Source organism: Schistocerca americana, chromosome 7 (assembly GCF_021461395.2).
Source record: "Schistocerca americana isolate TAMUIC-IGC-003095 chromosome 7, iqSchAmer2.1, whole genome shotgun sequence".
NCBI lineage: Eukaryota > Metazoa > Arthropoda > Insecta > Orthoptera > Acrididae > Schistocerca > Schistocerca americana.
The window spans coordinates 136,109,697-136,253,875 of NC_060125.1; the positions used below are offsets into that span (position 1 = coordinate 136,109,697).

The 144,179-nt window shown below is 42.3% G+C and overlaps 1 protein-coding gene across 1 annotated transcript; it reads right to left on the reverse strand.

Annotated features, from left to right (window-relative positions):
• Window positions 1-30,963: 30,963 nt before the first annotated feature.
• On the reverse strand, window positions 30,964-116,640 carry LOC124622171 (myogenesis-regulating glycosidase-like). Its single transcript, XM_047147815.1, has 6 exons — window positions 116,520-116,640; window positions 94,318-94,431; window positions 60,548-61,536; window positions 44,432-44,866; window positions 38,015-38,171; window positions 30,964-31,209 (listed from the first exon to the last, which is right to left on the reverse strand). Exons 1-6 carry the CDS (start codon window positions 116,527-116,529, stop codon window positions 31,010-31,012), a joined length of 1,905 nt encoding a protein of 634 aa, XP_047003771.1. The 5' UTR covers window positions 116,530-116,640; the 3' UTR covers window positions 30,964-31,009.
• Between the last annotated feature and the right edge of the window lie 27,539 nt (window positions 116,641-144,179).

Below are 144,179 nucleotides of genomic sequence, written 5' to 3' on the forward strand. Positions count from 1 at the left end.
CATCAAATGGGCATCTCCCAACTCCGCATTTCTAAACATTGCACTGACTTCATAACTACGTTTGTGATGAACACTAACCTGTTGATGCTATGTACTGATGTGCTTGATGCTAGTACTGTAGAGCACTGAGTCGCATGTCAACACAAGCACTGAAGTCAACATTACCTTCCTTCAATTGGGCCAACTGGCGGTGAATCGAGGAAGTACAGTACATACTGACAAAACTAAAATGAGCTCTAACATGGAAATTAAGCGTTTCCAGACACATGTCCACATAACATCTTTTCTTTATTTGTGTGACGAATGTTTCCTGAAAGTTTGGCCACACCTTTTTGTAACACCCTGTATATATATTCAAAACGTTTATTTCAGCCAAAATATCAAGGATTTATAAAACAATGTAAAAAAATTTAAGATAAAATTGATAAACAAATTGTTAGTTTCATTGAAAATAATGAAGAAATTTTTCCATCAGATGAATGCAAAAATATTTCAGTCGTGGTATTCGATGATTTCCTTTTAGAAAATCAAGATATTGTAAGAGAATGTTCTACTAGAGGAAGACACAAAGGTATAGATTGCTTTTAATTAGCTCAAACTTATTCAAAAATACCAAAACAGTTAGTTAGAGATAATTTAAATTTTTTAAATAAATTTAGACACAATGATACAAATTTAAATCATATTTTAGATGAGTTTGAAGGTACAGATTTGAAGTTTGATAATTTTAAAGAAATGTGTAGTAAATGTTGGAATGATGAATTTGGATTTTTCACAATAGGTATGACTAGAAAACCAAATGAAGGTAAGTTTAGAAATAAAATATAACATTTGTTAAAACATAAACATTAAACATAAATATAAATTTTAACATAGACATAAACATAAATGTAAACATAAACATAAACGATAAACATAAACATAAAAGTTAATGTAACTAATGTTTTTTCTTCCTTAATAAATGTTTGCAAAGTGTGATGAATAAGTTGTTAAAAAATCTAATCAAAATAGAAAGTAAGCTGAAGAATTGAAAGAACAATTGAAGCTTTGGTAAAAGCAACCAATAACAGAATACGAGAAATATAAAAAGGAAGATTAACCTGTTACTGATGCAATTGAACAAGTTAAAGAAGGAATCGAAGGATTAGGTGATAATGTTTTAAAAGTAATTGAAGAAAACAGAGAAGTTGAAAAACAAATGATTTCATATCGTCATCATTTCGAAGATTTTGAAGACTTATCACCAATTAAACCATTAATAGATTGGTCTGATGATGTTCCTGGGATATGTGATTATACATTAAGTGAATCACAAGTTCAAGATATACTGAATAAATACGAAGAAGAAACAGAATCAAGTAGTCACCAAAATGAAACTATACAGATAAATGTTAGTGATAGAATTTTAAAGTATATTAATCATAGCGAAGATAAAGCTTTTGGTTTAAGACCTGTTGGTATGTTCAAAGATGTTGGGAATTAACTTGTTGAATTCAGTGGAGATAAATTAAAAATTGAAGAAAAAACATGTGAGGGTAGAGATCGATTAATGAGACTTTTAACTGACAAATTCGATGGTGTAGATTTGTCAAAATATGCAGATATATTATATAATTCAGGGGCATTGTATTCTGATAATAATCCAAACAAAATAAGGTCAAGTAAAGGTAATAAACATAAATATTTGATAAAACCAATTGTTGATGATTATTTTCCAAACTTAAGAAGACATACTAAAGATGATTCAGAACCAAGTTCTCCTAAAAAAATGGGTGAACGTTTAATTAAAAAATTTGCAGAAAAACCAGTTGAATATGTCTAGTTAAAAGATGTTAGAAAATTAAATGATAGATTATCAGTTATTCATGGTGAAGAATGAGATCGAAATAGGAATTATTATAATGAAAAAGTTAGTATTGTGCAAATGTTAACAAAAAAATTTAGTGATTTCATAGTTGATAATCGAAAAGGAATTCCATATTTAATTAGATTTTTAAATAATTTCCCACATACATTTTGGAAAAGTGATAAATATGGAGAAGGATTAGTAAATGCTTTAATTAACAAATTACCATTTGAAATGCATCTGCCAGGTTATAACTATTGTGGTCCAGGTACAAAATTAGAAGAAAGATTAGCTAAAGGTGATAAAGGTATAAATCCATTAGATGAATGCTTCAAAAAGATGATATTGCTTATAGAGATAATAAAGATTTAGAAAAACTATATATAGCTGATAAATATCTTCAATTAGCTGCAAAAGAAAGAATGTGTACAGATGATGCTTCACTTGGTGGAAAAGTTGCAGCAACAGCAGTTAGAACGATAATGTATGGAAAACGAAAATTAGGTATGGGAATTAATGTTGATGCAAATGGTTGGGGACTATAAATTTCAAAAAATCTTTATTAAATTTTTAACTATATAAATGAATAACTTAACAATTGATTATACTTTACTACCTAGTGGCAAAACTAGACCAAAGTCAATTAAATTAAAGTTAAATAAGGAACCATTAAATGCAATTGAACCATTTTTAACCAATGTTCAGAAATGGAAAAAGGAAAAGAAAGTTGGTTGAAATTTACTTGTTACATTAGTTATTCCTGTTGTTAAAAAATTATTGAATATTTAACAAAAAGGTAAGATGGTAAAGGACTAACACAACATGAAGGAGAATTTTTACCACTATTATTAGCTGCATTACCTTATTTAGCAACAATTGGTTCTTTAGCTAGTGGATATGCAGCAATTGGAAATGCAGTTATAAATTAGATGAAAGCTGATAAAGAATTAGAAGAACAAAAAAGACATAAAAATGGAAAAGAAAGCTGGAACTGGAATAAAGAAAACAAAAAAAATTTCGAAAGAGTAATTAATAAATATCCTAATGCATTAAGTAATTTTGAAATAGAAGAACTTATTAAACAATTAAAAATTAAATACTTTAGTGGGGTATACATGATTTATGAATTACCAAATAAGCCATCAAAAATTGAATGTGGTACAGTAAATTTTGGTAAGTCTGATAATCCCGGTACACATTAGTTTTGTTATTATAAAAATAATTCTAAAAAAGTTGTTTTTGATGCATTTGGTGGTAATATACCAAAACAATTAGATAATTATTTAAGGAAAGTTTAATTATATTACAATATAGAAAGAATACAGGATTTTGATTAAATAAAATGTGGCCATTAATGTTCATTCATTTTAAAATTACTATATGATAATTACAATTTTAATTATAGTTTAGATTTAATAAACAGACATTTTTGGAAACAAGATTCATTTATTTCAACAAAATCAACATGTAGTTAATTAAGCGAAATTAAATTTAGAAAACATTTAATATTGTATTAAACAACTACAATCATCTATAGATCCAAAGATAACAAATGCAACTAAACAATTTCAAAAAGGATTTAATGCTATTTTTAAAATAAGTAAAGGTTATATTGCTTTTAATAGTAATGTAAAAGATCCGATTGATCCAAAAGATGTAGTTAACAAACAATTCTTAGAAAAAGATTATGTTACAGATCCTGAATACACAAGCATTCTAACACAATTTAATAACTATGTCACCAATACACAACTTAATGAAAAATTAATCAGATTCATCAAGATAACTACAACGCTTTCAAGAATTTCTTTACAAAAAAGGAAGAAGAAAGAACTTTTTCAGATTATTTCTCAAAAACAGATTTAACACCATACTTAGAGCAGTGAAGTAATCTTAAATATAAAGTATATGATAAACAAATAATTGTATTTACTTTTATAACAGGTGGTGAACAAAAAAGGTATAATTTTGAATATGATTTCATACTTCAAAGGATTATTATTGTTGGTAAAAATATAAAGAGAGACCCAAACTTCGATGATTTTGATATAGCAGTCAGTGTAGCTGATAAGCTATATAAAATAAATAATAATATTCAATAAATAATAGTACATAAATCAAATTTTATAACTGTAATATTCAAAGATTCTGTTAAAACTGTTCCTGTAGATGTAAATATAATTGCATTTGTTGAAATAATTTATAATTTAAAATTGAATAAATTTATTATCTATATAAATGGAAAATCATGCTTCATATGATTATCATATTTATTGTTTAAAGTGTGAAAAGTTTACTGATACGCATATTCCACATAGAGTGAAACATCCCCTCAGAAAAATTTATGAATTACTGTGCCGATAAACCCCTTACGTTATTTGATTTTCAAACAGCTGAGCAAAACTGAACATTCTCAGACATTTCTCTCTTTACTTATTCTGATCATCACTAAACTGACACACAATAGTTTTAGCACAATGCAATCTGACTTTCAATAATCCCTACAAAAGAATGGCCCTGACTAACAATAACCTATACCTTTCATGAACCACTTACATCACAAAAGTTTTTGTTACTCGAACTACTGCAATACAGTGAGCGCCAATACTACCAGCTAAATAAAAGATTCTAACTACTGTAGGCACTAACTACTGATATGCATAGTTAGCAAATGAAAGATTATGATAGAGAACAAACAATGTATTTACCTTAATAGTGTTCAAAAGTCATAATATATAAATCAGTTCATGACTTCCAGTATTACAAATTTAGTGTCTCTGATGGACACATGTCCAGATCATCCACTCTCAAAACTCTGCCATATCACTCCCCACATCCACCACTGCTGGTGGCTCACCTCCAACTGCGCAATGCTATGCACTGTTGGCATCAAACGGCCAACACTACAATAACAATATTCCAACAACGCAAATCAGCCACAGACTGCACACAGCACAGCCAGTGATTTTCATACAGAGTGCTACATGGCGTTACCAACATAAAAACCCAATAACTAAACACGAAAGACAAGGAATTGAAGGTCTTTGTACAATTTTTAATCTGAGAAGAGTAAATTTGTTAACAAAATTTTGTAAGTGCTTATGAAGGTTAAAATAATATTCGTCAAAATATAAAAATGAACTATATAAATGAATGAGAAAGGAATTTGAAAGAAGAAAAGTTGTTTCTTTTAGTATAGATGATTTATTACAAGCTGATTTAGTTGAAATGGATTCTGGAAATTTAAAAAGAATTTCTAAAATAAACAAAGGATATAAATATTTATTGACTGTTATTGATGTCTTTTCAAAACATGCATTTGCTGTTCCTATTAAAGATAAAACACCTAAAAATGTAATTTATGCATTCAAAAAAATTTTATACATAGAAAGCCGCATAATTTACAAACAGATAATGGTAAAGAATTTTATAAAAAAGAATTTATAGGATTATTTTAAAAATATAACATTAATCATTATTAACCTTTTTCAGAATTAAAAGCATCCCTTGCTGAACAATTTAACAGAACTTTTAAAGAAACATGTGGAAGAAATTTGCTTTACAAGGAAATTATAGATAGATAAATTTAGTGAAAGAACTAATTGATAAATATTGCAACACAAAACATTCAACAATAAAAATGAAACCAATAGAAGTATAAATTAAAACTAAGTAACATTGTATCTAGCCGCAGATTAACGTCTGCTTCAGCTGACGCTAATGAGATAACTAAATTTAAAAAAGGTGATAAAGTTTGAATTAATTAACTTAAAGGTCTTTTTGAAAAAGGATATACCGCAAATCGGTCAAAAGAAATATTTGAAATTGAAGATGTTACTTTTTCTAATCCAATTACATATAAATTAAAAGATATAAAAGGAAATTTTTATGAACAACTCTAGAAAGCGAAATATCCAGATGTATACTTAGTTAAAACAGTTTTAAAAAAGGAAGATAATAAAGTTTATGTTAAATGGTTAGGTTTTGATACTTCACATAACAGTTGGCTAAGTAAAGGTAAAGTAATTTTATATTAGTTCAGTTTGAATTTAGACAATTTATATCATTAATCAATTGTTCTTGTGAATAGTTATCAAAAAATTGAAATAGTTCATATGACAGACAAACCTCAAATTTTCTTTCTTTATTTAATACAGATTTATTGAATTAGGATTATAGTTCAATCTTAACATTTCTTCACAATTTGGAAGTGAATATTCGGTTTTATATAGTTGTTTCTGTAAATGTTTTCGTTGTGTTCTAATGACGTAATAGTTATATTCACATTCTTCATCAAGTAATTTTAAATGAATGAATGTTGGTCTTAAACTATCATCAATTGTTTTAGGAACTAAAAGTGGCAATAAAATATTTATTTGTTCTTTTGTTATACCATTTTTTTCTAAAGCAATACTAACTGATCTCTCAAATTTTGAATATGATCATCTTTCATTTTAATTCTGTCATATTTTAATTGAATTATTTCTGTGTTTAACTTATTCAATTCTTGTAGTTGTTGTATACAGTTATCTTAGTGTTTTATTTGATAATTATAAACATCAATCATTTTTTTCTTATATTATATACACAATCTTTTCTAATTGATGATAAAATATCATGAGCAACCCATTTTTAAATTGTTTAGATTCTTCTTTTTGATTTTAAAATTAAAGAATATAATCCAGATTCATTAATAAGTATTGAAGATTTTTCATTAGCTTTAAACCCAAGTAATTTACCGGGTTTAGATAAATGTTCTTATTTTTACTTTATGATCCATATCAACATTTATTCTATGTGCATTGTCAGTATCTTTATACTCTCATATCAGTGCAACATCTTTTCCTTTTAACCATGCATTGCTTTCCTCATCAATAATCATGAGAAATTGTTGATTGTTGTAAGTAAGCTTTTTGTTAAACAGATCTACAATCAATTCCATTTAACAGAAATATTTTTATTAGTTTTGCAAAAATAAATATTATGTGAAATTTGTAGTTTGTATTAATGATTAAATTAAATTGGAGAATTTAACGTATTTATAAATCTAATAAAAATTATTTTCTTGTAAATGTAGAACCAAAACGAAATGCAAACTAAACTATAAGAAACTTACGTACTTATTGAGGTTGCGAAAAAGATACTGATTGCCCTATTTGTTTAAGTGAAGAAAATAATAATCAATTTGTTAAAACAAATTGCAAACATTATTTTCATAAAGAATGTATTGATGAATGGTCGAAGGAAAAAGAAAATTGTCCACTTTGCAGAAGTATTATTAAAAATAAAGAACCAACATCAGTTGAAATAATGACAAAACTTGAATTTTCACCAGTAAATGCAATTAGAAAGTATGATAAATCTTTTGATTCATTAGCAATAACTATAAGCTCTTTTGATCCTTTATTTGATAGAAATACACAATGTAGAAATTGTTGGTTCTTATGAGTCTGATGATTCTTATTTTTAAAATAATTTATATTAATTACTTAAAATAAAAAATTATAAAAATTATTAAAATTTACCTTTTTATAATTCTAACAAATTTTTTTCACGTTAAATGGAGCACATTTAAGTTCAACAAGATTGTTCTATGAAAACTAAATTTTGTAATACAAAAATCCATTGATAATTTCACTTTACAAAAGCATATGAAAGACGGTTATTGAACTATATGCGGACAGTGTTTAAATAAACATCATGTAGATAATTACAATAAAAATCGATTTCATTGTGTATGTGGAAAAAGTGTTGCTAAATATTATTTTAAAGAACATTTAAGACGAAATACAAGTGAAGAACAAACGAAAATGGAAAATGAATCTACAATGAATAATGAAGAAGTTATAAGTGAAGAAAAAAAGAAATACAATATTTGTCAAGAAATTAAATTTTTAAATTGTTTTTATGTAAATCCATCGCATAAAGCTAAACATAATAATAAATTAGTGAAATGTACCTTAGAATATATTAAGAATAAGAAAGCTTTAACCATCAATAATAATCCTTTACGATTAATTATCTATCCACCTATTAAATAATCATTTTTATTTAATAAAAGTAATTGATACAAATCTAACGAAATTTTGTAATAACTAGAGGACCAAACTGCTTGTTAAACTACTTAATTGTTAAACTAATAGTTTTAAAAACTAATTGATTGTTAAACTAATTCTCTAAAAACTAATTGATAGTTAAACTATCTTTTTGACTAATTATTTATTAAATAATAGTTCTTTTCTATCTATTAAATAATTATAATTTTCTTAAATTTAATTTTTTTATAAATCTAATAAACTTTATTGTAATACATAGAAGTGCAAAATGAAAGAAACACTGCTGTTCAACTAGAACAAATTGCTAATCAATTACAACGTCTTCCTGTTGTAAAACTTCATGAATTTTGTAGAATAAATAAATGACAAGGATATTCAAATTTACGGAAAGTTGATTTAATTTGATTTATTATTGGTATTCGTTCAATTATTATTAGTAATAATCAAAATATTGTTAGAAATCGTACACATGTAGTAAGTGAAAAGAACACATCTGAAAATAATACAAATATTGTTAAAAATACTACAACTAAAACAAGTAAAAGTCATAAAAACTATTTAACTGAAATAAGTAAAAAATATTGAAATATTGTTAATATTTATATACCTGAAGCAGTAAGTGATAATTACACAAATATTGTTAATAATATTCAAGTCTCGGTCAGGCACCCAGTCTTAATCTGCCAGGAAGTTTCAAAAATAATAAAGCTGAACCTCATGAAAATCTTTGGAAGAAGTTAGCAATTTATGATGTTTATGATGTTTTTCTAACCAAAGAAGGTAAACCATTAAAGGAATATTTCCATATATTTGTAAAACCAAAGGATACAAAATCTACTAAAGATTACTTAGTTGAAAAAGCATTTGCAGACAGATTACAAACTATTAATTTAGGGAAATAATATGGATATACTTGATGCTAATCATTTCAAAACTGCAGTAAGAACAAAAATTTTAAGATTGTTAAAGACTATTTCAAAGTACATCATGGTGTAAAGATAAATTTTCATTTATATTGTGAACATAAACTACAAACAGTTGAAACAAATGAAAAAGCTCAAGAATTTGAACAACAAACACCCAACTGTACCATTTTAACTGAAAAAGATTTTAATAAAAAATTTCTAATATGGTAAAGGACATATTTTAGAAAAAAATATCTAATTTTCAAGCACAAGGATCAGGATGGTCATTAAATAGAATAATTGATTTACAACTAGAACGTAACAAATATGTTCCACAGAGAGGATTATCTTACATTGATTTACCAGATAATATTAAAAAGCATGTGTTAAACTGAAAAATAATGATCAACAGTGTTTTTATGTTCTATAAAAGTAGCTTTTTTCCTGTAGATGAACACCCAGAAAGAATATCAAAATGTAAAAATGTTAGTCTTGATCTTGATAAAAAACTTGAAAATATTGAATTTCCCATATTAGTTGATCTTATTCCAAAAACAGAAAAATAATGAATGTATCTACTAATGTTTATTCATTTGATGATGGAGATGAAACTTATCAAGTGTATCCATTAAAAACAACAAATGCTTAAAAGGAAAAACATGTAAATCTACTTTATTTCAAGAAAGATAATAATTCACTTTATTGTTGTATAAAAAATTTATCTAGACTTGCATCAAGTCAATTGACTAAACATACTGAAGTAAAATCTATTTGTGATTTATGTTCACTACATTTCAATAACAAAGAAAAATTAGATGAAATTGTTTAACTAATAAACCATTAACAGGTGAAGGAGAATTTTATATTTTCAAAATTATCGATTTAGACAAAAAGTTTCATTTGTTATTTATGCTGATTTTGAAAGTTTACTTTTATAAATAGATAATTGTGAACAAAATCCCAAAACACCATATACAATGAAATATCAAAAACATGAACCAAGTGGATTTTGTTATTATGTTAAATATATATACATGTATCATGTAGTTTATAGAGCACCAAATCGTCATAAAAAATTTGTAGAATTTATAAAACAGGAAGTTGAGAAAATGGAAGAAAATACTCTCTAATTAAAGAAATGAAACCACTTGATCTTGATGAATACAGATTGTATCTTAAATGTACAGTTTGTACACTATGTAAATGTCCTTATACAAAATAGAATAAAAAAGTACATCATCATGATCATTTAACTGGAAAATATATTGCACCATTATGTAATATGTGTAATTTAAAACTACAACAACCTGGTTTTGTACCTATTTATCTACATAATTTAACTGGTTATGATTCACATCTTTTTGTACAACTGCTTGGTTATGATAATAAAGAGATAGAATTAATACTGATCAATGAAAATTAATATATTACTTTTGGTAAAAATACAAAATGTTTAAAAACGAGATTTATTGATACATTTACATTTATGGCTTCTTCACTTGATAAACTTTCATCAAATTTAAGGAAAAAGCAATTAAAAAATATTAAAAAGTATTTTTCTCCAAAATTATTTAACTTACTATTTAGAAAAGATGTTCATCCATATAATTACATGGATTCTTGGAAAAAATTTGAAGAAGTACAATTACCAACAAAAGATAAATTTTATAGTAAATTCAATGATTGTGACATAAGTGATGAAGATTATGACCATGCAAAATTAGTTTGGGAAAAATTCAATATTAAAAACCTTGGTGAATATCATGACTTATATCTTAAGACTGATGTATTATTGTTAAGTGATATATTTGAAAATTTTTGAAAAAGATGTGTAAATACATATAATTTAGGTCCTTCTTGGTATTTTACAGCACTAGGTGCAATATTAAAAATTACTAATCAAAATGTTGAATTATTATATGATTATGATATGCTTCTAATGGTTGAAAAAGGAATAAGAGGTGGAATTTCACAATGTTCTAAAAGATATCCAGAATGAGATTTTCACTCTGCAGCGTAGTGTGCGCTGATATGAAACTTCCTGGCAGATTAAAACTGTGTGCCCGACCGAGACTCGAACTCGGGACCTTTGCCTTTTGCGGGTAAGTGCTCTACCACTGAGCTGCCGAAGCACGACTCACGCCCGGTACTCACAGCTTTACTTCTGCCAGTACCTCGTCTCCTACCTTCCAAACTTTACAGAAGCTCTCCTGCGAACCTTGCAGAACTAGCACTCCTGAAAGAAAGGATATTGCGGAGACATGGCTTAGCCACAGCCTGGGGGATGTTTCCAGAATGAGATTTTCACTCTGCAGCGGAGTGTGCGCTGATATGAAACTTCGTTTGTAAAAGATATGTAAGAGCAAATAGCAAATATTTAAAAGATTATAATAATACAGAAATATCAAATTATATAATGTATCTAGATGCACATAATTTATATGGTTAAGCTATGAATCAATATTTATCATATGGCGGATTTAAATGGGAAGAACCAAATAATTTTAATTGTCCAAAACAAGAAAAATGTCAAACAGTAGTCAAGATGGATATATATTTGCAGTAGATCTAGAATATCAAAAAGAATTACATGATTTACATAAAGATTTACCACTAGCTCCTGAATCGAAATTTGTCCCAGGTACAAATGAAAGTAAATTAATAATTACTTTAGATAAAAAGTGTAATTATGTAGTACAATATAGAAACCTTAAACAATATTTATCTTTAGGAATGAAACTTACAAAAATAAGTAAAATTTTAAAATTTAAACCATCTGATTGGTTAAAGAAGTATATAGATCTGAACACACAGTTAAGAACTAAAGCTACAAACGATTTTGAAAAAGATTTCTATAAATTAATGAATAATTCTGTGTTTGGTAAAGCAGCGGAAAATATAACAAACAGACAAGATATAAAATTAGTTTCAAATAGTAAAATACCTGATAAACTTGTAGCTAAACCAAACTTTAAACATAGAACTACATTTCAAGAAAATCTTGCTGCTATTCACGTGAATGAAACTAAAATAATATTTAATAAACCTATTTTTGTCGGATTAAGTATACTTGAATTATCTATAGAATTAATACATGATTTTCACTACGAAGTTATGAAAAATAGATATGGAGAAAATATTGAATTATGTTAACAAGATACAGACAGTTATATTTATAATATTAAAACAGAAGATTACCATGAAGATATGAAATCAGTGATTGATTATTTTGATACAAGTGATTAGCCAACAGATAACATATATAATATTCCACAAGTAAACAAAAAAGTTGTTGGAAAACTGAAAGATGAATGTAATGGAAAAATAATCGAAGAATTTTGTGGTTTAAGAGCAAAGATGTATGCTTATAAAGTTGGTGACAAAATAGAAAAGAAATCTAAAATTAAAAAAGTGTTGTTAAAAACAAAATAAGTTTAGAAGCTTATAAAGATTGATTATTTAACAATGTAGAACAACACAGAAAATTTAATTTAATCAAAACTGAGAAATATGAAATCTATACAATTCAAGTAAACAAGAAAGCACTAAGTCCTCAAGATAATAAAAGATATGTTTTAGAAAATAGAATAGATACATTACCATATGGTCATTACTCATTATTGAAAATCTAATAAAAATTATTGTATATAAACCTGATAAAATTTATTCCTTATAAATGGAGACTATAATCAAGAAGCTTAATGATGTTAGTGTCTCAAAAGAGATTAAAAAAATAACTGAACTAGTGATTAACGTTTTATATAATGTTACTGACTGTGAATATTTAAATACTATATTTGGAGAAAAAATTTATATGGAACTTAATAGTGATTTTAAAGTTATTTTACCAAACAGATATTATAAATTAATTGATCCTTGGGAACATGAAGTAATTAAAAAAGGACAATAGAAACTGAAATATAAAGAGATGGAGAAACTTAAAATTAGAATTCATGATACAGGGTTCACAATGTGAAATTTTTTAAAAAAATAATTTTTCTAATTAATTTACTAACATTCAAAAAGTAGCTAAAAGTAAAGTAATTTTCTTACCTCTGTGTTTTAGATTTTTTATAAACCAGAGACTAAAAATGTAGGTCCTGAAATCATATTTACTTCATCTACATAATCTTATGGCTGCTTAAGCAGAAAGTAAATAATTTTATGTGATTATTAATTAATATAATTTTAAAAACTTGTTTTTCACAGATCAAAAATAGGACATTTTTTTTGGGGCTAAGAAAAAGTTATAAAGTGCTTTTTTAAAAATCGTTTTTAAAATAATAGTTTATTCTCTCATTTGTTTAATTACATTACATTCGTCTATTGGGAATGTACATAAAATAAATGATTTTTATTATATTATTTTATTATATCATATTATTATTAGGTAAGAGGGATAGTAGATGGTTTTTGTATGTTCTGGGAGATTAGGACAATTTTGTGAAAAATAGGAAAATCGTAAGTGACGCAGTCACAAGAGACTTTTTTTTATTTTTTAAGCATCAGTCTGTGAACAGTAAGTCACTCCGGCTGACATGGCTACTTATGATCAGTTCATAAAGTGGAATTTGTGCGACACCATCCGCCTGCTTACTCCATGGTAACGTGCTTTCCTCCCATGCAGGGGGTCCAGGTACGTATCCTGGCCAGGTTGAAAATTTTCTCCACTCGTGGACTGGGTGTTGTGTTGTCTTCATCATTTCATCCTCATCACCAGCACGCAAGTCCCCCAATATGGCATTGACTGCAATAAGACTTGCACTCGGCTGCCGAACTTCCCAGGATGGGGCCTCCCAGCCAACAATGCCGTACCCTCATTTCATTTTGCGCAGTAGCATCGCCAAGGACCAACTTTATAGTATGCCGACGCGTTCTGGTGATGCTATTCATTTGAGTTCTGTGGAGAAAACCCGGACGAGATACGGTTGGTTGTCGTCTGCAAACTGTAGGAACTGTGTCTTACCATTCGTTGGAACTCGCAACTTTGCGAAAGTGATCATGAAATTCTAAGTAACAAGCTCGTCGCCGTTAGAGACGAGGGTTTCCAATGGCTGAGGTTGAGTCAGTCCTTCAGACTGGCGACATTCTGATGGCAGAAGAGGCATAGTGAAAGCTTATAGAGTCATTCGATGCTGATTCGCCGCCTTATTCTTTACTTTCAGTAACACTCTGGATCATGGATTCAGTTTCATTCTGACTGTGATTCTGATTACCTTCCATCTCTGATTCGGAGTGAGTCAATCGTTTGCCATTCAAGAGAGACAAGGCAGCACTTGGCAGCCCATCACCTGCAGCAGTGCCAACACAAGTGTTAAGTTCACACACCAATGAAGCGAGTCAGTATTACTGATAAGGGGATAGGCAGGTTTTGCTGTTTTATGTAAGGTTGATCAATCACACTTTGTACAATTATCTCTTGGCAATGACTTTATTGTTGGCTTTTCATGCATGCTTTCCCCCTTACCTAAAAAATTGGTGCCGTCATAATGATCGATGCTACCCTGACTTTCAGTTCAGTTAGATACTTGTATACGAGATTATTTACCAGACTAAGCTTCATCCTTTCATGAGCTACATATCGCAGTCTAACATTACATGCATAACTATTTCCATGGGTTCATCTTCCATATAGCACTCATCTCCTGCATGAGAGATAATTCGATTAAGTTGCTTGTGTCTTATTCTAATTTGTATTCAGTTAACTTTGTAAATAATTTATGATCAATTCCTGTTTAATTTCAGTAGACAGCCTTGCCCACTCACGTTGTCATGATTACTAATTTTATACAAGAGCCGCACCTATGGTTAATGTGTCAGGCACACCCATCTGTTCTATTTCCTTGTGCACACCTGATTTCCATTTATCTGAATCGTAGTACTGTGATCTGCATATTGTGAGGAGTACTCACTGCAGGTCACTGCCTTGTTCCACGAAGGCATCTTTCACTGCTCCTTAAATTTTTTATGAATTCTCTTCTCCTCGTTTGGTTATCATTTGCCTAGTTTCCTAACTGCATCCATTTTTCCACGTTTCGCCGGTTCTTTAACATCCATATTACTAAATGAAATACTACTCATTGATTTTCGCAGTGAAATTTTCCAAATTTATGTAGTCAGATAATTATACTGTATTGACTGTTACAACATTCAATAGGCCACTAGCTTTCGATTAATTCAGTTGCAATAGAAATCATTGCATTGAGGTCTTTAGAAGAAATTTATGTTAGTGTAAGAATTTTATGTATGTATAAACAATAGTGGAAGACAATTTCAATGTCATCAGACTACTGACTTGAATTTTTATCTTATTTACAAAACGTAGCATCTGCTCATTCTTCCATTAGTTTAGTTACTTATCGACACCTACATATCTTCCAACTCATCTCTCTCATATACGAAACACGTATGTATAAAAAAACATGTAATCGCTAAATAAGTTCGAGAGTTCTACTGTGATGTTCATCAGTATAGCATATTGTTTGAAAACGGGCAATTAATAATTAAGAGTTCCAGAAACATCACATGTTGGCATCACAGTAACAATGTGACATCCACCTACACCATTCAGTTGGTGGGAACATTCCACATTGAGGAACGCGCTATGTATTGGTTGAGAAGGTTTTTTATAGAGATACACAATGTTGAAGGGAAAGAAAAACAGATGGAGATCACTAGTGAAGAAGTTCTGTTACCCATTGTGGCAGAAATTTGAAAACACATAATGTCAACCAAGTGAGGCTAGGATGTTGTCCCTCAGCAGATTCGCTATCCTTTACTACCAGCTATAAAGTGATCAGCGCGTGTTCTCCTGGAAAACGACAAAATAGGTCGCAGCATCCCCACACCTACACATTTAGAAGTAAGACACCTATGCGTGCGGCATGTGGCCAGTTGCATCGCCATACGAAGCGTCGTGAGCATCACATCAGCACCTGCAAAGCAAACGAGCCTCTGAAGGCAGTGCGAGGAACCTCTGTATTGACTAAAAGCAAAAAAGATTATCTGACTCCAGCTGAAATTTTCAGTATTTCATATACTTAAATAATTTAAAAATTTTAATAATTCACTAGTTTAAAAATTTTAAATGATGTCATAATCTGGACATTAAAGGTTTAAAATAATAAGTTAAGTATTAAAGTTAGAAACTACGTACATGTCTTGAGTCAAGAAGGCACACTGCTTACCAATTACTCAGACTGTATTCACATAGCATTGGAGAATGGAAACACTTAATGACTTCCAACAAAGTTCACATATAATTTCAAACCATTTCGGAACTTTTTCTCGCTGATATCATCGACAAAATAAAGAGAGAAAAAAGACCTGTCGCTTACTGAATTTTCACTTTTCATGCTGAAACAATTTAGCATCATGCATGGCGTTTTAATTTAATGCTTCTGTTGCGTAGCAAAAATGGGCAAATGTAAAATTTTCTGAGAGTTGTCTCCAAGCAACACCAATCAAAGACAAGCCAGGCCAATACCCGATGTCGGAATCAAAACTACAAACAGGCAGAAGGCTGACATTGTGGAGAGCAGAGCGAACCCAGGAGATATTTCCTTTCCTCGTGGAAGTGAGAGGCTTGAATCGTAAACACAGCAACATGATCCAGAGAAGAGAAGACATAACATCATTTTAACGCCACAGCTCGATTTCGTAACAGAGAGTAAAAGGTTCACAGTAACGTCTATTAGCCTTGTGATACCATAGAAAGTCAGCAGGCTGAAGCGCTGAGAGCCATTCTTGCGAAATAGAGGGGTGGGGAAGACCGCTGATGAATCCGAAAAAGTAGGTCACGTTCCGTCGCCGCCGACCACACACAGTGTCATTGCCTCGGACAAAAATTAATAAATATTCAGGCATCCGAACTTTGTGGTTTCCATCCTTACTTTTCAGTACACCAATTGCGAGAAAAAACTGAGATGTGGTGCTACCGTTCGCCAAGATGACTTCCACCATACAGACTCCCACTCGTCCGGTAAGCTGTACTCACTGTGAGGTACCGACTTCGCAGCTAGTCATGAGAAGACTTGGAGACTTCTACCTCCGACCTGCTGAACCGAACTGAAAATGGTGTTTGGCGCGCTCTCCGTCTGTCATAGGATTCGGGAGGTGCCCCTCACTGGTAGGAAGGACTATGCTGTTGCTCATCTCCACACCATGCAGAACTGCTGACAGACCTCGTATCTCTGCTTCAAGTGCGGCTGTCACCTGCCCACAGCCCAGTGCTCACAGTGCAAGGCGTCCTTGCCATGTTGTTTAGTGGTGTTCTCTTCGTGTACCTCTCTCTTTTTCTTCCTTTCATCGCCGACTCACCTTAAGTTATTTTGCGGCTATCTGGTGCACCACCCTTGTTTTCATTCTGTCCTACATGACCGTATCGATCTCATACACTACTGGCCATTAAAATTGCTACACCAAGACGAAATGCAGATGATAAATGGGTATTCATTGGAGGAATATATTATACTAGAACTGAGATGTGCCTATATTTTCATGCAGTTTGGGTGCATAGATCCTGAGAAATCAGTACCCCGACCACTCAACATAGCTGCCAAGTTTCATCAAGATCGTTTATTTACACCTGGGAATGTTCTCTTGTTAGTGGACTTGTTCTGTGTGTTCACATTCCTCATTCGTTATGATGTCATAAATGAAAGTCGATTCATTGTGAACATACTGATAGTAAAATGGCCCCAAAGCATGTGCATTGTGCTGAGAAACTACTGCTGGAACGTCCTTCCATAAGTACTCCAGAAACAAAATCTTATCTCCACAACTGGCTGATCGTTCTTACAATGATAAAGTTATAGATGGGAGATATTTCTAGTCTTGAACAATAAGCATTAAGAAAATATTTGTTGTCGCCTATTCATGTTGTTCCTGTTTTTCATTGTGTTCACAGAATTAAAAAAATAAACTCATGCCTCTTTCAAATGCAGTTGTGGCAAACAACGTTGGAGTGTTCGTTCTGTTACACTAACCATCGCACCAGTATGGAAGGTAAACCTTTACGTGCATGTTAATTCCTGTTTATCATTGGTGAGACCAGTGGACACCACATGTTCCTGATGTCTGTGTGACAGACGTTAGTTCTGTATCTGGCTGGCAAATTACCTAAAATTAATACAGTTGTATAACTGCTCAACCCAGCATACTTAAGATAAGAACATTTTGTTGTATTTACAATATAGGATAAGCTTCACTGTGTGTATTTTGCTTAACTGCCTCTAACGTACTTGAACAAATTGAGTAATAGTCACATATTAGAAACTCTGTTGCATACTGTTTATGCTTAAGATGATGTTCTGTACGATTTAGATTGTACTAAAGCCTATGATATTATTAAGGAGTGGCGAGAAGCTGGTGTTTTATATACTGGAATGATAATAAAATATTGTCTGTAGCTGATTACATTTTAAGTAAACTTAAGTTTTAAATCACAATAGACCTCACTTGTCGTTACACTAAATCCTAACCATTTCACTTTGTTCCCTTTTCCCGCAACACTTACATACATTTGGATATTTTAATGTTTCAGATTCTTATCACTACTATTACATACAAAATCTGCTTGTGGTAATGCATTATAACATTATAGTCGTGCAGCAGATCATATCTTTCAAAAAAGTTATCATAAGTGATGTATTACCCATGTTTCGGCAATACTGAAACAATTCATTGAGTACTCCTACGTGAGCTTAGAATATTACATCATACTTATTATAATCATATCAAAGAACTTAAAATTCCTAGTGTACAGTGAAAGGTAAGACGAAAAATGACATAAATGCAAGGATGAATATTGGCTTACATAATGTTATAAATCTATCTGTAGGATATGATGATCTCATCTTTACTAAAATATTTATTTTATAAACCACTTATGATCATCTTTGTTTTACTTATTGTCACCTGCAAGATGTGTGGCAATCCACAGTACTTAGAGAACCATCTCAAAAGCCATAGACTTTCATCATACACATATAAGAAATAAGATATTAGAAATGATATAGAATTGAGTCATATTGATACTGATAGACGAATTCCATAAGTGACAATTTTAAATATTTATAAGATTACCAGAACTGATGTTGAACAGATGTTACGTGCCATTTCTACATGGAAATAGATAGAGCACTGTGCTAGTATGGGTAGTAGTATACTCTATGTAGTTCACTGCTAGAAAAAAAAGTAACTTAATGCATGATGATCATAACGTTTTAAATAAAATCTATTATTAACTTATAGTAATGTAACTACAGATCTTGTCTTCAAAAAACATACTGCCACATCAACTTTCTGATCACAAATATATGTCTACAATGAGACATGAAAAATAAATCTAGCTCAAGTATATTTGAAGTCGACAAATATGGAAGTTCCAACCTTATGGCACATTCACTGGAAATTTATGTATCGTATCCTAACTGCTCGCCTGGTTGTATGCGTCTAATGCAATTCACAGCCCAGTCATGTGCTTTCAGGGTGAGACAGAAAAGACAGCCCATCTCAGATATATCCAGAACCAATAAATACTTCAAAGTTGAGATTTCGCCAAGTTATGCGTAAATTACGGCAAATGTTTTGAAATACTCAAGGCCTTTCAACGGTTATAGCTGCCGAGCTATGATGCCAACATTGTTTTCCTTCTTCTTCAAATTGGTATATATATGCTGTTTTCAGTGGCATTTAAAAGAGTCTTCAATTCAAAGGGAACTACAACGACAGAACACGTGGTTCACTTGATGAAACAGTGCCAAGACGACATTGCAGGTCCCATGAATGTCTGCCCTATTGTATCAAATTAAACACACGACTCTGGTACGGTTTGTATTATTATTTTAGTTAGTTAGTTAGTCAATGTTCCATAGATGATCTGAGCGATTAAATAATAGGGAACGAGTAATTCTACAGGACAAGTATACCCCCAGTGATGGGATAGCGAGATGGACACATACAGATAGCGGTAGTATTGCGGTAGTATTGCAGTGCATTGGCTGAGCTGTAATTTGTACTCAGATGATACATGTGAAAAGGTTCCCGATGTGATTATGGGCGCACGATGGGAATCAACAGGCTTTGAACGCGGAATGGTAGCTCGAGCTAGACCCATGGGACATTCCGTTTCGGAAACGTTAGGGAACTCAGTATTCTGAGATCCGCACTGTAAACAGTGTGTGGAGAATACCAGATTCCAAGCATTACCCCTCGCCACAAAAGACGCAGTGTCCGATGACCGTCACTTAACAACCGAGAGTAGCGGTGTCTTCGTTCAGTTGGCAGTGCTAACAGATGTGCAGCACTGCGCGAACCAGCCTGAGAAATCAGTATCGGACGTACGACGAACGGATCCGATAGGAAAGTGTGGCTGTGGGGAAATGTGGTGTTAATGGGTTATGGCAGTAGACGACCGAAGCGAGTGCCTTTTCTAATAGCACATCGACTATAGTGCCTCTCCTGGGCTCGTAACCGCATATTTGGACTCTAGACGACTGGAAAGAAGTTGTAATGTCCCCACAGAAAATACCCTCTACCACGCACCAATTAATCATTGTCAATCAAACCATCCACATTCATTCACTTTGGAAAAGTATCTGATCTGATTTTCTCGTAACATATGAGGCGACAGCTCGACGACGCCAAAGTATTTTCTAGTGCGTTTATTCTTTGAAATAACAGACATGCATATATGCATTCTCCATGGTTGTTGGACTGGTAACTAGGACAGCTTCTGGAGTATCGGTTGAGGGATTGACGAGTTTCTGAGAGATACATATTTTGCTTTTCTTCTCGCTAAAGCGAGCCGATTAACATTTGTGCCGCTAGCGGTTTGTTTGAAGAGAAAGAGACTGTAAACGGAAAATAATTAATACGTGGAATCACGGGAGATCTGGACATGTAATGGAGATGGATTGAATACACAATTTCCTTCATAAATAAGGTTTGTGACTTGTTTGTTCTGGAGTGAATGAACGAATGAGTTTTTTCTGAATCATTTGATGATCACGTTGGCCCTGTAATTAGTGGGAAAGTTTCAGTTGTGTCGAAGAGAGCCTGCAATCACTGAGTCTGTGTTAAATCGTCCAAAAAGGCTACATACACATCTGGAATTCGCAATCTTTCGTAAAGGAAACAAATTGTCCACACGATTGATTCTCCTGACTGAATGCAGTGTTTAACAGTAATAATAAGTGTTAAAAAGTGACTGGTACCTCTGGTCCAACTGAAACGACCAATGATTGGAAATGTTTATGTTCGGCCACATGGAGACCATTTATAACCATTCATGGACTTCATGTTCCCAAACAACGATATAATTAACAATGCGCCATGTCATTGGGCCACAATTGTTCACGATCGATTTGAAGAAAAGTCTGGAAAATCCGAGCGAATGATATGGCCACCCAGATATCCCGACGTGAATGCAATCGAGAGGTCAGTTTGAGCACAAAATCCTGAACTGTCAAAACTTTCGCAGGAATTGACGGCTGTAGAGCCAACATGACTCAGTATTTCTGCAGGGACGTCCAGCTAATTGTTGAGTCCATGCCTCGCCAAGATGCTGCCTTCCGCCATGCAGTAGGAGGTCTGACACGATCTTAGGATGTGTCCGATGACTTTTGTCAATTCAGAATTCATGATTGAAGTAAATTTAATGAAGACATTATTTTTTAGTTCTATTTATGTAACTAAACTTCTTCTTATGTGCTGTCAGTGTTTTAATAAAAATGTGTCTTTAGTATAGAGGAAATTACGCAGAAGAAGTTATTTTACGTCAGATTTAAAACTTGCTTTTCTACCTGTTGCACATTTTGTGTTATTAGGAAAATGATGAAAAATGTTTGTTGCTTCATATTGAATTCCGGTCTAAGCTACTGAGAGCGTTAATAGTGGGTACTAAGGATCATATCTATCTTTAGTGTTTCAAGTAGTCCACCATTATTCTCCTCAAATAGTTATGGATTATTTATAACTCATTTAATTTGCGAATATGAGTATTTTGAATGGTGCAGTTAAAACGCCCAACTCTTTCAAGAGCTACGAGATGGCTGCGGTGAACATTATTTGTTATTCTTACTGCTCGCTTTCGTCCAATCAGTAATTTGTAAGTGATAAGTAACCCCATAAGATATTATTGATTAGAAATTTGAAAAATATGACTGCAAGCTGATACGTTGCTTTCAATGTCCAAAGAGCAAAAGTAGCTGAAGTTAACTGTTTGAGCAGCCTCCCATTCAAGTTTTCATAAATATGTACACCAAAACATTTGGAGCATTCTACCCTGTTTAGCGACTCCTGTGCATGTGATACGTCAGTTGTTAGTATTACTGTTCTTGTTGTTATTATTATTACACATTTTGCCCTTAGGACAGAGTTAACTTGAATGTTACCTGATTTTTCGTTTCTTTCTTGTTTCTTTCTCCTTTTCCTCTTCCCAGGATTCTTCATTCTTCGACTGCATTCCTTTTACCTTTGCTCTGTCCGTATTTTCCCCGTTTTCGTCCTTTCTATTACTTGACATTTCGGGTGCGTTATTTGGCTTCTCAGTTTCTCTCTTTCATGTATGATTTTCCTACTGATTACTGTTTACTTTAGTTCTTCTGTTTCTTGAAACCAATACTTGTTTTTTTTTTTAGTCCGTATATGTGTATATAGATTTTTACTTATCATGTTTGTGTGTTTGTACAATTATTTGATTGAGTTCTTCATGAATATGCCATCTCTGTGTACTGTTCTAAAACCATTCTGAGGACATTGCGTTCAATGTTTTCTGTGTGTGTAGCGTCTGATTCCTCTATCATGTTTGTTTCTGATACACAAAGTGCTTCTGTGTATTAGAGTGCTTCTCGTAATGCAGCATTATTATAGTGCCTGAGTTTGGCCTGTCTTACTGTAGTTCATCAGTGTCTGTTTACAATTTTTATGAAGTTTTTCTGTTCTTTCTGTGTTGTATGCTTTGTTTGCTCTTGCAAATCGTATTTATGCTCCTAAATACTTAGTTTTTCCAGTCTGTTAACCTTTTCATACTTTGCGTGGATGGCTAGTATGTTGTTCTTCTTTCTTTCCATCTACTGCGCTTTCTCATGCCAGTTATTTTTTGGTTGTCTTATTTTCATATGTTCTTCATAACTGGGTACCTTTTACTTTTTCTTCCCATTGCTTGATAATTTTGTCTAAGACCATGTTGAATAAAATGGGTGAGAGACCATCTTCTTGTCTAATCCCTTCTTGCTTTCGCCCATATATTTTATTTTAGAACTAGTACCTATGACTGTCTGCCATATGAGTGCTCTGGTTTTCTATTTATTCCATATTGTTGTAGTGTGTCAAAATAATACAGAGTCTACTTGATGTAAAAATAAGTTTTCTAAAGTCTTATGTCTTTGCATGCAGTGTCATATGCTGTTAAGTTGCTCCGTAATTTGCGTCTGTGCATCTCAACACAGAAAATTTTTTATAACTGTACACCATCTCAAAATAATGAGAAGTTTGTGCAATTAGCTTTTAATACAGTGGTCGGTCACAGGGAATTCTCAATATTGTCTCAGAAGGATCCTTCGTCATTTTATTCAACATGTCAACGTCTCACCTCCACCTACACCTCACCCCCGGTGATCACGCCACAGGATGGCTGAAAAAGTGTGGTGCTTCAGAAACGATCCCTAATATCTTTGAACGATCCTCAGTAGTTCCTCCATGTACACCATAGCAAAAATTGCAGTCACACTCACACTGCAAAGGGGTCAGACCACGTTCAATGGGGTTGCAGAACCACGATGTCCTTAGAAAAGGGTTGAATCGTCTGCGGGACGTCAGTAGTACCAAAGTTTGTCAAGAACGTCTTTCTGTTGCATATTGCTGCTGTCGTTTCCGACCGCGAATTGTGTGTAAATGAACGCCTGAAGGGAAGGGATAGTTTCATTGATGACTTTTTTGGCGCTACCTGTGGCCTTTACGAGTCAATTCTGAGTAGCCGTGTGTCTGAAATGTTTTCCTCGGTCACCCATTAGAAAACTGCTCAATTAACGCTGGGCGTCGAGGTTCGGACCGCCGTCGTAGAGGCATCAAGAGAAGGGATGATATGTGAGTAAGGATGTATGTGACGACATTTCGCCGTATGTCATGTCCACGATGGCGTTGGGAATAACTGTGGTGAAATTTGGTGCCATTGTTTCAACATTAACCCACCTCACACTTAGCGTGAACTTGTAGGGTTTTCCCTTTTCTTTTCGTACGTGCCTGCATCTTACTCTCCTAAACGTCATCGAGCCTAGGGTGACGTTACAGAGCGTCGTCATTATGGAGGAAGGTTGCTGGCACTTTTGAGCCAAATTACACACTTCTGGGTCGCTATGGGAGAAAATAGTGGACTTTCAGAGAAGTGACGCATTAATCTTCTTGCGCTCTGTACATAGGGAAACGTTCTTTCAGGTGCTTCGAATTTGATTTTTCCCTCTTATGCGTGCAAGGTTACTAACAATTTCGATAGATGGCGGAGTCGTAGTGAACCGTCAAAACGACGTCTACGCAGTACATTCAACGTGCTGTAATGGAATTCTTGCTTGCGGGAAAAGATATCGTGGTGAACGTTCACACATGTTTACGTGCAATGTATGGTAATGACTCAGTTGATAGGAGTACTGTTGGGCGATGATTAAAGAGAGTTAAGACGTCAGAATGTGAAGGAAGTGTGTTCCATTATCGCTCACGTTCACAGCCACTCCTCCCGAGATGGTGAATCGCGTGGATGCCATTACTCGCGCAGAGCCGCGCATCATAACTCGACAGTTGGCTCTACAGCTGTCGATGAGCATTGAAAGTGGGTATGCAATGACAAGCTCTTAGACAGTCAAAAGTATGGTCAAGGCGGGCTCCACATATCTTCACTACAGACGGCAAGATTCAAACAGAAAACATTTCAGCTGAACAGCTGCAGCAGTTTGACATCAGAGGAGAAGAATTTCTGTCACGGATCGTGACCGGTGACGATAACTGGATCGATTACTTTGAACTGGAAACAAAGAACCAGTCATTGGAGTGGCACCACCGGCAATCACCATGAAAGAAGTAATTCAAGTATGCTCCATCTGCTGGCAAAGTTATCATGACACTGTTTTGGGACAGTGATAGTGTCATCCTCTGGATGTGTTACCAAATAGGTGAACAATAGTTCAGAGGCATGTGTGAAGAATCTGAATAAAGTCAATAACCATTTCAGTTGGGTTCAGTCTAACGAAAATCTGAAAAAAATCTTGCTCCATCACGACAATACTCGCCACGCCACAGACAAGCCTGCAAGGACGCCTCTAAATTGAGTTGGATATCGTTACATGATCCACCCTATAGTCCTGACGTGGCTCCCTTAGAGTTCCATTCCTTTGAGCAATTTAAGATACTTCTACGTGAAACACACTTTGAAGATGATGACAGCGTAATTCTTGTGGTGAAAACATGGCTACGAACTCTTACACAACGCTGGTGCAAAGCCATAGACTGTGATGAAGATTATATAGAAAAAAAGGACATGCAAAAGAAATTCTGAATGATACTCCCGCCAAATTCGGCCTCCTAAGACTACATTTGTTCAAATTGTTCGAATGGCTCTGAGCACTTTGGGACTTAACATCTGAGGTCATCATCCCCTAGAACTTAGAACTACTTAAGTCTAACTAACCTAAGGACATCACACACATCCATGCCCGAGGCAGGAGTCGAACCTGCGACCGTAGCGGTCGCGCGGTTCCAGACTGAAGCGCCTAGAACTGCTAAGCCACACCGGCCGACATAAAATACACTCCTGGAAATGGAAAAAAGAACACATTGACACCGGTGTGTCAGACCCACCATACTCACTCCGGACACTGCGAGAGGGCTGTACAAGCAATGATCACACGCACGGCACAGCGGACACACCAGGAACCGCGGTGTTGGCCGTCGAATGGCGCTAGCTGCGCAGCATTTGTGCACCGCCGCCGTCAGTGTCAGCCAGTTTGCCGTGGCATACGGAGCTCCATCGCAGTCTTTAACACTGGTAGCATGCCGCGACAGCGTGGACGTGAACCGTATGTGCAGTTGACGGACTTTGAGCGAGGGCGTATAGTGGGCATGCGGGAGGCCGGGTGGACGTACCGCCGAATTGCTCAACACGTGGGGCGTGAGCTCTCCACAGTACATCGATGTTGTCGCCAGTGGTCGGCGGAAGGTGCACGTGCCCGTCGACCTGGGACCGGACCGCAGCGACGCACGGATGCACGCCAAGACCGTAGGATCCTACGCAGTGCCGTAGGGGACCGCACCGCCACTTCCCAGCAAATTAGGAACACTGTTGCTCCTGGGGTATCGGCGAGGACCATTCGCAACCGTCTCCATGAAGCTGGGCTACGGTCCCGCACACCGTTAGGCCGTCTTCCGCTCACGCCCCAACATCGTGCAGCCCGCCTCCAGTGGTGTCGCGACAGGCGTGAATGGAGGGACGAATGGAGACGTGTCGTCTTCAGCGATGAGAGTCGCTTCTGCCTTGGTGCCAATGATGGTCGTATGCGTGTTTGGCGCCGTGCAGGTGAGCGCCACAATCAGGACTGCATACGACCGAGGCACACAGGGCCAACACCCGGCATCATGGTGTGGGGAGCGATCTCCTACACTGGCCGTACACCAATGGTGATCGTCGAGGGGACACTGAATAGTGCACGGTACATCCAATCCGTCATCGAACCCATCGTTCTACCATTCCTAGACCGGCAAGGGAACTTGCTGTTCCAACAGGACAATGCACGTCCGCATGTATCCCGTGCCACCCAACGTGCTCTAGAAGGTGTAAGTCAACTACCCTGGCCAGCAAGATCTCCGGATCTGTCCCCCATTGAGCATGTTTGGGACTGGATGAAGCGTCGTCTCACGCGGTCTGCAGGTCCAGCACGAACGCTGGTCCAACTGAGGCGCCAGGTGGAAATGGCATGGCAAGCCGTTCCACAGGACTACGTCCAGCATCTCTACGATCGTCTCCATGGGAGAATAGCAGCCTGCATTGCTGCGAAAGGTGGATATACACTGTACTAGTGCCGACATTGTGCATGCTCTGTTGCCTGTGTCTATGTGCCTGTGGTTCTGTCAGTGTGATCATGTGATGTATCTGACCCCAGGAATGTGTCAATAAAGTTTCCCCTTCCTGGGACAATGAATTCACGGTGTTCTTATTTCAATTTCCAGGAGTGTATGTTGTTCTGCGAAAAGAATTGTGGAGTACTTTTTTTTTTTAACTGAACGAGCCTCAAAGAACTCAGTAACAGGACTTTTGGAGCAGAGGTACATACGATTCTATATTCAGGTTACCAAATATATGATAAACTAATGGTGTTTAATGATTCTTAACCGAACACTCTGGTATTGAAGAGTTTAAAACCGTAGATTATAAAATAATCCGCGACGTAGATCTGACTTCCTTAATCTTTGAACTAATGAGTAGCGCTGTATGACAATGTGACTCTGCGCAGAATATCAAAATGGTGACTTTTCAACTGATGTTTTCGAGCAACTGAACAGAAATTTTCAATATAACAGCTTTGTTGGGAGAACTTAACTCAGAAAGAATTAGTTGTTAAATATGATCTGAAAATGTTACCATTATGAACAATATATGAAACTTAATTCTGTTGACTCTTAGAAAACTGTGTTTTGTGGAAACTATCAACTTTTTCGAAATCGTTTTAAAAACGAGATATTTAAACTTCATTATGTTGGATGCTTCTGTCACCGTATTCCATCGTCATATATACAACTTAGTACAATTCTTAGAAAGGATTTCAAACATCAGTCAGAGAAATCAGGGCATTTTGGACAATGGAGGGGTGAAGGGAATAACTGACCCTACAGTGTCTCGTAGTCAATCATGCCATACGGTTTTACTTTTCACTGCTGAACTGAAAGCGTTGAGAGTCGTAGGAATACAATTGGTCGTTCATATTTCTTGCAGTCTATGTGATGTTCTTTGTTTTCCGTATTTATCTGGTGCTGCACGTGTGAGCAGCGTCTTTTATATTTGGTGTAATTTGCGTTGCTGCTTTCTCTCTTTAAATCTTTTGTCCTGTCGGCACAATATTTTAACATAGTTACATGTGGCTTTGTGATACACAAATGTGCAATTTAACACAAGTTGTAAGTTCACTGTTCCCGCACAAGAACATATTTAATTATAATTATTGATACGTAATTTGCTCATGTCGTTAGTGCAAACCTTCAATGATGTCCTTCGTATCAGTGGTCAGAAGAGCTCGTGAGAGATAATTTAAAAATGATAGTACATTCAGGATACATTCGGAAAGAAAACTGTGATTTTCTCTCCCACCCGCTCAGAATATCTGATTTGAGTTTGAACTTTACTTTACCGACTTGTTTGACGTGGCCCACCACGAATTCCTCTCCTGTGCCAGTCTCTTCGTCTTAGAGTAACTCTTGCAACCTCTGTAATCAGTTATCTGCTGCATGTATTACACGCTCTGTCTTCCTATACAGTTTTTGCCCTCTACAGCTCCCTCTAGTACCAGGGAAATCATTCCCTGATGCCTTAACAGATGGATATCTCTACAAAAGACAATCACAGAAGTGGGGAAGAAAAATACAGGTACAAGGAAGTTAACTGCGACGAAACCATGGGTAACAGAAGAAATATTTCAGTTGATCGATGAAAGAAGGAAGTACAAAAATGTTCAGACAGGAACATGGAAATACAAGTCGCTGAGGAATGACATAAATAGAAAGTGCAGGGAAGCTAAGACAAAATGGCTGCATGAAAAATGTGAAGAAATCAAAGAAGAAATGATTGTCGGAGGGACTGACTCAGAACATAGACAAATCAAAACAACCTTCGGTGAAATCAAAAGCAAGTGGGGAAACGGATAGGTGGATAGAGTACATTGAAGGCCTCTATGATGGGGAAGATTCCCCTGACGTGATGGAACAAACAGGAGTCGGTTTAGAAGAGAGAAGGGCTCCAGAATTAGAATCAGAATTTAAGAGAGCTTTGGAGGACTTAAGACCAAATAAGACAGACGGGATAGATAACATTCCATCAGAATCTCTAAAATCATTGGGGAACTGGCAACAAAACTACTTTTCACGTTGGTGTGTAAAATGTATGAGCCTGGCGACGTACCACCTGACTTTTGGAAAAATATCATCCACACAATTCCGAAGACCAAATGTCATCCACACAATTCCGAAGACTGCAAGAGCTGACAAGTGCGAGAATTATTGCACAATCAGCTTGACAAGAATGGTGTGCAGAAGAATGGCAAAGAAAATTGAAGATGTGTAAGATGATGATCAGTTTGGCTTTAGGAAAGATAAAGGCACTAGGGAGGCAATTGTGACGTTTCGGGTGATAATGGAGGGAAGACTAAAGAAAAATCAAGACACAGTCATAGGATTTATGGACCTGGAGAATGTGTTCGACATTGTAAAATGGTGCAATGTGTCCGAAATTCTGAGAAATATAGGGTAAAGTATAGGGAGAGACGGGTAATGTATAACACACTACTGGCCATTAAAATTGCTACACCACGAAGATGACGGGCTACAGAAGCGAAATTTAACCGACAGGAAGAAGATGCTGTGATATGCGAATAATTAGCTTTTCAGAGCATTCACTCAAGGCTGGCGCCGGTGGCGACACCTACAACGTGCTGACATGAGGAAAGTTTCCAACAGATTTCTCATACACAGACAGCAGTTGACTGGCGTTGCGTGGTGAAACGTTGTTGTGATGCTCGCATTGGTCGAGATCCAATGATTGTTAGCAGAATATGGAATCGGTGGGTTCAGGAGGGTATTACGGAACGCCGTGCTGGATCCCAACGGCCTGGTATCACTAGCAGTCGAGATGGCAGGCATCTTATCCGCATGGTTGTAACGGATCGTGCAGCCACGTGTCGATCCCTGAGTCAACAGATGGGGACGTTTGCAAGACAATAACCATCTGCACGAACAGTTCGACGACGTTTGCAGTAGCATGGACTATCAGCTCGGAGACCATGGCTGCGGTTACCCTTGACGCTGCATCACAGATAGGAGCGCCTGCGATAGTGTACTCAATGACGAACCTGGGTGCACGAATGGCACAACGTCATTTTTTCGGATGAATCCAGGTTCTGTTTGGAGCATCATGATGGTCGCATCCTTGTTTGGCGACATCGCGATGAACGCACATTGGAAGCGTGTATTCGTCATCGTCATACTGGCGTGTCACTGGGCGTGATGGTATGGGGTGCCATTGATTACGCGTCTCGGTCACCTCTTGTTCTCATTGATGGCACTTTGAACAGTGGACATTACATTTCAGATGTGTCACGACCTTCGGCTCTACCCTTCATTCGATCCCTACATTTCAGCAGGATAATGCACGACCGTATGTTGCAGGTCCTGTACGGGCCTTTCTGGATACAGAAAATGTTCGACTGCTGCCCTGGCCAGCACATTCTCCAGATCTCTCACCAACTGAAAACGTCTGGTCAATGGTGGCCGAGCAACTGGCTCGTCACAATACGCCAGTCACTACTCTTGATGAACTGCGGTATCGTGTTGAAGCTGCATGGGCAGCTGTATCTGTACACACCATCCAAGCTCTGTTTGACTCAATACCCAGGCGTATCAAGGCCGTTATTACGGCCAGAGGTGGTTGTTCTGGGTACTGATTTCTCAGCATCTTTGCACCCAAATGACGTGAAAAGGCAATCACATGTTAGTTCTAGTATAATATAGTTGTCCCGTTTATAATCTGCATTTCTTCTTGGTGTAGCAATTTTAATGGCCAATAGTGTATGTACAAGACCCAAAAGGGAATAATAAGAGTGGACGATTGCTCGGATTAAAAAGGGTGTAAGACAAGAATGTAGTCTTTCGCCCCCGCTGTTCAGTCCGTACATGGAAGAGGCAGTAATGGGAATGGTTACATCACCAGTCAAAGACTCCACAGCTTAGCAGGGTCCCCGACGGCAGAGTAGGAAGAGGCGAGCACGAATATTCCATGCAAGTGTACTTCTTTTCCGGTTTGCAGATTAGGCTTACAGTGACGAACGGATTTGGTGTGAACGAGAAAGAAATCATAGACACAATATATCCCCCATTTTTATTCGAGTTCATGTTAAGTCGGCATAGCAGTTTATTTCCGGAACACAGCACACATCTGCGCCCGGTGTAGCCTACGCGCTGTCGACCCTGGTGAAGTAGGGCAGGACGCTGAGCGGAGCCGAGTAGTTGGCGAGCCAGGCGGGGCCGTCTACGGTGGGGTGTTCGGGGTCCGCCTCGTCCCTCCAGCTGCCCCTGGGCAGGTAGATGTCGCGGCTGACTGCGCCCTCCTCCAGTACCGGCGCCACCAGCAGGTCTTCTCCGAGCAGGAACTCTGTGTACAAAATACAACTTACACAGTCACGTGCCGTTAACCTCAGCCGAAACAAAGCCATTTCTTGCGGGACTGCGGGGTTAAGTGGCCGCAGCACCTGTTAAACTTGACCTTCTATGAAAGAAAACATAAAGGCTTTTATTTTCACTTTTATAGACTACTTGTTCCTAACGAACTGATGTTGGCATTCAACGCCATAGTAAAGCTACACAAACAGCGATTTTTTGAGCCTGAAATTATGTCACATAGCTACGCTGCAAAATTGATTTCTCTTTCTCTTTTTTCGCTTTCATTGCAACTGCATTTTTACCTAGTAAGTCCATATCACTAGAAATGTTTCGGGTTAGCATTATTTACTGGCAAGAAACCTGCTTACCGGCATTTTATTCTATAAAATTCTCTTGCAAAAACTATAGGTATTATGAAACATGAAATCCTTCAGCTTTGATCTTGGGTATTAATAACCGCTTCAGCTGTATTTAGTCCTTTATTATTGGATCATTACTGGTTTCGTGGAACTAAAAGCCACATCTTCAGGTGAACGCCGCGTGGGATTAGCCGTGCGCCGGCCGGTGTGGCCGTACGGTTAAAGGCGCTTCAGTCTGGAACCGCGTGACCGCTACGGTCGCAGGTTCGAATCCTGCCTCGGGCATGGATGTGTGTGATGTCCTTAGGTTAGTTAGGTTTAATTAGTTCTAAGTTCTAGGCGACTGATGACCTCAGAAGTTGAGTCGCATAGTGCTCAGAGCCATTTGAACCATTTTTTGATTAGCCGTGCGGTCTAGGGGCTGCAGTCATGGACTGTGCGGCTGGTCCCGGCGGAGGTTCGAGTCCTTCCTCGGGCATGAGTGTCTGTGTGTGTGTGTGTGTGTGTGTGTGTGTGTGTGTGTGTTTGACCTTAGGATAATTTAGGTTAAATAGTGTGTAAGCTTTGGGACTGATGACCTTAGCAGTTAAGTCCCATAAGATTTCACACACATTTGAACATTTTTTTTCAGGTGAATCTTTGTATAACAATAAACCCAGAAGGGATAACAACCCTGAGATATACACTGGTACGATAAATGATCAAGATTTTAAAACTTTTAAAAATATATTAAAACTTTTGCATGAGAACATCAAAATGTTAGTACTCAAATGACTGAAACATTAGAGCGGAAAAGCTAGGAACCTTTTTACCCAACATTCATTGTTCCTCAGAACGAAAGACCGCTAAAAGGTAGTACGTCATCGAATAAAACAACCTGATTCCAATATAGGGAATGGGTCCTAAAAAAATGGTGCCATACTGATCCATTGGTAAGGATAAAATAAATGAAAACTATTGAGACCTAATATTGGGCCACAATGAAAAACCAAGAAGTGGTTGCCACAAAATGTAGGTATGTTCTGCCTGGGCAAAGTCATCAGGTAAATAGCTATTGGCGGAAAAACAGAACCTAGAAACCACATTTACCGCTTCTCCGATCTATACGGAATCGCGACCAGCGGACGCGGCCGCGTGCTCTGTCATACTGAAGGCAAGAAAGTAAATAGCTTGCCTGTGGACGGCTCGCGCATGCAATCGATCTGAAGTACAACGAATGTTGCGTAAAAAGATTCCGGGCTTTTCGGCTCTAATGTTTCAGTCATCTGAGTACTAACATTTTTATAATCTCATGTAAAAGTTTTTAATATTTTTTTAAAAACTTAAAATTTTAATAATTTACGCTTCCAGTGAATATCTCTGGGTTGTTATTCCTTCTGGATTTATTGTTATGCAGAGAAACCTGATGATGTGTCTTTACGTGCCACGAAAGAGGTAGTGACCTAATAATAAAGGACTAAATACAGCCGAAGCGGTTATTAATACCCAAGATGACTACTCGCAGCTGTGGTTGCCCTACAAACAAGGTTGTCTGCAGAAGCATAATCTTTGAACCCAATTTCTCTAAACTAGGATACAGGCTCACACTTCCACTCAGTGATTATCTTTAACATTAAATAATGAATTAAAATCTTTGGTTAACTTCACTTGAAATAGATGAGGGTTCAGATGGCTCTGAGCACTATGGGACTTAACATCGGAGGTAATCAGTTCCCTAGAACTTAGAACTACTTAAACCTATCTAACATAAGGACATCACACACATCCATGCCCGAGGCAGGATTCGAACCTGCGACCGTAGCAGTCGCGCGGTTCCGGATTGAAGCGCTTAGAACCACTCGGCCACAACGGCCGGCTACTCCATCACCATACAGTCGCAAGCGTTAAGTACACTGCCTGATAAAAAAAGTGAAACTCGCAGAGGGGAGTATGACACGAAAAGAAACTTCCCAAGTTGAAAAAGTATGTGATTTAGGTACAAGGGTATCCAAAGCTGTTTTATGCTCTCCTGGGGCACGCTGACTTACCACTGTTATAACTTGTCCTTGCTATCTGGAATAGTGACTCTGGCATGCAGTTGACGCCCGAGCTGGCCCCATATATGTTCCATTGTGGACGGGTATGGATACTTTACTCGCCACAGGAGCCTCGGCAACATACAAGCTACTCATTGAGACACACTGCTTGTGTGAACGAGCATGTCATGATGAAAAATGGCACCACGAAACCGTCTATTGCGAAAGACATGAGAGCGAAGTATGTCCATGATGTATCACTGTACCGTCAGAGTTCCTTCAATCACTAGCAGCCGTGGCTTTTAAGTCATACTCGATGTCTCCCAACCCCACAACATGAGGCTTGAAGTAACACTACAGCACCTCTCTGAAATGTAGGAATGATGGCTCCTCTCCCGAGGTCGTCACCATACTCGCCGACGATGGTCATGCAGACAATTCTGCTCCAGTCAATGAGATTCCAGGCCGAAGACGTCTCCGGAGGCGCACCAGACAGTGGTCGCCCATCACACAGCTCGACAACCAGGAAAGGCAGGTGCAAAAAAATGGCTCTGAGCAATATGGGACTCAACTGCTGAGGTCATTAGTCCCCTAGAACTTAGAACTAGTTAAACCTAACTAACCTAAGGACATCACAAACATCCATGCCCGAGGCAGGATTCGAACCTGCGACCGTAGCGGTCTTGCGGTTCCAGACTGCAGCGCCTTTAACCGCACGGCCACTTCGGCCGGCCAAGGCAGGTGCAGATGTGGTGGGGTTACGATATAGTTGGTGCACAGTACGGCCATCCAGCCTTTTGGTGGTGAAAACGTGTTCGACCAGAAACTTGAGAAAGAGTACCATGTCCTGAAGTTACCATGAAGTCCAACGTTGGGACGCTGTCACATGTGAATGTCCATTGCACGATTCGGCCATCAGGCCAACCGTAGACCCACAATGAGGCGCCTTTGAAACGCTGTCAGGCGCCAGTAACGGTGTCACAAGAGTATGCTGTATGTCTGTGTCCATTAGTGGTTACTCAACATCTGACGTTCACTCCCTTATACATCCCACCAGAATTGGTAACACCACTAAACACGAACAGCATAATGCCCTCAAACAGTCATTCTACTTGTCACAGAAAATCGTAATTCTAATCATTTACATACCCGCCGATCGTGTATACCTGTTCGACGTTACATTGACATCCGATTATTTCTTCTGTATGCTTCACTTTCTCTTCAGGCATTTTATCCAATTGTATGACGCCGGGGTAGAACAACGTCGTAAAACTTGAAACTTCCTGACTGATTAAAACTAGGTACCGGAAAGAGACTCGAACTCGGGATCTTTACCTTTCGCGCACAAGTGAGCTACCCAAGCACAACTCACGACTCCTCCTCATAATTATACTTCCGCTAGTGCCTCGTCTCCTAGATTTCAAACTCCACATAAGTGTCCTGTGAATCTTGTAGGATTAGCACTCCTGGAAGAAAGGATATTGCAGAAACATCGCTTATTCACAGCATGTGGGATGTTTCCAGAATGAGATTTTTATTCTGCAGCAAAGTTTGTGCGCTGAGATGAATCTTCCTGATAGATTAAAACTGTGTGCCGGACCGAGACTCACAGTTCTACTTCTATGGAGCTTGGAAGGTAGGAGACGAAGTACCGGAGGAAGTTAAATTTTCGTAACTAGTCGTGAGTCGTGCTTGGGTAACTCAGGTGGTAGTGAACTTATCCGCGAAAATCAAATTCCGGAGTTCGATGCTCTGTCTGGCACACAGTTTTCATCTGACATGAAGTTACACCTTAGGTGACACTCTACTGCCGTATGAAAATTTTATTCTGGATAGTACTGCCTGTTGTGTGAACCGTAGCGGCCTTATTGATATTATTTGGAATAATTGTAGGGAAATTTAGTTCGTCTGTGAACGATGTAGCATTCAATATCCATTTAGACGTATTCATAAGAACTTCTCATCTGTCAGCCAGCATCAAAACAATAAGGAGACAGGTGACACGAAAGAGAGGACGTCGTTCCTCTGAAGAAGCATTTACGAACTGAGTAGGTGGGGAGACAGATGAGAGGGGGTAGAGAAATGAGAGTCAAGAACTGTCCCCTTCCGTCATCAATGACCTACTGAATGCCGGTATGCATGCATATCTCATACATTCCAAAACGTCTTGCATAAAAACGGGATTTTCTGCTGCTCAGACCTTTGGTTGTAGTGGTGATAAAAAGGTAGGATGAAGTGCTTTGGCCACGCGGGGAAGCCGAGCGGTCGGGGGCGCCTTGTCACGGTCCGTGCGGCTCCCTCCAACGGAGGTACGAGTCCTCCCTCGTGCATGAGTGAGTGTCTGTGTGTCCGTAGCGTAAGTTAGTTCAAGTTAGATTAAGTAGTGTGTAGGCTTAGGGACCAATGACCTCAGCAGTTTGGTCCCATAAGACCTTACCACAAATTTCCAAGTGTTTTGGGTAGCCCCTGTTCTTGGAACCATTTAGAGGCCCAACAGAAGGATCGTCTTAGTGTCACTACCCTACAGTACAGGGCCAAAATACAAATATTACACACTTCCTCCTGCATAGACAAATGGAGCAATTGGTTGGTTCCTTTTTCATTTGATGTGGTCTATGGTGCGCTTGATGGGACTTGGAGGCACCAATAGTTCTAGGCTTTTCCTCTGGAAACCCCCATAAAAGGGGTTTTTACTATATTTTCGCTGGTACCAGCAACCAAAACGCTGCCAGGGTTCCAAAACGGCTATGCACAGAAAATGCGCGAAATTTTTAGGATATATAAAATATAACCTTGAAATTTTCTTCATATCTTCACACATTTCCGAGATGCAGAGTTTTAAAGTTAACCTACTTATACACGTAAAATACGCACGTAAAACCAGGTGTAAAGCGAAAACGTCGTTTATAAAGTGACGTAGCATGGAGAAATGCTGTAAAGTGTCTACATTATGATCTGTGAAACCCATGTTGTAGTAATGAAGCACAATTTTCTTGCACGTATAATTCTGTCTGAGGTGTAAAATTACTTTTGAATTACTTCAATTTCGCATCATCAAACTATCGAAATTTCGCGGACCAATAGATTTCTTTTCATATGAGTTGCATGTGCTGCTGCAGCATGGAAAAGAGGAGAACCAGCGGTAAAATGGTTCTATCGGAGCGAAATGCGAATATGTTCCTGTTAATTCAAAAGACTCTGACTGAAAAGTAGGGTACCAGCTTCCTCATTCTACCTTTCGCAGTCCCTTTAAAATTTTTCCGAAAAATTTTGGCATGTGAACAAATTCGCGCTTTCTTGTGCTGAGAGAGGAGACAGTGGCAGTGGTAAAGAGACGGAAAAGTAATAAACATCGGAAGATGGTTGCGTTATAGAAAGAGCGAAGGAGACATTGGCAGTTCAGACAAAGCGAGGGCACAGTGGCAATGAAATATAGTTGACAGTAGCAGAAAAGTGCTGGGCGAAGACGAAAAGAGACAGTGCCAGAGAAGGAGAAATAAAACGAAAGAGAAAGTGGAATTGGGTGAGAGCCAGTGATAATGAGAGATAGAGTATATGACAATGATAACGAGGGAGAGAGAAAGATAGTGGTAGGGAGAATAGACAGCAGCAGTAGGAAGGAAGGAATGACACATTACCAGTAAGAAAGAGCAAGATGGTTGGTGAGAGGAGACTGTAGTAGTAGGACAGAACGAAGGTGGTGTGGCCGTGATACAGGAGACAACAACATACACAAAGAGATAATAACAATGAGTCAGGCTGAATGAGTGAGAGAGAGAAAGGGCAACTGAGAGTGAATGGATATGAGCGACTTACAGCGATGGACTATTAGGTGTGAGTGAGTTACAGTTAGGGGAGCTGGTGGGACTGAGTTGCATGTCAAAAAATGCGCTAATATGTACAGACGTCAAAATTTTTTGGAAAAATTGTAAAAGTTCTGAGGAAGGTAGAATGAGGCGGCTGGTACCCCCACTTTTCAGTTAAAGTCTCCGATAGCAGTATTTTTCCGCTGGTAACTACGGATTTACCTGTGAGAAAGAGGGATGTGTGATACACTAAATTAAGCCTGTACTGGCTGTAGGGAGGCAAGACACAACAACCTGTCAGTTCATACCCAATCTACCAACTAGATAATCCAAATAGAAGCAGCCGGTATGTCTATTCTCATACGTGCTTCTGACATGCTAATTTCCACATATCACGGCATTTGGACTGGCAAGTGAACTTAAACTTTTTACACTGAAAGAAAATTTTTCCTCACCTATGATTGACATGCATTATGAGAAGTTATACGTTAAGAGAATGAGTACAAGAACAGGTAGAGATACGGAGCGGAGCCAGAAGTAAAACTACGGATTAGTCTAAAAGATCTGCTTCAAACAGTAATCACAGAGGAGTGTCGTTAGGGAGCTCGGCGACATACCTGAGTTGATAGCGAGAGCTGTTTCGTCTGTGGGGTCGAGCCACCAGAGGGGCAGGTTGACCGGCGTGCCGTCCTCCACCGCCTTCTGCATCAGCTCCAGGATTCGCGGCGCGTACTGTGTGTGCAGATCGGTCAGGTTGCGGCAGATCTCCAGCGCCTGAAACACGGTCGCCGCACTCATGCTGGGCAAGTAAGGACTCAGGTGCAGCCGAAACAGCCACGCTCATCGTATTCATGAACAGGTTTTAGTCCTCTTGCCCTACGAAAAGCTTACAATAGGACACCAATGAAGAAAGGAGCATGAATCAGTGCGAATGACAGTGGTGTAATATTGCACAATATTTATTACCCTACGAACCGGTTTTCGGCTGTTACACCATGTTAACATACAAAGATAAATGCATGTGGCTGCGAAATTTTTGTGGGATCGGCCATTTTAAAATAGCGCAACTATAATCTCAGCTGGTTTCGAAAGACGACATCTGTTAAAGTTAATTAATGATTGAAACTTCAGGGATTAATTGATTAAAAGTACGATATAAAATATTTAGGTTAGGTTAGACAAAGTACCTGAAACATTGCTTAATGTGTCAGGTATTTTATTTTGTCTAAGCTAAATATTCTTCCGTCACATTCTTAATGACGTAGTCCATCTGATTTTCGCCCTAAATTGACACTAGCAGTTATCTTTAAAACCCAGCTGGCATATCCTGCAGTTGCACTATTTTAAAATATTTGATTCCACAAAAATTTCGCAACTTCACATATTTATCTTTATAGTAGACGATGGCATACCGGCTGAAAACAAGTTTGTAAGATAGTAAATATTGTAGAACACACACTGGTGTCATATACCTTTTCATTCATAATGTACAAAATCGTGTACCAAGAACTGACGGAAATAGAGAAGATCCAAAGAAGAGCAGTGCGTTTCATTATGGGCTCACTGAAGCATCACAGAGGTTACCAACGAACTCTAGTAGCAGACGGTGCAACGGAGACGTTCCCGTCATGGACTGAGTTATTGTTAGTTCCGAATGCTTCAAATGGCTCTGAGCACTATGTGACTTAACTTGAGGTCATCAGTCCCCTAGAACTTAGAAGTACTTAAACCCAAGTAACCTAAGGACATCACACACATCCATGTCCGAGGCAGGATTCGAACCTGCGACCGTAGCGGTCGCGCGGTTCCAGACTGTGGCGCCTAGAACCGCTCGGCCACTTCGGCTGGCTAAAGTTCCGAGACCGTACGCTCATAGAAGACGTAAAAAATATATGTCCTCGTCCTGTGTACACCTCACGAAGAGCTCACGAAGAGAAAATTAAAGAGATTCGAGCCGACAGGGCGGCTTACCAGCAATCGTTCTTGCCGCGAACTATTCACGACTGAAATAGGAAAGAGGCGTAGTGACAGTGGTACACCGTATAGCGGCTCGCGGAGTATACATGTAGGTGCATACACAGATTAATATAAAAACGAGAATTACACATTAACGTTGAATGTTACATTAGAAAAGAGGAAGTGCTTTTGCGAGAAGTAAACAATGTATTTCCATCAAAGAACAGAACCAAAAATGATGGTAACAAAAGCGTTTTCCTTTATTTTTTTGACTGCTATTGTAACCTACAACTCCTGTACTGCGTTCTAAAAAGTATAAGTCCAAGACTCGATTCCAAACTATATAGTGCGTTGCCCTCTCCTTCCAATCAATGTAGCTAGTAAATCAATTTACAAGTTTCAGAGATAAGGAAGACGCCATCTCCATACCAAACAAAGCGCTATTGAGTAGAACTCATGCTTTATGATCACTTTGAATTTTACGATTTTTATGATGTAAATATTGAATCAGCTCTTGAAAGTTGTTTCTGACAGTCGCAACTTTCCGAACTGATTTTTCTTGTGGGTATTCTAAACTACAGACACTCTCCAAAGATGTTTTTGAACGGTACTGAAAGTATAACTGTCTTTGAGAAAAGTCAGTGGGGATATATGATCCAATTAGGGGAGATTGCGGTTTAACTGGGCAAAGCGAGGTCTCGTCACCGGGCGGTGTGGCCGAGCGGTTCTAGGCGCGTCAGTCTGGAACCGCGCGACCGCTACGGTCGCAGGTTCGAATCCTGCCTCGGGCATGGATGTGTGTGATGTCCTTAGGTTAGTTCGGTTTAAGTAGTTCTAAGTTCTAGGGGACTGATTACCTCAGATGTTAAGTCCCATAGTGCTCAGAGCCATTTTTGAGGTCTCGTCTTGCTTGGGGTTCCAGTAGACGTATTTCGTAGTGCAGAGGCGCTGCTATCATTGAGTACTGTACTGAGTGGACCTGAAGTCACCATTTATTGACCATTCTCAGATCTCTGCCGCGCGGGATTAGCCGAGCGGTCTGAGGCGCTGCAGTCATGGACTGTGCGGCTGGTCCTGGCGGAGGTTCGAGTCCTCCGGCGGGCATGGGTGTGTGTGTTTGTCCTTAGGATAATTTAGGTTAAGTAGTGTGTAAGCTTAGGGACTGATGACCTTAGCAGTTAAGTCCCATAAGATTTCACACACACATTTCAGATCTCCGTTTGCCGAGATTCCAGCTTGCATCGCGCGGCTTGGGGTATTAATATTTCCAGCTGTAGAGTTGGTGACAGAATTCACGAGACCCCTCGTCTTATCTTTATGCTCAACAGTACAATATTACTGTCTCCTCCACAGCATAACAGGAAACGAAACGAAGAGCTATCAGCATATCGGGGTGTTGTCAGACTGCTTTAGATAATGTAGGAGATTATATTGGTGCTAACTAATTTCTCTCTTATGTCTATGTACTTTGCTCAATAAACTAACGGAAAAACCATATTTAGGACGCAACGTCTTCGATCGATGTCTGAACCAGCCTACGTCAGAAACATTCAGAACAGACATGGCCTTCCTTGCCACAACCGAAACAAGCGCGCGGCTGGCCATCATACACGGTGACAGCCCTGCAGCTGGCAATAGCCAAGTAATCAGGCACGTGTTTCTTCAGTTCAGTTTTTATCTGACGGACTCCACTGAGAACGTGGTACGTTTCTAACGTCTTCCACTTTTAAGCAACATGACTGATGACGTTGCTGTAAGGTTTAAAGGTGGCCACCACAACGTCTGACGGTATCTCAAACGGGAGTTCGGAAACCCTCAACGTTCAGAGACCAAAACTAGTGTGATCAACCACGGTAGTCTCTATAGGGCTGTCAGAGTAGCGGAACTTGAGTTCGGTACCATGGCTCCATACAATGTCTGCGCACAGATCATCATTCGTTAGCTTTATGTACACAGTGGTACAAAGGATAGAAAAATGGATTCCGATATCTTGTGGCGGGAGACGCATTTCGTCCGGTAAAAACTTCATACACTTTTGGTATGATCCGATGGAAAAGTTAATTTAATCGTGGCTTGACGATCGGAAAATGCCCTGATAGTCAATGAATTAGGGCACGAAGACAAGGCGCTGCGCGGAAGTAAACACACGCGCGTTCGTTCGCAAGTAGCACACCGGACGAGACACAAACAAGAAGTAATTAGAATTATATTAATATCGTCAGCTGCGCGCGGGCGTTGATATAGACCAACGGGGGCAGGTGAAAATGTGTGCCCCGACCGGAACTCAAACCCGGGATCTCCTGCTTGTATGACAGACGCTCTATCCATCTGAGCCACCGAGGGCACAGATGATAGTGCTACTTCAGGGACTATCTCGTGCACGCCTTCCGCGAGAATCACATTCTCACCACAGAAGAAGAAGGTCATGGCCGGTATCGCCAGAACTTTATACTTATATGGATATGGTGTCTGTTCTTTCGGACATGTCCGAAAGAACAGACACCATATCCATATAAGTATACAAACAAGAGGTGGTCGCCTCACCATTACCGAAGGCAGACTACCACACTGCTACAAAGGCGTAAGACACATTCAGAAGCAAGGAGTCAATTGAAACTCATATTTTCATTAATTAAAAAGAAAATATTAACTCAAAGTATCAATTTTAGAGTCTCTGTCAGTAACGTTACGTCATAAATTTTGAATAAAATGATCTGCACTGTGGCCGGAGTAGCCGTGCGGTTCTAGGTGCTACAGTCTGGAGTCGAGCGACCGCTACGGTCGCAGCTTCGAATCCTGCCTCGGGCATGGATGTATGTGATGTCCTTAGGTTGGTTAGGTTTAATTAGTTCTAAGTTCTAGGCGACTGATGACCTCAGAAGTTAAGTCGCATGGTGCTCAGAGCCATTTGATCTGCACTGTCTGTAGAGTACCTTTTATTAAAAGTCAGCCGGCCGCGGTGGTCTCGCAGTTAAGGCGCTCAGTCCGGAACCGCGCGACTGCTACGGTCGCAGGTTCAAATCCTGCCTCGGGTATGGATGTGTGTGATGTCCTTAGGTTAGTTAGGTTTAAGTAGTTCTAAGTTCTAGGGGGACTGATGACCTCAGATGTTAAGTCCCATAGTGCTCAGAGCCATTTGAACCAGCCATTAAAAGTCACGACCGGTTTCGCGTCAGTTGGAGACTCATAGTCAGGTGATAAAGACTCTTTTTTAACAAATCATCGCCGAAAAGTAACTGCCTTAGAGCCACTGTCCATCGCTCATATCAAGTTGTAAACATACTGCGCGCTAAAAGCGGAAGTCCGTATTTGAAATGAATGGTGTAGTAGAACCATGCCACAAGGAGGAAGTAGACTGAGCTGCAGCAAGTAGGCTGTTCTTGCCCGCAGTTTAAAATAACATACGTCAGAAATATTGCAAAATAAAAGCACAATTTGTTCTACAAAGCGTGATTCGTAGAAGTGCTAGTCGGATCAATGCTAATGAGACGCGGAAGATGTAATGTTATGTGCGCCTCACTGTTTTTTTTCTGTAACTAATTTGAGCCTGATTTTATTCTGAGAAGCTCAGTAATGTATGTAAATACCGTAAATCCAAACTTGATTCAAAAAGTACTTGAAGTGAGGTGAAGCCCAGCTGGACAGCAAGAAACTCTTTAGCGCGCAATCCCGGCAACGATAGTAGCAGTGAATCTTTGAGTATGGACTCTAAAAAAAAACATATTGATTTATTAAGAAAAAGAGGACTTTTAATCTGTATCTTGTGGAAAGAGGACGTGTTGCCGGACCGTCGCTCAGAACGTATTCTTACAGTTAATGAAAATTGATATTTTAGTGATAAAACCGAGTAAAGTATGTGTAAGAGTTGCCAAACATTTATGTATACAAATTTTCTGGAAGTGAAGAATAGAAATATCTTGTTTTTGGAAAAGGAGGTAAACTTCATTGTCGTTGCCGTCTATCAAATGGCTCTGAGCACTATGCGACTTAACTTCTGAGGTCATCAGTCGCCTAGAACTTAGAACTAATTAAACCTAACTAACCTAAGGACATCACACACATCAATGCCCGAGGCAGGATTCGAACCTGCGATGGTAGCGGTCGCTCGGTTCCAGACTGTAGCGCCTAGAACCACGCGGCCACTCCGGCCGGCTGCCGTCTATCAATCGAGAGAATTGTAAGTGTAGAAAGTTCACAAAAATACAGGAAAAGAAATGAATTCTCTATAGTTTTCATTCAACAAGTAACAATCTCTTATAATTTCTTAAATACAGTAATTGGATTACGTTCTTGTACGATAGTATGGTGCTGAACTCCACTGACCAATTTTGATGTGGCTGGACGAGTAGTTTGAAGGAAGTTTGTGTGCCAAGCAATCTCCTTTTCTCACGAAGAGCAGATTCCTGTTTGATCTTATTTATATACAACAGTGGTCCCTTAGGTATGAAAAGCTACGAAAACTTGGGCTCAAAGCTGTCCGCAATACGGCCAAGTAACTAACAGAGTCGTATTTTAAACCTTAAAGAACAATAACTTCCTCCAAATTGCAATACGTCACCAACTGGTGCAGAAGCTGATCATTCAAGGAGGCAGCAACCAAAATTCAGGTACCAGTCACGACTTAAAGTAAAAATCTCAGTCAAAAATCAATGTCTCTCTCTCTCCAAACACATGTATAAGTCTTCATATTATTGAAAAGAAAAAGTCATTTTTATAAAGTGATAAACAGGAAATGAAATGGAAATGCAGAATGCATAATAACAATCTTGAGCAATTGGGATCTAATCACAATTTGGCTGTTAGCCATTTTTCCACAATCCTGTACAAGAATGTCACCAGGTTTTACTGAGTACACTCTCTATACGAACGCTCGTAAAAAGCTTTACTTAATTTAACAGACATTTAATGACTCATAAATAAACAGATTCAAAACATCGAAGCTCATTAAGGTAATCAGTGCACTACATCTTTTCTATGTGCAAGAGTCAAATCCTAAAAAGATCTACTTTTAACTGGTTGGAAACGAGTGAGTAAAAGAGGACAAGAGGAAAGCTTATCTTACACAGCAGGCGACGTACCTCGTCATCAAAGTCCCACGGCACGTAGGAGAACTGAATGGCCGGCATGAAGACGGTGGCCTGCAGCCAGCGTATGAAGAGCTCCTTGGTGGGCGCCTCGCTGCCGTAGCCGTTGCCGCCCACCATGTCTGGCAGGACGAAGGGGTAGCCCACCATGTTCATCTGCAGCAGCGTCGTCACCAGCGAAGCCAGGCCGTTGTCGAAGCCCCACCTGCTGTCCTTGTCGAGCATGCGGACGAACGCGGGCAGGTACTGGCTCTGCTGTCCGACGCGCACCTCTATCATGGAGCCGAACTGCGAGGCCGTCTGCAGGTATTCCGCCGAGAACTGCACCGGGTTCAGCCTCCTGGGCTCGATGTCCGGTAGCTGGGGCAGCCAGCTGGTCTCGCCAGCGTCGAACTTGAACGAGTCGATACCCGTCTCATTGCGAAGTGCCTGCAAGCAATTGTAAACAGCTTAACGAATCTGTGAACTGAAGGGCGGCTAACTTAGGAAATATGGCTATGTACACTACTGGCCACTAAAATTGCTACACCACGAAGATGACGTGCTACAGACGCGAAACTTAACTGACAGGAAGACGATGCTGTGATATGCAAATGATTAGCTTTTCAGAGCATTCACACAAAGTTGGCGCCGGTGGCGACACCTATAACGTGCTGACATGAGGAAAGTTTCCAACCGATTTCTGATACACAAACAGCAGTTGCCTGGTGAAACGTTTTTGTGATGCTTCGTGTAAGGTGGAGAAATGCGTACCATCACGTTTAGGACTTTCATAAAGGTCGGATTGTAGCCTATCGCGATTGCGGTTTATCGTATCGCGACATTGCTGCTCGCGTTGGTAGAGATCTAATGACTGTTAGCAGAATATGGAATCGGTGGGTTCAGGAGGGTAATACGGAACACCGTGCTGCATCCCAACGGCCTGGTATCACTAGCAGTCGAGATGGCAGGCATCTTATCCGCATTGCTGTAACGGATCGTGCAGCCACGTGTCGATCCCTGAGTCAACAGATGGGGACGTTTGCAAGACAACGACCATCTGAACCAACCGTTCGACGACGTTTGCAGCAGCATGGAGTATCAGCTCGGAGACCATGGCTGCATTACCCTTGACACTGCGTCACAGACAGGAGCGCCTGCAATGGTGTACTGAACGAGGAACCTGGGTACACGAATGGCGAAACGTCATTTTTTCGGATGAATCCGGGTTCTGTTTACTGCATCATGATGGTCACATCCGTGTTTGGCGACATCGCGATGAACGCACATTGGAAGCGTGTATTCGTCATCGCCATACTAGCGTATCACCCGGCGTGATGGTATGGGGTGCCATCGGTTACACGTCTCGGTCACCTCTTGTTCGCATTGACGGCACTTTGAACAGTGGACGTTACATTTCAGATGTGTTACGACCCGTGGCTCTATCCTTCATTCGATCCCTGCGAAACCCTACATTTCAGCAGGATAATGCTCTATCGCATGTTGCAGATCCTGTACGGGCCTTTCTGGATACAGAAAATGTTCGACTGCCGCCCTGGCCAGCACACTGTCCAGATCTCTGACCAACTGAAAACGTCCGGTCAATGGTGGCCGAGCAACTGGCTCGTCACAATACGTCAGTCACTACTCTTGATGAACTGTGGTATCGTGATGAAGCTGCATGGGCAGCTGTACCTATACACGCCATCCAAGCTCTGTTTGACTACATGCCCAGGCTTATCACGGCCGTTATAACGGCCAGAGGATGTTCTTCTGGGTACTGATTTCTCAGGCTCTATGCACCCAAATTGCGTGAAAATATAATCACGTGTAAGTTCTAGTATAGTATATTTGTCCAATGAATACCCGTTTATCATCTGCATTTCTTGTTGGTGTAATAATTTTAATGCCTAGTAGTGTAATAATGCTTCATAACACGTCGAAATCGTCCGATAGCCATTACACTGAAGTTTAGTCACCTCTTCCGTACAGGATGCGCAAAATAATACTTTCCCATAAAATACCAGCCAAGAAATAATACCACTGAGGCAAAAAAAATGCGAATACCTTCCTGTTTGTTTAAAAGACTCTCACCCATAAGTGGGGTACCAACTGCCTCCTTCTACCTTCCTCAGCACCTTTAAAAAGTTTCGCAAAAGTTTTGGCTTCCGCACATATTCGCTCTCTTTTTAACATACAACGCAGTGTTAACTGCCACAGTCTTGTCGGTGGTGTCTAACACACGTAAAAACACACACAAATAAGAACTCAAAACTCCTTTATTATAACGTTTTATAAGACGTGAATCGGCGTGTTGCTTAGGCAACGATACATTTTACGACTCTCACAAACAGTACAATCGTCTTTTGTCTCTTGTGATATCACAGAACATATAGCTCTGAAGCCACCCTTATCGACGTCAAAACACTCACTAACACACCAAAACACTATATGGAAGAGCAACCTGCTCCCACATCACCCCCTTCTCAGTAAGACGGTCACAATTCACCGTACCACGGTAGCAGGTTCGAATCCTGCCTCGGGCAAGAATGCGTGTGATGTCCTTAGGTTAGTTAGGTTTAAGTAGTTCTAAGTTCTAGGGGACTGATGAGCTCAGATGTTAAGTCCCATAGTGCTCAGAGCCACTGGAGCCACTGTACCACGTCCACTAGCCTTGCGATCTTGATGTTAGTGGTTTTTTATCTTCAGGTTGTTTGTCCTGCGGTGGTGGTGAAATTGGAGTATCATCCGGCAATCTAACGTCTTCGTTCAGCAAATACGCAGGTTTCAATCGGTCGATAGAAATGTTTTTTACTTGGTCTTCAATTTTGAGTCCAAAAAACAAAAAAATTTGTGTGAAATCTTACTGGACTTAACTGCTAAGGTCATCAGTCCCTAAGCTTACACACTACTTAACCTAAATTATCCTAAGGACAAACACACACATCCATGCCCGAGGAAGGACCCGAACCTTCGCCGGGATCAGCCGCACAGTCTATGACTCCAGCGCCCTAGACCGCTCGGCTAATCCCGCGCGGCTCGAGTCCAAAAAATTTTGGTGTTCTTTCCATGACTTCTTATGGGCCTTCATATGGATGTTCTAACGACTTTTTAACACTGTCAACCCTTACAAATACGTGTGTTAAAGTACTGAGGTCGTAGTATACAAATGGTGTCTCTTTTACTTTGTGAGCTTTTTGTACATGTTTCAGCCGGTTCATATATTGTTTTAGTTATGAAACAAATTGGGATAAGTCTGAATTCCTTTCTGTCCCGACTTTTTGAAAAATTATAAATATCCTGATGGGTGAAACATAAACCATTTCTGCTATTGTAGCATTCGTGTTTTCCCTGATTGGGAAACGAAGACCAAGAAGGATTAAAGGTATCGTTTGAGTTCATTTTGTAGCTGAATATGAACGGATTGCAGCTTTAAATGTGCGATGGAATCTTTCTATTTTTCCATTGGATTAAGGATGATATGCAGTAGTTTGAGTTTGATTACAACCACTTATTTTTAATAGTACTTGAAATCAGAATTAAATTCTCTTTCGCGATCAGTTACTGTTTGATGAGATGTGCCAAATCTAGTAATCCAACAATTGAAGAAAGCTTGAGCTACAGCTTCTGCTTGTATATCCTGAAGTGGTGTTATCTCTGTCCAATTCGTAACTGTATCAATGCATGTTAAGCAATACGTATATTCATCAGAACGAGGCATTGGCCCTATCAAATCCAGATGAATTACTTTAAAACGTTCATCAGTGTCGGGAAAGTGTCCGTTTTGGCTCGCCGATCGTTCATGAGTCGGTTGTGTACGTGTGCATCGACTCCCGATTTGTATTCGTGCGTGTTTAGTTACTGTTGGGTAACGTTCAGGTCTTCGTGCAAGTGATTCTCAGGCTGTGTGTGTAGTTGGCGTTATTTCCACTGACGACTATTTTAGATGTTGTCGGCATTCTGCGGCTAGTCGGTCGGTTGGTTCGGACCAGCGAGGATATCTCCGTGCGGGCAGTTGGCTGGGTCCGCTGGAGGTCCCTGCGCAGTGTCGGAGCGTGTGTGGAGCTGTCCGATCGCTGCGAGCTTCGTGGTTCACCGACCCAGGACGTCAAAGTTGAGGAGTGGTTTCAAGTAACCAAGCCACCCACGTCCATTCATATTGTGTGGTTCGTTTCGGTGGTTCGCTGTTGGGGAGGTTTTCCTGTGAGCAACATTGAGTGTTTGTATTGTTGAAATTTAGCCCCCATGATGTGGAATTAACTATATTGGTTGACTAAAAAAAGTGCACCAGCGGAATTTTTTGCCCTGTGGCCGTTGGTGTTCCGGTTACCTGACCTGGCCACTAACATAATTTCAGGCAGTGTCCTTTCCTCACCTGTTGTCGCTGTCCAACACGGTGTGTTGTTTTGACAGCTTAATACATATACATATTTGATTGTGGATAATCACGCTTGTAACATTTTGTGTTTGAATTCTCATGTACCGACTGATGGCAAGCAAGTCGTTTTGTCGGTCGGTCCGTGGCTGTTCCATGGTTGGGTTCCGACGGATCAAGTGTCGTTGGGCTCACCACCTGTCTCACCTAAGTGAACGAGGGCAGACCGACACCCTGGAGGCTTCTGAGTGCTGTTGTCTTTATTGTCTTCCTCACCGGTGTTTAAATGTCTGTTTATAATCTATCATAGCCAATGATTGAAAAAAACGTTCTAGGTTTTACTGTGTTTTATGTAAGTAGGTTTGAATTTAGGCAAGTGGATATTTGCTGAAAGGTTATTGCCGTTGTGTTGTCTTTTCTTTGAGAGCCGTTTCAGTTACTTAAGACCTATATTTTTTTTTAATTTGAAAAATTAATTGTGGGCCTTCAGACTTGGAACCTTATTCTTAAAATTACCTTTCAAGCTTAAACATTGCGGCCTTCTGCCTTTGAAAGGCTATGGTAATTTATTTTAAAATCTTGAAAATAAGACAATAATTCTACTGAAGTCAACGCGACTCATGTTGGTACAATAGACATTACGAAAGGCGGGACATGATTCTTAATAGAGCGTGTGATCATCAAGCCTTGCAGTGCATAGTATGTAACATGCCCCCAGGCTAGCCAAAATGCTCGTAAAGAGTTCCTGTAGTAGGGTCTTCCGTTTCTCCAGCAGCGCGGATGACAACTGCTGGATGTTGGTTTATGCAGTTGGATGTCCGGCAATACATCTCCTCGATGCATTCCACACATGACGTGCTCGATTGCATTTAAGTCGGGGAGACGGGCAGCCTGGTATATTCGCTGAGTATCCTTTCGTTCCAAAACCTCCTACATCTGCACAGTTTTATGCGGTGGTCGCACGTTGTCATCCATAAAAATGAAGGCAGGGCCGATTGCACCCCTGAAAGGACAACTGTGAAAAAGTAGCACAGTGTCAAAATAACGTTGACCAGTGAGTGTATTCTGCTGAAAGATTTGGACGTCAGAACGTCCATGCAACATTACGCCACCACACACCAAAATACATGGACCATCAATCATGTTCGACAATTTTCCTGGGCGCGTTTAAGTGTTGTTATCTCTCTCCGTATGAGGATACGTCCAGCGTAATTGAATATGATCATTTTGGTGGCCCAGGTATCGTGTGGGGAGTACTGTACTATCCCCCCACGTGTGTCCTTTCAAGGATACATTCGGACCTGCCTTCATTTTTATGGATGACAATACGCTACCGCATCGAAAGACGTCAGTAGAGAAGCTCCTGGACAGAGAGGGTATTCGGCGAATGGACTGACCTGTCACATCGAGCACGGGAGGGAGGGGCAGGGGGCGGGGATATTGGGAAGACGTATGGCAGCACTTACACATACGCCAACTAACATCCAGATATTGTCAAGTGCATTGGTGGAGAAATGAAACACCCAACACACCCTACCACAAGAACTCCTTACCTACCTTGGAACCAACAAGAGAGCACGTTGAAGAGCATGCACTGCTATCCTTGATGAGATGGTCTATTAAAAAAGTCCAAGGGACCATAATGAATAGCAATGACTTCAATGTGACTGTTGCCCTTGAACAAAAGGGTCATTTTTGTGCGTCTCACTGCGCATTTCTTTGTTATCTTCTGTATTACACTGTAGCAGTTGTTTCTATTATCCAATTTTCCATCGAGTCATGTTATTTGGCAATGATACGTCACGCGAAAGTTACTTTCGTTCTTAACTTTTGCAGTCCAGTGTATTTAGGGACCAGTTGTAGTTTACTAACTCTGTAGAAGGTCTATAAGAAGCTATAGTAAATTCCTCCCTCCTGCCCTAATTAGGGCAGCGACGTGTCGCGGCCTGCAAAAAAGGATGGTAAAGCGTTCTGAGTAACGACTGCTGAACCTTTGCCCAGAACTCTCACAGTCTGTCAGCAACTGGGTTCAAGACCACTTGATGTTCCATATAAGCTTTAAGTGATGCATCCAATAGCAACGAAAATCGACACAAAGTATGACAAGGCTTGTGTAGGCTGCTGGAGGCATGACAGGGCTTTGCAAGACATGACATGGCTCCGCAGTTGGCACACTACCTACAAGGGAAGCTCCCATCGCACCCCCCTCATATTTAATGGTAAAATGACCCAGTGGATAGCCCGTCAAAAACTGAAAACGGATCAAGCATGAAAACAGAAAAGTGTACTGAACTATGAAATCAGAAGCAACATATAAACAGTGAACGGTCTAAGCTCCAGAGTGCAAAGTCGAGCGAATTGAAGAACGGCGGCGTCGTGGTTATGTTGTCACCGTGTTTCACTACAAAGTGAGAGAGCGATCTTAAAATCTTTCTCTTGCCCATTTTTTTTTCCATTATTATGAACTTTTCGTCCGCTCATTGACGTTCGCTTTCTGTAGCCTTGGCAATTGTCATATTATACATTGGTTATAGAATATGAGTCATGTGGTAAGAATATATTAGCAAGTAAATTTCGTGAGTAGTGAGAGCAGGCGAGATGCCGCATAGACCTCTCACAGAAACGAAAGTAATAAACATACGGTTGTGAACTATGTTACAACAAAGGAATTCAAGAGTCAGAACTTCCAAAATGGGACGCAAGAGTCATAACATGTGGTAATTGTGTAGAACAAATAGGAGGTACGTACGTCTGGAGGTTTTACAGCTCGCTGCTGCAGACGAATGTTACACTGCACCACGGACAGAAACCTGAATACAGCGAACAGACACGTCAATGACCGGACGGACAGTTCATAATTTTTTTTAAAATTGGGGGAATTGGGGAGGGGGGGTGGGAGCACGAGGGAGATCTGAACACGAATCTTCCCTTTCGCAGTCCAACACCGTGAGCACACAATCACGAAGCCTTGACTATTGACCAATTGTGTGATTGGATTGAAGAGTTCCTAGATAACAGAACGCAGCATGTCATTCTCAATGGAGAGAAGTCTTCCGAAATAAGAGTGATTTCAGGTGTGCCGCAGGGGAGTGTCGTAGGACCGTTGCTATTCACAATATACATAAATGACCTTGTGGATGACATCGGAAGTACACTGAGGCTTTTTGCGGATGATGCTGTGGTATATCGAGAGGTTGTAACATTGAAAAATTGTACTGAAATGCAGGAGGATCTGCAGCGAATTGACGTATGGTGCAGGGAATGGCAACTGAATCTCAATGTAGACAAGTGTAATGTGCTTCGAATACATAGAAAGAGAAGATCCCTTATCATTCAGCTACAATATAGCAGGTCAGCAACTGGAAGCAGTTAATTCCATAAATTATCTGGGAGTAGGCATTAGGAGTGATGATCATATAAAGTTGATCGTCGGTAAAGCAGATGCCAGACTGAGATTGATTGGAAGAATAGTAAGGAAATGCAATCCGAAAACAAAGGAAGTAGGTTACAGTACGCTTGTTCGCCCACTGCGTGAATACTGCTCCGCAGTGTGGGATCCGTACCAGATAGGGTTGATAGAAGAGATAGAGAAGATCTTCGTTACAGGATCATTTAGTAATCACGAAAGCGTTACGGAGATGATAGATAAACTCCAGTGGAAGACTCTGCAGGAGAGACGCTCATTAGCTCGGCACGGGCTTTTGTTGAAGTTACGAGAACATACCTTCACCGAGGAGTCAAGCAGTATATTGCTCCCTCCTACATATATCTCGCGAAGAGAGGATAAAATCAGAGAGATTAGAGCCCACACAGAGGCATACCGACAATCCTTCTTTCCACGAACAATACGAGACTGGAATAGAAGGGAGAACCGATAGAGGTACTCAAGGTACTCTCCGCCACACACCGTCAGGTGGCTTGCGGAGTATGGATGTAGCTGTAGATAGATACTAATTTGCTCGATATTGCTCCTCTTGAGCTTGAACCGTACAGTTTTTATTTTGCTTCTTTTTTCAAAATTCAGCACACTTCTTCCTCACAGTTCTTCCTCTTTTCGGGCATGATGTCTGTTCAATTTTGACGGGCTGTCCACTAGGCCATCTTACCACTAAATCTGGTTGGGGGGGGGGGGATGATGGGGAATTCCCCATGTTAGTCACTTGTCCTTGCATTGCTAATCCATCTGTAGTGTAGTTTCAGTTTCTGATGAGCGCTGAACAGCTTCTTACATTATCATTTTGGTAACTCATATGCAAAAAAGGAAACAAAAATAAACCCAACCATGTTGCAGAACCGTGACAGAAAGTATATTTTGTTGTACTATATGTTAGATTTCCTTCCTGTTCTATTAAATAATTGTGCTAGTAACAATGTTTGTCCCTCTATATGCTGTTATCTGTCTAATATTATCTATAGAGTACAGATGTGCAACTGAATGACTAACAAACTTGTTTCCAGTTCTTGAAGTTTGCTAGGCTGATTGTCGCATGTCGCACAGTACCTTTTTTAGAATGTCTCCCAGCTAAGCTTTTTCAGAATTTTTGTTATATTCTTTCGCTGATTAAACAATCCTTTAACGATTCACGTCTCCATTCCTTCTATGATCCTGATATCATAATATTAATGTCTCCATTTTTTTCCAGATACACTGCAGTTTTTCAGTAGCCTGTCCCCTGTTTTACCTAGAAACACGCCTGTGTCGTCGGTCGTTCCTCTCTACACTTTGTTTCTCTCGAAAATCTGTGTTCTATGACTGATTCTGGTTGTGATTCTTCAGTTCAGCAGCAAAAGGACATTTCTGTAAACTTGGAGACAGTTGCCAGACACTGCAACAGGCTGACTTATGATTGACATCGAACCAGATTTAACTGCAATTTTTACCGGACATGACACCATCATTGAGAGGAACTACATTATTTGCAAAATGCATCAGACAGCAACTAATACAAGCCGGTATATCATTAATGTCTTCATGAAGTACTACGGTCACATTACATTCCCCCTGCAGCACAGCAGATAAAACTTCAATGTCTGTAGATGGCTCACCTTTCAGGGTGCATCATGCTATTCGGGAAATCTTCGATTCAGTCGCAAATCTAGTCAGATATCTCTTAGAAATGTATGCTCCTTGGAAGACATCAAAAAATTTCGGAAATCTAGAAACATCGGATCAACCTGGTTTCCTACATCCACGGTAGCCATGGCACAAAAGATATCACGTGTGACGAGCGCGACTGAGTTTCGTAAGATACATTTTTTCAGATACATTACTGATTCCCATGGGTGAGGATATTTCATTCATGTTTGAACTAAAAACATGTTGTAGAATTCTGTTACAAATAGATCTTAGTGATAATGAGATGGTTCTGTGAACCGCGACAATTTCCTTTTTTTATAAACGCAGATATTTGGAACGGAAGTCTTATAGTCACTTCAATGTGTTGGATTAGCTGTGTTTAAAAGATTTCATCTCAAGCTTGTGGTTGTAAAATACATGTTACAGGGGCAGTGGTCACCGAAGGTAAAAAGGTTACGAAATAATCTAGGGGAACATGTTTGGTCGAAGGATGGACATTCATCAAGAATCTACTCAGAACACTTAGTTCACGTCCTGCAAACACAGAACAGTTGTGTTTTTAAGTTCCAAGTAAAATAATGGAAGACAATACTCACCTTGATTTACAGTAAATTTCGGAGAACTTTGTGAAAAAGAGTTTGCTACCCTATCGCTGCCAAAGAGAGTTGAGGATAACTGATAGAGAAAATTCAATGGCATCCATACGTTGAATCATATATGAAGTCTACAATAATTTTCACTGTCAGATTCTGGAGAAAGATCAACTACAAACCCAGGAAGTCTTGGTTCTTTGTTCAAGCAATAAACTATTCCGAACCTTCCATTAAATTACTCGTGGGCCAGCCAAATGTTGAAACTTAAGGCATTAACAGTAAACTGAATATTAATTTCCGCATTTGAAAATTTATTCATCAAGAGTGTAGTATCATATCAATGTAAAACCACTGGGCACAGTAAAAAATAAGCACCCTGTCATTGTAAAACGATTAAGGTTACTTAAAGCAAACAATGCATCAGGCCAAGACGCGATTCCTATTAAGTTTTACAACCAACATACAGCTCAGTTAGCTCCTTTCCTAGTTCATATTACCTAAAAGTCTTATCCATGACACGAAAAGAGTGCAGATCACTCCTCTTTAACACAAGTATTATAGATCGGATTCACAGAATTACTGATAAATTTTGATAACATCCTCTTGTTGCGGGATAACGTAGTTTATTTTATGCTCGAGCATTATATCGCTCTCGTAAAGGACTTTTCCCTCAAAGAAAGGTTGCGGGCTCAGGGAGGCCTGGCTGCTTTATCAACACACGATACCCCCCAAACAGTACACGCAGGTGAACAGGTCGATTGTCTTCCACGATTTCCAAAAGGCATTGCATTCGCTACATTCTCGACTAATAACAAAGAGACAATTATACTCTGTATCTTTGCAAGTATATGATTCATTCTAAGAAATTTTAGAGTTTTTGACGGGCGGAGTCGAGTACATCTACGTGTACATTTACACACTCAGTCCATATACCACTGCGATCTACATGACAAGGGGAAAATAGCATGTTGCGGTTTCTTACCGTTCCAGTCGTGTACTGAAAGGGAAAGATGGCTTAAATACTATAGTTAGTCCGTACTTGTCTTCAAGATCCGTACTGGTGCAAATTGTAGGAGACTAAAGAATGTCTCTAGATCATTCACTTAAACAGGTTCGTCAAATTTTATAAGTAGGCTTTCGCGGTATAATTTGCGTCACTCTTCTAGAGTCTGCCAATTTGAGTTTTCCATTGGCGTAACGCTCTTCCATGAGTCGAACTAACCAGTGACCATTCTGGCATCCTTCTCTCAGCGTATCCTGTTAATCCTATATGGTACGGGTCCCACACACTCGAGCAATATTCTGAAATGGGACACCCATATGATTTATAAACGATCTCCTCTGTCGATTAAATCCACTTTCCTGCTATCCCGCCATTAATGAGCCGAAGTGAGTCATCTGTTCTGCCTACGACTGGATCCCTGTGTTTATTTCAATCAATATGCACGCAAACTGTTACACCCAGCTATTTCTTCGGCTTGATGGATTCTAATTGTGAATGCATGATATTGCAGGTATGGTTTACTAGATAGTTTTCGTTTTCTGAAGGACGTAATTTTAAATTTCTGTATATTTAAAGCAAGTTGCCAATTTTTCCACCACTTATCATCTGGGAAAAAGCTGAGATTACTTCTGATATTGTCGTAATGTCATTAATATACAACACGAGCAGTAGGGGCCCCATTACACTTCCCTTTTACACTCCTGAAATTACTTCTACATTTGTCGATGACTCTACATCCAAGATAAATTTATCGATGACCCTGTATCCAGGATAACAAGGTGTGTCCTCCCTGCAAGTAAATCCTAAATCTAGTCACTAATTTTGCTTGATACCCCTAAGTCTGTACTTTCGATAATAAATGTACGTGTGTCATCTAGTCAAATTTTTTCGGTACTCGGTAGCTGCCGCATCAAACCAACGCGCAGAGGCAGGTTATCAGATAGAGTTAGCAGGGTTATCAGGTTATCAGCTGATGAGGCAGCTGGCTACATGGAAGTACACTCGCTGAGCGATAGTAAGGCAATGCTGAAGGACTTGGACAAGTAGAACGAACACAGAAATGCACTCCTACATTTATGTATACCAACATCTACGTCTGCTGATAATTCCGTTTTAACTGCCTAAAGTGTTTCAAGTCCAAAAATGACTTTCTGAGAAAATGAAAACCTAAATTTTGAAGAAATATGACAAATCAATTTATTAAGATAAAGTGCTTTCATACAGTAAAGTTATTACTCCATATTATCTCTTACGACGCTGCTTGGTTTCATATTAGCTTTTGTTTAGCATAAATACGAGAGATATAGAATATATCTCCGCTTGACTTACTTAACACTCACGACAACATAAATTTTTGCTTGTTTTATAGACTACACATTATTAATTCTATACACCGAGGTGACAAAAGTCGTGGGATACCGATATACACATACAAAGATGGCAGTAGTATCGCATACGCAATGTATAAAAGGGCAGTGCGTTGGCAGAGCTGTCTTTTGTACTCATGGAGTCATATGAAAAAGTTTCCAACGTGATTATGGCACCACGACGGGTGTTAACAGACTTAGAACACGGAGTGATAGTTAGACGCGTGGGTCACTCCATTTCAGAAATCGGTAGGGAATTCAGTACTCCGAGATCCACAGAGTCAACAGTGTACCGAGAATATACCTCTCACCATAGACAACGCAGTGGCCGATGGCCTCCATTTAACTACCGGGAGCAGCGGCATTTGTGTAGAGTTGTCAGTGCTAGAAGGCAAGTAAGACTGCGTGACATAGCTGCCGAACTAATGTGGGACGTACAACAAACATATTGGTAGGATAGAGCGGCGAAATTTGGCGTTGATGGGCTTTGGCAGAAGGTGACCGACACGAGTGCCTTCGCAAACAGCACGACATTGATTGCAGCGCCTTCCCTGGGCTCGTGATCTTCTCGGTTGGACCCTAGATGGCTGGAAAACGGTGGCCTGGTCAAATTAGTCCAGATTTCAGTTGGTAAGAGTTGATGGTAGGTTTCGAGTGTGGTGCAGCCTCGACGAAGACACGGACTCAGATCAACGAGGCACTGGGCAAGCTGTCGGAGGCTCCATAATAGTGAGGTCTGTGTTTGGATGGATCCAACTGGGTAGATCATTGGCTGGAAATGGTTATGCTCGCCTACCCTTCATTTGCAGCATTTGCGGATTGGTCTGAAAAACATTCTGGACAATTTGAGCGAAGCTTTTGGTCGCCCAGATCGCCCGACATGAATTGCATCGAAAATTTATGGGACATAATTGAGAGGTCAGTTCATTCACAAAATCCTGCACCAACAACACTTTCGCAATTATGGACGACTCTAGAGGCACCAAGGCTCAATATTTCTGCAGGGAACTTCCAACTACTTTTTGAGACAATGCCGCATCGATCTGCTGCACTACTCCGAGCAAAAGGGGATCTGACACGATATTAGGAGGTAATCCACACCTGTTGTCATCTCAATGTATTATTTACTCTTTTTCTTAACATAAATTATAGAAAAATATAAAAAAGTAAAAAGAACTATTAACGTCATCTATTGTTAACGTCAGGTTACCGTCCATTCAGGAGGCTGTTGCACTCAGTGACTGTTATATTGACTTGAAAATAATAGATTTCAGCTATCAGTCGTCCTTTTTAAATTTTGTTGGCAGATCTAGATTTCAGCTAGAAACTAGCCATTCTCAATGCTAAGAATACAAGAAGTACATAGTTAGATGTCATAAAAAGCTGCAATTAATGGCTTAACTCATATGGTTTGTATATTACATACCACTAACATTTTTGATCAATGCATGTAATGCCTGTTGGTCGGGCTTCATCCACAGTTCATTTAATACTACTGTTTGTTGAAGGCGGGCTGTATGGAGAACACATCGGTTGGTTACATGGCGCCATTTACGTGAACTACGTATAAACCTCAAGGGAAGTAAACCACTTCAAATTTAATTACATAAAATGAAACATAAGTAAAATTCTTGAATTGTCGTCCGACTTATTTCATATTTATCGTCAAGTAATAAAATTTCCATGTTCACTCCTTGTGAGTCACTTATTATTATTAAAACAGTTAAATTACGTCAAGTGGGTAAAACTTTTTTAATTTTTTAAACATATTTAAATGATGTTTGGCTCCATCCATGAACTATTTCGTAAATATGATGAACAATATACTTATTATGTTTTAATAAAGGGAGATATAAAAATAAATATATTTAAGAGATATCAACTAATAGGGTTATACAACAAGTGTCTTCTAGTGTTTTATAAATTTTAAAAAATGTTTTATAAAATTTTAAAAAATTAAAAAAAAACTGTTTTACCCACCTGACGTAATTTAAATGTTTTAATAACAATAACCGACTCACAAGGAGTGAACATGGAAAACTTATTACTTGATGATAAATAAGAAATAAGTCGGACAATTCAAGACTTTTACTTATGTTTCATTTTATGTAATTAAATTTGAAGTGTTTTACTTCCCTTGAGGTTTATATGTAGTTCACACAGATGGCGCCATGTAACCAACTGATGTGTTCTCCATAGAGTCCGCCTTCCGCAAACAGTAGTATTCAATGAACTGTGGATGAAGCCCGACCAACAGGCATTACCTACATTGATCACAAATGTTAGTGGTATGTAATATACGAACCATATGAGTTAAGCCATTAATTGCAACTTTTTATGGCACCATCTAACGATGTACCTCTTGTATTCTTAGCATTGAGAATGGCTAGTTTCTAGCTGAAATCTAGATTTGCCAATAAAATTTAAAAAGGGCGACTGATAGCTGAAATCTATTATTTACAAGTATTATTAATGTAATTTTATGTCTAATGACAGAACATTTACCAAGAAACAGTTAGTTGCTTGCAACTTATTTGAATGTAAGCAGGACGAGAAAACTGGAATTCATACGTAAAAGAAGAGATACTTTTCAAACATGTGCCCTTCCTATATCGGCATTGTGTTGATGATACTCTTCGAAAATATCAACACTTTCACGCATATTACACACTGACCTAAATAATAGTTTGGTTGCCACATCCATGAAGATTTTAGGAATTCTGCGCGAATCTTATCGAGCTCTTTCGCCTTTCTTGACTGCAGCCCTTCCAAAATTCTGTCGAATTCTGACTCTGACTCTCAAAATCACTGTCCTATAAATTGACATCTACTTCGTCTTCCTTTTGTAGTGATCCTCAATATACTCCTTCCATATCTGCTCCCTCTTCCGCTTTGGGCAGAGCAATATTTGTTGACGTGTGTGTTTTAAGTTCTCCGAGAGTTATTGTGACTTTTCTAAATACAAATATGCCTTAGCGACCACTTTCTTTTTATAATCTGCACTTTTTTCCCTTATATGCATCACTTTATTTATGCCATCTGTAATTGACATGTCGCTTTATATCTTTCTTTCCCTAAACGTTTTTAAACAAGTAGAAACATTTCTCCATTATCTTCAATTTCTTCCCAGTTACATTTCTCAAACATGTTTTCTCTGTCCAACTTCTGAATTTATTCTTTTTAGCGTTGCTCCACTGAACGTCTTACTTTCATTGCCCCAGAAAAGATCGCAGCCAAGTTAGCATAAAAGGAGAAAATAACGTATTAAGTACTATCGAGCAGGCTAAGCAGTCAGATACAGGACGAAAGCCGGTGAGTTACTTGATGTAGAACCGAATATCAACGTTATGTACCAGATGCTCTCTCTGCACTGGTGGAAAGAATGGAAGTGCATGACTGATATCGATGTATGAGACCATATGAAGTAATTTTACTAGAAGTATAGATCACCAAAACAAAACTCAAGGGATATGTTCAAATATGAGATCATATCTAAGTGCGTTATTTTCTACAACTACCACGTGTCCTCAGCATGTGGTGTAATTACAGGTATACTATTTTATCCGCAATAGCTTCTTTCTCTTACGGGACACCTCGAGTTACTCTCACTTCCTACTTTAAAAAATTGTTTTAATGATTAAGTTTAAATACTCTACAGTTAACTAGGTCTGTTTCTATGGGCACTGTAGTACAATATTGTCAAAAAATACACTCACCCGTAGGCGTCCCGCCCACCAGGCCGCTGCTTCGGGATTGGTGAAGTCGATGATACCAGCTTCTCCATTCCACCAGGTCGTGTTGGCGTAGCCATCAGTGTTATTCACAAAGTAACCACTGTCGAGAGCCTCGGTGTGGTAAGGTTCGCAGTCCAAGTTCACAAACGGATGCACCCAAAGCGTGACCCGGAATCCCAGCGCGTGTAGGTCGTCGACGAGATCCGTGATGTTTGGGAATTTTTCAGAGTCGAATGTCAGACTACCGTAACATATCTCCCACATGTCGTCGATCTCTATCTGGCTGTTGTTAAAACCGTGGGAGAGTATCTCTGACGCAAACTCCCTCACTGTCGCCTCATCAATGTCCCTCTTGTACCGCGCCCAAGTCGACCAAATGGGATATGTGACCATTCGCTCGTCTGGGATGCCGGAAGGCTTACCTAGGAAGTTTTCCGCAGCATCCTCGTGGGCTTCTTCGGCATCGTCAAAATCACACACGTACAGCTCCATTACCATGTCCTTCCGGTCCACGGGATAAGGAGGTTTGTTCTCCGCGATTAGGCACAGCGAATCCTCTGACTCGTTTGTATTTTGATCGATAAAAAGCGGGACGTACGGCGGCACGTAGATGTAGGTGCCATCAGAGAACAACCAGTACCTCTCGGCAATGCCGACGTTGTCTTCCTGTTTAGTAACATACGAGTAGTGGTCGTACACGTCGTACTCTATGGGCCACGACTGGTTGTACTGTCCAGGACCGCCGTAGAGGTGACTGTCACAGTAACAGGTGCAGTACATCACCATGCCGGATGTCGAGTTGCTGGTGATATTCAAATGAAAGCAGTCACTGGCCCTGCCTCCATGCAGAACTGAGGTTATCGATTCGTAGATCTCGTAACAGTTTTCGTCAGAAGCGCTCAGGTGGCAGGGCCTAAGCAAGTCCTCCTCATCACGGACTGAAACGTAACCAATGTCGTTGCTCTGCCCACCTGTAAAATGAAGGAAGACAGTTTTTTCTTTTGCTATAAATCAGAATTGATGTAGCAGCACAGGGGCAAATGATTATCAAAATACACTCCTGGAAATTGAAATAAGAACACCGTGAATTCATTGTCCCAGGAAGGGGAAACTTTATTGACACATTCCTGGGGTCAGATACATCACATGATCACACTGACAGAACCACAGGCACATAGACACAGGCAACAGAGCATGCACAATGTCGGCACTAGTACAGTGTATATCCACCTTTCGCAGCAATGCAGGCTGCTATTCTCCCATCGAGACGATCGTAGAGATGCTGGATGTAGTCCTGTGGAACGGCTTGCCATCCCATTTCCACCTGGCGCCTCAGTTGGACCAGCGTTCGTGCTGGACGTGCAGACCGCGTGAGACGACGCTTCATCCAGTCCCAAACATGCTCAATGGGGGACAGATCCGGAGATCTTGCTGGCCAGGGTAGTTGACTTACACCTTCTAGAGCACGTTGGGTGGCACGGGATACATGCGGACGTGCATTGTCCTGTTGGAACAGCAAGTTCCCTTGCCGGTCTAGGAATGGTAGAACGATGGGTTCGATGACGGTTTGGATGTACCGTGCACTATTCAGTGTCCCCTCGACGATCACCAGTGGTGTACGGCCAGTGTAGGAGATCGCTCCCCACATCATGATGCCGGGTGTTGGCCCTGTGTGCCTCGGTCGTATGCAGTCCTGATTGTGGCGCTCACCTGCACGGCGCCAAACACGCATACGACCATCATTGGCACCAAGGCAGAAGCGACTCTCATCGCTGAAGACGACACGTCTCCATTCGTCCCTCCATTCACGGCTGTCGCGACACCACTAGAGGCGGGCTGCACGATGTTGGGGCGTGAGCGGAAGACGGCCTAACGGTGTGCGGGACCGTAGCCCAGCTTCATGGAGACGGTTGCGAATGGTCCTCGCCGATACCCCAGGAGCAACAGTGTCCCTAATTTGCTGGGAAGTGGCGGTGCGGTCCCCTACGGCACTGCGTAGGATCCTACGGTCTTGGCGTGCATCCGTGCGTCGCTGCGGTCCGGTCCCAGGTCGACGGGCACGTGCACCTTCCGCCGACCACTGGCGACAACATCGATGTACTGTGGAGACCTCACGCCCCACGTGTTGAGCAATTCGGCGGTACGTCCACCCGGCCTCCCGCATGCCCACTATACGCCCTCGCTCAAAGTCCGTCAACTGCACATACGGTTCACGTCCACGCTGTCGCGGCATGCTACCAGTGTTGAAGACTGCGATGGAGCTCCGTATGCCACGGCAAACTGGCTGACACTGACGGCGGCGGTGCACAAATGCTGCGCAGCTAGCGCCATTCGACGGCCAACACCGCGGTTCCTGGTGTGTCCGCTGTGCCGTGCGTGTGATCATTGCTTGTACAGCACTCTCGCAGTGTCCGGAGCAAGTATGGTGGGTCTGACACACCGGTGTCAATGTGTTCTTTTTTCCATTTCCAGGAGTGTAATTTAGATGCTCGAGCGCAAAATTCTTAGCGCAGCAGAACTGTGTCTGCAAGAAACCAGGAACATGCGCTACCTTTTAACTACGCGTCATTGTTGCTGCGCAATTATCTTAGCGTAGAAAGACATGGTTAACTCAATTTCTGAAGTCTCCCCGCAACACCTCAGTACGCTGGTCACCGTGAGAAACATAGGCTAGTAACGTAAGCGATATACACGTCTTTGAAGCTGGTGGAAACCCTTCGGTCTAGCTGTATTATCATCATTATTAAGATATAACACGTAGTGATGCTTTTTATTATTATGGTTCAAATGGCTCCAAGCACTATGGGACTCAACTGCTGAGGTCATTAGTCCCCTAGAACTTAGAACTAGTTAAACCTAACTAACCTAAGGACATCACAAACATCCATGCCCCAGGCAGGATTCGAACCTGCGACCGTAGCGGTCTTGCGGTTCCAGACTGCAGCGCCTTTAACCGCACGGCCACTTCGGCCGGCTTTTTATTATTATGAACCACCGCAGAAGCTCAATTAGGATTACTCATGTACTAGAATTCCCTCACGTGCAGTATCCCGATTTACAGCGAGCAGCCTTGTGCGTTTCTGGAATTTAATTTTTTTTTCGGTTAAATAGTGTTCCCTAGACTGTCGTAATACTCTGATCGATAATTATACGAGCATGTTTCCAAGTCTTTGCGATGCTGTGACACATTTTACAGAGTCGAGTGTCGAAGAAACACATGCTAGATCCAACATGCAGAATCAATATCATCACGAAGAGCAACATTTATAGCAGTCAGTATGAAACTGCTATTGACTTTTCATCAAGAAACGATACAGCGTGGGACGTAAGATACTCTTAAGCTGTTGATAAAGTTTGGAAACTCGAAAACCTTTCATTCTTTTTCATAATGACAATTTTCAGACACATACATTGATGTAAAAAAAATACACTTCCGGCCATTAAAATTACTACACCACGAAGATGACGTGCTACAGACGCGAAATTTAACCGACAGGAAGAAGATGCTGTGATAAGCACATAATTACCTTTTCAGAGCATTCACACAAGGTTGGCGCCGGTGGCGACACCTACAACGTGCTGACATGAGGAAATTTTCTAACCGATTTCTCATACACAAACAGCAGTTGAACGGCGTTGTCTGGTGAAACGTTGTTGTGATGCATCGTGTAAGGAGGAGAAATGCGTACCATCACGTTTTCGACTTTGATAAAGGTCGGATTGTAGCCTATCGCGATTGCGGTTTATCGTATCGCGACATTGCCTCTCGCGTTGGTTGAGATCCAATGACTGTTAGCAGAATATGGAATCGGTGGGTTCAGGAGGGTAATACGGAACGCTGTGCTGGATCCCAAAGCCCTCGTATCACTAGCAGTCGAGATGACCGGCATCTTATCCGCATGGCTGTAACGGATAGTGCAGCCACGTCTCGATGCCTGAGTCAGCAGATGGGGACGTTTGCAAGACAATAACCATCTGCACGAACAGTTCGACGACGTTTGCAGCAGCATGGACTATCAGCTCGGAGACCAAGGCTGCGGTTACCCATGACGCTGCATCACGGACAGCAGCGCCTGCGATGGTGTACTCAACGGCGAACCTGGATGCACGAATGGCAAAACGTAATTTTTTCGGGATAATCCAGGTTCTGTTTACAGCGTCATGATGGTCGCATCCGTGTTTGGCGACATCGCGGTGAACGCACATTGGAAGCGTGTATTCGTCATCGCCATACTGGCGTATCACCCGGCGTGATGGTATGGGGTGCCGACGGCACTTTGAACAGTGGACGTTACATTTCAGATGTGTTACGACCCGTGGCTCTACCCTTCATTCGATCCCTGCGAAACCCTACATTTCAGCAGGATAATGCACGACCGCATGTTGCAGGTCCTGTACGGGCCTTTCTGGATACAGAAAATGTTCGACTGCTGCCCTGGCCAGCACATTCTCCAGATCTCTCACCAATTGAAAACGTCTGGTCAATGGTGGCCGAGCAACTGGCTCGTCACAATACGCCAGTCACTACTCTTGATGAACTGTGGTATTGTGTTGAAGCTGCATGGGCAGCTGTACCTGTACACGCCATCCAAGCTCTGTTTGACTCAATGCCCAGGCGTGTTAAGGCAGTTATTACGGCCAGAGGTGGTTGTTCTGGCTACTGATTTCTCAGGATCTATACACCCAAATTGCGTGAAAATGTAATCACATGTCAGTTCTTGTATAATATATTTGTCCAATGAATACCCGTTTATCATCTGCATTTCTTCTTCGTGAAGCAATTTTAATGGCCAGTAGTGTAGTTCTCCCTTTTAGAGGTTGCCAGTCCACTCAAGATTTATTGTCGCAATAGTGAAAATGGAGTAGATTAAACGAGTACATTAACAGGTCAATAGCAGAAGCGATTCTGAAGTACCAGGTATAAGCCCATGCTGAAACAATCATATTAGAACATGGTATAACCAGTGCAGGCGCTGACTCTGGCATGCAGTCGATCGTACAGATGGTGGATACTGCCGTGTGATACTTTATTCCACCCCTGCTCGATCTGTTCACAAAGTTCTGTAAGAATAATTAGTTGAGGAGTTGCAAGTGTCGCATCTCGTCCCACCATATCCCACACGTGCTAAATGGAGACAATTTCAGAGATCGTGTTGGCCAGGAAAGTTTTTTGCACGTCGTGCAGATCACATTGAGTTTTAAGGTCTGTGTGTGGGCGATCGTTATCCTGTTGGAACAACACATCACCTTCCAGTTGCAAGAATGGCAGAAAAATGGTTCTAACCACATTCTCCACGTACCGAGCGCTGGTTAGCGTCCCCTCCAGAAACACCAAAGTTGAACGATAGTTGTCACTTAGCGCACCCCAGACAATAAATCCTGGAGCGTGGCCAGTGTGTCTTGGACGGATACACTCTACGAGGTCTCACCAAGTCTACGTCGTAGGCGCAAACGACCATCGCGTGTGTCAGGCAAAATCTGATTTCATCTCTAAAGGCCATGGCGTGCCATTCTATCTTCCAAGTGATCTTCTGCCGACACCAGTCGAGCCGTGCACTTTGATGCTTTGGCGTCAGTGGAAGACAGGCTACAGATGTGCGTGCCTTTAGTCCCACTGCTAATAGCTGGTTCGCAACAGTTCACGTTGACACATGTAGGCCTTCTCATCCATGCTATGGTAGCTATACGATCTGCCACTGCTCCCCTAATAGTACAACTATCTTGGCAGGTGTCTGAGCTGCGTGGACGTCCAGAACCTCGTCTACAGGAGTGAGAATGTTCAGGTGACCACTGATAGCAGCATCATTACACAGCTGATGCAGCACGTCCGTCTTGAGTGGCAGTTCTCCAAAGGTCACATCCCGCCACTCGGAAAGCCACAATTTGGCCACTTTCAAACTCGCTCCGTTGGCTGTAGGAAGCACGTGTGGGTCTCCGTGGATGGTTCCCCACTTTCTTTACAATTACGAACCACACTGAGCCTCCTGGTTGTGAGCATTCCCTATTTAAGGGTAGGGACAGTTAGCGCTACGGTCGTTATGCCACTACGTCCTCTATTGGTGGATGACGTTGAAACCATTATCAGTACATCTACTTTCTCCCAAGTGGCATAAGCCGTCACCAGATAAAAATCGACGTCGTCTTTCAATGAGTACTATTTTTCGACAATGTATTTTGCAGCTCAGGCGTCTTCATGGAAAGTGAAACGGTATTTTCATGAGTATTTGAGTATTTTACGAATAGGCGTTCTCGTCACTATCCTGAAACGAAATGGTGAACGTCTTCGAAAAAAGAGAAATCAAGCACAATACATTCTGCTGAGAACGTATAGTCTCCACCTTTGGAGATACTGAAGGGTAAACTGTTTCATGACAAGTAACGGACGTAAAGTTATTTTTCGACTGAGATACAAAATTAGCAAAAATTATATCGAAGATCAATTTGCAATGGGATAACGTGTCACTTTCGAGCTGACTGCCTTAATTTTGTTTCTGATTCGGAGTTTTTTTTTTTATACATAAAGCTTATTCTTTCATTTCCTGCCCCCTACCACATAAGCTCACACACGTCCTCAAACGTGTAGGTTTCGGCAAACATTTTTTTCCAGCAATTTATACACAGAGCACATTCTAGCCAATAACAGGTCTTCCTATAACATCACGGTAACATGCAGCAAGTACAATTATTTTACATTATTGATCGAAGTGGGTAAAAAAGTATAGATACACAACGAAGTTTTTGTTACTTGCCTTTCAAAAGGCAAATGTTAAGAAATACTTGGTTATAGCAAATAGCCTGAGAGTCCATAATACGATACACAAATTTTCCGTGAACATAGACAGTTCATGTGCAGATTACAAGCTCTTCCAAGGTTCATGATGATGCTGTAAGCCGCTGCAGTTTCTATTGCAAGAATAGTAGCAGTGCTAGTGAGAAATATGTGCATACTCTCCTGCACAGATTTACTTGTTGATCACTGAGGTACAAAAAATTTGTGATTAATTTAATCTTCTAATGTTGACTAATGCGAACAATTTTGGAACTCGCTGATGCGTACCCTATATAGCATTAGTATAAAGGAAGTTAGGTATCACTTGCTGCATGTCCATTCTGCAAATCAAGTAAGTGTGTGTTGTGCTTTGTGTCCTTTCACGAACTCTCTTTGTTGGAGGCCTTGTTCAGAGTGTACACCTACGTTCCACACAGCTATCCCCCGGTCACCTTCTGCATTATGTTTAGAAGATGGACGCTGTTGTCCCTCCACATTACACTGATGTTGGCAGCTGGTATTACACTTAATGAATCATCCCTCCAGGGGGTCGACAACTCTTTTTGTGGATACGTGCATGGCGAGCACGGGGCCCCGAGCTAGTGCAGTCCTCCTTCCTTTCCGGGCTGTCCTACGCCCCTTCCCCATCCCTCCTCGTCCCCAATCCTCCCCCGCCCCACCCCCTTACCACCCTTCAAACTCCCTCTTCTTGGGAGTAAAGTATCGAGCCTTCGTCCGGAGATGCACGTTTGAAAACTCCAGGATCCTCTTTCCTTTGTTTCTCTCCTTCCTCAAGCTTTCTGTCTCAATTGGTCTTTTCCTACATTCACTCTTCTCCTTGCTTTCATGCCCTTACTTCTATCTCTGCCTCATTCTCCTTGCCCTATTCTCCTTGTCTTCTTTTTCATGTCTTATTCTCCGCTTCGGCGTTTGAGATTCTCTCTTCTATCCCTCTCTCTCTCTCTCTCTCTCTCGCTCTCTTCTTTCCTCCCCGTGCGTGTCTGAAGGCCGACTCACGCGTTCGCACGAGTAGCCGGTGACGGGGTAACGCGTAATTCCCCGCCCTGGGTAGGCAAGTAAGGCACGCACGTACCCCCTGGTAAAGGCCAGGCCCAGGAGGGGTGATTGCCTGAACTGTTACCTTCTGAACGTGCCGATTGGTCCCTCCATCGGGAGGTGTGACCTGAGGTGTGGACAATCACCTAAGACGGGAATGCCCTCTGACTGGGCCCACACAAGGAAGGAGCGCCCCATCGGAGACGCTGGCAATCATGGGGGATTCATCTGCAATGTATTTCTCTTCTTCTTCCCTGTCTTCTGCCCAAAAAAGAAAGCTAGATGAAACTCTTGTTCCGAACATTCTACCACCAGCACCGAAGTTTCTCGTTGTCACAAGATCTGATGGTCACGATTTCTCAACAGTCAACCCTTTCGTCATTCAGAAGGGTGTAGATGCGATTGCAGGACCAGTGAAATCTTGAACTCGGTTGCGCAACGGTACCTTGCTGTTGGAGACAGAGAGCGCCTTCCAGGCCCAAAAATTACTTCGAGCGACTCTCTTACACACATTTCCTGTACAGGTAGAGGCCCACTGCACCTTGAATTCGTCGCGTGGCGTGGTGTATACCAGGTCACTCAACGGACTAACTGATGAGGAGATTCTGCCTTTCCTCTCTGATCAGGGAGTGACGGCCGTCCACCAGGTTATGAAAAGGGTCGACAAGGACCTCATACCGACCCGAACCATATTCCTGACATTGGACAATGTGCAATTGCCTTCACGAATTAAAGCGGGTTATGAGATCATTTCTGTTCGGCCGTATGTACCCAGCCCTACAAGGTGTTACCAATGTCAGCGGTTTAACCATACACGGCAGTCTTGTTCAAGTGCGGCTAAATGCGTTACCTGTGGCAGGTACGCCCATGAGGGTGATTGTCCACCTCTGTTCCCTCGTTGCATTAATTGTATGGGCGACCATGCTGCCTCCTCTCGCGACTGCCCCGTCTACAAAGATGAGAAAAGTATACAGGAAATTCGAGTGAAAGAGAAGGTGTCGACCTTGGCTGCTCGCAAGTTATTCAACAGCAGAAAGCCCACTGTGCTTCCGGTAGGTCAATACAGTACCGTTCTCGCCTCTCCTCGGCCTACCAGGGAGGTCGCTACACAGACATGCGATCTAACATTTAGCGACTCGGTCGTCAGTTCGGCCAGTCCTAAGATCGCCCGATCAACGTCTCTTCTTCCTCCCACCAACCCTAAGGCTCAAACATTATCTGCTACTGCTAAGACGAGGACCTCTAAATCAGATGCTCGAACCTTCAAAAAAGAACCGACACGCGAATATTTGTAGCGTACACAAACTTCACAGCCATCAACTGATCTTTCGACAAAACGTAATTCTTCAAAGAAGGCTCATAGAAAAAAGAGTTCTCCATCTCCGCCGAGGCGCGTTTCCTCCTGCGCCACCCAGCGGTTGCCGTCCACGGCCATCTTCAGTTTCGCCAGGCCGCACCGCTGGTAGCCGATCATCTGGCCTTTCACCGGCGGAGGAAGCTGCCCCTCCTGACCAGCTCAGGAAGGTGGCAGACGCGCTGAGTTGATGGACCATGACACACCATCTATCGAAGCCAGGTCTTCATTGGCCATCGAGGTGACCCTTTCTTGTTTCTTCTTTTTCTTTTAGTTTTCCTAATGGCACTTCTTCAATGGAATATTCGTGGTATTCAGTCCAACCGAGAGGAACTCAAATTGCTCCTTAGAATGCATTGACCACTTGTCGTAGGTCTCCAAGAAACGAAGTTACGCCCATGCGATCGTATTGACCTGGCACACTATCCCCTGTGGCAGGTCTCCTGGCTCATGGAGGGGTCATGTTGCTGGTTTGGGATGATGTCTACTACGATCCAATCACATTGCATACAGATCTGCAGGCAGTTGCCGTCCGAATTACTCTCCCCACTTTCACATTTTCCATTCGTACTGTTTACACTGCATCATCGTCTGTCTTTACTAGGGCAGACAAGATACAACTGATTGCTCAGCTTCCTACAACATTTTTGTTAATTGGAAACTTTAATGCCCACCATCCCCTTTGGGGCTCTCCTTCATCCTGCCCGAGAGGCTCCCTCTTGGCAGACCTTTTCAACCACCTCAATCTAGTCTGCTTAAATACCGGTGCACCTACCTTCCTTTCAGACGCAACGCATACCTATTCCACTTGGACCTCTCTATATCCACTATCCAACTTGCACGTCGGTCCGAGTGGTCCGGTCTGACACATACTCGAGCGACCATTTCCCCTGCGTAATCCATCTCCTGCATCACACCCCTTCTCCACGTGCCACTATCTGGAACATCTCCAAAGCCGACTGGAGGCTTTTCACCTCCCTGGCGACCTTCCATGATCAAAATTTCTCCAGCTGCGATAGTCAGGTGGCATACCTCACGGACGTTATTCTCGCTGCTGCTGAATACTCCATCCCTCGTACTTCCTCTTCTCCACGTCGAGTCCCAGTCCCCTGGTGGACTACAGCATGCAGCGACGCTATTCGTGCTCGGCGACATGCTTTACGCACCTTCCAACGCCACCCTACGATGGCGAAGTGTATTAGTTACAAACGACTCCGTGCATAATGTCGTCGTGTTATCAAAGAAAGCAAGAAGGCTTGCTGGGTGGCTTTCACCAGCTCATTAAACAGTTTTACTCCTTTTTCGGACGTCTGGGGTGGCCTGCGCCGGCTATATGGCACCAAGGTCCACTCCCCGATTTCTGGCCTGACTGCAGCGAATGAAGTCCTTGTGGATCCTGAGGATGTCTCAAATACCTTCGGCCGCTTTTTTTGCGGATGTCTCGAGCTCTGCCCATTACCACCCTGCCTTCCTCCCCCGAAAACAAGCAGAGGAGGAACAGCCACCTTCTTTCCAGTCTTTGAATCGTGAAAGTTACAATGCAACCTTCACCGTGCGTGAACTCGAAAGTGCACTCGCTCGGTCCCGATCCTCTGCTCCGGGTCACTATGGTATCCATATCCAGATGCTGAAGAACCTTTCTCCTGCAGGTAAAGGTTTTCTGCTTCGCGCCCATAATCGCATCTGGACTGAAGGTCATGTCTCCACACGCTGGCACGAAGCGATTATTGTTCCCATACCGAAACCAGGAAAGGACAAACACCTTCCTTCCAGTTATCGCCTCATCTCCCTTACCAGCTGCGTCTGCAAGGTGTTGGAGTGCATGGTAGATTCTCGATTCGTTTGGCTCCTTGAATATCTCGACGCCTCCTTACCGATGTCCAATGTGGCTTGCGTAGGCGCCGCTCTGCTGTTGACCACCTAGTTACCTAGTCGACCTTCAGTATGAACAACTTCTTGCGTAAGCGCCAGATGGTGGCAGTGTTCTTCGATTTGGAGAAGGCTTACGACACCTGTTGGAGGGCGGGAATTCTCCGCACCATGCACACTTGGGGCCTTTGCGGTCGCCTCCCTCTTTTTATTAATGCATTTTCAATGGATCGAATGTTCAGGGTACGTGTGGGTTCTGTTTTGTCAGATGCGTTTCACCAGGAGAATGGGGTGCCCTATTTGCCATAGTTATCAATCCAATAATGGATTGCCTTCCAGCTGACGTTTCAGGCTCCCTTTTCATGGAGGACTTTACGATCTACTGCAGCGCTCAGAGGACATGTCTCCTGGAGCGCTGTCTTCAGCGTTGTCTAGACCATCTATATTCCTGGAGTGTCGCTAACGATTTCCGTTTTTCTGGTGAGAAAACGGTCTGTATGAACTTCTGGCGTTACAAACAGTTTCTTCCACCATCCTTACATCTCGGTCCCGTTGCTCTCCGATTCGTGGAGACAGCAAAATTTTTAGGTCTTACATTTGACAGGAAACTTTGCTGGTCTCCACATGTGTCTTACTTGGCTGCTCGTTGTACCCGTTCCCTAAATGTACTCCGTGTTCTCAGCGGTACGTCATGGGGAGCAGATCGAATGGTCCTGTTTCGCTTCTAACGTCCTATCAAAGCTGGATTATGGGAGCTTTGTCTACTCTTCTGCCCGGCCGTCCGTCTTACGCCGTCTAAACTCTATCCACCATCGGGGGTTACGTCTGGCGACTGGAGCATTCTACACCAGCCCTGTTGAGAGTCTGTATGCCGAAACTGCCGCATTACCTCTAAACTACCGGCGTGATATGTTGCTTTGTCGGTACGCCTGCCGACTGATGTCAATGCCCGACCACCCGTCATATTTCTCCTTCTTTGACTATCTCGACCGCCAATACGGGTTCGCTTTCGTCGCCTGCTTCAGCAACTTGATTTTACGCTCCCTACGACTGTTAGAGTGGGTGAGAGCCCGACGCCACCTTGGCTCCAGGTTCGCGTTCACCTTGAACTCAGCTCGCTCCCAAAGGAGAGGACCGCGGATTCGATATGCCGCCCGAGGTGTGTCGAACTTTGTTCGAGGCTCGCTAGTAACTTTATTTACACAGATGGCTCCAAGACTGCTGCTGGCGTCGGATGTGCCTTTGTCGTTGGAGATGATACCTTTCAATACCAGCTCCTTGGCCAGTGTTCAAGCTTTACAGCTGAGCTTTTTGCTCTCTATCAGGCTGTTCAGTATATCCGCCGCCATCGTCATTCTCCCTATGCCATCTGCTCTGATTCTTTGAGCGCCATTCAGAGTCTCCGTCACCCATATTCGGACCACCCTCTCGTGCAACGAATTCAACGGTCCCTTCAGTCGCTAGCTGATATCGGCGCTCGTGTCCCTTTTTTGTGGATTTCTGGCCACGTTGGTGTGCCTGGGAACGAAGCTGCTGATGTTGCGGCCAAGGCTGCTGTCCTCCTGCCTCGGACAGCTTCCTTTTGCGTCCCATCAACTGATGTTAGTGGGGTTCTTCGTCGGCACGTTTCATCATTGTGGCATGAGGCTTGGTCCTCTCTCCATGAAAATAAGCATAGGGCCATCAAACCCATCCCGACGGCTTGGACGACCTCCACACGCCCTTCCCGGCGAGAGGAGGTCATTTTGGCCCGGTTGCGGATTGGGCATTGCCGAATTAGCCACCGCTACCTGTTGTCCGGTGACCCCACCCCGCAGTGCCCCTGTGATCATCCATTGACGGTGCGCCATGTTTTATTGTCCTGGCCCCTTTTTATTCACTCTCGTGTTGTCCTGTGTCTGCCGTCTACCTTACAGGAACTTTTAGCTGATGACGCTCGAGCAGCTGCTCGAGTCCTTAGATCTAACTCTATTATTTTGTTTATCTGCGTCTTTGTAAGTACTTTCTGGTGTTGCCCCCTTGCGTTTTTCTACGCTGTTAGTGCAACAACGTTTGTGACTGGGCGCTAATAACCTTAGTAGTTGAGTGCCCTAAACACAAAAAAAAAGTTAATGAATCATATATGACCAAGATCAAGTTCATCGCTAGCGACTGACCAACCGGAAAGCTTATGTGATGTCTCTGCAGCACATAAAGGTATACTTTGACAGAGCCAGTATCATCCTCCTCCTTGAAGAAGAAAACGAAAGATGGCCCTTTGTTAGTTGTTTTCTACCCGTCTGTGAATACTTTAATCACATGCGGCGCGACCTCTGCAATTTCAAGGCTGTTGTGGATACGTCACTAATGTTATGCTTTTCATATTTGGGGGGACGGTCAATGATGCTGGAAGTGAAAAAATGAAATAGAAAATTTTGAATACATCAGTTTATAACAGCAGAGGAATTACAATGTCACGTACCACTTTTCCATTTCAATAGTGCACGGCAGTATCTGTACCGCTTTATCATTCAGCAGTATTGAAGGTATAGAAGCCATCAGCATGCAAAAGTATCTGCACTGATGATTCTGTTAGAAGTAGAAATTTATGGTTGTGGCACAGGTTAGTGTCAATACGAATGCTATGAGATGCTACCCGAAGGTTGTCGGGATATTGCAATAAATAAAATTGCGCTTTACCTGGGCCTTATTGACCACCAGCAATTTCAAAGCAGTCATCTTGGGACTCTATACACCGCTTATGACGATTGTTCCGTCAACTGAAACTACCCGGCAATGCATTTTTCGTGAGACACTTTAGTACCACTTGCGAGTTTGATTGGGTTCCATCTACTGTGTGGAAACTTCTGCCGTTTAACTTGAGGACTAAAAAGAAAGTCACTCGGTGCCAGGTCGGGGGACGACGAACGGTCATTTTGTTTTTCGCTAAAAACTCCTTTAAATCAACGCAGCGCGTGACTTCGCATTTTCATGTTGGAGCAACAAGTCACCCGCGCACGTCTCTTCTGGACGTTTTCTTCTTAGGTTTTCCCTGAATAGCCTAGCACAATGAGTTGACGCACTGACGAGGAGGGACAAACTCCTTTCGAACAATTCCTTGCATGTCGAAGAAACAGGTGAGAATGGATTTCACATAAATCTTCACTTTCTGGGCTCTCTTGGTACGGGGTGACGGTGGACTCTTCCACTGCGGCTATTACTGTCTGGTTTCGGGGTCGTATCCACACACCCAGCTTTCGCAACCAGTAATAATCCTCGAATGAAAGTCTGGCTCACTTTCAGGCCTTTCTTGCAGTTCTCTGCAGATTTGTCCGCAGTTGTGTTCTGCTGCTCACTGCGACCAAATGACACAAACTTTGTGCCAAACGTGACATGTAGTAAAGAAGAAATAAATTGAAACGTCATGCTTCATGCGGCATTTTTAATGTCTGGATAGCGAAAATGTAGTAAGCGACAAACTTTTTTTTCTTTCATTTTTTGGAGGTTGTCGGTGAGAAAATTTTCGTCAGGGTTTAAAATTATGTGTAAAGTTTGTTGCAAGTGATTGAGTGCTCTAGTTCTCAAATTCTGAATGTCTGAAGTACGGGCATTCGCAAGTTGTGGTCTACATTGGTTTTTCACCCCCAAGCCCAAACCCTTTGATGGGTAGACGGTTCTTACCGCCACAGCGATTCTTTCCGGGCAATACGTGATCTGTGTACCTAATTTGGTTCAAATCAGTCAAGTGGTTTAGAAGGAAACGAGGAATGGGATGCCTACATACATATATACACACATATATACACACAATGAAAGCCAAAGAAACTGGTACACCTTCCTAATATCGTGTAGGACCCCCGTGAGCACGCAGATGTGCTGCATCACGACGTGACATGGACTGGACTAATGTCTGAAGCAGTGCTGGAGGGAACTGGCATCATGAATCCTGTAGGGCTCTCCATAAATCCGTAAGAGCACAAGGGGGTGGAGATCTCTTCTGAACAGGGCGTTGAAAGGCATCCCAGACATGCTCAATAATGTTCTATGTTTGAGGAGTCTGGTGGACAGCGGAAGTGTTTAAACGCAGAAGAGTGTTCCTGAAGCCACTCTGTAGCGATTCTGGACGTATGGGGTGTCGCATTGTCTTGCTGGAAATGCCCAAGTGCGTCGGAATGCACAATGGACATGAATGGATGCAGGTGATCAGGCAGGATGCTTACGTACGTGACACCTATCAAGTCGTATCTAAACGTATGAGGGTCCCATATCACTCCAATTGCACACGCCCCACAACATTACAGAGCCTCCGCCAGCTTCAACAGTCCCTTGCTGTCAAGCAGGGTCCATGGATTCATGAGGTTGTCTCCATACCCGCACACGTCCATCCGCTCGATAGAATTTGAAACGAGACTCGTCCATCCAACAACGTGTTTCCAGTCATCAACAGTCCAATGACGGGCCCAGGCGAGGCGTAAGGCTTTGTGCTGTGCTGTCATCAAGAGTACACGAGTGGACCTTCGGTTCAGAAAGCCCATATCGATGATGTTTCATTAAATGTTTCGCACGGTGACACTTGCTGATGGCACACCTGCAGCAATTTGTGGAAGGGTTGCCCTTCTGTGACTTTGAACAATTCTCCTCATTCGTCGTTGGTCTCTTTCTTGCGGGATCTTTTGCCGCCCGCAGCGATGTCGGGGGTTTGATGTTTTAGCTTATTTTTAATATTGACGGGAAACACTCGTAGGGAAACCCCGACTTCATCGCTATCTCGGAGATGCTGTGTCCCATCACTCGTGCGCTGACTGTAACACCACGTTCAGATTCACTTAAATCTTGATAACCTGTCATTGTAGCAGCACTAACCGATCTAACAATTGCGCCATACACTTATTTTCTTGTATAGGCGTTGCCGACCGCAGCACCGTATATACCTTTATACGCATGGCTATACCAGTTTCTTTGGCCATTCAGTGTACATACATACACATGTATATGAACCTGTTTTTATAATATGTATTGATTGTTTCTATGGCTTTCATGTATTTCTGAAACTTTATGCCACAGACTTGCGAAAGTCTAATATTCCGTATCTTTAGTAGGTGATACTAGTCATGTGGACTGATAAGGCAAGGAATGAAGAGATTCTGCACAGAATCGGAGAGGAACGGAATATGTGGAAAACACTGACAAGGAGATGGGACAGGATGATAGGACATCCGTGAAGACATCAGGGAATGATTTGAATTTTAAAATTTTCCCGGCGAATTGACTGTTCAAACAAATTTAGGGCTTGCAGCCGGTCGTCGTTCAATACTTCGCACGATATTTCAACTGGGCACCTGCCAGTCATCTTCAATTGAGCCGTCGCAGACTGGCGAAAACGTCCTCCGTTCCGTAATATATAGCGTACTGTAACTATTGTGCGCATGCGTCGAAAACTTGATAAATGAACAACACTGCCCGCCGGCAGGACCCTCGCTGGTGGAATAGCGAAACTCAGTCGCCCTCTGCGTTGCTGTTTGCCGCGGCCGTCGACGCACTCTGTCCTCTTCGATTTGAGCAAATCGTGGAGATGATGGGATTCCATGCACTGTCCAGCTGGTAGCCGCTGCCACGGTTTAACAGATTTCCCGCCAGTCGTATTCCTGCGGATTCTTTAATAATGGAGTCCCAGAAAGACATTGCTGTGGACAAAATCATTGTTTTCTCATACTCCATTGAATGTCCAGTAGAAATACAATGTTCAGCAGTAGCGGACTTGCTTGGCTGCAAAAGGCGGGTGTAACGTTGATGTTCAGCGCAGCGTTCTTTCACGGTGCGTGTGGTTTGACCTATGTAAGCCATAGCACATTGGCACGGTATCTTGTAAATTCCGGTCTTTCGTAGTAGCAGATTGTCCTTAACTGGTCCCACAAGGTCCGCAGTCTTCGATGGTGGCCGGAAAGCCAGTTTTACCTGAAATTTTCGGAGGATTCTTGCTATTTTAAAGGAAGTGTTTCCAACAAAACGAAGAAAAGCTAAAGATTGTTCAAGCATGTTCTCCTCTTTGTTCACTTCCTGCTTCTTAGTTTTAACTGTTAGTGCCCTGTTAATCTGCCAGATGGAATACCCATTTTCACTGAATACTGTCTTTACATGGGCGAGTTCTTGAGGTAAGCTATCTAGATGTGAGACAGTATGAGCTCTATGAACAAGTGTTTTAAGCAAACTCATGGTTTGCGATGGGTGATGGCAACTCGATGCTTGCAGGTACAAATCAGTATGAGTGGGTTTCCGGTAAACTGAATGCCCTAGAGAACAATCAGAGGGCGACTGAGCTCCAATATTCCACCAGCATGGGCGCTGTCGGCGGGCAGTGTGGTTCATCTATCAAGTTTTCGACGCATGCGCACAATAGTTACAGTACGCTATATATTGCGGAGCGGAGGACGTTTTCGCAACTCCGGCGATACTTTGGTATGAATACCGCCCTTCGATGTGTTTTCTATCCCTGATGATCCCCAGTTCAATTACTCCCTCTTCCCAGATGTCCGAACTGACACCTCTGTCCCTCCCCTCGCACCTGGTTTCCAGTACTTGGACAACATTGCACACACCGAACTCAATGCCCCTATCACTACACAGGATCTCATCGTTACACTCCGCATGAAACACTCCTGGTCACGATCGTGTCACCTATCACCACCTTCGTGAAGCTCCTGCCCGTTTCCTCTCCACCCTGGCCAAGCTCTACAATGTAGTCCTGTCCACCGGCTACTACCCCGACATGCGGAAAATCTCCCGTATCCTGATGTTCCTTAAACCTGGTAAACCGCTGTCCGCTGTCTCCTCCTACTGTCCCATCAGCCTTACCTCAGTCTTCAGCAAGGTCCTGGAATCAACCCTAACCCGACGCATCCACCAGCATCTTCGCCAGCACCGCCTCCCTCCAGTTACCTAGTGTGGCTTTTGGCCGTCCTTCTCTACCAATGACCTTCTCCTTCACCTCACTCATCTCCTCTCCGAACAGCTTAATTCCCGTCACTCAGCTATCTTCCTCTCCCTTGACCTTGAATGAGCCTATGACACCGTGTGGCATTCTGGTCTCCTCTTCAAGCTCCAAACCTTCGCCCTTCCTATTAACTACGTCCATCTGATAGGCTCCTTTCTTTCCCAATGTCCTTCCTACGTCACCATCCACAACACGGATTCCTACAACTTTTTCCCCTCCACCGGTGTGCCCCAAGGTTCCATCCTCTCCCCTCTTCTGTACCTTTTGTATATGGCGGACATACCGCCGCCTTCACCCCCCATCCACCTTCTCCAGTACACCAATGACACTGCCTTCCTTGCCCTTGCCCCCACCCTGCAGCACTCCCAACACCATCTCCAATCCCATCTTGACCGGTTCACCACTTGGTGCAACCAGTGGTTGCTTAAGGTCAATCCTTCCAAAACCCAGGCGATCATTGTAGGCAAAACCACCCCTTCCTTCCACCTCCTCGATTTCTATATCACCATCTATGACCATCCTATCGCCCTCACCCCCACTCTTAAGTACCTTGGTGTCACCCTTGACCGTCACCTCTCCTGGAAACCCTACCTCCGGACGATCCAAGCCAAGGCACGCTCCCGACTCTGTCTCTTCAAGCTCCTTTCCCACCGTACATGGGGTCTGGACCCCTCCACCATCATCCATACCTATAAATCCCTCATTCGTCCTATCCTATGCTACGCCCACCCTGCCTGGATCTCTGCTCCCCCTACCTTTTACAAATCCCTTCAGATCCTAGAACGCCATGCTCTTTGCCTCGCCTATCACATCCATCTCCCCTCCCCCACACGGATCCTGTACGACCTTATTCCGTTCCCCCACCTCCTCCTTTTCCTCAAATGGATACGGATCCTCTACACCTCTTGTAAACTCGATCCTCCTCACCCGCTGGTCTCTCCCATCCTCTCCCGCCCCCGTCCGCTGCACCGCCTGTATTTCCACATCCCACCTGCTCTCCATCTCTCCACTCTCCATACCCTCTCCCAAGGTGGCTTCCGTCAGCTCCCCATCCCTGATGATGCCTCCCTCCCCTCCATCTACCCCTCCTATCCACTGTGATCCTCCCCTCCCACTTCCTGTGTCCTTTCCTTATGGCACCTTCTCTCCCTTCTCTCCCCCTTCCCTCCCTCCTCCCTTCCTCCCCCCTCCTTCCCTGGGCTTCCCCTACCCCCTCCTACCTTCATTCCTCCCCCCAACTCCCCTGCCACTGGCATCTCTGCTCTCCTCTCTCCCTCCTCCACCACCTTCCCCCCCTCTTGGCAGGTCCCCGGACTCGCACACGCTAAGTGGACATTTGCGCGGTGGCGATCATCGCCACCAGTTTAGTGTCCGTCCCGTCGTGATTGTGATATAGTGTTTTTCGCCGCCACGCTCCTCGGTCACTTGTACCGTCTCGTTCGTCAGTGTTTGTGTGCAGTGCCCACAGTGTTTTTCTGTATTTTCGTCGAGTGTGAATGGCTTCATGTTTTTTATTTATTGTATCTCCTGTTTTTTAACCTCCGATTTGTAACTTTTCTGTCTCCTTTTTTTCAATTATTGTAGTTCTTGTGGCTGAAGAGCGGAGTAGATGTAATCCACTGCCAGCCCGCCTTTGTATAAGGTGTACAAATCACAATAAAGAAAAAAAGACGTTTTCACCAGTCTGCGACGGCTCAACTGAAGATGACTGGCAGGTGCCCAGCTGAAATATCGTGCGAAGTATTGAATGACGACCAGCTGCAAGCCCGAAATTTGTTTGAACAATCAGGGAATGACTTCCATCGTACTAGAGGGAATCATAGAGGGCAAAAACTGTTGAGGGAGACAGAGACCGGAATACATCCAGCAAATAACTGACGGCGTAGGTTGCAAGTGCTACTCTGAGATGAAGAGGCTGGCACAGGAGAAGTATATCTGGCGGGCTGCAGCAAACCAGTCAGAAGACTGATGACTCAAAAAATCCTAATAGTGTATGTAAGTTGTTTCTTGAATTTCTCAGAATGTCGATCTTTGGTCATTTTGTGGATGAACCTGTAAGTAGCGTACTGGTGCAAACAGTAAGACAGATTCAGGTTTAGGGACGTATATGACAATGGCCACATAAAATGCAGATGGTCGTTGTGAGACGAACGTAGAGTGAATCTAGTTGAATATGGTTGGAAAGACAATGTAGGACCTTATTTGTGAACCACTGTGACGTAAATTCAACAAATTTAGGTGCTGTTAAAATTTGCAGCATTTAAGATGGGAGTTGTGTAATGTACCTGACGACAGGGCCTGTCCACGCCACTCCCAGCCACTGGTCTCCTCTGTGGGAGGAAAGGAGGCGCGAACTGACCATAGAGAGATGAATGATGGATATTTATGCGATGCTGTTCCTTTGGACATGTCTGAAAGAAAAGGCACCGCACATAGACGGCTATCAGAAACAGCATGGAAAGTTTGTAAGGATATTGCAGGATAAGTTGTGCTGAGAAATAAAAGGTAAGAAAAAAAATTCGATACGTTGCACCGTTTCCGAGTTAATTACTGTAGCCAATCAGGCAGTTTCGCGCGTGAATTTAAGCTGGTCACCAGATACGATTAGTGTCGGTTGTTCTCTCAGAGTAGACGATAGTGAACGAGGCTGCTCAGCGTTTGGCTCGGGTTTCATCGTTACTACAGCCCCATGTCCAGTTTTTGTGCCGCCCTGTTGTTCGGCTTTACGAAACAAGACGACAAAGCCTTAGGCGACACTGTCACTGGTGCACCGCCTGAATTTGCACGTGCAACGGCCTGATTGGCTAACTTCAACGCTAATTGGAAACGGCGCAGCTTACCGAACATTTTTCTGAACAGTTATTTCTCAGCACAACGTACCCTGCAACACTCTTACAAGCCCTTTAGACTGTTTCTCACCACCCCGTATATAACAAGGGCGGGACAGCCCAGTGACCCCTTCAGTACAGGTGCACCAACACGATCGAACTCTAACAGAAATCAGCAAACTGCTGCGAGTAACGAGGATACGAGGCAGCAGCGCTACATCAAGTAGTACGTGGACAACTTACAATTTTGAATCGGTCAGAGACCTTGTCCGGAGGGACGAACTGCTCAAGGCGACAGTTCTCGCGAAACGGAAAAATCCGGGTTCGAGTCCTGGTCCAGCACAAATTTTCAACTTTTCCCTTTAACATGTTTCAGTGGCCCTTAGAAGTTGACGTCATTATTTCCTCTGGATCATAAAATCATGGACGATTACAATCCACAAATGGCTATATGATATACTCTTAAGGAAATGGATGACGTCTGCATTACATATCTGATCTCGTGTGGCACTTGGCTGTGAGAGTTAGGTAAGTGGTATGGGATGTTAATACGAGGGTGAGTCAAATGAAAACCTTAAATATTTTTTAAATATTATTTATTGCGCAGAAGTGGTACAAAACTGTATCACTTTTCAACATAATCTCCCCCACGCTCAATGCAAGCCCTCCAGCGCTTACAAAGTTCATAAATTCCTTTAGAAAAAAATTCTTTTGGTAGTCCGCACAACCACTCATGCACCGCGTGGCGTACCTCTTCATCAGAACGGAACTTCTTTCCTCTCATTGCGTCCTTGAGCGGTCGAAACATATGGAAATCATTTGGGCCTAGGTCTGGTGAGTATGGTGGTTGAGGAAGACACTCAAAATGCAGGTCTCCGGTTGTTGCAGCTGTTGTACGTGCAGTGTGGGGCCTTGCAATGTCATGTTGCAAAAGGACACCTGCTGACAGCAACCCACGTCGCTTTGATTTGATTGCAGGCCGCAGGTGATTTTTTAGGAGATCTGTGTATGATGCACTGGTGACAGTGGTCCCTCTAAGCATGTAATGCTCCAAAATGAAGCCTTTTTCGTCCCAAAAGAGAGTCAGCATAACCTCCCCTGTTGATGGTTCTGTTCGAAACTCCTTTGGTTTTGGTGATGAGGAGTGGCGCCATTCCTTGCTGGCTCTCTTCGTTTCTGATTGGTGGAAGTGAACCAAGGTTTCGTCCCCAGTAACGATTCTTGCAAGGAAGCCATCACCTTCTCGTTCAAATCGCCGAACTAGTTCTTCACAAGCATCAACACGTCATTCTCTCACTTCAGGAGTCAACTGCCGTTGCACTCATCTCGCAGACACTTTGTGAAACTGGAGCACATCATGCACAGTGTGGTATGCTGACCCGACTAATCTGTAAACATGCTGCAATGTCATTCAGTGTCACTATGGCTTCAAATGCTGCAATGTTCTGTGGAGTCACAACTCGTTGTGTCTGACCTGGACAAGGAGCATCTTCCACTGAAGTCACACAATTTGCGAACTTCCTACCCCATTCGTAGACTTGCTGCTGTGATAAACATGCATCACCGTACTGAACCTTCACTCGTCGATGAATTTCAATAGGTTTCACACCTTCACTACGCAAAAACCGAATAACAGAACGCTGTTCTTCCCTGGTGCAAGTCGCAAGTCGGGTAGCCATCTTCATATTGATACTGCGACGGTATGTGCGCATCTGCACTATGCTGCCACCTACAGGCCATTCTGCACGCTGTTTGTAGCACGCTTACCAACTTACAAGATAACGGCGCGAAATTTCGATTTGTTATTACAAATTTAAGGTTTTCATTTGACTGACCCTCGTATCTCAGCTTGTGTGGTAACTTCTGCACACTATCCCATGTATTAAATAAAATGTAAATTACGGGTTTCCATTTTCATTTTTCCTAACCACTATAGAGCGTGCTGTCGTTAGACAAAGAGTTGGGATTGTCTTTCGTGACAACTCTGGAGTTGAGGGAAAATTTGAGTGTTGGCAGCGTGGCAATTTTTCTCCTTTATTGTTATTTCATCCCCCCCCTTGTTCCTTGTGGGCGTGGGGGTGCGGTGGCAGCTGTACAAATAACATTCTCTTCAGCGAGTAGAACGTAACCCCATCTTAGATGCTAACACACAAAAAAACAAGGAGACATATGTACTATGAATGTACAGTAATTTGGAAAGGTGAGATGAGTGGGAGCGATATGAATAATGTAATGCTACCTTCATGAATTGTTGAAAAACAGTGATAAAATGTGGGCAGAAAGCATAATTAAAAACACTTGAGAAACACTTGACGAACCAACACATGAAAAACACTTGAAAAACGTGAACTGGTGTAAGATACAATGACCACTGAAAACGGAACACCGTGCGCTTTTCCTAAAATTGGGAAAGGACCTTTGACCTGTGACATTGGATTGTACATGAAAAACAAGTGTGAGTATGGAGGGAGATAGGTGAGTGGTGGTGATGAGGATGGACAAACGGTAAGACGTGGTGACAAGACAGATGTGTCTGTGGGGAACAAGGAGAGAGGGGATAAGATGTGGTAGGAGCGAAGAGGAGGACGGAGTCCTTCGGGGAAGGGTGGGAGGGAAGGGGGGGATAGGATGTATGCAGAGTTGGTAGGACGGGTAAATGTGGTAACTGAATCGTACAATCGTATATTTTCCACGCAATATATTGAATTAAGACCTGTTCCATTGAATCTTTTTATCACTGATGCTAGTGGAGTGTGAGTTGTTGTGTACAGGTTGGCTTTTTCAGATAGGCTTTATCATTCCAACATTTCATGTTTGTTTAGCCTCCATGCAAGCTCTCAAAAGTGCCTCTGCAATGTGCTGCCATCTCACGGGAGAAAGTTGTATGTATCACATGGTATGCCTACTCATCTGAACAGGAGTGGGGGCCCGCAGTTGCCGTCTGGCTGCGAGGGGTCACAAGGCCAGACAGCTGAGCAATGTGGTGCTCGGTAGAGGCTGCGATTGGTGCATCAGTCAGCTGCAGCAGCCCGTACATCACGACTGTGTGATGTACCGATCTTTTGGTAGCGAATGCTGGTGACAACGTTGGCGGGTAGCGCTCGCTGGTTGCAGTGAATGTTTATAATAAAGATCTCATATCTGTTCCATTCCTTCCCAAAGTTCAGGCCGTACGACGTGACTGCATATATAAACGCCTGTAGCAATTGTTAAAAGAGAGCCATGGGATGTCAGTCTAATTTGTTTACAAAATGAAACCCGCGATTCCATACGAATTACATAGCAAGAGTGAACTTTGTTTAAAAAATCATTCCCAACACCTGCATAGTATAATTACTACATGGCAAGAGTATAGGGGAAGAACAAGCAAAATGGCCACTCTATGTTTTTGCAGTTTTTTTTTAGCGAAGTTGCAGTGGATCTAGGAATTCCAAAACGCTGGGGTTGTAGTCACACTATGCTACTACCTGCTTGACTTTTTTTTCATTCACACTTACAGTTATTAACCAATAATCTGAAAAACATTCAAGAGTCTACTGTTGCCACACCGCTGAAAAACGCTAAATAAATTGAGAAACACAGTTTTAAATCTGAAAAATGTGTGAAAGAAAAAACAATTTGTTTATAGTACAATTACATAATGAGAGGAAAATATTTATTACATAAGATTATTGCCATTTTATGTCAAGAAAATATGTTATTTCTATTGAGAGAAAGCAAAGTAACCCGATTTCAGACATTTTTGGCACAGTTTTCATAAAATAGCAACCAGTAGCAGCGCACTAAGGGTGGGCCCAAACTGCGAATGCTGGGCATTTGCACACAACCTAAATGTTGGAAACTTTATCCGGAAACCAGCAACCTACCCCTTTCCACTCATTCTGGTCTCTTTACTAAAACTGTGCTTGAGGTTATCCTCTCGCACTGTTCACATACTGCACAATGCACATTCTTAACTGGTACTCCGAAAAAAGTATATTCCATCAACAGAAGATGGTGGTAAATTTCCTTTCCTTGTTTTGATGTAAAAATATCCGAAACCCTCCACATACCTTCTTGTTGCCATTTTTCAGGAATTATTAATGTGGTGTCACCGCCAGACACCACACTTGCTAGGTGGTAGCCTTTAAATTGGCCGCGGTCCGTTAGTATACGTCGGACCCGCGTGTCGCCACTGTCAGTGATAGCACACCGAGCGCCACCACACGGCAGGTCTAGAGAGACGTACTGGCACTCGCCCCAGTTGTACGGCCGACGTTCATAGCAATGGTTCACTGACAAATACGCTCTCATTTGCCGAGACGATAGTTAGCATAGCCTTCAGCTACATTTGCTTCGACCTAGCAAGGCGCCGTATTCAGTTGATAATTAATATTATGAAGCATGTACCGTAACGAGAGATGTTCTACAATTGTGGATTAAAGTTAAGTATTCTACCAGTTACCTCCTGTTTTGCTAGTCTTATTTCTCTGACCTGTTCCAGACCTAACGCCAGTCAGCGTGTAATTAAATGCGTGCATTTCAGCCTCCTCTAGAAAAACAGTGTTGGCCCTTCAGCCAACACTTCATATTGGTGACGAGGAGGGGATCCAAATTGGCGTGACCACTCCGTCCAGCTTTCCAGTACGGCCGGTCAAACTAATCGGGAGTGGGTTGCAACTTTGCATGGCCTTACTAGGGATTGTGCTTTTGAGTGTGAATGTGGACTCCCTTATTCAGATACTATGGTGCATGATGCAATTGCACAGAACGTTTCTGATGTTCGTATCAGGGAACAGATTTTGAAACTCGTCAATCCCTCCCTTCAACAAGTGATGGACATATTGGATAGGCAAGATCCACTTGACTTTGCTCAGGAATCATTTGAAACTTCGCCAGCCGTGTGTCACATTAACCGGCCCGCCGGGCGAGCTGCACGGAACTGTAAACAGCCCTCGCGCCCGTCCGTGCAGCACGTGTGCCGCGCAAGCACGCAAATGCAGTCAAATCGTGCCCGCGGTGTGCTACTAGACATTCGCGTGAAAATTTCCCGTCACGCCAAGCTATTTGCTTTTTCTGTAATAGAAAAGGACATGTTCAGAGTGTTTGCCAGAAAAAGCTCAGATCGGACACTCACAACGATTCCAGGCTCTTTGCTTCGCGCCGGAATCGGAATCGAACCAAGGATACTCAGGCTCGTGAACCTTCGCCCATGGACATTCATGTAGTTAATTCCACTCCGCCCAGTGCCAATCTCTCTAACAGTGACTGTGTTCTTCGTTCCAATAAAAAAGTGTGCATCGACGTCGCCGGAAATCACGTCAATTAGCAAGTGATTTTGTACCAGTGTCTGTTCAAATTGCACGAGACAGTCGCTCTTGTCGTCAGCAGGACAATAAACTTTTTGTAGACTTGGACATTCATGGCAACGTGATCCCATTCCAGCTCGATACCGGAGCTGCAGTTTCACTAATCAATCACGACACGTACAAACAACTGGGCACACCTCCGTTGTGTGCTGCAAATGTTAAGTTAAATAGTTATTCCGGTCAGAATATCCCTGTGTTAGGACAGTGCAGCCTTCTTGCAACATACAAGGGACAAACAAAACTTGTGTCATTTTACGTACTTCGTTCTTCTTCTGCAGTGAACTTGTTTGGTTTAGATTTATTTCAGTTGTTCAACTTGTCTATAGTAAATCAGGTCCTATCAGTGAACCAGACTGTGCCTTCCGCCAGTGTTTCTCGTCTATGTGAAGAATTTGCAGACATTTTTGCACCGGGCCTTGGTTGCGCTAAGAACTATAAAGCACATTTGGAACTGAAAGTAAACGTGCAACCGAAATTTTTCAGAGCGCGCAATGTTCCCCACGCATTGCGTGATGAGGTCGCAAGAACATTACACGAATTGGAATCACAAGGTGTGATTGAATGTGTGCAGGCTTCTCTCTGGGCATCACCCTTAGTAATTTTGCCGAAACCTTCCGGAAAACTGAGACTTTGTGTGGACTTCAAAGCTACAGTGAATCCACAACTAGTGATTGCAACTTTTCCTTTACCCCGCCCGGAAGATCTTTTTGACAAACTGTGCCCGGGTAAATATTTTTCGAAGTTGGACCGAGCAGATGCGTACTTGCAAATACCAGTGGACGAAGAATCCCAGAGAGTTTTGGTGGTTAACACACATCTTGGTTTGTATCGATTCAAAAGACTGCCATTCGGGTGTGCATCCGCCCCTGCATTGTTTCAGCAATATCTGCAAACTGTTTGTGCGTCGGTCCCTACTGCAGCAAACTATCTGGACGATATTCTGATCTCCGGAAAGACTGAAGAAGAACATTTAGCCAATCTCAGGACATTATTTCAGGTCTTGCGCCTAAATGGTCTTCGCTTGCGGAAGGACAAATGTGTGTTTTTTGCTCGTGACTTACCATATTTGGGACATACATCCCAGTCCCGAGCATCTTCGTGCCATACAAGACTTGCCTTCGCCGCAGAATTTGAAGCAGCTACAGAGTGTGCTGGGTAAAATTAATTATTACAACCGATATATTCCCCATGCCTCTTCCATTTCAGCTCCGCTTCATCGCTTACGCCGTAAAGGTGTTCCGTTCCTCTGGACGACGGAATGCGAACGCGCCTTTCGCCAGTTGAAATCGGCGTTGCTTTCAAATACTTGCCTTACGCCATTCGATCCCCAGAAACCCCTTTTGTTGATGGTAGATGCATCGGATTTCGGGATCGGTGCTGTGCTTGCGCACAAAGATGGCTCGCGTGATCGCCCTATTGCCTTTGCGTCTAAATTGCTCTCGTCTGCGCAAAGAAATTATTCACAGATAGAGAAAGAAGCCTTGGCTCTCGTATTTGGTGCTACAAAGTTTCATGATTTCTTGTATGGTCGTCACTTTACCATCATCACAGACCACAAACCTTTGACATCGCTTTTTCATCCGAACAAGCCTGTACCTCCACGTACAGCGCAGAAATTCATTCGCTGGTCTATTTTCCTCTCGCAGTACCGCTACGATATCTTGTATCGGTCCACTGCTAAGCACGGAAACGCCGATGCGTTGTCCCGTTTGCCTGTTGCTGAGGATAGAGCATTCGATTCTTCCGAACTTGCTTGCATGTTCATTGATGCGGGAACCGATGACGTGGTCGAATCGTTTCCGATTGATTTTCGTCGTGTAGCTACAGCCACAGCTGCTGACGCTGTCCTTGCTACCGTTTTGCGTTTTGTTGCTACGCAATGGCCCTTGTCAAAGTCACGGATCCAGGATCCGTTAGTTCGCCGATTTTTTGCTCACAAGGAGAGACTTTTTGTACGACGTGGTGTTTTGCTGTTGCGTTCTGATAATGATCAGTCTCGGGTCGTGGTCCCACGTTCGTTACAGTCCTCTGTCTTACGGCTTCAAGGACATTGGGGTATAGTGCGAACGAAACAACTTGCTCATCAGCACTGTACTTGGTTCGGAATCGATGCTGCGATTACGAAAATGTGCTCTTCTTGCATGGCGTGTGCCGAACAACAATCCGCACCACCGCGGAAATTCTTTGCATGGCCGAAAGCCACTTCCCCTTGGCAACGCTTACACATCGATTTTGCTGGTCCATTCTGGAATGCTCGATGGTTGGTTGTGGTCGATTCTTTCAGTAATTTTCCTTTTGTTGTCCGGATGTCTTCCACGACGTCATCTGCCACCATCCAAGCGTTATCCGCTATCTTTTGCATTGAAGGTCTTCCACAGACTATTGTTTCCGACAATGGCCCACAATTCATGTCCGCAGAATTTCAGTCATTCTGCAAGCCCAATGGTATTCAACATCTGACATCCGCGCCGTTTTCGCCTCAGTCAAACGGTGCCGCTGAACGATTGGTCCGGACTTCAAGTCACAGATGTTGAAGTTGAAAGAGTCGCATTGTCGGGAGGCCGCGTTATTGCTCCTCTTGTCCTCGTATCGCTCTCAGCCCCGAGATGGTCGCTCGCCAGCTGAGTTGCTCCACAGTCGTCCTCATCGAACCTTGATGTCTTTGCTGCACCCGCCGCATCAGGTTCCTGTGCAGCGGCAGACTTCTGCTTTTGCTCCAGGCGACGTTGTATATTATCGCAACTATCGAGGTTCACGGCGTTGGCTCGCAGGGCGCATTCTTCGCTGCCTCGGCCGCGCTATGTATCTGGTTTTGGGGGCCACTAGTGAGGTGCGTTGGCATCTCAATCAGCTGCGCCTCTGTCGTCGCACGGGGTCTGCCGTTCCCCGTCTGCTTTCAGCGACGGTGCCGTCCGGTCAGCGCCCTGGGGACCCATCTACTGGCTCGCCTCATCCCCAGGTGTTACCGACGCTGCCTTCCATTTTGCCCCATGGCGACGCGCCGTCGCCGCCGCCGCCAGCTGTTCTCCCGCCGGCGACGCCCGCAGTGGACGCTTCGCTGCAACCGCCAGGCGCCTCCCTGGGTCACGCGCTGCCGATCGCTTCCCGTGACCAGCTGTCCTCCGACATGGAACTCTTGCCCGCTCCGGACCACATGTCGTCTACGCCCGTCGGGTACCCCCACGCGATGGAGGTCGACCCTTCGGCCCCTCCTGTCTCTCTACGGGCGCATACACCGCATGTTGACGTGCACCCTGGACTAGGTTTTCGGGCGTTTCCTAGCTCCCCTCGACCCGAATGGCCGGGTGCGGGTGGCACAGCCTCGCCTGTTGTTAGGCTCCCCACCTCGTCGCATACGTCAACATGGGGTCCTCCCCACGGCGGGCGGAAGCCTTATAACACAACCGTACGCCGATTTGGGGGGGAGGAACGTGGTGTCACCGCCAGACACCACACTTGCTAGGTGGTAGCCTTTAAATCGGCCGCGGTCCGTTAGTATACGTCGGACCCGCGTGTCGCCACTATCAGTGATAGCAGACCGAGCGCCACCACACGGCAGGTCTAGAGAGATGTACTGGCACTCGCCCCAGTTGTACAGCCGACGTTCATAGCAATGGTTCACTGACAAATACGCTCTCATTTGCCGAGACGATAGTTAGCATAGCCTTCAGCTACATTTGCTACGACCTAGCAAGGCGCCGTATTCAATTGATAATTAATATTATGAAGCATGTACCGTAACGAGAGATGTTCTACAATTGTGGATTAAAGTTAAGTATTCTACCAGTTACCTCCTGTTTTGCTAGTCTTATTTCTCTGACCTGTTCCAGACCTAACGCCAGTCAGCGTGTAATTAAACGCGTGCATTTCAGCCTCCTCTAGAAAAACAGTGTTGGCTCTTCAGCCAACACTTCAATTAACATAAGAGAAACTAAAAGTGGATAAAAAAGTTAATTCAGGGCGAGTATACTGGCTACTTGCTGTTTGCTGTGCCCACCTTGACGCCCTTCCACAAAAGCTGTTTATAGCTGGCGACTGTCTGAAGTGAAGCAATCGTCGAGACTGCCGATACGTAACCACTATTTCAACGCAACAGTGTCACAAAAATCTAATTTGTTATGTAAATTTGCAATAAGTTTTTGAATAAAGAACTTACTTTTGATCAGAGCGTCTCAAAAACATTCGAAATATCGCCACAAGACAGTGCCATATCCTGGATCCTTCAAATGACCAAACGTATCTGAGTAGGATTCGAACGAACCTTTGTGCAATTTCTCTAAGATTGCAGCTCTATACACACTGACAAACAAAAATGGCAACTATGACCAGACTGGCTATTATGCTTCCCTTCCCCTACATTATTTAAATTGTGCACTAAAAGAATGCAGTATTTGTTTTTAACAAGTAAACTAGCATCCATTTATTTTAATTTCATTTAAATTTATAGCTAGCACAGCGCTGGATACATAGACGATGCAATATGCAAGCTATCTCACCCGGACCTTTCTAAATTTCCCACAGTTTTTACGCTGGGCTAAGTCCACTGCAACGTGATGGTGTTGGACTTATCTTGAGCAAGCACAACTGATTAAGGCAGCCATATTTGGTCCTATATTGTACTACTCAAGATAAATGTAACGTAAATTTAGAGGCAGCCATCTTGTGTAAAAAAATTGCAGCGTCTAAGATAACAGTGGCACAAATATGTACAAGCAGGTATCTTTGACTGTAATAATTACATAATAAATTTGATCATCTACAGTCAGAGATCTGGATTGTCCTAATTTAGCATGAAAAAGTGTTATTATTGAGGTTCCTACTATTCCAATTCATATTCTAAATTAAATGCATAAAGTACCAGTGTCCTTATGGTTTGTTGAGAGTAATCGTTTTTGATGTAAGAAGCAGAAGTTAAAAGTGCTAAACTGTAAATTTGCTTTTGAGAATTTCTCTCTTACCAGGAAATTAGATATTATACTCAGTTAAAAATCCAGAGTGCAATACTACAGATGCAAAATTTTACTAAGGCATAAAAGATTATTCTTTTAATAACAGCTTTTAAGATTATTCGTTTATTTAACTTAAGTTTAGAACAAGGAACTTAGGGTTGATTTAGACATTAATCCTAACATTAAGATTATAGCTGCTGTAAATAAATCTTGATTGCTGAGATTTAATTCTTCTCGATCATGAATTTTTTGTAGAAGGTACGGTGAGATGCAAAATTCTAATTCGTATATAGTAGTATAATGTAATAGTTGTTAGTAGTACTACAATTTTTGTTAAAATCAGTTATATTTCATTCTGTAAGTTGTTGTATAACTATACATTTTAGTAAAAATTCAAGGAAAGGATGTACTGCACCTAATGTAATAGTGACAAGAATATTATGAATTTAATTACTGTTTTTATATTGCTTGCTGGGTGAAGATGGCTTATAAAAACTTTATTCGTTGGGTTATGTAATAGTGACAAGAATTTTATGAATTTAATTACTGATTTTATATTGCTTGCTGGGTGAAGATAGCTTATAAAAACTTTATTCGTTGGAATAATATAACTATAATTAGTCTGGATAACTAATAAATAATGAAATATAGTTATATGTGTTTCTCTGTTAGCAGTCTTTCAGCAATGAACGTTGAGCATTTGAGTATGACGGCAACTGATGTTGTGTACATTCATTGATTTAAAAAACAAACAGAAAATTTAAAGCAATGTAATGCTGTGATAGAAATTTTGTTATGTTACATCTACTTTTATACATAGAAATTTAGGTTTAAGAACCAGTTATGGCTATAGATCGTCGAATTTGAGAGCGATTAATTCGTGAGAATCATATCACGTGGCCACGTAGCCACGTAGCAACAGCTCGTGGGACATCAGGACAAAACGAAATGTCGAACGTTACTGGGGTCGGAGCCAGTTCCCAAGTAACGTTCAACATTTCAGATTCCCTTTTGGCCCATATTTGAGTGTAGCAAGAAGAAGTCGGTAGAACCAAACAGTAACAAGCTATTCGACGTTTTGTCTTTTCTGAATGTGTTAAGCCACTTATGAAACTTACTTGCAGCTGTTGTTGTGCTCTCCAGTCCTGAGACTGGTTTGATGCAGCTCTCCGTGCTACTCTATTCTGTGCAAGCTGCTTCGTCTGCCAGTACGTACTGCAACCTACATCCTTCTGAATCTGCTTAGTATATTCATCTCTTGGTCTCCCTCTACGATTTTTAGCCTCCACGCTGCCCTCCAATATTAAATTGGTGATGCCTTGATGCCTCAGAACATGCCCTACCAACCGATCCCTTCTTCTAGTCAAGTTATGCCACAAACTTCTCTTCTCCCCAATTCTATTCAATACCTCCTCATTAGTTATGTGATCTAACTATCTGATCTTCAGCATTCTTCTGTAGCACCACATTTCGAAAGCTTCTATTCTCTTCTTGTCCAAACTATTTATCATCCATGTTTCACTTTCACACATGGCTACACTCCATACAAATACTTTCAGAAACGACTTCCTGACACTTAAATCTATACTCGATGTTAACAAATTTCTCTTCTTCAGAAACGCTTTCTTGGCCATTGCCAGTTTACATTTTATATCCTCTCTACTTCGACCATCATCAGTTATTTTGCTCCCCAAACAGTAAAACTCCTTTACTACTTTAAGTGTCTCATTTCCTAACATAATTCCGTCAGCATCACCCGACTTAATTCGACTACATTCCATTATCCTCGTTTTGCTTTTGTTGATGTTCATCTTATATCCTGCTTTCAAGACACTGTCCATTCCGTTCAGCTGCTCTTCCAGGTGCTTTGCTGTCTCTGACAGAATTACAATGTCATCGGCGAACCTCATTTTTTTTATTTCTTCTCCATAGATTTTAATTCCTATTAATTTTTCTTTTGTTTCCTTTACTGCTTGCTCAATATACAAATTGAACAACATCGGGGAGAGGCTACAATCCTGTCTGACTCCCTTCCCAACCACTGTTTACCTTTCATGTCCCTCGACTGTTATAACTGCCATCAGGTTTCTGTACAAAATGTAAATAGCCTTTCGCTCCCAGTATTTTACTCCTGCCACCTTCAGAATTTGAAAGAGAGTATTCCAGTCAACATTGTCAAAAGCTTTCTCTAAGTCTACAAATGCTAGAAACGTAGATTACCCTTTTCGTAATCTAGCTTCTAAGATAAGTCGTAGTTCAGTATTGCCTCACGTGTTCCGATATTTCTACGGAATCCAAACTGATCTTTTCCGAAGTCGGCTTCTACCAGTTTTTCCATTCGTCTGTAAAGAATTCGCGTTAGTATTTTGCAGCCGTGACTTATTAAACTGATAGTTCGGTAATTTTCACATCTGTCAACACCTGCTTTCTTTAGGATTGGAATTATTATATTCTTCTTGAAGTCTGAGGGTATTTCGTGTAGTTAGTGTCATGTAATTCTATTTAGAGTTGGTCTTTAATGTAAGGTCTGGTTTACAATTTTTCGTTTCAAGCGTGTTTTAAATAAGCGTACAGAATCCCAGTGTCACTGAAACTGTTGAGAGACTCACTCCTGTTGGACGACAACAGCAGCAGATGACCGCTGTCACTGTAGTGGGTGCTGAGGTCGGCAGCGGCGACTCGCAACAGCAGCACCAATAATAGCAGAGGTGCCATCCAGCCACCTGGAAAACAGCAGTTTGCAATGATGGAATGTTATCGCTGCCTCTCTCTTCACTCCTATTTTACGTTTTAAGATAAACCTGCACTGTTCTTATACTTACTATGTACCAAAAGTTTTATCATGCAAGAATGACTAAAATATTTGTGTCTTTGTTGCACGAGACATGAGAACGTGGTATCTCAATCGTAGAAAACTACACCTGTTGTCATCTCTGCACTTCATGTGTGAAGAATGCTGTATACATTAATTAAGACTTTTTACATTTCCAGTTCCTCTACGTTTTGTTTCGTTTAATGTGAATCAATAAAAAACTCGTGTACTACTTAAGCTCACACCTGGATTAGTCCCAAATCGTGGCCTACAAAACAGAGTTTCCATATGTAATATGTTTTTGAAATATAAATACAGTTTAATTTATTAAAAATGACCTTATTTGTGCACGTTTTAGAAATGTAATCAATGTGAAAATTGTCACCAACCTAAGAGTGTTCAGACAATTTACAGAAATGCAACCAGGTGACATCTTCGACAGCCACCAATATTTCGACAGTTTCTCGCACTGTCATTTTCAATGCACAAATGTAACGAGACAGTGCTTTGCAAAGAAAATTAAAATGCCAGTATGAGGCCGTAAGATCAAAGACAACGCGCGCAGACACGTACACACATGCACGCACACACACAAACGTTTGTGCCACTACACAACCGCAGACGGCCAACACCAGAAGTTATCGATAATGAACATTAATTAGCAACATGAGACGTAGCCTTAACTTTGTCCTTCTGTTATTTGACCAGAGAGAGAACGGAAGCCCTGTCAGAATTTATAACGTTCCTTGCTAATTTAATCTCAACCACTTCCTAACTGTCCCAAGAATCTCCGTGTCATTATATTTCTTAGGATGACCGGTGTCCGGGCAATGTTCTGCAGTAACCGATTTGCTCACGTTGTGTAACAGTGTGTGACACACACTCACTAATGGCTCTGAGCACTATGGGACTTAACATCTGAGGTCATCAGTCCCCTAGAACTTAGAACTACTTAAACCTAACTAACCTAAGGACAGCACACAACACCCAGCCATCACGAGGCAGAGAAAATCCCTGACCCCGCCGGGAATCGAACCCGGGAACCCGGGCGTGGGAGGCGAGAACGCTACCGCACGACCACGAGATGCGGGCACACACTCACTACACAGGTGCTTCACGGTCCTGGTAATCTGACCAAAGTATGACATGTCACAATTTCAAGGGATAAGGTAAACACCTGCCTTACACAAACCCAGATTATTCTCTAGAGACTCTAAAAGGGCCATAATCTTAAATGGTGGTCCGAAAACACATTCCTGTCCACAAATCCTGTTGAAAAAGCTACCTGCGTAGGACACAACGGCCATAGACTTCATCACTCACCCAATTCACCGTTGGCCGATAGTGCAAAGTGCGTCTGATCTGCCTTCCACTATAACGTTTCTTAGTATAGGCGGCTGAGGTGGCTAACTCAGTTGACAAACTTTCAGGGCCTGTGATAACATGGGCGGTATAAAGCAAGGTACAAAGTACCCCTTGTACCCCTTGATGCTTTGCCGGATGGTAACAACTGGCTTGCGTTGGCTTCCAATGAACGGCATGTCCCAACTTACCATCAGGCTTCCTCCTGTCCAACCCTTCACAAAAGGGAAGGCAGCCATCCTCTCCAGTTCCATCGTGGAGGGTGGCTCCAGTTCAGACGTTCTAAAAAGTCTTTTAAATTCTCACCTCCTCGAAGTCAAATAAAAGTATAGCATTCATATCGAAAAAAAAAACATGCAGGCTTCATGACGCCGACTCCAGGGCCTCGAAATCTTCATGCACAAATGGCTCCCCATCACAACTCAATCTGAACTGATCACTGAATAAAATGCAAGTGGAAGTCAACACATGTCGAAGTACCTTCCTTAATTCGATGCCAAATTTAACCGCAACCATTCACTCAGAGGTATGCGTGTAAAGAGTGAGACCTCATCGAGACTTACTAAACTATAGTGGTCATTCAACCCTTCTAATCGACGTAAGAAATACGCCACATTCTTAATGTGACATACACCCACTTATTAGTGAGTTCATTAGAGTAGCAAGGTGTTTTTCTACGCCGTATGCTAAAGCACCAACGCTACTGACAGACCAAATACTCTAGGAGGGACAGCTCAATTAGTTCTCTTGAAAGTCTCTTGCGACAAGGATCTTTTGTTCAGGAGCCTGTTACTCTTCCTCTTAACCTTTTTTGTCAGGTTAGCACAGAGCCTTCGATACACTGGATCAGATGGTAAACACTTCATCTTTTTAATATAATCCTGCTTCTCCAGTCAGATTGTAGCGTTGCACTTGTCCACGGGTAAGACAACTTTAAGATGCACCCTGAGAAAACTCTTCAGCTCTCTCAGCTGCTCCTATATTACTCTTGGGTGAACGTGCCTTAGTCAACGACTACATCCCTCTCTCCTAACTCCTAGACAGCATCAGGATGTAGTTGAAAAATAGCCTGTTTAGCACAAGGTGATTTTTTCCACCGTGTCCAAACGCTAGGAATTGATCGATGAGAGGATACGAAACAGAAAAGGTCTAACGAACTGATGTCCGGAAATGCTTAGTTTCCATGGTAGAAACCATTTATTCAATCATACATTGTTGCAGAGACGGCGCACTCGCAGTCGAGCAGCCGACCCGAGCGGAACGCTGCTCTCTGCACCTGGCGTAGCTGCCCGTCTGTTAGCTCCTCGGAGTGGTCTCAAATAAGCAACAATTGGCGTAGCTGCCGGTGACGCTCTTCTGAGCTCCACGAACCAGCACAAGCCGCTTAACGCTTCCAGCCGCAAAGCGGCAAGAGTTTCGGCTCAACTTCCCGCAACTCCGGTTGCAAACCTCCCCAGCGGGGCTCTCCCGTTCTTTGGTAGGCTAATCTCGGTGTCAGGGGCCCGTTCACGTTGGATAACCCCGCTCACTGTAGGCCGCTCTCTTCTATCCGCACTCTCTTGCGCCGCGCATTGCACATCGGGCAGATAGGTCGTAGGGACTCCCGTAGGGACACAATACACTGCACTTTCGCCGAAAAAAGCAATAATTGTCGTTTCGCAAATTGTCGTACATCCTTCCCTATCCGAATAAAATTTCTCCAAGCAGCAAAGATGGCCGATCTTTCCTGCGCTTCCCCACAATTAACCCGCAGCAAAGCTGCCGCCCAAGAGGAGGGAATGCCGGCTACTCCCGCCAGCATTGCCGTCCCACTGTCTACCTTCCAAGAGGCAGTCGCTTTAAAGGACAAGCAGATTGCAGATCAGCAAGAGCTGATCGCACTGCTGATGGGCAGTGAACACACGCAGACAGCAACACCCACATCACACACACAAGCGCCTGCTGAAAACTCGAAAGATACGCGCCCTCTTTCACCTCCGGCGGCCCAAGCACCGACGGAACTGGAGCCAGAGCCGACGGAGGACACAACTAACACGGAAGACGGACCGTGGCAGCAGGTCGGTCCCCGATGCAGACAGCAGCCAAACACACAAAGAAGTGAGCCCGCAAACTCACGTGGCAACCGCCGAGTGCTGTTGGCAACGCCAACTACACCGCAAATTAACAACAACGGCAACGCAGGGACCAACACGAACAACCCTGCGACTGCAGCACTCACAAATTCACAAGCAGCTACGCAGAACCCAAACAAATCCGCGACTGGCTTCCCACCAGTCATCATACATCTCCTAAACAAAGAATTTAGTAAGAAACACAACCCCCCAACATACTACTCAAAATTCACTGGGGAACACGCCGCACTGTACGTGGCAATCAAAACAGACTACTCGAATCTGCTGGACTTTCTTAAAGAAAGGAAGGTAGAGCATTTCACGTGCAGAACAGTCCTTGAAAAGACACAGCAATACGTGATCAAGGGGATAGATTCACGAACTGCTCTCGGATTGGAGTGCATTCGGGTAAACCGAATGACAGATTTCGGCACAGCAAGACCATCGCACAACTACATGGCGGAATTGGCCAACACGGCCAAGTCCCGCGACCTGTTGAAGTTAAAATGTTTCTTCATATGGTCCTCAATGTAGAGATTTACAATACGCTGCGCAGCCCCCAATAATGCCACAACAGCCAGCGCTTTGCGCACGCGGGTATCCGATGCGGTCCGCTCCCCGCTGTCGCGTTTGCGCTGGCGGTCACACGACCCAACAGTGCAAACTCCCCAACACAGCACCTTGCAAGTGCGCTAACTGTGGTGCTGCCCGTCCGGCAAACTACAGAGGGTGCATTGCATACAAAGCAGCTCTGAGGCGCAAAATAGATAAACACGGCAAACCTACCGCCATCACAGTTCCGAAACCGCTCCCGAGCCCAGTAAGAAGTGGAATATCCTTCGCTGGAGTGGTCGCTGGCAGCCCCAGCAGCTAGGGAGCCCCAGAGCTCAGGACACTCACAACAAACACCCCCAGCAACAGACACACAACAAACACAACACCTAACACCACACCAGCACCGGGTACACCATACGAAACCAGTAACAACACCACTCTACCCCCTGAGATCGCGGACTACAGCCCACCACAGGCTACAGAAGACGCACCAATACAGGGACGACCACAGCGTCAGAGGAGGAGAAGGAGAAACAATCGAAACAGGAGGAACACGACCACACCACAACAAGTACACAGGCAACAGGACACCAATCCTCACGAACACAATTCGGACACCAACTCGACAATCCAGACAACACACCCATTCACCACAGTGAATACACAGGCACCCACAACTGTCACACGAGCAGCTGACACACAAGCCAGCTCTCACCAGACGCCAACACAGGCACAAGCGGCCGCTAACGTGACCAACAACACACAGGCCGACACGCCCAACATTACGTCAACATTCCGGAGAATAATGGAAACATTATTCCTCGGACTCACGACCACCAAAATAGTCGAGAAGATTATGGGCTCTGTTTCACAACTCTTCACGCAGTTCATGTCGAGTACGCTCAACTGGACTAGCTTCCAAGCCACTGTCACACCACTTTTTACACTACTACATGGATAATACGCCACACCAGCACCGAAACGCAGACGCTAACTCACAGATCCTGTTTTGGAATGCCAACGGGATCGCAAACAAAAAAGCCGAAATGGCCGCGTTCATGGAGCGAAAGGGTATCCGAATCGCTCTTGTGAACGAAACACTGCTTACGCCTCACAAACAACTGAACATCCCAGGGTATTGCGTCTATCGTACCGACCGTGCGGATGGCAGGAGGGGAGGCGGCACAGCAATCATAATACACAGAGACATAGAACACACAAACATCGAGCTCCCTGCACTTGAAAGACTAGAGGCCACGGCCGTCAGTGTCAAGCTCAATGGGAGCCAACACCGCACTGGTATCGATGTACAATCCTCCTAAAAACATAATAACACGCGATATCAGCACAGTACTCAACGTAGCACTGCGGGTAATCGCCGCTGGAGACCTAAACGCAAAACACCCCGATTGGAACTCACGAATACGAACCTCCAACGGCAAGAAACTATACGAACACACATTAGGCCGAAACTACATTATATTTGGGCTGGACTTCCCACGTTCGTGCCTACACAGGTTCGACACAGGCCAGACGTGTTAGACACAGCCCTCATGCACACTCAACACTACGGTTGAAAACGATCTGGACTCAGACCACATGCCTGTAATACGGCACACGGAAGAAACATTGCAGGACATCGAACCACGCAGGACACTTGACAAACAAGCGCGAATTGGACGCTGTTCAAGGAAACGCTTGATAGCCGTATTCCTGACACCCACGAAATTAACAAGCCGCAGCAAATCGATGGGGCTGTGGAGGCTCTCACAACTGCCGTCCAAGACGCAATGACTGACGCCATTCCATACACAACACCAAGACAACACCCGACGGCCCTGCCCCAGGAGATCCTGGGCCTTATCTCAATGAGGAACCGCCTCAGGAGATACTGGCAGCGTACCAGGCGCCCGTTCTATAAACAGCACGTCAACAGACTCCAGGGCATAATACGGTATAAAATACAAACATTCAAAAAACATTTAGCCGTACTTCTCCTTATATCTGGTAATCTGGGAAGACCATGAGGGAATGTATTAAAGAGCGGATTAACGATTTGAAATATATAGCTAAACCAGTCAGTAGATAATGAGGACATAACTAATATAATGATGGACTAGTTGGCTCCAAATAAGGAGAACTACACAGTATATGGAAACTGCAGGTACACCTGAAAAAGGTAGGAGTAGTTGGCTGCAGCGTCCTCACATTAGATCACTCGTAAACAAAATAACATACAACAAGCGGGACATAGCACGACAGGTTAATTTTTAGACTATTCTAGCCAGGTACTACAGGAGTGGTGAGTGGAGGAGATTGGGGGGGGGGGGGGGGGGGGTCGGTGTGAGCATGAGAATGCAACTTTATGAAACACATATAATAATTTTAGGTGTTTCACGCTATTTCCAAGAACGGAAAATCTGCGAATGAAGAGTTGATCGTTTTTCCACGGAAACTAGTAACAACTGATTGGAAAGTTCTTAGGAGTCACTGAAAGTTTCAAGTTGTGTGCACGAACTTCTGGCAGCTGTTGTGTATTTTTTGTACGTACGTGACTGGCAAACGCACATGGTGTGGGTGGCTGATTTCTTAGAGCTGCTAGTGATGGTTCCCCTCTGGCGAAACATTGCTGGGATTCCCGTACATAGCACGTACGCGAATTCCACCGACAAACTTTCTAAGGTTTTTCAGGGATACATTCTGAGTGTTTTGGTATAAGGGACCCACAGTCTCCAGCGGTTCGTTGCAGAGTTACTACAGTCACACCAATTAGCTTTGTACACTCCTGGAAATTGAAATAAGAACACCGTGAATTCATTGTCCCAGGAAGGTGAAACTTTATTGACACATTCCTGGGGTCAGATACATCACATGATCACACTGACAGAACCACAGGCACATAGACACAGGCAACAGAGCATGCACAATATCGGCACTAGTACAGTGTATATCCACCTTTCGCAGTAATGCAGGCTGCTATTCTCCCATGGAGACGATCGTAGAGATGCTGGATGTAGTCCTGTGAAACGGCTTGCCATGCCATTTCCACCTGGCGCCTCAGTTGGACCAGCGTTCGTGCTGGACGTGCAGACCGCGTGAGACGACGCTTCATCCAGTCCCAAACATGCTCAATGGGGGACAGATCCGGAGATCTTGCTGGCCAGGGTAGTTGACTTACACCTTCTAGAGCACGTTGGGTGGCATGGGACACATGCGGACGTGCATTGTCCTGTTGGAACAGCAAGTTCCCTTGCCGGTCTAGGATTGGTAGAACGATGGGTTCGATGACGGTTTGGATGTACCGTGCACTATTCAGTGTCCCCTCGACGATCACCAGTGGTGTACGGCCAGTGTAGGAGATCGCTCCCCACACCATGATGCCGGGTGTTGGTCCTGTGTGCCTCGGTCGTATGCAGTCCTGATTGTGGCGCTCACTTGCACGGCGCCAAACACGCATACGACCATCATTGGCACCAAGGCAGAAGCGACTCTCATCGCTGAAGACGACACGTCTCCATTCGTCCCTCCATTCACGCCTGTCGCGACACCACTGGAGGCGGGCTGCACGATGTTGGGGCGTGAGCGTAAGACGGCCTAACGGTGTGCGGGACCGTAGCCCAGCTTCATGGAGACGGTTGCGAATGGTCCTCGCCGATACCCCAGGAGCGACAGTGTCCCTAATTTGCTGGGAAATGGCGGTGCGGTCCCCTACGGCACTGCGTAGGATCCTACGGTCTTGGCGTGCATCCGTGCGTCGCTACGGTCCGGTCCCAGGTCGACGGGCACGTACACCTTCCGCCGACCACTGGCGACAACATCGATGTACTGTGGAGACCTAACGCCCCACGTGTTGAGCAATTCGGCGGTACGTCCACCCGGCCTCCCGCATGCCCACTATACGCCCTCGCTCAAAGTCCGTCAACTGCACATACGGTTCACGTCCACGCTGTCGCGGCATGCTACCAGTGTTAAAGACTGCGATGGAGCTCCGTATGCCACGGCAAACTGGCTGACACTGACGGCGGCGGTGCACAAATGCTGCGCAGCTAGCGCCATTCGACGGCCAACACCGCGGTTCCTGGTGTGTCCGCTGTGCCGTGCGTGTGATCATTGCTTGTACAGCCCTCTCGCAGTGTCCGGAGCAAGTATGGTGGGTCTGACACACCGGTGTCAATGTGTTCTTTTTTCCATTTCCAGGAGTGTATTTCTGTCGTACTGGAAAAGTGCAGAACGGTGCAGATGTTGACGGTATGCTTTTTGTGTCTTGTTTCCACTGGCTCACGGTAGCTGCTGCTAACAATAGTGATGCCCTTTTCAATTCGTTGCCCTCCTGTTTGGCTTAAGTACTGCTCTGTTCTGTCTAGGCTTTTGTTTTCCGGCACTGTTATTTATGCGTCAGCAATGTTACACAGTAGTATTGTGGATAGATTTGCAGATGAACAGTTGACTGTTACGAACCTCGTGTATGGGTTCACTGAATGCAGTGGAATAGCGGCACAACGACACGCTGTGCTGTGCTGTTACCGCAGGGAAGGTAACCACACCACAGTGGTGTTGTGTGTCTGTGGAGTTTGCTATGTTAGTTAGTGATGTGTGGTGTATGTTTTTTCAATTTTTTTCACTGTTGTGAAGGTATTCACACAGAAAGGTGGCAACTGTAACAAATCGAATAAATGAAAATTACGTTATGATTCTGTAACGATTCGCCACAGACCGTGGGTCCCTGAAGCCAAAATACTCAGCAGGTATCCCTGTACATCCTCTGGAAGTTAAATGAAAATTACGTTATGATTCTATAACGATTCGCCACAGACCGTGGGTCCCTGAAGCCAAAATACTCAGCAGGTACCCTGTACATCCTCTGGAAGTTTGTCGGTGGAATTGTGGTTCACCCTGCATAATTGGGAGTATGGGAACGGTAGCAGGGCAACGAAGACGTGTATTCAAATGTTTCTGTGATAGTTCAGCACCAGTTCGACACAGTTGCAAAACTGCCAACTTTTTCATTTAACTTTTTGGGGCGGTGTAGTAGCTCGTCTTAATCACATGACTGACAGCATCAACGTCTACACTTTATTTCGGGTCAACAGCACTCACGTTAACCTGTCACCCACGTTGCCATCTATTTCTCTCTTTCTTGCAAGCAGAAATCTGAAATTTTTCTTCGCCTGCAGACACGAATCCACGAAACTACCAGGCATGTCTTTCTAATAACCTTTGATTTTCGCAAAAATATAAAGGTACGTTGTTTATTTCCATGTGAAGGAAATGTATCGTTGCTTGCCGAAGTTGGATAAACTTTGCAGTAGGACAGTGAGATTGTAATGTGCACTTTTGTTTTCGTAATGGTGTCGACGCCATACAGTTGTTCCAGCGATTGGCAAAGTTGTGTGTCTTATTAATTCTCCTACCGTTAATGTATCAAACAATGGGTCGGTCTATTATACTCTCCGACAATTGTATTTTGTTCCAAGCAATTATTTCGGCTTCATTTAAAGATTGCTTTGAAAATTTCGGCACGTTCTTGAGATTCACTCTGGTGGTGCTTCTTAGTCGCAGTCACACTGGGAATTTCATTCTGTAAGGCACTCAGCTGAGTTTGAATATTTCTGTGGCTTGAAGTGACCAATACCACATTGAAAGCTTGTAGGATAGTGTTGAAGATATAATGATGTTTTGTTTGTAACTTGGCGACAAAATCAGAGATTTATTGAAATATCTTATAGTAACAAGTCACTAAATACCTCACATTCTTTGGACATGAAGCAGCAGATTAATTTATTTGAGATTGATAGGAAGCAACATTATCATTTCCGCTCGTTTTCGTGACCGCGATGCAGTAATACCCGGATCAACAATAAGGGACCAAAAGATTTACTAACTTTAAAAGAAATCAACAGACAATTGAAAAGGATTGTTTCAGAAATGACAGTACAACGATAATGCTCCTCCTGCCACAATGCTGCGTTCGCTCCATCAGCGTGATCGTAATTTCTGGAGATAAACTGGTACAAAATGATTAACATTCAAGTAATGAGGAGATGGAGATACTTAAGGATAATTTGTCTAAATAAGCACAGTTCCTATAAACATAAGTTTTTTAATGCTACGTACCTTTTTATATTACAGTTACAATAGCTGGTGCGTATTAACAGAAGCTTTGCACATCACAGGCAATACTTGAGATTAATGGCCTCTTGATGGTGCCTGCTCATAATTAATTACATAAAACTTTATGTTTCCTGATTGAGAAGACTATTTTGCACAAATTATAAAATACAGATTGCGGAACGCAGCAAGTCCGCGTCCGCCTGTCATGGAATAGAAACAGTAAAATGTGAAGCTCTCAAGACCTCATTTGTCTTGAAAAAACAGAATTCTGTTTATATCATTAATCGATACGTGTGCACAGAGATTCACAACCGCCACGCAGGAGCGGCAAAGATAAAGAACAATAGATTCTGTGGCTGCTATGCGACGATTCATTTCTTTTACAGTACAATTGTTTGATAACTTCAGGCCATCAGGCGTTTACTATTGAGCGTATATTAATGTTTGTGAGGCGAAAATTACCAATATTAAAAGCTTTTGAAAACGTAGCTCTGTTCGTGCTATGGAAAGATTTAAACGTTGCCGGACGCCCAAGCGCCTACCAATTATAAGGTACATATTATATTTTTAATTATGCAGTGTGATTTTTTCCACGGTGTACAAACTCTAGGGTTTGAACGATGAGAGGATACGGAACAAAACGTGTCTTATGAACCTATGTCCTGAAATGCATGGTTTCCGTGCTAGAGACCATTTATTCAGTCATAAATTGTTATAGAAGCTGCGGTCTAAAAAGGTTCAAATGGCTCTGAGCACTATGGGACTTAATATCTGATGTCATCAGTCCTCTAGACTTAGAACTACTTAAATCTACCTAACCTAAGGACGTCACACACATCAATGCTCGAGGCAGGATTCGAAGCCGCGACCCGAGCAGCAGCGCGGTTCCGGACTGAAGCGCCTAGAATCGATCGGCCACAAAGGCTGGCAGCTGCGGTCTAATACGCGCTATACCACGCAGCCGCAGTTACAGTATGCATGGTTTCCTCCTAGAGGGTGGTACTGTTCCTCATACGTCATGCCCTAGCGCCCTCTTCTGCCGTAGTAATTGGTAATGTTGTGTCCGATTCACCTCCCTTGCTGACTCACCTTGTAGTGGACGTGGTACAGCGTTGTACACAATGGTTCCGTATTGAAATTGAGAGCTTGCCGACGTGGTGTTTACTTACGTTATGGCAAATGGTAACTGGCGGCGGGCAGCGAGGTTGTATTAGGAGACCCATCCCCGCCGACAACAACCACAACATTCAGTGTTTACAACAATGTTTCGCCGTTTCTCTGAGAAAGGGTCGTTTCAGGAAGCAGGAAATCATGAAGAACATACCTGAAATGTCCGGACACCAGACTTGGATTAAAATGTGATTAACACTGTGGAAAGCGAGCGCCGTGTCAGTACCAGACAGTTGACCCGCCCTTACAGAATAAGCCAGACGACCGTGTGGAACGTTCTCCATGACAATTGTACTACCCTTATCACATCATATGCAGGGCTTACTAGCGACAGACTTTCCACATCGGAGGCAGTTTTTTCACTAGCTTTTTCACCAGGCAATGACGATTCAGGGATTTGTGTCATCCATCCTATTCACAATGAGGCCACCTATACGCAAAGTGGTATCTTCAACTTTCACAACAGTCGTCTGTGGGATAGTAAGCAGAACTCCCACACTATGGTGATAGCGAATCATCAGCATCGGTGCAGCCGGAATGTGTTGGCCGGGTTTATTGACGATCATATTTTGGGTCCAGTATTCCTTCCATCACGCCAAAACACGCCGGAAGTATTGGCGTTTTTTGAAGTGGACTTTGCCTCCGCTGCTGGAAGAAGTGCCATTGATGATTCGAAGGGTTATGTGGCTGTTAAATGATGGTACCCCAGGCCACTTCGCCTTTAATGTCCGGATGCATCTCAGTCGAGTCTTCCATGGTCTATGGATCGAGCGAGGGGTCTAGTTGCCTGGCGTGCTCGTTCACCGGATCTCAACCCGTGCGATTTCTGGTTATGGGGCCATCTCAAAAGTATCGTGTATGCAGATCCCACTTCAGATGTGGCGATACTGGAGCAGTGCATTTATGCTGCCTTTGACACTGTTTGGATACTGCCTGGCGAATGTGAATGTATGAGACAGAACATGCTACAGCGCGTACATGTATGTGCGTTGCGGCCCATGGAAACCATTTTCCACACATACTGTAACTTTTACTGCATGCGCGGATTAGATCCCAGTCTCTGCAACATTTTTTTAATATAGAAGTGGAGCCCCTCTAACACAATAGGTCGACTGCCATCTCTGCATAAGGGTTAGTATTCACTAAAGTGAGGTGTCGCAGGATGTGGGTACTGTGATGTTTGCGTACGTCTGGTTATGGTTAACCTTAACGCTAGGAAGGCCCCTGTGCCTGATGGCATTCAAAACCGTGTCCTCCAGGAGTTCACGGATAAAGCCGTAGAATACCTCACACACTTAACGAATCCTGAAACACCAACGCTTTGGAAGGCGGCCAAGGTCCTGATGTTCACGAAGCCAGGGAAAGACCACTCCCTCCCACAAAATTACCGACCCATCAGTCTGCTGTGTTCGCTCAAGTATCCTGACAAAGTGGCAAGCTACGAAAGTGTGGAAATGTAGCAGAGACTTTCCTTCATTTACCATTGTAGGGCGTCTATTACATTGTATGGACATAAATATATAACTTCCTTCAAACATGAATAAGGCCCAAATTAACACAATGTAATCTGACTGATCTCAGTGACGGTTCCACAAACACCTGTACATACAAAGTGCAACATAACCACAAAAAAAATGAGTAAATTAGACTGGCAGTGATTGTTTGTTGCAGGATTCTAGTACTATTCGTTTACGAGATATATTCTGAAAAGTCTCCACACCGATACTTGTACAGTATCTGTGGTAACACACACTAAAGAACAACACAAGTGCATACACTAGTTACGTGGATTCTGACCAATAACGAGACAACTTACCATCGCAGGTTGTGTTCAAAATGAATGTCGTTGCATATCATCGGGTGCAATTGTTGTGCCCTTGTAGACAGCGTCCTTCAGCTTTCCCAACTACAGGCGTCAAATCCGGGGGACGGTACAGACCCTCTGCACCCAATCGAACGATTTCAAAACAATTCAAGAAGATATGCTGTAGTGGTCTGTGCACTATGGATGGACAGTAATCATGTTGGTACCATAGGTTCCTCCTATTCTACAGAGGAACGTCTTCTAGCATCCGTGGAAGATGATGTGTTACGAGTCTGTGATTCTTGTGCTCGTTCAGTGTTCGGTCTATGGAAAACGGATCTATGCGCTGAAGTTCACTATCCCAAACCACACGTTAACCTCCATTGACGCTGGCGTTCCACCTGAAGAAGCCAACGAAGATTGTCAATAGACCATCCGTGCATGTTTCGGCGGTGTACCTACAGATGATTGGTAAATGTGGTTTCACCACTAGAAAAGGTACATATCTGGAGTATCCATTTTGAATGCCCATGTACTGAAGTTAACACGATTCTCGTAATTGTTTCCATATAGCTCTCGATGGAGAGAGATGTGATAGGTATGGAACCTATGTCGATGGAGAATGCGTAGGGCACTTTCCGGACTCGTACCATTTCCTCGTACGAAGGCGCGGGAGCTAAGGGTGCGGATCAACTGCAACAGGAGCAATAATAGCCGAGATGCTTGACGTCTGTTTGGCTATCTTGCCGTATACCCGTACAGGAACGAACTGCATTCTCCCTACACTCTCCATACAACACGAGCGTGTCGCCGTTTTCTGCATTGGTAAATCCCATCGTCCACTCACGACCTACTGCTTGGAAGGTCACACACTAACTGCCAAGCAAGTTCACTCAAGGAACACACGAGCACACTGTAAACAAACCACAAACAATTACGCTGGTTGAACGGCAGAAACAATTGTCGGTGTGGAAACTTTGCACGACATAATATCTGGCAAATGACTAGCACTAGACTCCTGCAACAAACACTACTGACATTCTGATTTACCCTACTTTTAGTCTGTTACTGTCAATAGACATTGTTCCGTTTAAAGTGTGTATATATCCACAAAAAATACAGTTTCAACTCTGTTGATTGGCTAACAATTCGAGGCCCCCACCATCAATACATTCTGCAAAAACTGTACATCCATAACACTTTCCATTTCAGCAATATCTGCGGTGCAAATTTTAGGTGATTCAACCTATATATTACATATACTGATGAGCCGAAACATTATGGCCACTGCCTAACGTGAGGTTGTGTGCTGTCTGGTGGAGCTGTGAGCACGTGACGCAGTAAGAGAAGTACAACTATATGGGTGGAGTACAGATGAATGAGGAATCATTCTAGCTACGATATGTGGCGCAATTGCGGAAATCCGCTGACTTAAGCGACTTTGACAAAAGCCAAATTGTTGTGGCCCAGCGTCTGGGAGCGAGCATCTCGGAAACGGCGAAGCTGGTCGGCTGTTCGCGTGCTGTTGTCGTGAGCGTCTGTGGAAAGTGGCTGAAGAGTGCTGGAGCCACGGGTAAGCGACAAGAAGCTGGATGTCAGTACCTCATCATAGAACATAGGGATCGGAGGCCTGCCCGCTCTCTAAAGCAGGACAGGTGGCGGTCTGTGGCAGATCTGACGACACAGTACATTGCAGGCGCAGGCACAGGTGGTTTGGAGCACACGTTCCGCGCACAGTGTTGAACATGACGTTCCGCAGCAGAGGACCACGCCGTGTTCCATGTCGATTGAACAACATCATCAGTTAACATTATAGTGGGCACAAACACATATAGATTGGGCCGTGGATCAATGGAATCGTGTCGTCTGGTCGGACGAAACCCTTTTATTGTTAAACCAGGTCGTTAGTCGTGACAGATGCCGTCAACCAGCTCTAACAAGCAGCGCGCTACGGCAGGGGACGGTGGGGGCAGTACTGTGTTATGCGGGACATTCGCTTGGGCTGCCATAGGACATGAATATTATTAGGGACCGCCTGTAACCCCTCATGCTCGATGTTTTCCTCAACAGCGATGGCATCTTCCAGCAGGATAACCGTGTCAGAAGGCTGGAAACTTGCTGCAATGGATTTAGGAGTAAGATAGTGGATTCACGTCAATGTCTTGTCCATCATATTCGGCTTCTCTGAATACTATGAAACCCAACTGGGACGCTGCCGTGCGCAAGCCACGCGCCCAAAAACCAGCCACACGTAAACTGCGGGAAGTTTGTGACCTGTGTGCAGGCATCCGCTGCCACAAACCTCTGGTAACCTATCGAGTGCTTCCCGAACCCACGGCACGCAGAATCACTGCTAAATTGCGTTCCATAAGTGGACTAACACTCTTTTATGTAGGTGGCCATAATGATTTTTCTCAACATTGTGTATATACAAAGCCTGAAGAAAAATTCTCCCACTCGGACTTCGCAGCGTGATTTCTCACATACAATACAAAAAGGTGTCACACAAAATATGGTCCTGCACGTGCTTCCGGCAGTAAGTGGACGTTAAAGACTGGCTATCCGTCAACACTGTATCTACATGTAAAGTAACTATAGCACTTTTAGTAGGTGCAATTCTAAGTTCACTGTGTGTTAACGTACCGCTGCAAAGCCTCATCGACGTTATTATCGCCGTCAACTTCGGCGGTATGTTCCTGTCTGTAGGTCATTGAAAGCTATCTACATAGACTTTACTGGGAAATTTAATAAGCAGCAGCTTATTGGTGGTCCCAGTGTTTTTCGTGGACTTAAAAATGCAGTTCACGTGTGACGTATCAGTATGGAGGCAGTACATGGTTGACCTCAGCTGTTGTATGGGGCAGTCACGCAGACTATGGCGGCCTTGAAGGTTTTCCTCATGCAAGCATTTTGATTACCTTTGAATACATCGTGGGATGAACAGTTATCAATGTTGTTACAAATATTTACAATCAAAAACAGTCTTGATCACAATTGATTTATTACGGTGACCGGTTTCGACCACTACTGTGGTCATCTTCAGACCAATGAGTAAGAACATCCTTCTGGTGGTAAATCACTACGCTATTTACCACCAGAAGGCGGTTCTTACTCAATGGTCTGAAGATGACCACAGTAGTGGTCGAAACCGGTCGCTGTAAAATATAAATTGTGATCAAGGCTGGTTTTGATAGTAAATATTTGCAAACTTTTTGGCTTGAAAGACTTGGAGTATAACAGAGAGTGACGGACTGCTACAGAAGATTCCTTATCGTACCTTGGTTCCATATAAGCCGTTTTCCATAACTAGAAGAAAGAAGCTCCTTAATTCTGACGAGTATTTGTTTATTTGGGCCAAAGTAGGCAATAACAATTGTAAGATAAACAATTTAGGATACTGTATGTTGTATTATAGGCAATAAATGATCTTTAATGTATACAGTGTTTTACTTATATGACCTTGAACCCCAAAAATACTACACATGATCTTGTCAAAAGCCGAGAAGCGATTCTTCTTCGTTTTGTAGCTCTCAGGGACACTCTGGGATGCACATAGTGTCTCTGAGTGCCTCTGGAAGTCGCTGTGACCTTGAACACAGTGTTGGAAACGTGCTTTTTTGCTTCTTTATTGGTCGCGCCTATCAGGCAGATCGCGATTCTGGGTCGAGGCGCTTTTTTTTTTGCGAATTTCCTCCTACCATAAAACTGTATTATACAGGGTGAGTCACCTAACATTAACGTTGGATATATTTCGTAAACCACATCAAATACTGACGAATCGATTCCACAGACCGAACGTGTGGAGAGGGGCTAGTGTAATTGGTTAATACAAACCATAAAAAATGCACGGAAGTATGTTTTTTAACACAAACCTACGTTTTTTTTAAATGGAACCCCGTTAGTTTTGTTAGCACATATGAACATATAAACAAATACATTATCAGTGCCGATTGTTGCATTGTAAAATGTTAATTACATCCGGAGATATTGTAACCTAAAGTTGACGCTTGAGTACCACTCCTCCGCTGTTCGATCGTGTGTATCGGAGAGCACCGAATTACGTAGGGATCCAAAGGGAACGGTGATGGACCTTAGGTACAGAAGAGACGGGAACAGCACATTACGTCCACATGCTAACACCTTTTTATTGGTCTTTTTCACTGACGCACATGTACATTACCATGAGGGCTGAGGTACACGTAGACGCGTGGTTTCCGTTTTCAATTACGGAGTGGAATAGAGTGTGTCCCGACATGTCAGGCCAATAGATGTTCAATGTGGTGGCCATCATTTGCTGCACACATTTGCAATCTCTGGCGTAATGAATGTCGTACACGCCGCAGTACATCTGGTGTAATGTCGCCGCAGGCTGCCACAATACATTGTTTCATATCCTTTGGGGTTGTAGGCACATCACGGTACACATTCTCCTTTAACTTACCCCACAGAAAGAAGTCCAGAGGTGTAAGATTAGGAGAACGGGCTGGCCAACTTATGCGTCCTCCACGTCCTATGAAACGCCCGTCGATCATCCTGTCAAGGATCAGCCAAGTGTTAATTGCGTAATGTGCAGGTGCACCATCATGCTGATACCACATACGTCGACGCGTTTCCAGTGGGACATCTTCGAGCAACGTTGGCAGATCATTCTGTAGAAACGCGATGTATGTTGCAGCTGTTTGGGCCCCTGCAATGAAGTGAGGATCAACGAGGTGGTCGCCAATGATTCCGCACCGTACATTTACATTCCACGGTCGCTGTCGCTCTACCTGGCTGAGCCACCGAGGATTGTCCACGGACCAGTAATGCATGTTCCGTAGATTCACTGCACCGTGGTTTGTGAAACCCGCTTCATCGGTAAACAGGTAGAACTGCAACGCATTCTCTGTTAATGCCCATTGACAGAATTTCACTCGATGATTAAAGTCATCACCATGTAATTGCTGATGTAGCGACACATGAAACGGGTTCCTGCAGATGCTGCTCGCCGACTGTGGCCCGTGTTTGTTACAACACGCAACTGAACGTCGGAGGTTTCAAGCGTCAACTTTAGGTTACAATATCTCCGGATGTAATTAACATTTTACAATGCAGCGAACGGCACTGATTACGTATTTGTTTATATGTTCAGATGTGCTAACAAAACTAACGTGGTTCCATTTAAAAAAAACTTAGGTTTATGTTACAAAACGCACTTCCGTGCATTTTTGTATGGTTTGTATTAAACAATTACACTAGCCCCTCTACTCACGTTCGGTCTATGGAATCGGTTCATCAGTATTTGATGTGGTTTACGAAATATATCCAGCGGTAACGTTAGGTGACTCACCCTGTATACTGTTTCTTAAACCACCCATATCCGACATTTACATTATACAGTGCTTTGATACGGTGAACGTAACAAAGACGTCGTCAGACAAGTCAGAAATAGACAGCTGAAACAAATGGCCTGTCGTAGGACAGAAGAACTACAAAAACAACAGAAACTTCAATGTGCTAAAGATGACTGCACAGTTAAACAACTCAACATCTACTAGTCATTTATACCACAGGCAGTACATCCGCTCAGACGTAATAAATTAGCAACCAGTTATAATAATAATCTCCATATCAGTGACCTCACAACGTTTACAAAGGAAAACGTTGTCCTCAGAGCAGATGCTCAAAGCGACCTCCCAGCATGTCCAAACTTTGCGCGACCAACTGGATCAAACAGCTCTGCACTCTTCGCAACGTGGATGCATCTACAGATACAAGAGCAGCATCAACACGCGCTATCAGTTCTTCCACATATTGTGTCGGAGGTGTAGAACACACGTGCTTCTTCAAGTGTCCCCAGAGGATGCAATCCTAGGGATTTAGGTCAGGTGAACGCCGAGGCATTACAAACTGATCCATCCCGCCGGAGCTATTTCCCTGAAAATGTTCTGTCTAAATATTGCCGCACATTAATTCCAAAGTATGGAGGTGCACCATCACATTGGAACAGTAAAGTTCTGAGGAACCTGAAGTGGAACATCTTCTAGTGCATCAAGAAAATAGTTTGAGAGGAATGCATGATACCTTCGACAGTCAACCGGTTATTCAACAAGCAGGAACTGAAACTCCTGTCTCCCAATTTCCGGCCCAGACACTGATGCCAACTTGATATCCACGGTCGCAGGTGAAGTGCGGGCTAATGTCACACTCATGGTGGGCATTGTGCGTGCACATTGAAGACACCCTCACCAGTGCACGCTGCTTCATTCGGCCTTGCGAGACACACAGCTGCCTTGCTACGCTACGTGTACTTTGCTGGGGCTCTTGGAGTGTGACCTCTGGAATACGTTCCTCAGTAGCTGGAATACGGCGGGTCCGTTGGCGACTTCTGTAACGCTATGATGGAGGGAGAGAATATGTCAGCGGTGGCGAAGCTCCAGACGTCGAAACTCATTTTTCAATCTCTCTTGATCAATTGCAAATAAAGGAAAGCAACCGGTCAAATAATTACCGAGGAAATCGTTTCAGCATCTCAGTTCAAATGGTTCAAATGGCTCTGAGCACTATGCGACTTAACTTCTTAGGTCATCAGTCGTCTAGAACTTAGAACTACTTAAACCTAACTAACCTAAGGACAGCACACACATTCATGCCCGAGGCAGGATTCGAACCTGCGACCGTAGAGGTCACGCGGTTCCAGACTGAAGCGCCTAGAACCGCTCGGCCACTCCGGCCGGCAGCATCTCAGTAATGCCATCTTCAGGCCCCTGTGACCTCCAACTGTGTACAATCAGGTACATCGATACTTGCATAAATGGAGCCATCAGTATCTGGATTCCGTGAGTTCGTTTCAAGTGTTTGCTTCGAAGATTTGTCCAGAACGCAATAATTGGATTTGTATTCCATATTTCTTAACGTACATTGGTATAATATGTGGAAGATAAAGATTAACATGAAGGATTGTAGCATGATGGAACATATACATCTGCATCTACATCCATACTCCGCAAGCCACCTGACGGTGTGTGGCGGAGGGTACTTTAAGTACCTCTATCGGTTCTCCCTTCTATTCCAGTCTCGTATTGTTCGTGGAAAGAAAGATTGTCGGTATGCCTCTGTGTGAGCTCTAATCTCTCTGATTTTATCCTCATGGTCTCTTCGCGAGATATACGTAGGAGGGTGTAATATACTACTTGACTCCTCGGTGAAGGTATGTTCTCGAAACGTCAACAAAAGCCCGTACCGAGCTACTGAGCGTCTCTCCTGCAGAGTCTTCCACTGGAGTTTATCTATCATCTCAGTAACGCTTTCGCGATTACTAAATGATCCTGTAACGAAGCGCGCTGCTCTCTGTTGGATCTTCTCTATCTCTTCTATCAACCCCATCTGGTACGGATCCCACACCGGTGAGCAGTATTCAAGCAGTGGGCGAACAGATGTACTGTAACCTACTTCCTTTGTTTTCGGATTGCATTTCCTTAGGATTCTTCCAATGAATCTCAGTCTGGCATCTGCTTTACCGACGTTCAACTTTATGTGGTCATTCCATTTTAAATCACTCCTAATGCCTACTCCCAGATGATTCATGGGATTAACTGCTTCCAATTGCTGACCTGCTGTATTGTAGATAAATGATAAAGGATCTTTCTTTCTATGTATTCGCAGCACATTACACTTGTCTACATTGAGATTGAATTGCCATTCCCTGCACCGGGCTTCAATTCGTTGCAGATCCTACTGCATTTCAGTACAATTTTCCATTGTTACAACCTCTCGATATACTACAGCATCATCCGCAAAAAGCCTCAGTGAACTTCCGTTGTTATCCACAAGGTCATTTATGTATACTGTGAGGAGAAACGGTCCTACGACACTCCCCTGCGGCACACCTGAAATCACTCTTACTTCGGAAGACTTCTCTCCATTGAGAATGACATGCTGCGTTCTGTTATCTAGGAACTCTTCAATCCAATCACACAATTGGTCTGATAGTCCATATGCTCTTATTTTGTTCATTAAACGACTGTGGGGAACTGTATCAAACGCCTTGCGGAAGTAAAGAAACACGGCATCTACTTGGGAACCCGCGTCTATGGCCCTCTGAGTCTCGTGGACGAATAGCGCGAGCTGGGTTTCACACGATCGTATTTTTCGAAACCCATGCTGATTCCTACAGAGTAGATTCCTAGTCTCCAGAAAAGTCATTATACTCGAACATAATACGTGTTCCAAAATTCTACAACTGATCGACGTTAGAGATATAGGTCTATAGTTCTGCACATCTGTTCGACGTCCCTTCTTGAAAACGGAGATGACCTGTGCCCTTTTCCAATCCTTTGGAACTCTACGCTCTTCTAGAGACCTACGGTACACCACTGCAAGAAGGGGGCAAGTTCCTTCGCGTACTCTGTGTGAAAACGAACTGATATCCCATCAGGTCCAACGGCCTTTCCTCTTTTGAGCGATTTTAATTATTTTTCTATCCCTCTGTCATCTATTTCGATATCTAACATTTTGTCATCTGAGCTACAATGTAAAGAACGAACTACAGTGCAGTCTTCCTCTGTGAAACAGCTTTGGAAAAAGACATTTGGAATTCAGCCTTTAGTCTGTTATCCTCTGTTTCAGTACCATTTTGGTCACAGAGTGTCTGGACATGACACTCTCGTAAGCAAAGTAAGCAAAGTGAAAATATTTGGTACGATCTATTGTTATACGATCTGTTGTTATACTCATGTATCGTTGCAGATATGATATACTTTACCTGTGTAGTATATAACTATTCTGTGAAGACCTTACTCTAGAATTTGCTACGTGTTGAACTCAAGTAACGCTAAAAACATTAACAATCTTCGTTTAAAATTACGTATCCAAAAATTTTAATATATGTCACAGATAATAGCCCACCTTTTCCCATTCTCTTAAGCACTGACTGATGTCCTTTCTTTTCTTGTCTCCTTTTCCTCTTCTTTCCTTCTTCCTGTTCTACGTACACAGACGTTGCCAGGAACACTTACCGTCTTGCTACACATATATCGAAATAATTACGGCGGCCGCAGGCACGGCAACTGCCGCTATCAGACAGCCGCCTGATAAGCAAAGTCAAGATATTGTATCATTAAATCACATACGAGCTATAAATTTCGAAACAGTTTAATTCGAGAATTTTCTTCTTGTGCAATAAACATACTTTCAGTATCGTTACTTGCCGAAGTTATGTGTCTTATAACAAACAACGTTATGCAAGAAATAACTTTAATGCTTTATTCGTTTATAGTTACAAAGTAACGTAGGAGACTCAGCAACATAGAAAACACTATCAAATAGTGGTAGAATAATGACTACACTGAAACTGAATCATGTAAAAAAATGACAAACTGACATCGTAGGAAGGGCTTCCACCTGATAACTCCAGATGTGTTAGTTTCCAGAAGCCTCTCGTTATCTGCTAGTCTCAGACAACGAATATTAGATAACACATTTGGTGTGATAAATATAAATGCGTTCCTCCGACCTGATCGAACGGCTGGCTCGTTGGCCCTAATCTCTGCTATCTAGCGTCACCCTCGGTGTGCATAGCTGAACGTTGGCCCACGTCGCGCATTAGCTACCGCCAGGTAGCACTGGGGTCGGACTGGCCGTATAGTCGAGGTAGTGTTTGCCAGCCGGGTCCTACCCTGCGGTGCACCCCTACTTTACATACCCCTGGTTTACGAAAAAATGGTTCAAATGGCTCTGAGCACTATGGGACTTAACATCTGAGGTCATCAGTCCCCTAGAATTACTTAAACCTAACTAACCTAAAGACATCACACACGTCCATGCCCGAGGCAGGATTAGAACCTGCGACTGTAGCGGTCGCGTGGTTCCAGACTGAAGCGCCTGGTTTACGAGCAACGTGGAAAGTAGTTCACACATACATAGAGAGAAATGAAACAGAAGAATTTTAAAAATGGTTGACTCTGAGGTCAATTCTGTTCGCAATTATTGAACTCTTCGAGCTCAAAAATAGGACTAGTTTTCTCATTTTCGAGCTCCTTGAGCTCGGAAAGTAATAATGGCGTTTTTATATGTTTTTGAGCAATAATATTTACCGAGCGATTAACTGAACTGTGGCATTCGATGCTCGTTTTTATAACAAGAAATAATGTCTCTTCAAACATATTGCTCCCTCAATATATTTGAAAGTTATTTTGAAAAAGCTCTTTTTTGAAAACTTCTTGTAGCAATATCTTCTAAATGAATTGAGCGATTTTGAGGGCACTCTACGTGGTGTTTTAACTACCAGAAACTATGTTGGTTTTTTTAAAGAAATCCTTTTTGTAAATATTTTATTGGCGGTAATTTTTGACCGAATCAACCGATTTCAATCAAATACGCGTCATTTGACCTCGCTTCTTGAGAAAAAGTGCTGATTGGGTTTTGGAGGCATTCAGTTGAGTATTTAAAAGGTATTAAAATCATGTATATTTTTTAAGAAACTTCATATTTCTATTTTCTCAAAATTTACTCTATACGTTTCAAACTTTCAAGAAATCTAAGCTTACCGAATAGCTTCCAAACGCCACGGGTCAGTCCATACAAAACATGTTTAGGGGTTTCACTCTCTCTCTCTCTCTCTCTCTCTCTCTCTCTCACACACACACACACACACACACACACACACACACACATACGCACACAAGGACATGAACGGACTTTATCGTAAATATGTTAGGACCTTAAAACGTCGATATCTGACGAAAACTCGATTTTTGAAAATCGGACTGAAGTCAATAACTTCCCTATTTTTGAAAATTTTCATTTTTCAGAGAGGGAAGTTGAAAATTATACATTAATTATAATTAAACTGTTGTTATTGGGGTTGCCAGTTTTCACTAAAAATATCATTATACGAAACTATCAACAACTTTCATAAATTAACGTATTTATTGTCTTTCATTAGTGGAGAAACGAAACGCAACTTAGCATCGCAAGTCGGGAAATTCCCTGATTTTAAAAGTTTGGTCTCTCGCATCCCCAGCGTCGCATCCCACTGCTTATTCCTGGGAATACGCCAGTTCGTGCAGTCTTTGTAATATCACGTGTTTTTGTGATTTATTGATGTTTTTCATAGTTGTAGTGTCGTAAAGTTGGTTTTAATTCTCGTTATATATGTTAAGGACATAGGAAACCTAAATCGTCCATTACAATTGGAAACGTAAGTTATAATTTAATTGCCTTTCAAAGAAAAAGTTACTAATTTGAACACTTTGTATGTAATAATTACCTAATTTAATACGTTTTTAAACACAGTCAGTCATATATAAACGCAAATCTCGTTCCTATAAACGTAAAAATAAAAGAAAGATAGAATTACAAACAGCGACTTAGAATCCAAAGCAGTCCAGGCTTTCTTTCACGTCTACACCTCATGTGCCTGAAGATCATCAAAATCGAAAGGAATTAAAATATTAATACTGTTGCTTTTTGTGGAGTGCATACTGTAAGACTTTCAGTACACACACCATCCGATTAGTTGACTTGTCGCTCTAACGAAGTAGGCGAGTGTCAGCAATATGTCTCGTGGTCTTATTGTGGCGTGTTTATCTTCTGCCGTTAGGTCAGACGATAGAAATGCCACTTGCACGCTTAGAGTAGCAGGTTGACGATGACCAACTTTAAACAGAATTTGATTAATTTTCACACACATTTATTAAAATAATAAAAAACATTGATATTACGTAACTTGATTCTGGATGCTGTTTACAATTGACAATCTGAAGTTCCTTTGGTTTTGGTATGTTAATCTTATTCTCACATATCTCTGATACTTGACAAAGTGTCTATACATTTCTCTTCATGGCTATGTACAGGAATATGATAATCTTATTAGGCGCAGACTGAAACTTGACGACAGACTAATGCAGACTCATGCAGACTAATGCAAACTGACTAATTGGAGGTCTGTACACTCATTATAATACTCGCGCATTCAGATATCACTGCGCTAGTGTGATCCGCGAGGAGAAAAGGTTCTATGTAAGCAGCAATCTCATTGGCTGCGTTACATAATAATACGCGGATCGGCGGAAGCAGAATTTGGTCCGTCTCTAAGACAGCGCCATCTCGTAGTGCGGGACGGACAAGCGCTGCGCCTGCGCTGTTGTGCTCAGCGGGGCACGCTCTAGTGGGATAGTTGTGTATGTGCTGACTACGCGGAACTATGTACACAACACTTTTCTTTAATTTAACCTGTTCAGTATATAGTCTACTAGCAACAAATTGTAAGCATTGTTTCACCTTTTGATTCCTTTCTATCTTCGAAATTAAAGCGATTGGCTACTGTTAAAATTATCTGTTTTAGACGAAAGTTATGTCAATCTAAAAGTAAACAATTCAGGAATTGGAATTTATGTTATGTTATTCCCATAAACTGTACATACACAAAAATTTTGTAAATGTCGATTTATACTGTTTTTTAAGCTGATGCAACAAACATAAAAATTTGTTTCGTATTAAATCCACCAGCTTACAAACAACAATATGCAACAACATGAATCTGCATTTTGAATATTTGTTGTGTGTATACAGTTTATGGGACATAACATAACACAAAGTCTGATTCCTGAAGATCATCAGCATAACAAAAGATGGATGGTTGGATGGTTCTTTTCCTTTTTTTTTTCTCTCTGAATCCTGAGGTGCTTCCTATTTTTTCTCTCGGTATCATACTGAAAAATATTGTGTGATGTTACTAAGATTATATATATATATATATATATATATATATATATATATATATATATATATATATATATATATACAGGGTGTTTCAAAAATGACCGGTATATTTGAAACGGCAATAAAAACTAAACGAGCAGCGATAGAAATACACCGTTTGTTGCAATATGCTTGGGACAACAGTACATTTTCAGGTGGACAAACTTTCGAAATTACAGTAGTTACAATTTTCAACAACAGATGGCGCTGCAGTCTGGGAAACTCTATAGTACGATATTTTCCACATATCCACCATGCGTAGCAATAATATGGTGTAGTCTCTGAATGAAATTACCTGAATCCTTTGACAACGTGTCTGGCGGAATGGCTTCACATGCAGATGAAATGTACTGCTTCAGCTGTTCAATTGTTTCTGGATTCTGGCGGTACACCTGGTCTTTCAAGTGTCCCCACAGAAAGAAGTCACAGGGGTTCATGTCTGGCAAATAGGGAGGCCAATCCACGCCGCCTCCTGTATGTTTCGGATAGCCCAAAGCAATCACACGATCATCGAAATATTCATTCAGGAAATTAAAGACGTCAGCCGTGCGATGTGGCCGGGCACCATCTTGCATAAACCACAAGGTGCTCGCAGTGTCGTCTAAGGCAGTTTGTACCGCCACAAATTCACGAAGAATGTCCAGATTACGTGATGCAGTAATCGTTTCGGATCTGAAAAATGGGCCAATGATTCCCTTGGAAGAAATGGCGGCCCAGACCAGTACTTTCTGAGGATGCAGGGACGATGGGACTGCAACATGGGGCTTTTCGGTTCCCCATATGCGCCAGTTCTATTTATTGACGAAGCCGTCCAGGTAAAAATGAGCTTCGTCAGTAAACCAAATGCTGCCCACATGCATATCGCCGTCATCAATCCTGTGCACTATATCGTTAGCGAATGTCTCTCATGCAGCAATGGTAGCGGCGCTGAGGGGTTGTTGCGTTTGAATTTTGTATGGATAGAGGTGTAAACTCTGGCGCATGAGACGATACGTGGACGTTGGCGTCATTTGGACCGCAGCTGCAACACGGCGAACGGAAACCCGAGGCCGCTGTTGGATCACCTGCTGCACTAGCTGCGCGTTGCCCTCTGTGGTTGCCGTACGCGGTCACCCTACCTTTCCAGCACGTTCATCCGTCACGTTCCCAGTCCGTTGAAATTTTTCAAACAGATCCTTTACTGTATCGCTTTTCGGTCCTTTGGTTACATTAAACCTCCGTTGAAAACTTCGTCTTGTTGCAACAACACTGTGTTCTAGACAGTGGAATTCCAACACCAGAAAAATCCTCTGTTCTAAGGAATAAACCATGTTGTCTACAGCACACTTGCACGTTGTGAACAGCACACGCTTACAGCAGAAAGACGACGTACAGAATGGCGCACCCACAGACTGCGTTGTCTTCTATATCTTTCACATCACTTGCAGCGCCATCTGTTGTTGAAAATTGTAACTACTGTAATTTCGAAAGTTTGTCCGCCTGAAAATGTACTGTTGTCCCAAGCATACTGCAACAAACGGTGTATTTCTATCGCTGCTCGTTTAGTTTTTATTGCCGTTTCAAATATACCGGTCATTTTTGAAACACCCTGTATATATATATATATATATATATATATATATATATATATATATATATATATATACAGGTTGAGTCACCTAAAATTACCGCTGCATATATTCCGTAAACCACAACAAATACTGACGAACCGATTCCACAGACCGAACGTGAGGAGAGGGGCTAGTGTAATTGGTTAATACAAACCATAAAAAATTGCACAGAAGTATGTTTTTTAACACAATCTTACGTTTTTTAAATGGAACCCCGTTAGTTTTGTTAGCACATATGAACATATAAACAAGTACGTAATCAGTGCCGATTGTTGCATTGTAAAATGTTAATTACATCCGGAGATATTGCAACCTAAAGTTGACGATTGAGTACCACTCCTCCGCTGTTCGATCGTGTGTATCGGAGAGCACCGCATTACGTAGGGATCCAAAGGGAACGGTGATGGACCTTAGGTACAGAAGAGACTGGAACAGCACATTACGTGCACATGCTAACACCTTTTTATTGGTCTTTTTCACTGACGCACATGTACATTACCATGAGGGGTGAGGTACACGTACACACGTGGTTTCCGTTTTCAATTACGGAGTGGAAATGAGTGTGTCCCGACATGTCAGGCCAATAGATGTTCAATGTGATGGCCATCATTTGCTGCACATAATTGCAATCTCTGGAGTAATGAATGTCGTACACGCCGCAGTACATCTGGTGTAATGTCGCCGCAGGCTGCCACAATACATTGTTTCATATCCTCTGGGGTTGTAGGCACATCACGGTACACATTCTCCTTTAACGTACCCCACAGAAAGAAATCCAGAGGTGTAAGATCAGGAGAACGGGCTGGCCAATTTATGCGTCCTCCACATCCTATGAAACGCCCGTCGAACATCCTGTCAAGGGTCAGCCTAGTGTTAGTTGCGGAATGTGCAGGTGCACCATCATGCTGATACCACATACGTCGACGCGTTTCCAGTGGGACATTTTCGAGCAACGTTGGCAGATCATTCTGTAGAAACGCGATGTATGTTGCAGCTGTTTGGGCCCCTGCAATGAAGTGAGGACCAATGAGGTGGTCGCCAATGTTTCCGCACCATACATTTACAGTCCACGGTCGCTGTCGCTCTACCTGTCAGAGCCAGCGAGGATTGTCCACGGACCAGTAATGCATGTTCCGTAGATTCACTGCCCCGTGGTTTGTGAAGCCCGCTTCATCGGTAAACAGGTAGAACTGCAACGCATTCTCTGTTAATGCCCATTGACAGAATTGCACTCGATGATTAAAGTCATCACCATGTAATTGCTGATGTAGCGACACATGAAACGGGTGAAAGCAGTGATGATGCAGTATGCGCATGACACTACTTTGACTCAGTCCACCGGCTCTCGCAATGTCCCGTGTACTCATGTGTGGGTTCATGGCAACAGCAGCTAACACATCAACTGCACCCGCATCTCCTGTGACGGGCCTGTGACGGACCCGTTTGCGTGCTACGACCATACCTGTTGCATACAGTTGGCGGTAGATGTTTTGCAATGTGCGGCACATTGGATGCTCTCTGTCCGGGTATCGTTCTGCATACACCCTGCAGGCTTCAGCTGCATTTCGTCGACTCTCGCCATAGATGAGTATCATCTCCGCATTTTCAGAGTTCGAATACACCATGGTCACAGTTCCTACAACACTACACTATCACAGACGTCTGGTAACACGGTGTACTACAGTTGGTCTGCGTGCGGAGACGAATGCAGAATAACAATAGCAGCAAGCACTACCTGCGGACACTGCGACAGCTAGACCAAACCACAACAGTGTACTACAGCCACACTCGTAAACACGGTCGTCATCGTAAACATGTCGCTGCAGATGCTGCTCGCCGACCGTGACCCGTGTTTTTACAACACGCAACTGAACGTCGGAGGTTTCAAGCGTCAACTTTAGGTTACAATATCTCCGGATGTAATTAACATTTTACAATGCAACAAACGGCACTGATTACGTATTTGTTTATATGTTCAGATGTGCTAACAAAACTAACGTGGTTCCATTTAAAAAACGTAGGTTTGTGTTAAAAAACATACTTCGGTGCAGTTTGGTGTGGTTTGTATTAAACAATTACACTAGCCCTCTCCTCACGTTCGGTCTGTGGAATCGGTTCGTCAGTATTTGATGTGGTTTACGAAATATATCCAGTGGTAACGTTAGGTGACTCACCCTGTATATCTTTATTATAGGACCATTATCATCAATATTGGCGACAAACTAAAAACTGGATAATTGTAAAGAAGCAATTCTACCAGCGCCACTTTCATTAAGAGACGATGGTTACTGTGAAAGCCAAAAGCTTTCTAATTTTGATCCACCAAGAAAAAGTACCACCACTGCAGAGAAATTAATTTTCTCCTCTGTCCACCCTATCCAGCCCTCGGGTGATAAAAACAGTTTGCCTTTTGTTGGAAATCTAGTTTACTACTGTAAGTTACCAACCAGAGATGTAATTCGACGAGAATCTGTCTCTTATTCTCTAGAATTATATAACATATTTTATATCTGCCCGTCTCACGAGATGAAGAAAGAAGGAGTAAAAAGTCCGTTTACTGAGGCTGTTGCTCCGTGAAAAAACATATTTACAAATAACTCGTCAAACATGAAGAAAGCCACACTCATCGGTTAGCAGTGGTCGACTTGCTAACAGCAAAGAAAAAAATAAAAAAATAAAAAAACGGAGAGAGAGAGAGAGAAAAAACGTTGAACAACATCTAAGACAAAAATATGTGCAAGAGATTTCCAATGGGCGTCTGTTTCTGAAAAGAATCACTGCTGTAATAATACCTATATCTAAACAAGGTACCGCTTATCGTGGAAAAAGTGAGGCCTTGTACTCCTTGACGGATATCGTCGGACGCTTAAACCTGGATCACGGAAATTTTCTAAATTTAGCTGTCCTGTTATCGAAGTATAATCGAGTTCTTAAAAGCTAAGCAAGAGATCGTCGAAGAAATTCAGGCGGGGAAATCTTTCAGCCTCAGTGCGAATCCTTATCGGGATGTTGGCGTTGTTGATCAGGCTGTAATTTGTGCACGCTGTGTTAAGGATGGAATTCCACAAGAACTGACGATCAGCATGGTTCCTGTTCGGAAATCAATAGGAAAATCTAACAGAGGTCTTCTAACTCATGAATTAGCCCATTTAGGCTTAAAATTGCAAGATCTTATTAGCGTATCTTCAGAATGCACAGGAAATACGGCAGGCAGGTATATTAGTGTTCAGCCGATAGTAAACGAAATGTGGCAAAATTAATTTTCACGCACTGTTACGTGCATGTTTAAATTTAGTGTTGGGAGGTACGACGTTAAGTTGTACTGAGGCAAAAGAACTCTTCTGGACTCTTGGAGTCTACCAGTGTATTTACCCAGGAATCATTTAAGCGCACATCATTATGAGTGGAGAAAATTTCGGGAATAACAGCTGTTCAAAACAAATTGAGACGATTACATAACAAAGGATTATGAGGAAAATTCGATACGTCGCGTTGATAAAACTTTAAGAGTCATATCTTCGAGCATGGAGTGCAAGCCAAAAGTTTCGTTACAATCGAAGCCGTTGATGGTTCCCTTATTGAAATTCGAAACTGTCCTGACAGCGTTCGCATTCAAGAAAATGTTTGATCTATCAACCCTGGTAAGCCAATATCTACAAACTCCTACATTAGAATATTATACCATTAAGAAGAATATCTAAAAAAAACGCTATGAGCTATCCTAGACGAGCTAAAGTTACTGTATGCAGACCCACAGAGATTCTGTTTTACTTCTATCTATAAAGTCATTGTTAACGCAGCCGTAGTTAAAAATAGACGCAAAATTCCATTGCAACGAATACTTAATGAAGGATACCATTTGTTTGGGCCCGAAAAACTTCAGTGAAATTAACAAAATGGGGTTCCTAATGACAAATTAAAGTATCTCTCATCAGTTGCAAATGTCGATCAAGAACTGCTGTCAAAAGAATTAGAACATTATCCAAAACGTTTTAATGTACTGCCTAAAACTCTTTGACATGAACATGTGTAACCCGCGCACCAAGACGTGAATGACTCATACTGTCAGAGTGAGGAAGAAGACGACCAACATAACGAATATTTCTAAGACCAGACTGCAAAGGATGCCACTTGTTTGTCCCGAAGTGGTTCGGACACCTGTCAGAGTTGCAGACCATGTGCGTGTAAACTTTTGTCACAACATAACATGCATATCAGTACGTGCTTCAGTCTATATGATGCTTATTACATAATCCTCACAATCTCGTTCACGCAAGTGACTTGCGAGGGATGATTTTCTGCGCTGAAGCACAATAAGACGAGACTTCGGTCTTTAAACGCTTACAACGGCAGCTTTGAAAATGACCTCCATTATTCACTACTTAATGTTATGCGTCACAAAGAAGAGGAAATTCTGTGGCCATGAAAAAGTTGCTCGCGTGGGTGAGGAACCTTCAGTCAGCAGTAGATTACTTACTCGCGACACGAATGTCGTGCATAGTAGTATGTAGAATGTAATATGGCAACAGCTTCAACATCCGTAACACTCATAGAAAGTGCAAGCTGTAGCTTTCTGCCCCCGCTTTTCATTTAGTCAGTAGCTGCAACGGCGCTGTATTGTTGATTCTTACCGTCTTGTCTGTCGTATGAAGTCCGTTCCACCAGAGACGGAGAGTTCAGTAGTGGTGAATAGTCACGTATGGACCTCTGAGACCTACCACGCTACAGTTAGGAAGAGCATCACAGATTCCCAGTGAAAGATCGCACGGGAATAGTCAGGTTGACGTTAACAGGCTCGTATCTGATCTCTCTCCGCTTCACTGTACCGTCGTACACGGTGTTCCTAAGAGACACATTCCCGACTTGGAGAAATCCCTCTTGCCCTTGGTGCACATATAAAGTTCAAACACAGCGTGGCCCCAACTCACTTTGCCTGTAGACGAATGTTTATTAAGAAACAAGTTAGCATATGGGCTATGAAAGACAATGATTCAACCTCAATCTTGTTGCATCCAGCTTGTAACGTTTCCGTAAATAGGAGAATGGGAAAACAAAATTTTCTTTGATTAAAGTTTGAATTTGTATTTAAGATATGGGAGAGCGGGAACATTATAATTAGCAGTCACTTTACATAAGTTCAAAGTACCTAATTTGGCTTCAGTTAGACACAGAACCGCTAACGTTTAAACTGATTCCTCAACTGCTTATTTTTCACTGAAACTTAGAACGAAAATTCTTTATAATTTTTACCCAGCTGTTCCTTCCTGGACATTAAATACTCGCATATAGTTTACAGTACGTCAGTAGTTGAGTACATATGAGAATTTTAAACTGCAGCGCTGAATGAACATTGGCTTAGAAAAGATCTGATTACTACTCGTATTTGCTGCATAAAAATTAAATTTACTTTTAGAATAAAATTTATACTTTAAGGAGATTCGATCTGTGGCTGTTGTCGTCTGATCGAATGTTCTAGTCAATGTAGGCTACAAGATTGTGCTGACAAACAGAGAGATTTATCAATAGGATACAGTGTCAAACGCCTTGAAATAAAACAAGTTATTATCTGAATTAATTGTTATTCAACTAGTGAAATTAAACTAGAGGATGAAAGCAGATGCTTACAAGCTTGGCTCAAGATACCTAAGGGAGTAGAACAATAATTAGTAGCTGTTTATCGTCCATCAAAAATATTGTAGAGTTCACTGATAGTAGATCTGTCGCATTATTTCGCGATACGCAATCGTATTATAATCCTTCCGTTGATTTTCATAGAATTGCAATTCATGTTTGTGAAAAAATAACTAAACTACTAATTATCATTGTCTACTGCAGTATTCATAAACCATGGTTTTGTAGAGAAATTTCTGAATCCATTTGGAGGTGTTACAAGCTGTCCATGCAAGTCAGCCCCGTAGATGCCTCCTCGTATCTACATAACTACTGCAGCCTACATCCATTTGACCTGTGTACCGTATTCAAGCCTTTGTCTAACACCAAAATTTTCACGCACCACACTTTTTTCCATAGGTAAACTGATAATTCCTTCATGCATCAAGATGCATCAACCGATACATTCTTTTAGTCAAGTTACGCCATATTTTCCCCCCGTTCGAGTCATTATCTCTTATTAACAGAATCTTCCGTCGGTTCTTGGTAGAACAACATCATAATAATAAATGAAAAGCACCAGTTTGCTTTTGTTCTATCTCTTCATTAGTTACCTGATCTTCCCATCTAATCTTCAGCATTCTTCTGTAGTACTTTTCAAAAGCTTCTGTTGACATCCAGTCTGAACCGCTTATCGTTCACAATTCAATTCCGCATGAGGCACCCTCCAGAGAAACACTTTCAGAAAAGACTTCCTAGCATTTAAATTTCTCTTGTTCAGAAACTCATTTCTTGCTATCACCAGCCTGTGTTTTATTTCCACTCTACTCCGCCATCGGCAATTATTTTGCTGCGCAAACAGCAAACTCACCTACTACTTCCGGTGTACCATTTACAAATCTAACTTCCACAAAATAGCCTGATTTAATTCTACTATGATCTATTACCTTTGTCTCATTTTCGTCGATATTCATCTTATAATCTCTTTTGAGGACACGATCCATTTCGTCTTCTCTGAACATCAATTCCGTTTCTAGATATCTCCTTAAGTTCCTTTATGCTTGGCCAAATTACAGACTGAATGACCTTCCCTGCTACTTCGAATTTCAAAGAGAGTATTCAAGTGAACATTCTCTAAAACTGTCACTAAATCATCTATTGCTACAAATTTAAGTTTGTCTTTCTTCACTCTACCTTCTAAGACAAGTCGTAAGGTCAGTGTTGCTTCGCATGTTCCTTCATTTCACCGGAATCCAAACTGAAATTCCCTGAGGTCGGTTTCCATCAGTCTTCTCATTCTTCTATAAATAACTCGTAATTCCTGCCAGTATTTGGTAATTATGACTTATTAAACGGATAGTTCGGTTATATTCATACCTGTCAGCAGCTAACTACTACAGAATTGGATCTACTGCATTCAGTACCTCGTTTCAGCTTAGGTCTTTTAATGGTTCTCGCAGTATCACATTTTCCATACCATCCTTTTCTACTACCATAATATTGTCTCTAAGTTCGTTTGCTTTTGAATAGCTCTTCTATAGATTTCACCCACGTTTCAGTTTCCACTTCTTTACTTAGTATTGGCTTGCCACCTGAGCTCCTGATATTTATTCAGCTACTACTCTTTCTTTCAGTTTCTTTTAATCTGTCGTACCATAACACAGATTGGAGGGAAGACAGGGGGTTACAGGTCAATCTGCAACTCTTTCAGAATACAAAAACATGCGTTTTTAAAATTGTCTCGGCGCACTATGTCTCCCTTGCTATAGTCAGCCTGCCAGTCCACCAACACTTGACAGGCTTCCGTCAATCTGTTGAGTGGCCCTGCACCTATACGGCGCCTTCAGCCAGTCACACCCAGAGTCCTCCCCTTCTCCAACTTGGTAAGTGGAGTTGTTTCTGGATTACGTTAACAAACTGCAAGATTTCTAGCAGCAGAGCTCAGCTGAAACCTAAACGTCACTGCCCTTTCTCTTATGCCTGCTGGCAACAGTGGTCTACGTCACTTGGCCCTGACCAGAGGCCTCTCATGACTGAGACCGCTGTTGCTGCACTGTAACCCGGGTAAAGCCCATAGACATTGCGGGTCTCAGTGGCAAATATCAAGCTTCCTGCGTCTACTAAGACGTGCCTTTTTGTGACCATTTTCTTCTGTGAAGTACTGCAACAACATCTAGGCGGCGGATGGAGAAGTTGATATTCTCCCGTGGAACAGCTGCCCAGAGTGTCTGCAATTCTCAGACCTCTACCGTTACTGTTTACATCTGGAAACCTAAATGATACCACTTTTACCTCCTTTTTGCGTTATGTCTCTGATGTGTCTTGGAGTGCCCTTGCTGGTTTCCAACAGCCTTAAACTTAACAATGTGCAAGTCATTACACGGTCAGTATATGACGAATTATCCTCTGGCTCTTTATTTCTCCTCTAGCTGTCACTACTTACCTATTTTGCACTTCCTGTCAATTTCATTCTTATACATATGATGAGATAAAAGAAATTATTCAGGTAGTGAAGGGAGACGAAAATTTAATAGTCATGGTTGACTGGAACTCAACAGTATGAAAAGGAAGAGAAGGAAACGTAGTAGGTGAACGTGGATTAGGGCTAAGAAATGAAAGAGGAAGCCGTCTGGTAGAATTTTGCACAGAGCATAACTTAATCATAGCTAACACTTGGTTCAAGAGTCATGAAAAAAGGTTGTGTACATGGAAGAATCCTGGAGATACTAGAAGGTTTCAGATAGATTATATCACGGTAAGACAGAGATTTAGGAACCAGGTTTTAAACTCTAAGACATTTCCAGGGGCAGATGTGGACTCTGACCACAATCTATTTGTTATGAACTGTAGATTGAAACTGAAGAAACTGCAAAAAGGTGGGAATTTAAGGAGATGGGACTTGGATAAACTGAAAGAACCAGAGGTTGTACAGAGTTTCAGGGAGGGCATAAGGGAACAATTGACACGAATGGAGGAAAGAAATACAGTAGAAGAAGAATGGGTAGCTTTGAGGGATGAAGTAGTGAAGGCAGCAGAGGATCAAGTAGGTAAAAAGACGAGGGCTAGTAGAAATCCTTGGGTAACAGAAGAGATACTGAATTTAATTGATGAAAGAAGAAAATATAAAAATGCAGTAAATGAAGCAGGCAAAAAGGAATACAAACGTCTCAAAACTGATATCGACAGAAAGTGCAAAATGGCTAAGCAGGGATGGCTAGAGGACAAATGTAAGGATATAGAGGCTTATCTCACGAGGGGTAAGATAGATACTGCCTACAGGAAAATTAAAGAGTCCTTTGGAGAAAAGAGAACCACTTGCATGAATATCAAGAGCTCAGATGGAAACCCAGTTGTAAGCAAAGATTGGAAAGCAGAAAGGTGAAAGGAGTATATGGAGGGTCTATACAGGGGCGATGTTCTTGAGGACAATATTATGGAAATGGAAGAGGATGTAGATGAGGATGAAATTGGAGACATGATACTGCTTGAAGAGTTTGACAGAGCACTGAAAGACCTGAGTCGAAACAAAGCCCCGGGAGTAGACAACATTCTTTTAGAACTACTGATAGCCTTGGGAGAGCCAGTCCTGACAGAACTCTACCATCTGGTGAGCAAGATGTATGAGACGCGAAATTCCCTCAGACTTCAAGAATATAATAATTCCAATCCCAAAGATAGCAGGTGTTGACAGATGTGAAAATTACCTAACTATCAGTTTAATAAGTCACAGCTGCAAAATACTAACGCGAATTCTTTGCAGACGAATGGAAAAACTGGTAGAAGCCGACCTCGGGGAAGATCAGTTTGGATTCCGTAGAAATGTTGGAACACGTGAGGCAATACTGACCCTACGACTTATCTTAGACGAAAGATTAAGGAAAGGCAAACCTACGTTTCTAGCATTTGTAGACTTAGAGAAAGCTTTTGACAATGTTGACTGGAATACTCTCTTTCAGATTCTGAAGGTGACAGGGGTAAAATACAGGGAGCGAAAGGCTATTTACAATTTTCACAGAAAGCAGATTTTAGTTATAAGAGTCGAGGGGCATGAAAGGGAAGCAGTGGTGGGAAGGGAGTGTGACAGGGTTGTAGCCTCTCCCCGATGCTATTCAATCCGTATATTGAGCAAGCAGTAAAGGAAACAAAAGAAAAGTTCGGAGTAGGTATTAAAATCCATGGAGAAGAAATAAAAACTTTGACCTTCGCCGATGACATTGTAATTCTGTCAGAGACAGCAAAGGGCTTGGAAGAGCAGTTGAACGGAATGGACAGTGTCTTGAAAGGAGGATATAGGATAAACTTCAACAAAAGCAAAACGAGGATACTGGAATGTAGTCGAATTAAGTCTGATGATGTTGAGGGAATTAGATTAGGAAATGAGACACTTAAAGTAGTAAAAGACATTTGCTATTTGGGGAGCAAAGTAACTGATGATGGTCGAAGTAGAGAGGATATAAAATGTAGACTGGTAATGGCAAGGAAAACGTTTCTGAAGAAGAGAAATTTGTTAACATCGAGTGTAGATTTATGTGTCAGGAAGTCGTTTCTGAAAGTATTTGTATGGAGTGTAGCCATGTATGGAAGTGAAACATGGACGATAAATAGTTTAGAAACGAAGAAAATAGAAGCTTTCGAAATGTGGGGCTACAGAAGAGTGCTGAAGATTAGATGGGTAGAGCACATAACTAATGAGGACGTATTGAATAGAATTGGGGAGAAGAGGAGTTTGTAGCACAACTCGACTAGAAGAAGGGATCGGTTGGTAGGGCATATTCTGAGGCATCAAGGGATCACCAATTTAGTATTGGAGGGCAGCGTGGAGGCTAAAAATCGTAGAGGAAATCCAAGAGATGAATACACTAAGCAGATTCAGAAGGAATTAGGCTGCAGTAGGCACTGGGAGATGAAGAAGCTTGCATAGGATAGAGTAGCATGGAGAGCTGCCTCAAACCGGTCTCAGTAGTGAAGACCACAACAACAACATATGTAGCTAATTTTCCCTAATTCGGTTTCTGCTGGTTTTATATTTTCTTGTTTCGTCGATTCAGTCAATATATCTTGTGTTATCCAAGGAATTCTACTGGGTGTTTTCTGTTCTGCATATTTGATCCTCTGCTACCTTTAGCGTTTTATCTCTGAAATTTACTCATTAGCATCCTCTTATATTCTCTTCTCTTACGCAGTCAAACATTGGCCAATGGTCTCTTGAATCTCTTAATCATCATTTGCTTCTCTTCTGTTATCCAGATACCATCTTCTTAATTCCTTATATTTCTGCAGTTTCTTCAACTGGACTCATTACCATAGCCATGAGAAAAGATTCAAAGCCAATTCCCCCACAGTAGTAGAACTCTATATTCTTACGAACTTTTCAGATGACAAAGAGAGTCAAAAATTTTGTTTGTTGAGCTACAAGGGTTGCCCAGAAAGTAATGCGCCGCGTTTTTTTCCTCAACAATTCTTTATTGAACACAATGAGAATTACACACGAAAGAATGGTGTTTTATCCACACACCCTGTTTTTTGATGTAATCTCCATCCCGTTCCATGGCCTTCCTCCAGCGCGAAACAAGGGCGTGTATGACCCGTCAGTACTAGTTCGTGTCCTGGTGGCGGAGCCAGTGCTTCACTGTGTGAACTTGCTTTGCTGATTGACAGATGCAGTACCAAGTGCCGAGTCTTAATACGCCTGTCCTCGCGAATGACATCAGCTCGCTGCAACATGGTAGGTGTGACAGCCGTGGATGGTCTTCCCGACCGCTGCAAATCGTGGAGCTCCGCCGAACCGCCTTCTGATGTCTTCACCCTCCGTGCCCAACGACTAACTGTACTTCTGTCGACATCAGATGCTGCACAGACTTTCCACAAGCGTTTGTGAATATTCCCCTCAGTTTCTTTCTGTAGAGCGAGAAATTCAATGACGGCACGTTGCTTGTAACGTGCATCCCCTACAGACACTATTTTGAAACTCTCCTGCAGCTACGTTATCTGTCAGAAGAGGCGGAAACTTTGCGCGCTCACTCAGGAGACTTCAAATAATACATACGCAACTTTTCGCATTCGTAGGACTGTTTTCAGCTGAGAAAAAAAAATGTGGTGCATTACTTTCTGGGCAACCCTCGTAAAAGAAATTCTACAGATCGCTAACGAAAATGAAAATTTAATTGTAGGGAAAAGAAGAGTAGGAAAAATAGTAGGGAAACATGGAATGGGTGAAAGCAATAAAAGGGTAAGCCGCCGGGCAGAACTTCGTGCAGATCACAATTTAATCATTGTAAACTCTTGCTTTCGTAGTCATGAGAGACGTTTGCATAACTTGCAGACACCTGGAGAATCCAAGACGTTTCAGAAAAATTATACAATGGTAAGGCGGAGATTTCGAAACGGAATTTTAAACAGCAAAACATTCACAAGAGCAGATGTGGGCTCTGACCATACTTTATTGGTTGTGAACTGCATATTAATGAATGGAAAAATAATACACTCTAAGACAAAAAAAAAACTATGCACTACGAAGGAATTATCCAAGCAGGACGGAGATCGATAGCTGTGATGTGCATGTGCAGACAAACAAATAATTACAGGTCCTGCCCATAATGCTCCAAACATTCTCAACTGCAAAGAGATCCGGCGACCTTACTGGCCAAGTCAGCATTTGGCAAGCAGGAAGACAAGCTGTAGAAACTCTCGCTGTGTGTGAGTGGGCATTGTCTTGCTGAAATATAAGCCCACGATGGCTTGCCGCAAAGGGCTCCAAAACGGGGCGTAGAATATCGTCCACGAACCGCTATGTCCTAAGAGTGCCTCGTGAAACAACCAAAGTGGTCCTACTATGAAAAGAAAAGCCACCCTACTCTTGGTTGTTGGGCCGTATGGCGGGCGATGTCAGGTTGGTATCCCACTGCTGTCTGTGGCGTCTCCAGACACATCTTCGGACTGAGTGATAACGAGCAGCGAAGACGTTTCTGGAGACGCCCTGGACAACGCTCCAGCCCTAGCTTTGCCAGCAATGCTTAGAGCCTTACGGGAAGGGTCCTCCAACCAACTCATGATTTTGTTGATCTAATGCGCCTACTGGAGAAGAGTTGGTACGATATCCCTCAGCAGGACATCCAACAACTCTGTCAAACAATGCCAAGCCGAACAATAACCACAGGCAGACTAACGCATTATTAACTTGCTCAGAATGTGAAGCTCTTTCTCTTGAATAAGTTATCCAGTTTTCTTTCTTTTTTTTTTGGAATTGCAATCATTTATTTGTCTGTATGTATACATCAAATCTACCGATTTCGGTCCCATTACAGCAATTCCTTTTTGATGCCTCTATTTTTAAGTGTATAAGCACAGGTATTTTTTTGTGTATTTTATTTTTAACTGTTGCAGAGATTAACCTGCAATATGAATGCTCGTGGTAATTATGTGCTACGAGGGCTATTCAGAAAGTAGGGAACGTTTCCGTCTGACGCCGCTAGGCGCGCGCCGATCGCGTATATTTTGGTTTGTGCGTGCTCGGCAGCTCAGTCGGCATCCATCCGTGACAGTGGGAACGTCTCTGCGCGTCTGGTTTTTTCGATATTAGAATCTGAAATGTGCGCTGCAACTGAAAATTCCGCCAGATGTGAGGTGCGGTCTGTGATACGGTTTTTGTTGGCAAAAAACCTAAAACCCATAGAAATTTATCGTGAACTATGCGAAGTGTACGGAAACAACGTAATGAGTGAATGTTCCGTCCGGAAATGGTGCACTCGGTTTAAAAAGCGCTAAACCGACGTTCATGATGAAGAGAAGAGTGGACGCCCGAGCATTGTAACTGACGATCATGTCGCTAAAGTTGATGAAACGATTCGTGAAAAGCGTCGCTTCACAATAACGGAGCTTTCGCTTTCTTTTCCACAAGTTTCACGGACTTTCTTGTTTGAAATTGTCACTCAAAAGCTAGGCTACCACAAATTTTGTGCGTGATGGGTGCCAAAAATGCTTAGAGCACCATAAAGAACAGTGAATGGGGACAACGTTGACTTTTCTGGGGGCCTATCACAATCATGGTGATTTATTACTGGATCGAATCGTAACCGCTGACAAGACTAGGGTGAAACACGTCAATTGCGAGACAAAATTACAGTCCATGGAGGGGGGGGCACACAAGGTCCCCCAAAAAATCAACAAAATGTTTGCAAACCTTGTCAGCAAGGAAGTTGATGGCGACAGTATTTCGGTATAGATAAGGTGTGCCTCTTATTGATCTTCTCGAACGTGGAGCAACTATAAATTCTGCCCCGTACTGTCAAACTTTGCACAGCCATAGACGAGCGGTTCAAAACAAACGCCGAGGTAAGCTGACGTCCAAAATTTTGTTTCTACACGACAGTGCCCGATCTCACACGGTAAACCGCACTAAAGAACTCCTTGATTCATTCAAATGGGAAATTTTCCCTCAGCCGCCCTACAGCCCCGATCTTGCACCTAGCGACTTTTATTTGTTTCCCAAAATGAAGAACTGGTTTGCAACGCAGCGCTTTGATGACGACGCGAAACTCTAGGCGGGCGTGACTCACTGGCTGAAATCTAAGGCGGCATAATTTTACGACGAAGGTATTTCAAATCTTGTCCACCACTATGATAAGTGCCTCAATGTGTTTGGTGACTATGTGGGAAAGTTGTATGTCAGTCGCTCTTTCAGATGTGTATAATACCATGTATTTCTTGTACTTAGCTTTTTTAATGCCAAAATGTTCCCTACTTTCTGGATAGCCCTCGTATACTAAGGATAGCATCTAGAAGATGGTATTATGGAAAGTGAAGAGGAAGTAGATGACGGTAAATGGGAGCTGTGATGCTGAAAGTAGAATTTAAATTTTACAGCGAGTATTCTTCAGCATTGGCCCGTTTCTCACTTTGCACTTATCGTGAACCTCTTGCCCAGCTAATTCCCAAGTGACTGGAGAAAAGCACAATTGGCTCTCGTATACAAGACGACTGAAAGAACGTATCCATAGAATTACAGACAAATTTGCCTAATGTCAGCCTACTGTAAAATTCTTGAGCTTATTCTAATAAATTGCCTTGACAGATAAAAGCTTTTATCAAAACGGGTTTGGAAAACATTGCTCATGCGAAGCTCAACCTACCGTTTTCTTGCACTATATCCTGCTAACTATGTATGAAAGACGACAGGCAGGTTCTTTATTCGCAGACTGCCAGGAAGCGTTTGACACGGCGTCACTCTCCTGGCTGTTAACGAAGGTCAGAACATACAGGGCAGGTCATCATGTGCGTGACAGAACACAGTACGTTGTTCAGGACGACAAGAACTCATCTGAGACGAAGGTGTCGTCAGGAGTGCCCCAAGGCAGTGTGACAGGACAGGTACCTTTTCCCACAGCGGGCATGTGTAGCATTTTGAATAGTGGCAATGACACTAAACACAACGTCAAATGAAAAAATGGCGGACATCCATTTCATGTACTGGCGTGTTAATGACAATGAAAGGAAGGCAACACGATTTGTTCACGAAGCACATCCTCAGTGAAGATAGTCAGACACAAGAGCATTCACTGTCACCAGCACATGCATGAGACAGGTTCATTTAAACCCGACATGCAATGTGCAGGTAGCCCAAGAACAGTGTCGATACCACAAAAGGAGGAGTGGTTGTTGCAAAAAGTGGATTCAATGCCGGGTACTGGAAGCGATTCGGTCTCTACCATATGGCTGATTTAAGGGGCGTTCAAAAAGAAACGAGCCAGAGGCATAATCACAGAAACCAGTACTCGGCATTATGAAAGTATTCACCCTGACTGTTGAGACACTTATCTCAATGCGACACAACACGGTGAATGGCTGTCTCACAAAATTCCCGGGCTGCAATGTTAACCAGTTCCGCACGTACAGCTGGATGTCGTCGTCTGAGATGAACAAGATGGCCCCCTTCTGATTCACTTCCTGCACCACTGGACAACAGTGAATGCCCAGCGTTATTCGCAAAGCTTGACCACCCTTCGCCAAGCGATCAAATCGATACGACCAGGCACTCTCACCCGTGAGGTCATTCTGCTCCACGACAGTTCGAAACCTCATACGGCCAACACAGTCGCGGCACTCCTGCTGAAATTCAAATGGTAGGTTCTCGGCCACCCTCCATACAGTCAGGACCTCTCTACCTGCGATTACGGCAGTTTTGGTCCCCTTAAAAAGGCTCCGAGGGCAAACGATTCACCTCGGACGACGACGTCCACATGTACGTGCGGAACTGACTATCATCGCAGCCCCGGGAATTTTATGAGACAGCCATTCACCGCCTTGCGTCACAGTGGGACAAGTGTCTCAACAGTCAGGGTCAATACTAACACACAGCCTCGGGGTTGTTTCTTTTTGAACGCCCCTTATACATTACAAGAGGCAACGGCCTCGCCACAGTGGGTACACCGGCTCCCGTGAGATCACCGAAGTGCTATCGGGCGTGGCCGGCACTTGGATGGGTGACCATACAGGCCGCCATATGCTGTTGCCATTTTTCGGGGTGCACTCAGCCTCGTGATGCCAATTGAGGAGCTACTCGACCGAATGGTAGCGGCTCCGGTCAAAGAAAACCGTCATAGCGACCGGGAGAGCGGTGTGCTGACCACATGCCCCTCCTATCCGCATCCTCATCTGAAGATGACACGGCGGTCGGATGGTCCCGATGGGCCACTTGTGGCCTGACGACGGAGTTCTTTTATATTACAAGAGGGACAGCTATACTCACATCACGTACAAAGCGTGCAAACGCTGGTCGCACCTGATTTTCCAGTGCAAGTTACCTTCTGTTAGACAACCCTTGCACAATGTGGGAATGATCCATAGTTTCTCACGCACGTGTTATTTACAGCAGAAACATGCTTCACCCAAGGTAGTATAATGAACACCCACAACATACACACTTGCTCATATGAAAACTCACATGCTGCATTCAGACAGACATCAGCGGAGATTTTCTGTGAACGTTTGAGTACATGTCGCTGATGGTCAATCGATAGTGGTTCAAATGGCTCTGAGCACTATGGGACTTAACTGCTGTTGTCATCAGTCCCCTAGAACTTAGAACTACTTAAACCTAACTAACCTAAGGACATCACACACATCCATGCCCGAGGCAGGATTCGAACCTGCGACCGTATCGGTCGCGCGATTCCAAACTGAAGCGCCTAGAACCGCTCGGCCACTCCGGCCAGCTCAGATAAAACCGAGAACGGATCAAGAATCAAGAGACACTTGCCGACTGGCCGAGATCGTCGACTATGAGCCGCCAGACAGTAGTAGGTGGACAAAAAAAAAAAAAAAAAAATAAATAAATAAACAGCAGAGACGGCACGGCGGAATGACAAGTCCAACAAGTAAACTTGGATCGATAACTAAGACGTAGCGAGTTCAGAACCAAGAGAGCGTTGTGTAGCGATATCGGTACTGTGGCACAGAGAACTCAAAACTGACTGACAAACCGCTGCGTTGCCGCTTTTAAAGGGAAACCGCCGGAGCTGGTAGGCCGGCACAGTAGGAGTCTTTGAGGCGGCGCTAGCAGCGGTGACAGCGACGCTTTCACACGCAGCAGCGCCGCCGAGAGACCGTCATCGATTTCCATACAGTCCGACGGACCTTCAAACTCGCCGGTCTGGGATACCAGATGACCGGTATTGGTACAGACTGTACATGGTGGTGCACTGGTGCACTGGCTGTTAAGGGTTAAGTAGCACAAATCTTCCATAGCAACTGTATTGGTCGTGGATCTGTAGTAGCGTGACGTCTCAGGTCTAAGGCGTATCAGAAGAACTCTCATAGTCTTCAAGAACTGCAGAAGAACATTTCGAATGAGACTGCAGCAATGCCAGCTTCGATTCAGTGTCAGAAACTTGATGACCAGGGCCCAAACGTGGCAAGGGATGAATGGTGGTCACTTTCAACATCTGCTATAGTCATGTTAATAACGTAGTTCCTTCCCTCTGCTGTGTTTCTTTATACCCTAGAAGAGTGTTCTCCGGGACAATTTTATTTGCCCCACCCTGCATATCGAGCGAGAAAGCTGACTTTACTCTCTGCATAGACGCAACTGTTTACAACGTATTTCTAACTCGCGGGTTTTAACAAGTTTCAGATAGCGAATAAATGGAAGTACTTGTTGGGAGGAACTCGTCAATTATTTCATTCAAAATAATGTGGTCAGTATTACACAATTTCCCATTTTCTTAGTGAAAATGTTTTATAAAAATGCGTTTAATTCACATGTCTGTGGTTTGATGTAACACATATATCGCTGCGTGTGGCATCTGACAATAATCTACTTCCACTTACAGATATCTCAGATATGTTGTGTACCTGGGCGTTTCAGCACTAGAGTACCGTTAAGGAAACAGGTTATGCAGAAGTATTCAGTTTCCTTCTAACGAGGGAAAAGTAGAAATTACTTATAACACCAAGTCGAGAAATTATTGAAGACTTCACACTGCTCAGTTTTTTGCGTCAAACGTTCTGAAGAAGGTGATTCTAGTAACGTAGATGTTTACGGAAAGAAATATTCTAGGATCAAATACCTATTAAAATCTAGTGCCCTGTCACGAGCATTTAAATTTACCTGAAACTATTGATAATCATGTCATAATACTACCATAAAAAAAAGCAGTTCAACTTAAGAAATTGGAAGAAAAATCGAACTAGTGAGAAAGAAAGTATAGAATTAAGTCGTTAAATGGTTCTTTGAGTAAACATGAAGACCAGTAACAGTACTATGGTTGGTAGTTACGTAGGGAAAAGAATTTTGTTTCTTCGCATGTTTTGCAGTGTTTAGTCCTACTTAAAATAAGCACGTGATGACACAAGAGGATCGAATTCTTAGTACATCACGACTGACATAGGTAGTTTCCGTTAAACAACTGGTCTTCCTGCTCGTACAAAAAGTGCTTCTCCTCAAAAAGAAAAAGTGTTAAATTTGTGGTATATGACAGTACATTCACTTTGGATTATGTAGATACGTACCTGAAAAATTATAAATCATGTTTTTTACGCCAGCTTTCACAATCCAGTAGTAAACGTGCGTGTATATCTACAAAGTTTTCTGTTGTTACGGACATGTGCAACAAGTAATTGCAAACAGTACCAAAGTTAAACCACTTGTATCGCATGGATCTTGAGATGTTCAAAGCTATTTAATAGATAACATTTTTCATGAAACAGCTATCTCTGTGCTGAAATTTACTAATAGCGATTTACTTGAAACAGTTCACAAATAGTGAAAATTTGTTTACTTCAACATTCCAATTAAATTGACATTAAAAGAAACTATTCAATTCCATCGCAAGTATTCTAAAGAGCTTACAATCTTTTAACGAAACGAAGGTTGCAAAGAATGGAGGAATTTTATTAACGAAATATGCATTTCCATCAAAGTGTTATTTAACTAAAATGGCAAAATAACTGTATACTCGTTAATTGAAGAGGGCACATGTTTCACCTGGAAAATTTGACACAACATGTTTCAGTTCAATACGACAGTTGTTACTGTGAATTCCATTGCTTCGATAGAGGAAAGTTTGGTCTTTGAAAAGAAAAATTCATGTCCAAGAGAATTTGGGGACTAACTTTACAATGTCGAAACTAACTTTTTATGTCACATCACTGGATGTTGTAAATTTGATGGAACATACGGGCATTGTGGCTACAGAACAAGGGTTTTTGGAATCAGTCATAACTGCAGATTTCACAAACAAAAAATTTTAATGTTGATAAATCTGCTGCTGTTTATATAATTTGCTATGTTGCACGTCAAGTCTCCATAATAATCTGAATGTACGATTAGTTGTGACATTACAATTAGGACTATGCGTATTTAAAGTATTTCAAATAGTTATTAGCCAACGATTTCAGAAATCATTTTACAATACAGTGTGCTTAACAGAACGCTGCTGTAATGTTCCATGGTTCTTCTTAAGAATTACATAAAGTTTAGAAGTGACAAAGGCAGAAATAAAAGGTTGAGAAAGAAAAAGAGAACTGCCACTCTCATAGTGCAATTTTTTGCTAAATAACATCTTTTAAAAATGAACTATCAAGCATTTTATTGTTAAAATATGACATTAATTCTCACTGTAACAAAAGTAACCTATCTTTTGTCGTTGCCAACCTGTGCCTAAGTTGTCATTTTTCGTACCAAATCTCATTATTTTATCTCACAAGTGCAATAATTTTCAGAGCTATAGATGTATTCTAATTGTAATCTGACTATGGTTTCACCATATGGCTATACCAAACCTGTAAATTCCATTTAGCAGCTTTCATTAGCTCTCTGTATTATCTGGAATTGCTTTTGTAATAAAACTATCTAACAGAATTTACAAAAGTGCAATCATTACAAAAATTGTGCAATTATCGCCAGTAACCATATCCTGCCTTTAATATCTAAACTCTTTACATATTTTCATACAAGCAGCTGTTTACCACAGCTGCATTTGAATTTCAGTAGTTTTGTTATGATGAGTGATGATGAGTAAGTAAGCTACTGTAAGCACAGAAACATCAGCTGCCCTCATTTGTCTACCCGTTTCGGTAAGCGTAGCTCATGGTGTGCTCCCAGCTTTCTCTGCTATGTACAGAGGGTCATGAGCATCATGATTTTGAACTAGTGTGGAAGAATGGACTAAACACATTGAAGACTGTATAAACATGGTACTCATTACTTTGAATCGTATCACGTAGACATATCAACCTAGAAAACAGTTCTTACAAATACGATAAAGTTAGAAAGTCATAAAGTTAATAGCTTTTTTCAAAGAGTTAACATTTTTCCATAATTCGCATAATAAACATCAGATCAATACGTATTGTGCACTAGATACTTTCTAAAGTATCCTATATTCTACCTCAGAATTCCAGCTATCTCCTTACCAAATTTTATCGAAATCGGTTCAGCGGGTTAGTAATAATAAATTTAAACATCATTCATGAGGTGGCAGTTTTTCAAGCATCTCACTGTTTATGACATCATAATCCTGAACTATGTAAAGTACAGTGATTTGATTTTGCAGGTACAATCAGAGTGGTACATGTGTGCACTGTTACAAAAATGTTTCTAGTTAAGAAATAATAATGAATAGCAAAATTGTAGCAAGCGATAAACTTTTTATCCTTTCATCATTCTGTGGAGGGTTTCAGCGAGAAAAAGTTTCTTAAAGGTTTAACGTTACGTGTTAAGTTTGTTGCAAGTCACTAAGTGCTCTCGTCCTCAAATATTGGATGAATAAAGTGTGAGTATTCGCGCCTCGTAGCCTGCACACCTTTTTCACCCATACCAGCACCTCTTTGATAGGCAGGTGGCTCTTACACAGAGCTTCTTTCCATTCAGTAAGTAATATGTGTACCACGTTTGGTTGAAATCGGGCCAGCGGTTTCGAAGGAGATGTGGAACATACATTCCTAAGTACATTTCTTGTAAATATGTGAATATCTCATTTATCGTGATTCCATTTTGATAAACTAAAGCCTATAAAGTGCCCCAGACTATACTGAAATCGCCTGGGGAAACACAACGAAAATTCGTCTAGTAGTTTTGAAGATCAACGTGTTCAAAGACAGACAGACAGAAACAACGGTTTTACAGATTTATTGCTAGTATCGATAACAGCTTTCCCTTTGACCGGTATGCTAACAAAGTATCAATAATTGTGATACTTGAATTCATGCGACCAACACCAGTGAATAATATGTGTGAACTGTAAGAATATGGATACTTGTATGCATTAACGAACAGATATTATTTTCTGCTTTACTATAAGAGTATGCACTAAGTAAGCGAAAACTAGGTTGGGTTTTGATTTGGTACAAATTCGCGAGTTGAAGCCGTCTGGATCTCCTGAGGAGACCAGTGATATTTTTATTGGATTATATTATGGTAGTATGTGTTTTGCTCATATGTTACCTTATTGAAATTGAGCACCAGTTTCGATTTTCCATCCACAGTCAGATATAATCTGAGAAACTATAAACAGACACTTATCGACAGTCTCTAGAATGAAATTTTCACTCTACAGCGGAGTGTGCGCTGATATGAAACTTACTGGCAGATTAAAACTGTGTGCCGGACCGAGACTCGAATTCGGGACCTTTGCCTTTCGCAGGCAAGTGCCCTACCAACTGAGCTACCCAATCACGATTCACGCCCCGTCCTCACAGCTTTAATTTCGCCAGTACCTCGTCTCCTACCTTCCAAACTTCACAGAAGCTCTCCTGCGAACCTTGCAGAACTAGCACTCCTGAAAGAAAGGATATTGCGGAAACATGGCTTAGCCACAGCCTGGGGGATGTTTCTAGAATCAGCGCACACTCCGCTGTAGAGCGAAAATTTCATTCTAGAAACATCCCCCAGGCTGTGGCTAAGCCATGTTTCCGCAAGGAAAAGGAAAGTAGTTACTGAATATATAAAATAATTTTTGTTTATACTTGGGTCGCTATAACTTTTTGTCCTAGCTAGCGAAAATTAACTTCCATTTACGTACGATGGTGGTAGAGTATTGAAAAATATGTAGTTAGTCAACCTTAACGTATGAAATCTTTCCAATTACAT

Excerpts from the sequence above, each read along its gene's own strand:
- LOC124622171 (XM_047147815.1), bottom strand. Across the intron at positions 38,172-44,431 it reads CGTGGGACTTTGATGACGAG|GCGCTGGAGATCTGCCGCAA; the intron begins GTACGTCGCCTG and ends ACCGTGTTTCAG. Across the intron at positions 31,210-38,014 it reads AGCTCTCGCTATCAACTCAG|AGTTCCTGCTCGGAGAAGAC; the intron begins GTATGTCGCCGA and ends TTTTGTACACAG.